Genomic DNA, 121,896 nt, shown 5'->3' on the forward strand with positions numbered 1-121,896 from the left:
TGGGGCGTGGCACGTAGCCATCATGTGAGCCCTGCAGGTGCAGCACTTTGTATTCGTAGAAACAACGAAGAGGCTTGGGGCACCGTAATGACTAACACGTTTATTCTGGCACAAACCTTCGTGGACACCATCCACTTCAATCAGCCGAAGGTGCCACTGGACTCTTTGTTGTTTTTGCTGCGGTCGACCAGCACGGCTACCCCTCTGAAATTTCATAGGCCACGGGTTCCCAGCACAGTGCCCACAAACCCCTCACCGCCCTGCCCCCTTCAAAAAAATGCTTTTTTAAAAACCCTGGAAAATGTTAGGACAGTCTTCCTTCTCTCCCTGTGTAGCCTCTAGCCTCGCTCTTTCTCTCTCCTCTACCCCTTTTCCTTACCGTTGCCCCTTCCCGCCCAGCCTCTAGCCTCGCTATTTCCCCCCCAGCCTGTTTAGTTCACTGTTTCTCCTCCTCTTAGCCTCTAGCCTCGCTCTTTCTCTCTCCTCTACCCCTTTTCCTCACCGTTGCCCCTTCCCTCCCAGCCTCTAGCCTCACTATTTCCCCCCCCAGCCTGTTTAGTTCACTATTTCTCCTCCTCTTAGCCTCTAGCCTCGCTCTTTCTCTCTCCTCTACCCCTTTTCCTTACTGTTGCCCCTTCCCGCCCAGCCTCTAGCCTCGCTATTTCCCCCAGCCTGTTTAGTTCACTGTGTCTCCTCCTCTTAGCCTCTAGCCTCGCTCTTTCTCTCTCCTCTACCCCTTTTCCTTACCGTTGCCCCTTCCCACCCAGCCTCTAGCCTCGCTATTTCCCCCCAGCCTGTTTAGTTCACTGTTTCTCCTCCTCTTAGCCTCTAGCCTCGCTCTTTCTCTCTCCTCTACCCCTTTTCCTTACCGTTGCCCCTTCCCTCCCAGCCTCTAGCCTCACTATTTCCCCCCAGCCTGTTGAGTTCACTGTTTCTCCTCCTCTTAGCCTCTAGCCTCGCTCTTTCTCTCTCCTCTACCCCTTTTCCTTACTGTTGCCCCTTCCCTCCCAGCCTCTAGCCTCGCTATTTCCCCCCAGCCTGTTTAGTTCACTGTTTCTCCTCCTCTTAGCCTCTAGCCTCGCTCTTTCTCTCTCCTCTACCCCTTTTCCTTACTGTTGCCCCTTCCCTCCCAGCCTCTAGCCTCGCTATTTCCCCCCAGCCTGTTTAGTTCACTGTTTCTCCTCCTCTTAGCCTCTAGCCTCGCCCTTTCTCTCTCCTCTACCCCTTTTCCTTACTGTTGCCCCTTCCCTCCCAGCCTCTAGCCTCGCTATTTCCCCCCAGCCTGTTTAGTTCACTGTTTCTCCTCCTCTTGGCCTCTAGCCTCGCTCTTTCTCTCTCCTCTACCCCTTTTCCTTACTGTTGCCCCTTCCCTCCCAGCCTCTAGCCTCGCTATTTCCCCCCAGCCTGTTTAGTTCACTGTTTCTCCTCTTAGCCTCTAGCCTCGCTCTTTCTCTCTCCTCTACCCCTTTTCCTTACTGTTGCCCCTTCCCTCCCAGCCTCTAGCCTCGCTATTTCCCCCCAGCCTGTTTAGTTCACTGTTTCTCCTCCTCTTAGCCTCCAGCCTCGCCCTTTCTCTCTCCTCTACCCCTTTTCCTTACTGTTGCCCCTTCCCTCCCAGCCTCTAGCCTCGCTATTTCCCCCCAGCCTGTTTAGTTCACTGTTTCTCCTCCTCTTGGCCTCTAGCCTCGCTCTTTCTCTCTCCTCTACCCCTTTTCCTTACTGTTGCCCCTTCCCTCCCAGCCTCTAGCCTCACTATTTTCCCCCAGCCTGTTTAGTTCACTGTTTCTCCTCCTCTTAGCCTCTAGCCTTGCTCTTTCTCTACACCTTTGCCTTGCTGTTTTGTGCTCCCTCCCAGCCTCTAGCTTCAGTAATTCTCACCTCATCTTGTTACCTTGCTGTTTCTCCTGGCTCCCAGACTCTAGCCTTGCTCTTTATCTTCCTTCTATCCCTTTGCCTTGGTATTTCCCCTCCCTCTAACCTTACAATTTTTCTTCTACAATTTTTCTTTTCCTACTAGCCAGGTCCCCACGGCAGCCATTATGTGACTAGCCACATCCTCCATGGAAGCCATTTTGTGGTAGTGCTCACAACAGTTTATCAAATTCCCAAATGTGCCTACAGGCCCAAAAATGTTGGGGACCCCGTCATAGGTAGTTTTGCTATATGTGTGTGTATGTGTTGCAATGTTAGAAAATGTTGCAAAAAACAAAGGCAGCCATGTTGGCCATAAGGAAAATTTCTAAATCCATATAGTGTAATACCTTTATTAGGCCAACACAAAGATCATAAACAATTTTTTGTAAGCTTTCAAGATCTCTTCATCAGACACACCTAGACATCCTGACTATAACATCCGGTCAGTCTTTCCCCCACCCCCTCTGCCAACCTGCTTTTTGCAACATCATTCCTGATGAAGAGCTCTGGAGATCTCAAAACTCTGTGCAATCTTTGTGATCTTTGAGTGAGCCTAATCCATTTTACTACATGGATTTTATAAATTTTAGGTGCTTTATAAACAAAACAATTATATATTATAATGACAAATCTTAGCTGTCAGAGATGGAGGTATATTACATTTATTTATTTGTATTTATGTATGTATTTATGTTATGATGTATTTATACTATTTCTATCTGTGGATGGATGGATAGACAGACAGACAGACAGACAGAGCTATAACACATTTTTACTTAACATCCACGCACACGTCATGGCCAGCACCAAAATGTTGGCCAGGTCTTCTGAGGTTCAGACCTTCATAGTCAGAGGGGATCAGAGGTAGAAGACACAGATATTGAAAAAGAAGACAGACATCTCAAATCTCTCCCTCTAACTGATCTCCAGAGCAGATTTTTTTGCCCTTCACTATATGTTTCTGAAATAAATTGACTATCATTGTACTGGTGCCCAACTCCCTGTCATGCTGGGAAGAGGATGGTTTAAACTCTCGAATGGGGAAAGAAGACAGCAATGGGGAGGCCCTGTGGGAAACAGCTTGCTTCATGCTCCAGGCTCACCCTGAGGTTGCACTCCTTCCCTTTAGGAACATAAGTACAGACCTGCTCAAACGGACCAAGGGTACATCTAGTCCAGTGTTCTGTTCACACAGTGGCCAATCAGCTGTCGACTAGGAACCCACAAGCAAGACACGAGTGCAACAGCACCCTCCCACCCATGTTTCCCTGCAACTGGTGTACATAGGCTCACTGCCTCTGGTACTGGAGGTAGCATATAGCCATCAGGACTAATAGCCGTTGATAGCCTTCCCTTCCAGGAATTTGTCCAGTCCCCTTTTAAAGCCATCCAAATTAGTGGCCATCACTATATCTTGTGGAAGTGAATTCCATTATTTAACTATGTGCTTTGTGAAGAAGTCCTTCCTCTTATCTGTCCTGCATCTCCCACAAATCAGCTCATTGGGAGGACCCCACTTGGTTCTAGTATTTTGAAAGAGGGAGAAAAATGTCTCCCTATCCACATTCTCCACACCATGCATACTTTTGTAGACCTCTATCATGTCTCCCCTTGCCCTCCTTTATTCAAGCTCAAGAGCCCCAGCTGCTGCAACCTTCTGTCATTGGGGAGATGCTCCAGCTCCTCGACCATTTTAGTTTGCCCTTTTCTGACCTTTCTCCAGCTCTACAACATCGTTGAAAGTTCATGCCAGGCCCCAAGATATGGCAACCCTGGGAAACATGTGTTTTAACTCTGGGGACATAGAGCAGAGGTGCTGAACCGCAGGCCCATGGACCAAGACCCGCCCACCTGGGGTCCCCATCTAGGGCTCCAGGGTTTCCCATAAGGCCACGCTCCCTTTGCCTGGCCCCACCCCTTCCCCCCAACTGGCTTGGCAGTTTCCAGGCTTTTGTGCAGTCCCCCCCCCCCATTCTAAAAGCTCGAACTGCCTCTCCCAAATCTTAGTACTTACTGGCAGGAAGAGCTTCCAGTTAAAATATGCTGGTGTTTTTGGTTCCGCCCTTTTTGGCTTTGGCCCCTCCCACCACTGGGATCTGGTCCCTGGGAGCTTCTTCAAAATTGAATTCAGCCCTTCCCTTGGGTGGAAACAGGTTCAACACCCCTGACATTGAGTCTTCGATGTTAAACAGCCCTCTCCCCTCCCCTTCCTGGTATGAGCGCATCTCCCAGGGGCCCTACAACAGACAGGTGCCCTACCACTGTGATATGTGGTCCCTTCCCAAAGACCCCAGACTTAGGTCCTGCACATCTGAGCCCGGATTCCAGTGTCCGATAGTCCTCCTGCTTGTTTCAAGTTCCAGTCACTCTGCCTGCTCCGTAAGGTCCCTGTGATAGCCTTCCTGCAAGTTCTTGACTCTGAGCTCCTGCTATCCGGTGCCAGCAAAACCACCTTGTTTTTAACTTGGCTTCCAGATATTTATTTATTTATTTATTTATTTCTATACCGCCCAATAGCCGAAGCTCTACTACTGCCTGGCATTGGACTCCTTTTTGTTCTGTTCTACTGTTTGGCTTTGCTGCACCGATTAACTGGCTTTCACCCCAGCCTTGGCAGCTTGATTTGATTGATTCATGAAACAGATCTGGCAAAAGCTGACTTCCCTGGCCCTGATCCTGCATAGGCCATTCATATCCTTATACGCACCTTGACAAGTCCATTGTTAATCTAGCCCTGCAATGGATTTACAGTTTGGGGCACTAGGATTGTCAGGTCACCCCCCAGAGATGGTGCCTTTAAAATAGAGCTTAAATGCTCCAAGCCACTGGGGCGGGATGCTGTCAGCAAAATTATAGAGAGCTGTGGGCCAAAGCAGTGAGGAGAGCAGGGTAGGTGAGGAGACATAGAGTGACAGTGCATGAGCAATAAACTCCACTTTCGGGGGAGTCCTGCTCTGGACTGCATCTCTTGTGTCAGGTTAGGCCAATGGGGGACTCCTAACAGGGCTTTCCTTGTGGTCTCTCTCTCCATCTCTGCTTCGGAATACCTCCCTGACTTAGAAATCCCCATCTCAAGAGCTGAAACAAAGGAGCAGAACAGTCACTTCGTGCAGGATTTGCTGGGCTGTACCATTTTGGATGGTGATCATATTTGAATCCTCAAGAATTCCCACAGAAGTTAACATGTCAGGGAGGCTAGGCTAGGATTCTTCTCCCTTACATTCTCATTTGTATGTGCATGGAGCATTTATATATGATGAGGAGCATTAAAAGATGCAATACCCCCCTCTCACCAAAATGATACAACTAATGGCCCCACCATTAGTCAGAGTGAGGCAGTCAGCTCAGGTTGCAGATGCTGGGTGGAGGAGGGAGCAGAAGGGAGGTGTTGTAAGGCAGAGCTGTGTGCGCCCGGAGCTGTATGCCCCAGGCGTAGTGGAGTCCCATTGCTATTAAACTAAGATTTAACTGTCAGTCTGGTCGCCTTGCATTGATGGAATGGGCAGCAAAATGTATTCAGCCAGTCCTGTATTCTTGGTGGTATGGGGATACCAAGTCATCTTGTCTGCCTCCTGAGGAATCTGTATAACGACCAAGTATCAACGGAACAGACCACAGATCAACGCACTGGTTTAAGATTGGGAAAGGAGTACGGCAGGGTTGTATACTCTCACTCTACCTATTCAACCTGTACGCAGAACACATCATGCGATGTGCTGGGCTTGATGAATCCAAGGCTGGAGTTAAAATCGCTGGAAGAAACATTAATAATCTCAGATATGCAGATGATACCACTTTGATGGCTGAAAGTGAGGAGGAGCTGAGGAACCTTATGACAAAGGTGAAAGAAGAACATGCAAAAGTTGGGTTGCAGTTAAACCTCAAAAAAACCAAGATTATGGCAACCAGTTTGATTGAGAACTGGCAAATAGAGGGAGAACACGTGGAGGGAGTGACAAAAAGAAAGACTTTGTCTTTCTAGGCGCAAAGATTACTGCAGACGCTGACTGCAGCCAGGAAATCAGAAGACTTCTTGGGAGGACAGCAATGACAAATCTTGATAAAACAGTGAAGAGCAGAGACATCACACCGACAACAAAGGTCCGCACAGTTAAAGCAATGGTCTTCCCCGTAATAACCTATGGCTGTGAGAGCTGGACCATAAGGAAGGCTGAGCGAAGGAAGATAGATGCTTTTGAACGGTGGTGCTGGAGGAAAATTCTGAGAGTGCCTTGGACTGCAAGAAGATCAAACCAGTCCATACTCCAGGAAATAAAGCCAGTAAAGCTCACTTGAGGGAATGATATTAAAGGCAAAACTGAAGTACTTTGGCCACTTCATGAGAAGACGGGATACCTTGGAGAAGATGCTGATGCTAGGGAAAGTGGAAGGCAAAAGGAAGAGGGCAAGATGGAGGGATGATATTCTGGAGGTGATGGACTCGACCTTGGGGGAGCTGGGGGTGGCGATGGCCAACAGGAAGCTCTGGCGTGGGCTGGTCCATGAAGTCACAAAGAGGAAGTGACTGAGTGAATAAACAACAAGTCCTGTATCATGTGTTTCAGCACTCAGCCCCTACCTTTTTGTATGCAGATGACAATTCAAGACCTTCCTTTTGAAAATGACACATACCACTTGACATTAACTCTTTCTCCTCTGATTTGTTTTATCCTCTGATTAGTGGTGGCTTCATTGTGACTTTTAATGATAAGCTATTCTGAGTTATTATTTGCCTGAAAAGTAATCACACATTTAACAATATATGTATAAATATATAATAAAGCATACTGCCATGAAGGCATATTTAACACTTCAGCTTAACTAGTTTGTAAAAATCTGTTTCTGTGAAGCCTAACGCTATACCTTTTGTTGTGCATTTTCTCCCTCTCCGTACTTCTGTAATTTCATTATCACTTGACCTTCCAGTCATATTCCCTATCACTATAGTATCCTAATACTTAAATCTATTAAATGGAAGATAATGAAAGCCGTTATTAACATTGCAATCCTGTGCAAGTTTATTCAGAAGTACGTCTCACTGTGGTCAACGGGGCTTATTTGTCGGTGTGTTTAGGATCACACCCTAAGGGTGTCTCAACATTAAAGGAAATTCTGCAGCCATACCAGAGCATTTTGCTTCCACTCCCTCGGCACAATGAGGGTGTGCTCTCCTTACGAGGCAGAAGTGAAAATTAGGGCTGTGCAGGGACCTCCTGATCCGACTCAGAAGCTGCGATCCGGCTTGGGCAGATTCAGGGGGCGGCAAAGGTGGCGAAAGCGGGAGCAACATGTCCAGGCCATCTCCTGAGGCCTGGACGCGCAGTGACTCTTCTTGCAGGGAGTCGCTATTTTCAAAATGGCAACTTCCTGGAACTTCCAGGAGGTTGCATTTTAAAAATGACGACTCCCTGGGAGAAGATGAGTCGCCGAATGTCCAGGCCTCAGGAGATGGCGGCAGCGCGGGTGGCATCAGTGGTGAAGACAGCGTCAGTGGCAGCAACAGAGAAGGCGTCGGTGCGGTGGTGGCGGCAGCTCAGGTAAGGACCTGGTGGAGCAGGGGGGGGGGCTAGGTCGGGGGCCAAAGCTCCGAAGCGCACCGAGTGCTTCGGTGAGCCCCCGACCTGCTCCGGGTTGCTTCATGCCCCCTCCACTTCGCCTTGGAAGGGGCACAAAGTGACCCAAAGCAGCCCTCTTCGACTCGTGGTTCGGGCCTCCGGCCAAAGCGGTGCACAGCCCCAGTGAACATGCCATTTCCCCAGGGCCATGCAGGGCTTTCCATTGTTTGTAATGGAACTGCGCCATCTAGTGTATTTTAAACTCCTGTACTGCTGCTAGGTTTTATTGTGGTTGTATTGTTATATTGTGGTTTTAATGTTCTATATATTTTAAATTGTTTTACTGTGTGTTGTTTGGTTTTAGTTTTTGTGAACCGCCCAGAGAGCTTCGGCTATTGGGCGGTATAGAAATGAAATGAAATAAATAAATAAATAAATAAATAGTGGCTGCTGAAAGCTCATTTTTGAAAAGAAAAAAACAACTTCCAGCTTATTTCTGATGGGTTTTTTTTGTGTGATTACTGGGGGAAGGGACGGAACACATCCTGGAGGTTGACAATGTCTTGTAATGGACCCACAAACTTCCGTGAGTGGGCAATCACGAGTGCACAATAAATGCCTTGTGTAGAAACGGCCTGAGACTGGAGTGTTAAAAGCCAATGATTTTCATAGCAGTCCCTTCAAACTGGGACCACCCTAACCATTCGGCAGGGGTCAGGCAGTGGCTGAGGTGACAGATGCTGGGAAGTAGCAGCAAGGTGTTGGAGGAAAGAGCTATGGAGCTCATGGCCTACGCTATGCCCCCTAAGCTAGCCTGCTGCCTTCGGTTTCAATAGAGGATGCTGTTCCGTCACCAGTGTTGAAGAAACAGTCTAATCAGCTTTTGTACATGAAATGGGAAAGGTTCCATCTTGTTCTTTGCCTCAGGCAGCAAAATGTCTTAGGACAGCCCTGCTTCAAATATAATTCATATGAAAGTTCCATATTCAAGCCATTAAACGCAGGCTGCCTCAGTTCAAGAATTCTGAGAGCAGTCAAAAATCCCTTGTTTCTATTGCAGACTTAGGGATGGGGGAGAAATCCTCCATGGACCCCAGTGAGTCTGGATTCAAAAGAATCCCGCCCCCCGGAATCCGTGGAGGATCGGAAGAATTACCTCCACCTCCACGTGGAATCCTCGCCGGCCAGATCCTCCTTGCCGGCCAGCTCTAGAGCACCAGCGATACGGCCGCCACTGCCGTATCGCTGGCTGGGCGGATTGACCATGGACGCAAATGTACGCCATTTGTGTCCCTGTTTTTTCGCACAATAGGCTACGCAAATATTTGCGTAGCCTATCACGTGAAAAAGCAGGGACGCAAATGGTGTCCACTACGCCATTTGCGGCTGGAAAGGTCTTAGTTTAAGCTAAATGCAGCCATTTATGGCTGCATTTACCTTAAACTAAGACCTTTACAGCTGCAAATCGCATAGTGGACGCCATTTGCATCCGCACTCAATCTGCCCAGCCAGCAGTACGGCAATCAATGGCGGCTGTATCGCTGGTGCTCCAGAGCCGGCCAGCAGCTCTGCGAAATCGCCATGGAGCGGACCCAGCTGGCTAGGATTCTGGGGGGGAGGGATTGATCACCTCCCCCCCTGCGGACACCCCCCCTTCCGCCCATCCATAAGCCTTCTGCCCATCCCTAATTGCAGTTCAGATTGCCTCTTACAAGAGCTAGACAGAGTTGTTCTTGGTATTTACATTTGTTGATGTAATTATCTCAAATGTATTTTTTTTTCAATGGTAAACTTAGATGGGTAGCTATGTTAGCCTGTTGCAGCAAAAACTCAGTACCTTGCGGTACCTTCAGGATTAACAGATCTATATCTAGTCCACAGAAGTATAAGAACATAAGAAGAACCCTGCTGGATCAGCCCAAGGGTCCATCTAGTCCAGCATTCTGTTCGCACAGTGGCCAACCAGCTGCTGACCAGGGACCCACAAGCAGGGCATGAGCACAACAGCACCCTCCTGCCCATGTTCCCCAGCAACTGGTGTACATAGGCTCACTGCCTCTGATTCTGGAGGTAGCACATAGCCATCAGGACTAGTAACCATTGATAGCCTTCTCCTCCATGTCCAATCCCCTTTTAAAGCCATCCAAACTGGTGGCCATCGCTACATCCTGTGGTAGAGAATTCCATAGTTTAACTATGTGCTGTGTGAAGAAGTGCTTCCTTTTATCTGTCCTGTATCTCCCACCAATCAGCTTCATGTGATGACTCTGGGTTCTAGTATTTTGAGAGAGGGAGAAAAGTGTCTCCCTATCCACATTCTCCACACCATGCATAATTTTGTAGACCCCACCATGCGCTGTGTGAAGAAGTCCTTCCTTCTATGTCCTGAACCTCCCTGCATATTTCACAATATATCTGGAGGTCTTGAAGGTCTACATCAGGGGTGGGGAACCTTTTTTCTATCAATAACCACATGGCCTTGGGGGTCATCTGTCTGTCAGGGCCTGCATGCCGGTGGTGGTGGACAAGCCAGTGATGAGCAGGGCCAGAGCCAAAAGTGGGTAGCACACCCCCTTTCCCCTCTTTCTCTTTCTGACACTGCTTTCTCTCCCTCCCCCTCCCCACCCAGCAGATTGCCAGGCATGGGACATATCATTCTTGCTCGAGGTCCACACCCGGTCTACAAGATTCCTTGTTGCTTATGCTATGCTCCATTGTTCTAGCTGCACAACAGCTTCCCATGTTCTGGGCTCATTTATTTTACATGCCCTGAAATGATGCTCTACCTACACAATCTAATCCTATGTCCACCACTCTTTTAAAAGAGCTTTTATTTACCTGCAGCTCCACCAGATGGCACTCACCGCAGCAGAGGGGAGTCATGCTGCTGCCAAAACCTCCACCCCTTCCGTCATTTTAACATCAGTTGTCCTGCCTGATTCACACAATGATTTTCAGGAAGGGGGGGGGGGCAGATGTGGGTTGGGCAAATACAGCCTAATTCCCGCCCCTCCTCTGGAGGATAGTGAAATGTCCTGCAACTGGACTGCTTCATCATCCATGCCTGTTTGCAGATGTTTCATTGCACAACCACAGTTTGTTGCAAACTGCAATAGCCAGCGCTTGCCTTGGGAAAAATGGGGCAGCCCCAGACACAGTGTGATCCCTGATCTACCTTGGTACTCACTAATCTTCTATTATTTGGAAGACTAGCAAAGAGAATGCTTTAAGGAGCACCGAAGTAAATTGGGACCAAACTACATGTAACAAACAGCTGCATTCATCTTTGTCCCAATGCATTCTTTCTTATGAAAAGCAGTACCAGGAGGCGTAATCTTGAGCATGAAGATTTCGCCCCACCACAGAGGAGGCAAGGAGAAAGGCTATTTAACAACTTCCCTTCCGGCCATTTCTCTACTCAGACATAGCACACCCAAAGCTGATTTTCCCCTCCATATGGAAAGCAAAGAGATGTGTATATTTTCCCCCACAGGGAGAAAATCAGCTGGGGAGATGATTTGGAGTTTGAAAAATTGCCTGAAGGGAAAGGGTTAAACCCCTCCTCCTCACCCACCAGTCTTCGTTCAGTATTGTGGTGTAGTGATAGTGTGGTGTAGTGCAGGCGTGGGCAGTCTTGAGGCTTGTGGGAGCTACTCTGAGGTTGTTCTTTTGCTTGAACCCCACAATCCACCAACCAGAGCCAGATGCAAAAGGCCTACACTCAGAATTAAAGAATTCTGAGTCCAGGAATTAGCTTGAGTACCAGAACGGAATGGAGCTCATGGTTCTTCCACAGAAGAATCCACTTCTGGTTACCCCAGGCTTTCTTCATTTCAGCAGTACAATTCAGAGTTGGGGGGGGGGAATCATTTTGTTGCTTAATTAAACAATTGGGAGTCAGAAATGCTCGCTGGTCTATGCAGATCACCCAGACTACTTTCTCTCCACCCCTGGTAGAGTTGTTGGAGTGCTGGACTGGGAGACTCCGACTCCAGCCCTACTTCAGAGGTTAGGGTGGAAGGGCCATTTTGGTTATGGAACCCCCATGTGGACAACCTTCCCAGAGGGGCTTTCTGGGTGCCAATTCTGTCATCTTTTTGGCATCAGTAGAAGAGCTTTATCATTTGTCTAGGCCTTCTAGCATGTCAACTTGCTGTTTTTAATTTTTGGATTTGGGGGGGTATGTTCCTAAGCTAGTTTTTATTGCAGTTTTCATTGGCACTGCTGTACACTTTCTGTGGTTGTTAACTGTTTGACTTTACTGATTTTTGAATGTTATTTTGATGCTGTTAGCTGCTATAGGAGCTGTCTGCCGAAGAGTGGCATATACAATATTTCAATAAATAAAAACATTAAAAATGTGTAATTTGACCCTGTGTGCTATACATTAACCCCAGACGTTACCTGCAGACACTTCCTAATAAGCTATAGTCCCTGGTACCTCCCTTCCCTATGACTCAGAGCCAATCCTCACTTTAACATTTTGTGCTCAGAAATAGATACCGGAGTATAAACTACTTTCTTTAATTACTAGTTTCCTCTCACTATTCCTTCGCCTTAAGTTGCAAAACAGCATTATTTAAAATGTAAATTGCAAAATAAAACTGAAGAGAAAAAAATGAGAGGAAACCAGTAATTAAAGCCACAGACACACACGCGCACACACATGCACGCAAGGAACAGGAACTAACTGATTAAGGGGTGGGGACTAGGAACTAATTAAGGGGCAATTGAGGGGTCAATGCCGCTTGCTACCATGCTGAACAGAAAGCAATTACAGGGGCAAAAGCCACAAAGAGGAAGCATCTAATTAAAGATGTAGAAGCCCATAAAAGCCTCTTTAACGCTTTGCCAGTTCACACTAGACTAGAGCTGCACTTGCAGATGAAGTGAAGAAATAGCCACAAATCCAGCCTGAAAAAATAAGGAGAACACTGGAAAGCAACAGGATGGCAATAACGTTGTCTAAATTCTCCACAAAAATGGAGTGAAAACAGTCTGTTAAAATAGAAAGGGATGAATAGTGTAATCAGTCCACTCCCAAGTTCTCCCATTTGGATTAACCAGCTGTGCTTAGACACCTAGGAGTTATATCTGTGATAAGTTGGTTAGTTCCCCCAACCTTTGTGGCGAAAGCTGGCTAGCCAATTCCTGTACTTATGAATTAATGGCCAGGGCTGGGCTTCTGAAGTTTCCTGGCTCACCTAGATGGCTCTGTCCTGGGCCTCTGGACAAGCTGTTACTCTTGCAGGAGTACAAAGGGAGGGCAGGAAGCACACATCACCAAGTACTAGGAATAAAATTAAGGGAAAGCGTTGGTTGTGCATCCGACCACATGGGTCTGCAAAAGCTTGTGCCACAATAAATCAGTTAGCTTTTAAGGTGCTGCCAGACTATTTTTGAGTTTCCAGTTCTGACTTCTGGAGCTAAAGACCCACAGTTAAGAACGAATCATGATCCCACGGGGCAAAAGCATTCAACACAAATCTGCTATATTCCACGTTCTACACAAAAATCACCCTAGGACTGCAATCCCACGCAGAGCCCCTTTTTAGTCGTTGGGTGACAGCAGACGAATAATTACGGAGTGCCTCTGAGCAAGTGCAGAAAGCCTTTTTTCTCCTACCAAAGAGAAACCCTGGATAAGCATAGGGCCAGGCTGTACGTGCACTAAGCTGCCCCAGTGGCCTACCTGCCTAGCCTGTGCCTTCTACCAGGGCATCGTTAGAACCAGGAATGGTGATTCCACCCCGGAACGTTTACAGGTTTGGGGGGCGGGGGTCGCTCCACACCCACGAGTGCTAAAAACTTGGGAGCGGGGGCTGTTGTTCTAGGCAAGCTGTGCTAAGGTCTCCCGACTCCCGGCTGGGGAAAAGGGTTCTGGAAGGCGGGCGGGGAACCCACCGCCCGGGCGCGCCGGCGCTCGGGCGGGAGAGATGGGGAAGCGCTGGGGCCGCCCAGCCTGCCCGGTCGGCGGCGGGATCCGCGCTGGACGACCTCCGCTGCCGGCGCCACTGCAGGGCCCGCCCGCGCTGCGCTGCTGCGCGGTACTGCGCGCGCCAGCTTTGCGGCGCGGCTCGCCATCGCCGCGGCCGGTGCGCGCCGCGGCGACGAGGAGCCTCCCCGGCGGTCCCCACCCTCGCGGCGCCCCTGCCGGAGCGGCTCAGCATGGCCCACGCGGCGGCGGAGTCCTCCTCCGCCGCCGCCGCCGCCGCCCGGCTCGCCCCCGGCTGGGTACTGAGCTAGGAGGCAGCGCGCGATTCCTCTTCGCCCCTGATCGCCAGCATGAACGTAGCGCTTCAGGATCTCGGCAACAACGTGAGTGGCGGCGACGGCGGCGGCCTTCGGCGAAAGAAGGAAGGGGGCCGCTCGGGGCTGCGGGGCGGGGGCGTTTGTTTTCGACGAGCGCCGGTTGCCGGGCGGGGCAGGCGGGCACCCCGCGCGCAATCGCCCCTCTCCGCTTGCGCTCCCAGTGCAACTACAGCGCGGCACGAGGGAGGGGCTGGGGGTGGCCGCGGGGAAATGAATCGCCCTCAACTTTCTTTTTCCAGGACCCTCCATTGCGCCCCTCTCCCCCACCGCCTGTTTAGGACAGAAAGCCTCGACGACGATTGCTCCTGTATGGGTGCGCGCGCGCACCTTTCAGTCCGGGGGTGCTGCTTTTTTAACCCGAAAGGGTCCTTTAAGGCAGCCTTCCCCCAAGCTGGGGCCCTCCAGATGTTTTGGACTTCAACTCCCATCAGCCCTATCTGGCATGGCCAGTGGCCAGGAGTGCTGGGAGTTGTAGCCCCAAACATCTGGAGGGCACCAGGTTGGGGAAGACCGCTCTGAGGAGTGGCGTGTTTACATCCCCATCCTGTCTATGGAACCTGCCATGTTTACTCGAGGGCAAGCCCCTAAGGACTTTGGTGGGATTACTCCCAAGTAATTATGTGTTGGAGCCCTACCCTTTTGGCAGAAGTCACCTTAGCTGCTACGTTTGCTTCCATATATAGGATTGGAACCGCCTCGCCCCTGGCCAGCATGATGGGGTTCACTTCCGATAGACGTCCCTGTATTTGCCAACATTGATTCCATGGCCCACACCGCAAACGCCACGGCCCCCTCCTCGCCAACTCCAAAATGTTAATCTTCGGTGCACTTACAGTCCCTGCCTTCTCCCAAGCACAAGTGGCCCTAGGGCTTGTGGCGAGGAACCCCAGAAACTTGCTCCTTGGGGTTGCTTGCTTGCCAGGGCTTTGTGGCAGTGGTAAAGGGGTTAAGGACTTCTGTGTTTTCTCAAAGGCACCATGCCCAGAGAGCCCATGGGCATCTCGAAACTTCAGTGCTAAAAGCCTGATGGTTTACAGGAAAGGACCGGTGCATGAAGCAGGAGTCAGAGGGCACGGGACCAGGAGTCTGGCCCGGGAGGCACTGGGTTTTCTTCAAGATCAGTTAACACCAATTAGTTATCGTGTAACGCTCTGTAACCACCCTGCAGTGTAAGAGTGATAAATGGGTGGCGTTGTCTGTCATAACTAGTGGTAGAATCCAACCTATTATTTATTTATTATTACATTTCTATACCACCCCTTAGCCAAAGCTCTCTGGGCGGTTTACAAAAGTGAAAACATTAAAATACAATGTACGAAGTTTAAAAACCATTTACACAAAAGCGAGCGGAGGACAGGAAGGCCTGGCATGCTATGGTCCATGGGGTCATGAACTAAAAACTTTTTTTAAAAAATCCAACAATAAAACGACACAGCTTAAAAACAGTATACAAAAGTAAGCAGAAGGAACAAGAGTTCTCAAAGGGGAAGGCCTGCCGGCATAACAGCGTCTTTAATGCCTGCTTAAAAACCTTCAGCGAGGTCAGCAGGCGCGTTTCAACCGGCAGGTCATTCCACGACTGAGGGGCAGCAAAGGAAAAGGTCCTCCTGCATGTGGCTGCCAGTCTCACATGAGGCAGCCGCAGCAGAGAGCCCTCAGAGGACCTTAGGTGGCGGACTGGGACATAGGGGAGGAGGCGCTCCCTAAGGCACCTTGGACCTAGACTATGTAAGGCTTTAAAGGTCAGAACCAGCACTTTATATTTTGCTCAGAAACAAATTGGCAGCCAGTGTAAAGATTTTAAAACTGGTGTAATATGGTCTCCACGGGGTGTCCCAGAGACCAACCTAGCTGCCATATTTTGTACCAGTAGAAGTTTCCGAACTAAATATAAAGGCAGCCCCTTGTACAGCACGTTACAGAATTCAAGCCTAGAGGTTACCAGCACATGCACCACCATTACCAGGTCCACGTGTTCCAGGAATGGGCGTAGTGGGTGTATCAGCTGAAGCTAATAATAGGCACTTCTCACCACTGCCTCCACCTGAGGTGCCAGGAGCAGGGTTGGGTCAAGAAGCACCCCCAAGCTACGAACTTGTTTCATCAGGGGGAGTGCAACCCCATCCAGAACTGGTTGACATACCTCAGTACCTGAATCCGGACCCTTCACGACGAGCACCTCTGTCTTGCCCGGATTCAACTTCAGCTAGTTCTCCCTCATCCAGCCCATTACCAACTTCAGGCAGTCATTCAGAGGAGTCATACCTTCCTTGGATAAAGATGATAAGGAGATTTGGGTGTCATCAGTATACTGATAACACCCAGCCCCAAACATCCTGATGATCTCTCCCAGGCGGTTTCATAGAATCAGAATAGTACAGTTGGAAGGGGCCTACAAGACCATCGAGTCCAACCCCCTGCTCAATGCAGGAATCCAAGTCAAAGCATCCCTGACAGATGGCTGTCCAGCTTCGTCTTGAATACCTCCAGTGTGGGAGAGCCCACCACCTCCCTAGGTAATAGGATCCACTGTCATAGTGCTCTAACAGTCAGGAAGTTTTTCCTGATTAGCTATCCCGCCCAATTTTGTGTCATCTGCAAATCTGATCATCATTGCCTGCACCTCCTCCTGGAAGTCATTAATAAAAATTTTGAAGAGCACTGGGCCCAGGACTGAGCCCTGTGGTGCCTCGCTCGTTACCTCTCCCAAGTTTGAGAACATTTGAGATGCATGCCCTGTGTGGCCAGAGGCTTGGCTTTTGGTATGTCCATTCTCTCCAATATGAAATAATTATGTGGGCCGGTTGACCCAATTTGGAGAATGTCTTGAGATGTTTGGGCCTGTAGAAATCAATGACACTGACACCCTAAAGCAGGGGTGTTGAACCTCTTTCAGCCCAAATGCCGAATTCTATTTCAGAGAAGCTCTCGGGGGGCACACTCCAGTGGTGGGCATGGCCAAAGGCAAAAGGGGTCAGGGTCAAAATACCAGCATATTTTAGCTTAAACTTTTACTGTTAGTAACTAAGCCAGTAATTAAGAAGCGGGGGGGGGGGGCGGACTGTGCAAAAGCCAGAAAACCACCAAACGATTGGCGGTCAGGAAAGAGGTGGGGCCAGAGGAAGGGGCGTGGCCATCTGCGAATCCTGGAAGGCTGAATTGGGATCTGAGGTGAGCTGGATTTGGCCCACAGGCCTGAGGTTGAAAGCAGTGGCTTTTACGCTTTCCATCTTCAGGGAATGCTTTCCATGTTGAGGAAACCATCTGTTCAATGTAGAAGATTAAGAACACAAGAAGAGCCCTGCTGGATCAGACCAAGGGTCTGCTAGTCCAGCATTCTGTTCACACAGTGGCCAACCAGCTGTCGCCTGGGAACCCACAAGCAGGGCACGAGCACAACAGCACCCTCCCACCCATGTTCCCCAGCAACTGGTGTTCATAAGCTCACTGCCTCTGGTACTGGAGGTAGCTTCAGATTCTGAAGCATGGGTGTGCAGTCATCTCACAGGGCACACTGGCCAGGCCTCATTCAGCCCCACTGCTTTGGGCCTCACTGCTGCCCTACCCTATGTGTGAACTGCCCCACACTATACTCTCCTGCAGCTGCACATTGCAAGGGAAGAATGGCAGGTAAAAGAGCTGCTGCTTTTCAGAAAAGCTTGTCTGTCGTTACTGTTCAGTCTTCTCCCAAAAGAGGGTCTATGACCCCCCTGGCAAAGGCGAAGTACAGGCTGAAGGGGCAGGATTGCAGCTTGAGATCGACAGGCATATGGTCAAGGAACACCTCATTACTTTGAATGAGTTCAAATCTCCAGGGCCAGATGAACTGCATCCTAGAGTCATAAAGGAACTGGCAGAAGAACTCTCAGAACCGCTGTCTATTCTCTTTGAGAAATCATGGAGGACCGGGGAAGTGCCAGATGACTGGAGGAGGGCTAACGTTGTCCCTATCTTCAAAAAGGGTAAAAAGGAGGAACCTGGGAACTACAGACCAGTCAGTCTGACATCAATCCCTGGGAAAATTCTGGAGCAGATCATAAAGCAATCCATCTGGAAGCACCTTGACAACAATGCCGTGATTACTCGAAGCCAACATGGATTTGTCAAAAACAAGTCCTGCCAGACAAATCTGATCTCATTTTTTGATCAAGTCACCTCCCTTGTAGACCGTGGGAATGCTGTAGACATCATATACCTCGACTTCAGCAAAGCTTTCGACAAAGTGCCCCATGATATCCTGATGAGCAAACTAGCTCAAAGTGGGCTAGATGAAACAACGATCATGTGGATCCACAGTTGGCTACAGAATCGTACTCAAAGAGTGCTTATCAATGGGACCTTCTCAAGCTGGGGAGAGGTAACGAGTGGGGTACCGCAGGGCTCAGTCCTGGGCCCAGTGCTCTTCAATATTTTTATTAATGAATTGGAGGAGGAGGTGCAGGGAATGCTGATCAAATTTGCAGATGACACAAAATTGGGAGGGATAGCTAATACTTTGGAAGACAGAAACAAAATTCAAAGTGATCTGGATAGACTGGAGTGCTGGGCAGAAAACAACAGAATGGCATTTAATAGGGACAAATGCCAAGTTCTGCACCTAGGAAAAAGAAACCAAATGCACAGTTACAAGATGGGGGATACGTGGCTCAACCACACTACGAGCGAGAAGGATCTTGGAATTGTCGTCGATCACAAGCTGAATATGAGCCAACAATGTGATGTGGCTGCAAAAAAGGCAAATGCTATTTTGGGCTGCATTCATAGAAGCATCGCTTCCAAATCCCGGGAAGTACTAGTTCCCCTCTACTCAGCACTGGTTAGGCCTCATCTGGAGTACTGTGTCCAGTTCTGGGCACCACACTTTAAGAAGGATGCAGACAAGCTGGAGAGGGTTCAAAGGAGGGCAACAAAGATGATCAGGGGACTGGAAACAAAGCCCTATGAAGAGAGACTGAAAGAACTGGGCATGTTTAGCCTTGAGAAGAGAAGACTGAGGGGAGATATGATAGCGCTCTTCAAGTACTTGAAAGGTTGTCACAGAGAAGAAGGCCAGGATCTCTTCTTGATCATCCCAGAGTGCAGGACACGGAATAATGGGCTCAAGTTACAGGAAGCCAGATTCCGACTGAACATCAGGAAAAACTTCCTGAGTGTCAGAGCAATACGGCAATGGAACCAATTACCTGGGGAGGTGGTGGGCTCTCCCACACTGGAGGCCTTCAAGACGAGGCTGGACAGCCATTTGTCAGGGATGCTCTGACTTGGATTCCTGCATTGAGCAGGGGGTTGGACTCGATGGCCTTGTAGGCCCCTTCCAACCCTACTATTCTATGATTCTATGATTCTATGACCTTCCCATGGAGGAACTCCAGATAAGCTTTGAAGGAACCCCAGGGGTTCCCCTGAAAGAGCCCAGTTTGAAAAGCCACTGCTAAAAGTGACTGTTCTGTTGGAGAATACAGTGGGCAAAATGGGAAGAGTGAAATAAGGGTGGAGCCTTCACAGGAAAACAGTTTACTTTTCATTCATCCTTTACGGGCAAGGGAAACAAGGAGCCAAGGAATTCTAAGCTACAGGAAAGAGAACTGGGGGGGTAGGGGCAGCCTTGTGTAGCAAGGGTGGGAGTGGATAGTTTTATTTTCCCAGGAGATGGGCATCCCTCAAGCTGGTAGAGTGGGTGGGTATTCCTGTTTCCAACTGCCAATATGTTAGTAAAGCATATGCACAGATGTCAACGGTTCCCAGGAACTTTCCTTCGCGACTCTGTTTTCCTTTTCCTGCCAAATGTTTGTTCATCACAAAATTGAGAATGTCCCCTGATTCAGCAAGGAGTTTGTTTATTTGCAAAAACCCTGTGCACAGTATTAGGTGAAGATGACACCTTCTTGGGCCTTGGCTCCTTGCCATCTGGATGCTGCGGAAGCAAGAGTAAAAAATGTGATCTCTTTTTCTTTCTTTTTTTAAAAAAATTGAACGCAAAGGTCATGATTGTGGGGAAGAAAGCAACTCATGCTTTCTGTTTTCCAGTAATCTGAGGGTGTAAGCCTTTCGGGTAAGCCTGAAAACTGAGAACTCTGCACATTTTGGGCAGTTGTGTTCATCTCAGTGGGATGTTAACTCTGAAGCCTATGCCTTTGTCCACACAATGGACTGGCACCACTTGTGCAGTGGTTGATCTCCAAGCCTGAGGTAGTTCTCCTGTTCACCTCAAACAACTCCTCTAGGACATAGAATCAATGAAACTTAGTATTGAATGAAACAGCAAAAGGCCTCCTGTGCTGGCTGAACAGTTTGGATCATCTGGCATATGTACACTGCAGACCTTTGAGTTTAATGGATAGGATGTCACCTCTAGTGAGCAGACCTGAAGCCATCTTACCATGCAGTGGTTCTTATAACTGGGATATGTGCCACATCAACCTCTCCCAGGCACACTGGGGTATGGCATGACTGCTCTCCATCGTCAGTTGTATGAAGCTGCTTGGTAGCTATCCATATTTTGGCAAGGGGAGGCGCGCTTTGGAGTCATACTTCACTCTTACACTTGATAAGGTTGACTTTTAAAGTGTGCACGAGTAAGAATCAACTTTCCTCAGAGGAGCCTGCCCATTTGTTGTGTGTTTCAGCCCACATTTGGGCCATGCCTCCTGATCTGGAAGAAAGCGAGCTCAGAGCAGCGACTCACACAGAAGGACATTGGCAGCCATCTCTCCGGGCAGGTGATCCCACTATGTCTCTGTACCTGGATGATGGAATGCTGCCATGGCACCTCCTGCCAGAGACAGAACAGAATCCTTCAGAGGATGATGGGAAGGATACAAAGTCAGAGCAGTTGATCATGAAGAGATACAGCGAACATCCTCCTCTGTGAGATATTACTTTGGCGTCATAGGTACTTATCGGTTAATTTATTTCTTGTGGCATAGAGAAGCAGTTCTCTTCCAACATGCTGTTCGGGTATTACTATAGTAGTTGACTACTAACACACACACACATACCCTAATATAGCCAAGCTGGTTCATGAGGAAACCCCCGCTCCCCAATCCACCATTAGGCAATACTTTTATTAGGGCTAACCAAAATGCCACAAAAGTCTGCAAGCTTTCAAGTTCTCCAGAACTCAGAATCAAGCTAGGTGGTACAAAAAGAAACAGAAAGGCTAAAAAATGTGGCCTGCTGTTGCAGCTGTGAGGTCTGTAGCTTCAACCCATTCTCAAAATGGAGATTTGCAGTCTGAATGAATTGGTCAGTAGTTGGTGTTGCAGGTATCAGATTACACTTAGCAATGCATTCTGGGGCAGAGCAGCAATGGTTGATTGCCATTTCTGAAAACATAAAGGCCAGCTGCAACTCAGATCTGTCTCTTGCCTTTGGCAAAACACACAGGTTCCCAAGTCGGCATAGAACAGAAGTACAGAGAAACGCAACAGTCTTCGTATTAGTAACGTATGCCCATGCCCTTCCTGAGTGTTAGGGAGCGGCGTGTCATTTTCCTCCATCTCTAGCCACACTGTGGCCTTAAAAACTTTTGGAGAGCAGCCACCCAGCATGCTTGATCACAGGGGAGATCTTAGCTAACAACACCCTAGCTCAGGAGTCTCTGGTCGCCTTCTTTTTTCTTTTTTTGCCAAGGTGCCCTTGAAAAATGTAGCTCCTCCTTCCCTGGAGCAAAACAGAGTTTTGACTTCGGGCACAACCCTATGCATGTTTCGACAGAAAAAAAGTCCTACAATTCCCAGCATTCCCCAGCCAGCTGGGGAATGTTGGGAGTTGTATGACTTTTTTGTGTCTAAACATGCATAGAGTTGCACCCTTACTTTCTTCTGTACTCTTTGCTCTCCTTGTCAGGATTAACTGATCCACTCCATATTCTCTGTTTTCATTGACTGTCCCGCGTATAGATAGATGAATCTCTAACTTGAGTCTGGCACAGAAGCCAGATAATGTTCACCCTGCCCACCCACCCTGCACACACTCACACACTCTATAACCCTGGTCTACTCATCTGTCATCACTGCAGGATTAGGGGTAACTGTTGTGATACTGGATGAGCTGCTCTTCAGTCCTTGGTTATAGGGCTGTGCCTGTTTTCTGAGAACATGTCATTTGATACCTTCAGATCCAGTTGTTGTTTTCTTGCTTTCACCCATCTCATTTGCCTAGCCCTCACGTTGTCTCCAGAGAGAAAACTAGAGATCTGTGGGGCCGTGACAGATGAAGTCTTGGGAACCAGAAGGGCCTGACCAGCAGGGTTGGCTTTTAGCACCCTATAGAGCTCCTAACCCTCTCTTTGCTAATCGGTATTAGTCAATTTTGCATATCTCCAGTATCTCAGGCCGTGATTGGGTCTCCCATCATTTCCTTTTGATAGGCTGGGAGCTCCATATAAACCTTCCTGGATCATCTCAGGCCTAGTTCTGGTCATTTTACTGTTGACCCACTGCCAGTGAGTCAAGTTTACCTTGTTCCCTCCAGCTGAGGCCTGCTTGATTCTGCCTTTGAGTCCTATCCTCACTTGCTTTCCCATTTGCCTCGTATCTGTACATTTATTGATTTATTTCCATTTCATTTACAATATTTATATAGCATGTAATAATGAAGGTTCTCTGGATGGTTCACAAGTAAAAATTAAAACCGTAGTGTCTAAAAATAAAATAAACATGAAATCTGAAACAGAATTACACATTGCTTCCCTGTGTACTGACCTCACAGTTTATGACTGTCTCCTCAGCCATGCTAACTGCATCACTTTGGAAGTGGCTAGCAGATAAAGACCAACTGGTGCCTTGGTGCAGTTGCCAACCTGGTAGCCAATATGTGACAGGAGCCAATGTGATATAGTGCAATAGGTAGTGTGTTGGTCTTAGACCTGGTTCAAATCCCCACTAGGCCGACTGGGTGTTCTTGGTCAAGTCACTGTAGCCCTGTTCACAAGTGGAGGGGAACTTGTGAACAAGGCTATAGCAACTTGCCCAAGGACACCCAGTCAGCTGAGTGGGGATTTGAACTGCATCCAAGACCAACACACCATCTGTTGTACCATATGGCGATATATATATATAGTGATATAGTCACTATATAGTAACTATATACTGACTGTAGTGACTGAATGTGTGGAGGGTAGAGTGGGTCTGCATTCACTGGCCACATCCTCTGATGTCTGCATGTTCAGCTGCTTGCACATGAAAGGAATCTCTACATTTGACCTTCCTCAAATGTTCCGCTGAACGCAGAGGGGTGTTTTGTCATCAGGGATGAGGCCTGCAGGTGTGGTATGGTCCACTTCCCCCTGTGTGAGTTTTGTAGATATGTTGGGAGGGAGCAATTGAGAACAGGACTACGGTCTCAGTCTAACCTACTTCAGCCTGCTTCACAAGGTTGTTGTGAGGATAAAATCAGATCTTTATGACATTTGTAAGCTGCCCCCATAGCATAAAGTTCTCTTGGCGGTTTAGAATAAACAATACCTCCATGCATACTAACCAGAGCTGTTTGGAAGAAGGGCAGGATAAAAATAATACCAATTGTATTAGTTACTATTAGTAAAATTAATTATTAGTAACCAGAGGCCACTTTAAATCCCTCCTTGCTCCTGACTGATTGCTACCTTATTGTTATCAGCTGCTTGTGTGAACATAGACTGGCTGGGTTTCTTCATGGAGAAAATTGGTTATGTGTGGTAAGCAGGTACAAATGAGCCATTCTAAGTGGCCCCGACATTGCAACTGCATTGCTTGTGCTGTCTATCCCTCAGCCATGCATTTTGAGGTGCCTTTTCTCTCAGACCACCTTTACCGGGTGCCAGTCTCTGTCTTTGTCCGGCGTTGTCCTGTTCTTTGGCGTGGCTATGGTTTTGTGGAAAGCTCTAGTGCAGTGCGCTGGGTGAAAGTGGAAAGGTGCAGAGATAGGAGGAGGAGGTAGCGGCCATGGCAGCAGTGTTGCTAGGGGATGGAGCCACGGGTTGCCAAGAAACAGAGGACAAGCCTCTGAGAAGCAAATGTGACACTTGTCAGGAATACTGATGACAAAACAGCTAGAGAGACAGCCATAGCAACTTGCGAAGGATGAAAGGCCTCTTAAGAACATAAGAAGAGCCTTGCTGGATCAGACCAAGGGTCCATCTAGTCCAGCGTTCTGGTGGCCAATCAGCTGTCGACCAGGGACCCACAAGCAGGGCATGAGTGCAACAGCACCCTCCCAGCCATGTTCCCCAGCAACTGGTGCACATAGGCTCACTGCCTCTGTTTCTGGAGGTAGTACATAGCGATCAGGACTACTTGCCGTCGATAGCCTTTTCCTCCAGGAATTTGTCTAACCCACATTTAAAGCCATCCAAACTGGTGGCCATTGCTACTTCCTATGGTAGGGAATTCCATAGTTTAACTATGTGCTGTGTGAAGAAGTACTTCCTTTTATCTGTCCTGACTCTCCCACTAATCAGCTTCATAGGATGACCACAGTATTTTGAGAGAGGGAGAAAAATGTCTCCCTATCCACATTCTTCAGACCATGCATAATTTTGTAGACCCCTATCGTATCACCCATAACCCTCCTTTTTTCCAAGCTCAACAATCCCAGCTGTTGTAACCTTCTCTCATAGGGGAGATGCTCCAGCCCCTTGATTATTTTAGTTGCCCTTTTCTGCACCGTTTTCCAGCTCTACAGTATCTTTTTTTAGGTGTGGTGACCAGAAATGGACACAGTATTCCAAGTGTGGTTGCACCATAGATTTGTATAGGGGCAGTATGATGTTGGCAGTTTTATTCTCAACCTTTTCTAATTATGCCTAACATGGAGCTTGCCTTTTTTATAGCGGCTGCACACTGGGTTGACATCTTCATTGAGCTGTCCACCAGAACCCCAAGATCTCTTTCCTGTCACTGCTAGCTCAGATCCCATCAGGCTATACTTGAAGTTGGGATTTTTTGCCCCAACGTGTATCACTTTACACTTGCTTACATTGAACCGCATTTGCCATTTAGATGCCCATTCTCCCAGTTTAGAGAGATCCTTTTGGCACTCTTCACAATCCATTTTTGTTTTAACCACCCTGAATAATTTGGTGTCATCCGCAATCTTGGCCACTTCACTGCTCACTCCTAATTCCAGATCATTTATGAACAGGCTGAAAAGTATTGATCCTAATACAGATCCCTATGGGATCCCACTATTTACTTCCCTCCATTGGGAGAATTTACCATTTATTCCTACTCTGTGCTTTTTGTTCTTTAACCAGTTACTGATCCATAAGAGGATCTGTCCTCTTATTCCATGACTGCTAAGTTTGCTCAGGAGTTTTCGGCGAGGGACTTTGTCAAAAGCCTTTTGGAAATCCAAGTAAACAATGTCTACCGGATCCCCCCATCTATATTTTATTTTTATTTATTTATTGCATTTATATCCCACCTTTTTTTCCTCTTGCAAGGAACCCAAGGTGGCTTACATTATCCTCCTCCTCTCTGTTTTATCCTCACAACAACCCTGTGAGGTAGGTTGGGCTGAGAGTTTGTGGCTGGCCTAAAGTCATCCAGTGAGCTTCCATGGCCAAGTGGGGACTAGAACCCAGATCTACCATGTGGGCCCGGTGATTTATCTGCTTTCAATTTATCAGTAAGGTCGAGAACTTCATCTTTTGTCACCACTATTTGATTCAGTTCCTCGGACTCCCTTCCTGAAAACATCAGTTCAGGCATAGGTATCTGTCCTATATCTTCTGCAGTGAAGACAGATGAATAGGGATGTACGAAAGACTTACCTGGCTCCGTTCCGGGGCATCCGTGGTGGGGGGAGGTGCTCCGTTCCTCCCCCCAGAATCCTCCCCGGCTGGCTCCGCTCTGCGGCAGATCTGCAGAGCCGCCAGCCGGGGCCGGCCGCAGCCGGAGTTCCGCCACTTGCACCCCTGCTCTTTGGCGTGATAGGCTACGTAATTATTTATGTAATAAATATGACCGCTATGACGGCCGCCATTTGTGGCTGCAGCAGCCCGGCAGCGGCCGGGAGACCAGCTGGAGCCACCACCAGAGCCGCATCCGCCGCCAGGTAAGCGCTGTCCTTTGGGATTCCGGGGGGTGGCGGGGGGGGGGGAGGCTGTTCCGCCACGGATTCCAGGGGGCCGGATTCTCACTGGAGTCCTTGGCGGAATTCTCTGACATCCCTACGAGATGAAAAGAATTCATTCAGTTTCTCTGCAATCTCCCTGTCCTCCTTCAGTACTCCTTTAACTCTATTGTCATCCAGTGGTCCAACTGCCTCCCTAGCTGATTTTCTGCTTCTAATGTATTTAAAGAATTCTTTATTGTTGGCCTTGATGTTGTTAGCGATATGCTCTTCAAAATGCTTTTTTTGCATCCCTTATTGTCTGTTTGCATTGCTTTTGTGCAAGCTTGTGCTCCCTTTTGTTTTCCTCACTTGGGCAAGACTTCCATTTTCTGAAGGAAGCTCTCTTTTCTCTAATAGGTCCCTTAACACTGCTCATTAACCATGCCAGCGACCTCTTGGACTTGGTTCTACCTTTCCTAACCTGTGGTATACATTTTAGCTGGGCTTCTATTATTGTGGTTTTGAGTAATCCCCAAGCATTTTGAAGGGGTTTAATCGTTTTGACTCCCCCTTTTAGCTTCCATTTCACCAGTTCCCTCATTTTAGAGAAGTTTCCTCGTTTGAAGTCAAATGTGACTATGTTGGACTTCCTGGGCAATTTTCCACTTAAATATATATTAAATCTGATAGCACTGTGATCACTGTTTCCAAATGGTTCAGCAGCATTTACATCTCGTACTAGGTTCTGGATGACACCACTTAGGATTAAATCCAAGGTTGCCTCCCCTCTGGTCGGTTCCATGACCAACTGTTCTAGGGCACAATCACTTAGGGCATCTAGAAATTTAACCTCTTTCTCATGGTTGGAACATGCAATTGTCCAATCAATGTGGGGGGTATTTGAAGTCACCCATCATTACAACACTTCCTTGTTTGGAGGCCTCCCTGATTTCGTTTTCCATCTCAAGGTCACTCTGAGCATTCTGGTCTGGGGGACGATAACATGTTCCTAGCACTAAATTAGGTTTGGAGCCTGGGATTGTCACCCACAGTGCTTCTGCGGAAGAGCCTACCCCTTTTAGGTGTTCTAGATTGCTCGACACTATGCCCTCTTTGACATACAGGGCAACACCTCCCCCAGTACGCCCTTCCCTGTCCTTCCTATAGAGTTTATATCCAGAGATGACCGTATCCCACTGGTTCTCTCAGCTCCACCAGGTTTCTGTAACGCCCACTATATCCAGGTTTTCCTTTAAAATCAAGCACTCCAACTCTCCCATTTTGGCGCAGGGGCTTCTAGCATTTGCACAGAAACACCTATGCACAGTAGCCTTCCCCAGATGCCTCTGGCATGTGCATCTTTTGCTATGAGACGCTGGCCCCTTTGATTGGCTGTTATGTTCTACCATGTGCTGCTGGCCTATTTCCTCCCCGTCTACATTTGGGCCATCAAAAACATTTTCATCTTCATCCCTTTGGGATGATTTAACCCAGACCGGATGCTTCCCAGTTCCTGTCGGCTTTCCCCCAGGGTTTATTTTAAAAGCTGCTCTGCCACCCTTTTAATGTTTAGCGCCAGCAGTCTGGTTCTATTTTGGTTCAAGTGGAGCCCGTTCCTCTTGTACAGGCCCGGCTTGTCCCAAAACGTTCCCCAGTGCCTAGCAAATCTGAACCCCTCCTCCCGGCACCACCATATCATCCACGCACTGAGACTCTTCAGCTTCGCCTGTCTAGCTGGCCCTGCACGTGGAACAGATAGCATTTCTGAGAAAGCTACCTTGGTGGTCCTGGATTTCAACCTCCTAGCTAGCAACCTAAATTTGGCTTCCAGGACCTCATGACTATGTTTCCCCACATTGTTGGTACCAACATGGACCATGACACTGACTCCACCCCCAGCACTATCTACTAGGCTATCTAGACGGTGCGTGATATCCGCAGCCTTCGCATCAGGCAGGCAATTCACCATGCGGTCTACACACCCATCACAAACCCAGCTGTCTGTGTGTCTAATGATCAAATCTCCCACTTCCACAAGCCCCCTTCCTCCTGAAGGCACGTCAGCACAAGAGGATATTTGTTCGTCTTGTGAGGAATGGGTCCCTCCTAAGGGATCATTTCCCTCTTTCTCAGAATGACGCCTTCCTTCCCTGAGACCCCCATTCTCCATGACAGCAGATGAGCTGTCACCCTGGGAGTGGGATACAGATAATGGGTCCCTGAAGGTCTCGTCCCCCAACCTCTCTGCCTCTCTTAGCTTTTCCAGGTCAGCAACCTTGGCCTCAAGGGAACGCACTTGTTCACTGAGAGCCAGGAGCTCATTACACCGAGTGCACACCCACAACTTCCGTCCAGCAGGTAGACAGTCATACATGTGGCACTCAGTGCAATACACTGGATAGCCCCCTCCCCACTGCTGGCTTTCTACCTTCATAACTGGTTTTTTTTGGGGGGGGGTCCCTGGAAAACTTAGTTGTTTACTACAAGAAGGTGGGGAAATTATTCATAGTTATTTATTTACAGTTACTTACTGTGAGTACGGAGTAAGGAGGGGAGAGTTCACTGCCCTGGCTTCCTCGCCCTGTTGCTAAACTCGCACAGTTGCTTTACTCGGTTGTTTGCTAACACTTTGTCACTGGGGCTCCTCGCACTTGGAGAGCTCTTAGCTCTTGGGGACAGACGCCTCCTTTTTCGCCAAGCTGCAGCGGTTGTACCTGTCAGGGTGGACACTGAGCCCATAGAATCCCAGAGTAGTTCTGATTCTGAGGAAGAGGAATCGCTCCTGGGAGAGGAGCGTGCTCATCTTTTCCAGGGCCAACAGCTGACAGAGATTCCTCCCACCCACATTCCTAGCTTAGATAACAGTCCTGGGAGTGACAGAGCGTGGGAAGCAGACTTGCTGGACGTGCAACGCCGACGTAGGGAGCAGCGCCAAATGGAGGGCGCGGAAAGGAGGCGTAGTGCCCAGTTAGCGCACAAACAATGGTTGCGCCCAGAGGATCCAAGGGAAAAGGGGAGGGACTCTCCCTAGCCCTTAAGTTCAGGGTCTGCCAGTGATTCCCTTTCAAACGGGGACCAACTGTTCCAACTTAGGGCATAGGTACTCTGCTGCTCATTTCTAGTTGCTAACAGTAGAGTTGTTAAGTTGTAAAAGAGGAATAAAGCTTTGAAAAGAATCCCTTTGTCTGTGTCTGGTCTTGGCTACTGGATTAGACTGAGAGAGGCCTCCAAGGAGCCCTTGACAGCACCTATGCTGGAACTGTTCAGTGCACTGGGCAGGGAGTGGACATGAACAACACTCTTAACAGAATAAGTAAAATGACCCTTCCTGCCAAGCTCAGGCCTTCACCGTACTGGGAGAGGCAATCGGCTGCGGAGACAAAAAATTATTATCTCTTAACAGCTGAGGAGCAAGGAATCCAGGGAAACTGCAAGAATCAGACACCATGGAAGTGAATAGGATTGCCAACTGGCTACGAACAAAATGGCCTGGTCTGCTCTTATTCCTTTAGAAGCAGCTTGAGCTGCAGAAATTAACAGGGGAAACAGTTGGTGGCAGGAAGCTAAATGTTATCACCTGCTAATTCCTGCAGATCCGACTATTATTAAATGCACATCCTTGGGAGCAGATTCAAAAGTTGGCAACCCTAGCAGTGAAAGAGGAGCCACATCCTTCCAAATGCAATTTATCCAAACAGATAGACCAAATTTAGCAACGGCTTATTATGAGCATGCCATAGGAAGCATAGACAGAAAAGGGTTGATTGGGGTTATTTCCTTTGAATGTAGAATTTGATTGTTCTTGTTACCGAATGTGAATATCCTTTTTTGAACATATTTTAATGAAAGCCTTACTCTCTTTAGGGGTCAGTCAGCCATTGGGAAGGATTGGACTCACTTTTAAAAGTCCATGTGTTTTGTGTAAAGAAAACAGAACTTCATTCTACCATCAGCTTGAATGCCATTCCAAAAGGGTTTTTGGGTGGGGGAGCGGTGACAAAATGGTTTCTTCCCTAGAAATGCCACTTGTAACAGAAGTTCTGTGGCTTTAACAGCTGCATGGCAGGCAGAAATTCAACCACTGACTGCATCTCTCTTCATCACTGTGTTTCTATTCCAGGAAAGGCAGCTTCTGTTGAATGTCTGCCTGTTAAAAGTGCATAACCTCTGTCAGGATAAAATGTGGCAACTTGGCATTTCTAGTGTAAACTCACCTTTCCTTCTGTGTTGATTCTTTCCACACTCGCATCCATACTTCCTGTTCCTTTTATCATTTCTTAAAGTGGGGGAATATTTAAGATTTGTGAATATTTTCATTCCTGCAAATGGGCAAAATATCTCAAAACAGAGAACAGCTGAGTGCAAAAGCACATTTATTGTGGACAATGATACCAAAATGCCAAAGGCATTTCAAGGTGCGTCCAGCTGTTCTTCAAGGGAAGTTCAGTTGGGATCCAATATATCGTGTTTGGCTCATTTGCCAAACATGAAAGAACAGTTTTCAGTGCAGAAAGCCTGAAGCTCTGAATGTAAAAGCCACTGAGCCTGAAATGAGTTCAATTATATGTACTTCAGAATTCCCTTGACAGAGAACCTCCTAATAAAACTGCCGTTCCCAAGGTTCCTTTGGAGATGATTTGGAGTATTAATATGATTTTAAAGTAGTTTTATGTTGGTAGTCTATATGGGCCCAAGAGTCTGGCCTGTTAATCCCTCTGCTACATGTGTTTTCTTTTTGCTTTCTCTCTTCAGATGGCTGAGTATAAACGAGCAATGTTCCAGGATGATGAAGCAACGGATACTGCTGGAGATGGAAGCACCTCTCCTGACAGCGTGGAGGTAGGCTGGATTGGGCCTTCCAGGGACTCGGGTCTAGCATGAACAATCTGTGAAATATGCCTGGGACATGCTCTTTGGACTCCTTGTGTCTTCCCAGAGGAATTGCCCTGCCGCTGCTTGGCAACACAATTATATTAAATTAATAATAATGGTACTGTATCTGTTGCCTGCATAATTACTGTGCTGAATCTACATTCTGAGTCGGAATGGGGAGAGAGAGAGAGAGAGAAAGAGGAGCAAAGAGTCTGATTTCAGCAGGAAGGGAAGCTAGTTCTAAAGAGCTTTCATAAAGGACATGGAAAACAGCTTTGCCAAAAATCCTTTGTTGCCCTCCAAAGTCACCAGTAGTACCGGTGATTTATGGTTATGACTTTAATCCTGAGGGGAATCCAGGGAGATTTGTATTTTGGGACAAATTTAATACTCCCATCCACAAAGATCTTATTTTTGATGATATGGTGCTTATGTAGGAAATAATTAAAAATCAAATGGAAGGCATAAAATCCTATTTAAGGTACAAGTATCTTCAGATCAGGCTTTTAAAAAAGAAAGAAAAGACCGTAATATAATTTTTTAAAAAGAAAACAGTAAAAAAAATAACTCAAGGAAAAAAACACCCTCAAACATTTATAAACTGGACTTCAGTGAGAACCAGAAATGGTCACACCATTAGGTAGTGGGCTCTCCCACACTGGAGGCATTCAAGACAAGGCTGGACAGCCATCTGTCAGGGATGCTTTGATTTAGATTCCTGCATTGAGCAGGGGGTTGGATTTGATGGTCTTATAGGCCCCTTCCAACCCTACTATTCTATGATTCTATGATTAGCGAGATGGGTTCAAGACGTCCCAAAATATTATCCCCTTTGAAATATGGGAGTAATTAAGGACGAAAGAGTATTTCCTTTAAGCTACCCAAATAAAAAAGGAAAGAAAAGGTTTAACAGTGCATGGATTGCTAAATAGAACCTCCATGTATAGGGTCACTACACCTCTTATTATGAAATGCTAAGATAAGACAAGGACAGGAAGGCCTGGCGTGCTATGGTCCATGGGGTCACGAAGAGTCGGACACGACTGAACGACTGAACAACAAACAAAGATAAGACAATAGAGGACAGGAACATTGTTTTCATCATGCCCAATATGTGCATTCTGCAGGTTCAGGTGTCTCGCCACTGTTAGAGCCAGGGTGTTGGACCAGAGGAATCATGGCATTTCTTACATTTTTATATTAATTATTTCAATGTTCCAGGACTGAACCTTGGAATGTGGAACAATTACAGAGACTGAGCCCCCTAAGGCATGTCCACATTATTTTTCTTACAGGGTTCATGTGCATTGAGTGAGTGCAAGGTGGGCAGATTTCAGGCTTACAGGATCGACTTTGGGGGTTTGGGTTTGTTTGTTTTTTTACTAGAACTGGATCCTAATGCTAAAGAAATACACTTAGGGTGCAATCCTATGCAGGTTTAGACAGAAATAAGTCCTACAATTCCCCAGCTATGCTGGCAGGGGAATGGTGGGAGTTGTAGGACTTTTTTCTGCCTAAACCTGCATAGGATTGCGGCCTTAGAATAAAAGAATTCTGAACCCAGGATTTGGAATTCATTTTGAGTCGTAGAACTGAAGGGAATTCACAGTCACCAAACAAAAATCCATTTCTGGTGGAAAGGCCAAGCTTTCTTAATTTCATCAGCATATTGGGTTGCGGGACTCATATTGTTGCTATTGTTAAACAGCTGGGAGTCAGAAATCCTTGCTGATCTATTACAAATCACCCAGAGCTCTATCAGTCAAGCCCAATCTACCTTCTGACTAACCCTGATTTAGCTCACTGGAAAGGGCACGTGACTCCTGCGCTCACCCAAACCATATGGCATGGTCCTCACAGGGGAAGGAGATCTTTTAGCTGTCATCATAGCCTGGTTCAGACATCATCAGTCCTCCAAACCATGGTTTGAAGCCCAGGAACAGGCTGCGGGTGCTCTCACATGCTCTCCCCTTTCCCATTCCCTCCCCCTCACTACCCCTCATATGTGGATTTCCGTGCCCATTTCTGGTTTTCCCTAACCATAGTGTCAGGAGCGCCCTAGCTGCCTCTTGCAGTCCCCTCCAGTAGCCAACTCAGGACACAGACGACGAGGATTCTTTCCAAGGCTTTATTTATTACTTTTTGACTCTTACAGATACTAATCAAGGATCTGCACTGGGGATAGATAGCAGAGTAGACTAAGCTCCAGGTAAGGCAGTTGGTCCCCGTTTGAAGGAGAACCACGGGAAGACTCTGAACTTATGGGCTATGGAGAGATCCTCCCTCTTTCCCTTGGGTCCTCGGGACGCAACCGTTGTTGTAGCGCCAAACGAATGGAGCGCCTCCTCTCAGCGCCCTCCATTTGTCGTCGCTCCCTGCGTCTGCAAGCCCCCCTCCAACGCTCTCACTGCCAGGGTCACTATCTCTCCCAGGAATGCTGGCAGGAAGAATCTCTGCCAGTTGCTGTGCTTGTGAGAGACAAGAGAGCTCCTCTCCCACAGATTGCTGTTCCTCCTCAGAATCAGAACTGCTCTGGGGCTCTATGGGCTCAGTTTCCACCCTGACATCATCCCCGCTCCCATGAGGCCCCCCTCGTACTCCTCCGCTGGGGCCGCAAGTTTGTGGGGGTACAGCTGGTAGAAACGCCTCAGCGGCAATGGAACATGCACATTTTCCGTGGGTTCCCAGGATCACTCATCTGGCCCATACCCTTTCCAGTCCACCAGATATTGCAGGCGGCTGCGAGAAAGGCGGGAGTCCAGAATCTCTGGGACCTCAAACTCCTCCTCCTCCTCCCCCTCCACCAGCATTGGCGGCGGGGGGGAACTGGCTGAGCGATGAGGGTTGCCAGAAACCAGGGGGGACAGCAAGGACTGATGAAAAACAGGATGGATCTTCATGGAGGGGGGGAGAGCCAGGCCAAAAGCAACAGGGTTAATCTGGGCCGTAATCTGGAAAGGCCCCATGCGACAAGGCGCGAGCTTCTTTGCGGGCGAGTGGGAGGGGAGGTATTGGGTGGACAACCAAACCCAGTCCCCCAGTTGCAGAGACAGACCCGGCTGGCGCCGCCGATCCACAGAGGCCTTGTAGGCTGTCTTGGCTTGCTCGAGGGAGTCCTTTAAGAGGTGGTGTACCGCTCGCAACTCCTCTAAAAACTCATGGGCCGCTGGCACCGAAGAGGGAGCTAGGGTGGACAGGAAAGCCTTGGGGTGGTAACCAAAATTGGCAAAAAATGGAGTTTGATGGGTGGAAGCATGGTAAGCATTGTTATAAGCAAATTCTGTGAGAGGCAGCAAGGAAAACCAGTCATCTTGCTGGTAACTGACATAACAGCACAAATATTGCTCCAGGGTCGCATTGGTGCGCTCAGTCTGACCGTCCATCTGTGGATGGTGGGCGGAGGAAAGACGGAGCATCACATGGAGAAGCCCAAGTAGCTCCCTCCAGAAATGGGCAGTGAATTGGGCCCCCCTTTCCGAAATGAGACCCTCGGGCCATCCGTGGAGCTGGAAAACTTTCGCCAAAAAAAGCTCCGCCATCTCCCTGGCCGTGGGCAACCCAGAGCAGGGGATGAAATGGGCCATCTTAGAAAACAAATCCACCACCACCAGAATAGTGGTCTTAACGTGTGAGCGAGGCAAGTCAGTGATGAAGTCAAGGGAGAGCATTTTCCAAGGTCCTGAGGGGGTAGGCAGGGGGTGAAGCAAGCCTGTGGGCTTGCCTGAGGGGGCCTTCGCCCGCTGGCAGGTTGGGCAGGAGGCGACATAGGTCTTGACGTCCTGACACACACAAGGCCACCAAAAATCCCGCGTCACTTCGTGCAGGGTCTTGGCGAAGCCAAAATACCCAGTGGTGGGGGAGTCGTGGCACTGATGGAGGACCTTGTCGTGGAGGGGTCTAGAAGGCACATAGACCCGGCCGGAATGGTAAAGCAGGCCACCTCGCAAAGAGAAGGGGGTAGAGTGGGGGGGCCAGAGGCTAGCCCCAATTCCTCCACTTCTGTGTGGACAAAAGCATCCTGAGCCTGTTCAGAGTGAAGGAGCTCCTCCCAAGAGTGAGGTACTGCAGCTGCCGCCAGGCTCTGGGGGGGGGGGAGAATCAGAGGGGGGGGGATTTCCCTCACCCCCTGGCTGGAGGTCAGGCTTACGAGAAAGAGCATCTGCTTGTAGGTTGTTGGAGGCTTTCACATGGCAAATCTTAAGGTGGAACCGGGGGGAGAAAAGCGACCACCTAATCTGCTGCTGGTTTAAGGCACGGGCTGTCTGAAGATGTTCCAGGTTGCGATGATCAGTTCTAAGTTCAACTGGTTGCTGTGCCCCCTTCAGAAGATGACGCCAGGTCTCCAAAGCGGACTTGATGGCCAACAGTTCCTTCTCCCAGATGGTATAATTCCTCTCAGACATGTTCAGCTTCCTGGAGTGGTAGGTGTAGGGTTGCAACCCACCACCTGCCCGATCTGGCTGAAAAAGCACAGCCCCCACCACAAAGTCAGAGGCATCAGTTGCACTACAAAAGGCTTCCTCGGGTCAGGATGTAACAGGATCGGCTCAGAACTAAAAAGCTTCTTACGTTCCTCGAAAGCCTGTTGGGCAGATGCTGTCCAATGAAAAGGAGATTTCCTGCCCTTAAGGAGGTCCGTGAGAGGAGATGTCAGCCGAGCAAAGCTGGGCAGGAACTTTCTGTAAAAATTTGCAAAACCCAGAAAACATTGCAAGTCCTTCTTGGTGTATGGAGCCTGCCAGGAGAGGACAGCCTGGACCTTTGCAGATTCCATCCTGATACCGTCAGCTGAGATACTGTAGCCGAGATAGTCCAAAGAGGTTAGGTCAAACGCACATTTCTCCAGCTTGGCATAAAGATGGTGCTCGCGGAGGCGCTGGAGGATGGCGGAGACATGGTGCTGATGGGCGTGGGGGTCCTCAGAAAATATAAGTAAATCATCGAGATAAACAATGAGGAAAGTGTCCAAATAGTCCCGGAAAATGGCATTCATAAAACGCGAAAACGTGGGGAGGGGAATGCAGGCGAGCCCAAACGGCATCACTAAATATTCATACGCTCCGTACCAGGTGCCGAAACAGGTCTTCCACTCATCCCCTTCCCGGATGCAAATCAGATTGTAGGCGCCACGCAGGTCCAACTTTGTGAAAATCTTTGCTCGCCCCAGGTGCTCCAGCGCATCTCCGGTATGAGGGGGAGGGGATACTTGTCAGGAATCGAGACCGAATTCAAAGCTCGGAAGTCATACCGGGCGGAGTTCTCCTGATTTTTTGTGCACAAACATGGTAGGGGCTTAGGCGGGGGAGGAGGAGGGGCGAATGAAGCCACAGCTGAGGTTTGTGTCCAAAAACTCACACAAAGCTCGAAGTTCCGGCTCCGACATCGAATACAGCTGGCTGGCGGGGATTGTCGCCCCAGGAATGAGGTTAATAGCACAGTCAAAGGGTGGTGACGGGAGAGCTGGTCGGCCTCCTTCTTGTCGAAAACATCCCGAAAAGCCGCATACTTCTCTGGGAGGATCACGGTAGCTGAAGAACTACCAGAAGCAGACGAGGAGGGGGAGGAAAGGGTTAAGGCCTGGGCTGGGACTGGCACCCCGGTCGGGAGGCAATGCTCCCGGCAGTAGGGAGATGAGAACTCCACTTGCTGAAGCCCCCAAGAAATCTGAGGATAATGCTTAGAGAGCCAGGAAACACCCAGCATGATTGGGTACCGGGGAACCTTGGCCAAGTGAAACTGAATCTGCTCAACATGGGACTGGGCACGCAGAGTGAGCAGAGCTGTAATCCGGGTCACCATGCCCGAAGAAAGAGGACACCCATCGATGATCTCCACTGCCAAGGGGGCAGGAAAAGGCAGGGTAGGAATCTTGTGGAGGTGAGGAAATGTTTCATCCATGAAACTGGTTGTAGCCCCAGAGTCCACAAAAGCTAGGGCTTCCACCCCACTCTACTGGGAGGAGCAGAGGTGAACATGCAATAGCAGATGGGAGGGTGAGGGGGGTTGCGGAAGGCACCCACCTGGTGGGGAACCAACCCCCACACTGGTGGCCCCCAGCAGGCTTGGGGGGCAGCCTAGTCAGGCCTGGGGGCGAGGAGGAGGAGGAAGGAGAGGAGGAGGAGGAGGCAGTGGGGCTGTGGGAGGCACCACTAACCATGGTTTATCAATTTGGACATCGCACAAAGGTCTCATTTGAGAAAGTCAGGAAATAGAGGAGGGAAACCTGTGTGTGTTGGGGGAGAAGGATGGAGGCAGCGGCACCATTATAAACAGGCCCACTTGGGCACGGGGCACGGATCTTTTTGAGCTGTCCTAATTGCCATTTTTTTTAACATTTTCCCATTGATTTGCATTGGAGAACAGAAACGGCCATAACCTTTTTTATTTTGTATGATAAATAAATGAAATTTGGAAACCTGGTAGCCCTGTGGAGCTGATTGAACCTACCCAGTTTCAGGCAGTTAGGTTCAGTGGCTTTTGTGCTAGTCACAAATAAACTTTGCTGTTTTCAAGAAAATCTGTCAAAGCAAAGAGCTATAATTTTTTTGTGCTTCCACATAAATGCATAGATTTTGGGAACCTGGCAGCCCCTATACAGCTGACTAAATCTGCCAAATTTCAGACAGTTAGGCCTAGTGGCTTTTGTGCTAGCCACAAGTAAAATTTATTTTGTTCAAGAAAATGTGTCAAAGCAAAGAGCTATAATTTTTGTGTTCTTCCACATAAGTGCATGGAATTTGGGGATATGTCAGCCGCTATGGAGCTGATTGAACCTGCCAAATTTCAGACAGGTCCAGTGGCTTTTGTGCTATCCATGGGTAAAGTTTCCTTTTCTCAAAGACTAAAACAAAAAGTCAAAACTGTCAAGCCACACAGGGGATTAGAGATCCACAGCATCTGATTTTACTGCCCCAAATTGGAACCTTTGGATTCTGCAGAAGTTTAGTAGCTTCAGTACAGCAAAGGATCCAATCAGCCTCCACAAACTTCTTTCTCACCCTCCATTTTAATTTCTCCATATAGCTGTAGGACTCAAATAATCCCAAAGGGAGGGTTAGGACTATGTGGCGTCATGATCGAGAAAGTGCTGGGACTTTTAAATATGTTCTACAGTTTTAAAAAGGCTAGAAAAAGCCCTCACCCACTTCACCTCATAAAGTTCATTTAAGTACATACAATCCTTGCAAACCCTGCACAGCCTCCTAAATTCCTCTGAACTACTTCTATGAAAGGACCCACTTGGCTTAGGGAATTCTCCCTAACCTCCCCCCCGCCCCGCCCGTGCATTTCCAATCACCGTTCTTCTTTTCTTCTTCCCTCCTCTATCCCGTTCTTTCTTTCTCTTCTTTATTCCACCCAGAGCATATCTTGGGGAATTCTTAAAGAGAATTCCTTTGGTGGGCAAGAGAAGTTCTGAACTGCATTTGACTTTATACAAACAGACAAGCGGGCTGGTTTTTCTCCTCCTCCTCACTCAAGCCTTTGAGAAAAGTGTGTTCACATGGTTGCCGAGAAACAAATCTGGGGCTGTTTTGCTTGTCCGTTGCTGTTATCCAGCAATAGGAAGGGCTGTAGCTCAGTGGTAGAGGACATGCTTGGCATGCGGAAGGTCCCAGGTTCAATCCCCAGCATCTCCAGGAAGAGCTAGGAAAGAATCCTGCCTGAAACTCTGGAGAGCTGCTGCTGCCAGTCAGTGTCAACAATTCTGGGCTAGATGGACCCAGGGCCTGACTCAGTATAAGGCAGCTTCCTATGTTTCTATGAACGGAAAGCTTTAATTAAAAAAATAGGAGTTTGGGGTTTGTTTTTTAAGTGGAGGGGGGATAAATATTGCTAATTTATGCAATCCTACATATGCCTACTCAGAAGCCCTGTTATGTTTAATGAGGCTTGCCCTCAGGAAAGTGTGCATAGGATTCCAGCACAAGTTACTTTTGCAGGGAGGTTTGCACCTTGATGTTCTGCATGTTTACTCAGAAATAAGTCCTGACTTGTGAACATGGTTGCTGTTGTTGTTTAGTCGTTAAGTCGTGTCCGACTCTTCGTGACCCCATGGACCATAGCACGCCAGGCCTTCCTGTCCTGCGCTCCCTCCCAGAGTGTGCTCAAGTTCATATTCATTGCTATCTAGCCATCTCATCCTCTGCTGTCCCCTTCTCCTTTTGCCTTCAATCTTTCCCAGCATCAGGGTCTTTTCCAGAGAGTTTTCTCTTTGCATTCGGTGGCCAAAATATTTGAGCTTCAGCTTCAGTATCTGTCCTTCCAATGAGCACTCAGGGTTGATTTCCTTTAGGATGGACTGATTTGACCTCCTTGCAGTCCAGGGGACTCGTAAGAGTCTTCTCCAGCACCACAGTTCGAAAGTATCAATTCTTCGGCGCTCAGCCTTCCTTATAGTCCAGCTCTCACAGCCATATGTTACTACTGGGAAAACCATAGCTTTGATTAGACGGACCTTTGTCGGCAAGGTGTTGTCTCTGCTTCTTATGCTGTCTAGGTTTGCCATAGCTTTCCTCCCAAGGAGCAAGCGTCTTTTAATTTCATGGCTACAGTCACTGTCTGCGGTGATCTTGGAGCCCAAGAAAGTAAAATCTGTCACTGCTTCCATTTTTTCCCCTTCTATATGCCAGGAAGTGATGGGGCCAGATGCCATGATCTTTGTTTTTTTAATGTTGCATTTCAAACCAGCTTTTGCACTCTCCTCTTTCACCCTCAACAAGAGGCTCTTTAGATCCTCTTCACTTTCTGCCATTAGGGTGGTATCGTCTGCGTATCTGAGGTTGTTGATAATTCTCTCGGCAGTCTTAATTCCGACCTGTGATTCATCCAACTCGGCGTTTCTCATGATGTACTCTGCATATAAGTTAAATAAGCAGGGCGACAATATACAGCCTTGTCGTACTCCTTTCCCAATTTTGAACCACTCGGTTGTTCCATGTCTGGTTCTTACTGTTGCTTCTTGACCCTCGTACAGGTTTCTCAGGAGACAGGTAAGGTGGTCTGGTACCCCCATCTCTTTCAGAATTTGCCACAGTTTGTTGTGGTCCACACAATCAAACGCTTTAGCGTAGTCAGTGAAGCAGAAATAGACGTTTTTCTGGAATTCTCTTGCTCTCTCCATGATCCAGCGAATGTTGGCGATTTGATCTCTAGTTCCTCTGCCTCTTCGAAACCCAGCTTGTACTTCCGGTAGTTCTCGGTTCGCATACTGCTGAAGCCTAGCTTGTAGGATTTTGAGCATCACCTTGCTGGCATGTGAAATGAGCGCAATTGTGCGGTAGTTTGAACACTCTTTGGCGTTGCCCTTCTTTGGAATGTGAGCATGGTGCTGCAGGCTTAATACAGTGCCTACCCAATTCTGTCTAATGAATTGACTACCCTTTCAGCTCAGCCCCATGCATGTTTTGTCAAGGGGTGGTGGTGTTGCATGAACTCTAGCTTCATTGGTGAGAGAAAGGCACTTAGTAGATGCTCAGAGGTTCTCCATAATTTAGCCCTGGTTTTGAAAACAGACTCATTGGCTGAATCCTGGTGAAGTCTTGGCACAGAAGTTATGGGGAGGAAGATACAATGAGAGCTTGTGCATAACAAGGAGGAGGTAGAGGAGAGTTGCACAAAACAAGACATCTGTTTTTATGAAGAGTTGCTGGAGGATGGTAGGATGAGGAGGGATGGTTACATGGAGGGGAATAGAATTGGTAGGGAGAGAATGTAAGTGCTCAGTGGTGAAAGAAAAGCATTCTGCACATGCTCAGAGGCACTCTGTATTTAAGAACATAAGAGCCGCGGTACATCAGACCAAGGTCCATCTAGTCCAGCATTCTGTTCACACAGCAGCCAACCAGATGCCCACGGGAAACCCACAAGCAGGACATGAGTGCAATGGCACCTTCCCAACCATGTTCCCCTGCTACTTACATTGGTGAAATGTAAATAAATTCTAGTAATTCTAAATTTGCATGCATGTATATTCTTCAGAAACTTTGCGGGTTTCTTGCCCGGGGGACACCTTAATGACCTGTGCATTTTCATACAAATTTACCCCAAAACTATTGGGGAAGGGGTGAAGAGAAGGGAAAGCAAATCACTCCCTCCCCCAAATGGCAGAACTGTCATTCCACATGAACTGCTGCACCTATCCTTCTGAAACATTGCTGGTTTCTTACTTAGGGACAACTCTAGGCTGTCTGTAATTTTCAGAACAACGGTCCACAAGGAAAATTGGGAGATAAGTATGTCCTCTTTTGGAGACCTCAAAATGTCAAGGCCACCCTTGCACAAAAACCCTGTGGCTATCATTCTGAAATTTGGCAGACATGATCTCCTCTGAGGGGCAATGAATCCTGAAATGTTTATCCAATTCTTCCAAGGAATAAAAATGTTATTGGCAGTTCCCTTTAAAAGGAAATCAAAATATGAACCCTGCACCTGACATTGGGCAGGTACAATCTCCTTCTAGGGGGCTACTATACCTGAAATTATCATCCAGTTCTGACCAAGAGAAAAAAGTTACAGTTTTTTTTTCTAATTTCCCATGGTAGTCAATAGGAAGCATAAAGACTCATTTTGACTCAGGTTTGATGCTGAGCTGAAGTGGTCCAACTACAAATTGGCCAGAGCAGAAGCAGGATGTTTTCCAAAAAGCTGAATCGGGGTCTGAGTTGAAGTGGGGTGCAGGGTCAGTTCACACTTCGTATGTATGTATGTATGTAATCTATACACACATGCAAGCACACCACACGGACACACCACACACACACACACACACACACGTGCGCTTAGACGCATATATATGCAAAATTGTGTTATGGGCCTGTGCCCCGGATCTTTTAAGAACCTAGCAACGCCCCTGGATGGAGGGAACACATGAACCTGCAGCATATTCCCTGATCTCCAAACCATCGTTTGGAGGATTGGATTGGTGATGTCCGAATCAAGCCAATGTATTCTGGAGGTGTTGTCTAATAAGGCCTAGTCAGCACAGATCACATGAAAACTATTCTGTGTAAGATGGGTGGGGTGTTTGCATTATCAAATGCTCCCTTTGACAACCCCCCCACCCACGTGTAGGAGATTAGCCTATCATGGAGAAAGCTACACTAGAACCCTTCACCCAATATTCTAGTTTTAGTCTTCTCAATGTGCACAAAGTTTTGCTGCTGTTGTGTTTAAAGAGCATGCAGTTGTGGGATTCCCCCACTGCAGAGTTGCAGCTCAGGACAATTTGCTACCTGCACTGTTGCTTTTGCAGAGTGGGCCAGAACGGCAGAAAGAAAGTTTGCAGGCAGGGGTAAAAATGAGGTTCACATTCTACCTCTATTGAGCTTTCTCCAATGAGCCAGAACCCTGTCATGCAGGCTAATGCCTAGTTCCCTTTCCACCAGCCCCCCAGACTGAGATGGGACACAGCAACAAAGTCGCCTCCTTTGCAGGGGTGGTGTGTTGCCTGCAGGGGCAGGCAAGGCTACTCACAGGATTCACAGCTCCCTCCCAAGAGCAGCAGGCTGAGCTATGGCCTCTCCAGGAAGGGGGTGAGGTGGACACTTCCCCCTTCCAGGTGTGCCCAGTATGAAGGCCTGGGAGGAAAGGAAGGTGGTGGTGTCAGATGTGCTACTACATATTGGCAGTGGCAGCTACCAACAGGTAGGACCTGGGGAAAACAGCAGCCCAAAGCACAAATGTCAGCAGTAGCACTCCCAGAGGTTAGAAAGCAGATCTGCCCAAAGCAGTTCTTGTAACTTTAAAGACTGGTGCCTGACCTTACTTCCCTTTTTCCTCCTCCCTCCCCATCTCCTTTTCCTTGTGTGTCGTATCTTCTAGACTGTAACCCTACAGACAGGCACTGTCTTTCTATGGATCTTTCTAAACCACTCTGGGAGCCTTTTTGGCTAAAGAGCGGGGTAAAAAGAGCGTTGCATTAATAAAGGTAGACGTCTTCCCTGCCCATGGAAATAGCCAATATTTCTGACGCTTCAATCTCTCGCTTTGCCTCTTCTGCCCTTCTCCCTTCCTCTCCTGGCTTCGTTTTTGCCTTCCAGGTGGGCTTCAGGAAAGGGGGTGGCCCCCTACTGAGTTGCCTGGGCTCCCGAACCCAGCTGAAGCTGGTGCTGTTCGCCCTCTCTCTGTTTGTGGCTCTGCTGCTGCTGAGTTCGGTCATTGCCATGGGCATCCAATACAGTAAAGGTAGGTGAGGAGGGTGGCCATGGGTTAGATCATCTTGCATGGGCCACACACCACCCTCCGTCCCCTTCTGCTCTGGAACAATTAAATATCCCAGGTCCAGGGAGTCTGTAACACTGCTTGTAAGGAAAGTGCCCGGACAGGGGGTGGGAAGAGAGAGAGAACGCTGCAAGGCTATTCCTATAAATCTGAGGTATTTTAACATTCCTGCACCCAGAGATCCCTTTTGGCATTGACTTCCCTGCTAAAGAGCTCATGCATGTCTGTTGTGGAATCGTTGCCTGTTGCAAAGACCTGCCCTCTAGCAAGTTGCTGGCCAGGACTGTTGTTACTGATTGATTGCCCTCAGTGTGCATGTCACTTTACAGAGTACCAGAGGGCAGGTCCCTGCCCCAAGGAGGTTACAATCAAAAATTTGACACAGGCGGAAACAACAGAAGAAGGGATTTGGAGGCAGGAGAAAACTGTGACGTACGATGTGGTTGTGCCAGTTGTACGTGCTTTGGCTTAGTTGCAGGCTGAGTTGCTGGCGTCCTGCGCTAAGCCAGAGTGCGCTTTGAAGCTGTGCTCTCATTGTGCATTGTAGGGGTCAACCTGCAAAGGTGGACAGGCTGTCTTTTGGGCAGGGCTGGCCCTAGCCTTTACCCCTCTGGGCCCCACATTACGGCATCTGTCCCACCATTTTGCTTGGAGAGCGTGACTAAGATCTGGGCCATGCGTGGCAAACTCTCCCTACCCTTGCCGTCATACCTAGGAGCCCTCGCCACATGGCGCATCGTCGTCATGACTTCCCTCTCCTAACGACGTGGAGCAGGGGTGAGGAAAGCCTCAATCTGACCGTAGTACAACACGTGGGGAGCGCTCTTCGAAGTTACGGCCAGGGGTGGGGGAGAAGTCATCACGGGGATCCCCTTTTCAGCAGTATCCTTGGGTCACTGTAGTGTGCTGCCCAGCTCTTCGTTGTGGCCTTTCCAGGCAAAAATTGCCACCCATAAAGATCCAGATTCCTTCCTCTGTCTCCCTTCTCTGTGCCTCCCTTGTTGGGCCTGTAGGACTTGCCTTTAGTGCCTAATGTGGAGAAGACAATATAACAGGGGTGTAGAACCTCTTTCAGCCTGAGGTTGAAAGAGCTGAATTCAATTTCAGAGAAGCTCTGGGGGGGCCGTATTCAAGTGGAGGGTGGAGCCAAAGGCGGCGGGGGGAGGGAGACAAAACAAATGCCAGCATATTTTAACTTGAAGCTCTTACTGCCAGCAGCTAAGCCTCAGGAAATGCATTTTACCTTTTAGAAGGGGTGGGGAAATGTGCAGAAAATCAATCAGTGGTTGGGGGAACTGGGGTGGGGCCTTCTGGGGACTCCCAGAGGGCAAGATTTGACCTCCACGCCTGACATTCTGCACCTTTGCAATAGAGGATAGGGCTTCTCCATGCCGGATGTTACTCTGTGTATGTTCCTTACAGATCCCTCACACACCACTTGCCTGACTGAAGCTTGCATCATTGTGGCTGGTAAAATCCTGGAGGCTCTGGATCGAGAGACCAACCCCTGTGATGATTTTTACCAGTATGCCTGTGGGGGGTGGATCAAGCGGAACCCGCTGCCAGATGGCCGCTCCAAGTGGAGCACCTTCAACAGCATTTGGGACCAAAACCAGGCCATCATGAAACACCTGCTAGGTGAGATGTTCCTTCCCCACAGGTAGGCATGGTAGGACTCATTCTGCCCTTCTCTGAGCGGCCTCCGTTTAACTGGAAGATGAGAATCCAGTGGAGGCTGGTGGCAATGTTGGTGGGGCAGTGAATCCGCTCCGGGTTTCAGTCAGAACCAGTCAGAACTCCAAAGAAGCTATCCAGGGATTCACCGTTCCACTGACATCAGAGCCAGCAGCCTCCACTGCGAGAATCTAGTGTTGAATGCCTTGGGAGGCTGGGCTGCAAGGAACCAGGGTGTCAGAGAGAAGAGCTGCCAGGTTGGGCCCTGGGACTGCTCAGCACCTGTTCCTTCCTCACCGGCTGTGTGCTTCCTTCTAGAGAATGCCACTTTCAACTCCAGCAGCGAGGCTGAGAGGAAGACCCAGCGCTATTACCTCTCCTGCCTGAAAGAACAGAAGATCGAGGAACTGGGCTCCCAGCCGCTGATGGATCTCATTGAGAAGGTGAGCCTGGCCATGAAGTGGCCCTGGCAGGCTGTGCCATGAAGGCGAGGGGCTCTCGGTCCTGCAAGCGAGACTTCCCCAGTTCTCCACTCGCGGTGCTAGGCTGCGTTTGGCATGAACTTAGCTGGCAGCGGTCACCACGTCAGTGCCAAAGAGTAGAAGACACAAAATGGCCAGAGCTATAAAAATGTGAGACTTGCCTTGCTGGATCAGAGCATCTGATCCAGCATTCTCTTTCTGATAGCCAGTGGTGCCTCTGGAAACTCACAAGCTGGTTATAGAGGTATTTTCCCTGTGGTCTATCCTTATGTGTAGTGCTCAGATCTTTACTGCATGGTTCTTTGCGTAGGGTGCTTCCACACAGGGGCGTTAGCGTGGAATCGCCATGCTTTATTCACTCACATGTTACCGGGCATCCACATGACACCGTCATCCAAACACTGACGTATTTTCTCTGTCCTTCTTCTGCTTTTTCCTCAGACCACAGAAACTCTGTCTTTTTTTTAATGGAATAGGAATGCAATCTCCACATGTGTAGATATCTTTAGGGCTACTCTCCTGTCTTTTTTTTAAAGAGTGAGATTTTGTCGTGGGCAGTGATGTGTTGGAAAAGTAAACCTATCACAACTTGGCACACTGTGAATGAGATGGCAACTGCAGAGTAAAAGCTTTGTCTGGAAGCATTCATTGTTAATTTCTCTCTTGCTCTCTTGTTTGGAAGCACTCAGTGTTAATTTCTGTCACTCACTCACTATTTATCCATCCGTCCATCCAAACACACATACATGTGCGCGCGCGCGCATGCACGCGCACACACACACATCTTGGCAGTGATCAGAATGTTTTTAAAAGATCCTTTTTAAAACTTGGAATTACTGTATTATCCTGTTATAGCACTATACCACCACAATTCCTGAACAAAATTAACATTATAACATTATGGTGTTAGAGTGCTGTACCTCTCTTCCATAAAAATAACCCCATTGAGGTATGGTGGCCTTGCTGGCTGAGAAAGATGGGAGCTGCTCATCTGGAGGGTGTCAGGTTTGGGAAGGCTGGTCTAGGGAGACAGAGCTCCAGTTCCTTGCATAACTCTCTGCTTCTGGTTACAAGGGGCTAAAAAGGCGAATTCCCTATTGTGATCCCTAATCTTTGCATCCTGGTTTCCCCCAGATTGGAGGATGGAACATCACTGGACCCTGGAACCAGACCAGTTTCATGGAGGTCTTGAAACTCGTGTCGGGAACATACCGGGCTTCTCCATTCTTTACGGTTTTCGTGGGGGCTGATTCCAAAAGCTCCAACAGCAACATCATCCAGGTAACCCCACTCCCATCCCACTGTCCCAGTAGTATCACTGTGCAAATGAGCATAGATCAGAAGGGGGATCATTTCCATCACCATCACAAATCAGATCTCATTAGATTGCTCTCTCCCATGATGGGGCCAAAGACAAATCTACCAGTTACATTGATGCAAGCGGAAACATAGCAGTGCCTGGGCTGAGGATAGAGGATGACAAAGTGCAATTTATTGTGGGTTAAAGCATAAAATATTTGCTAGAGAAATAGTATGCTGCAAAGAAGTGACAAAAGAAGCAAAAGGATAACACTTGGCAGTGCAAGAATATAGGAAGAAGGGGCTAAGATTGCGATGACAATGAGAGGGAAATGGGAAGTGTGGAGAGGAAGCACAAAGCACTTCCTGTTCCCATCATGTTCACCAGCTCATTTGAAATAGAACTTTTCTGTCTCCCTTTGTGGAGAACCATGCAAGCTTTCAGATGATACAGAGTAACGCTGGAATGGGAAGCATGGCCAATTCCAGTCTCAGAAGCACAGGGAGTGGGTGGGGGGGATTGATGGAGTAAAGAGGGCACCACCAGCACCAGAAGGCAAAAGTGCAAATCGGATATAGTCCAAGCATGGAGAGGCTAATTGGGACAGTCCATTGGAAAGACCACAGGGCTATAAAGCCATGGGTTGCATGTAGTTGGTATTACCATATAACTCTACCCTCAGCCTTCAGGTGCTGAAAGCTCTTAGTCTACATTCTCACTGAGTTGCCAGATCTGTGTCTGGGATGTACCACTTTAGATTGCACATAGCTGCTTCCATGATCAGGAGCTCCTCCATACAAAATAAATAAATCCCTGCACACAGAAAGCCAGCATGCTAGGGAGAAGGATTCAAGCCTAGTCTTGGGAGAAGGATTCAAGCCTAGTCTTGGGAGAAGGATTCAAGCCTAGTCTTGGGAGAAGGATTCAAGCCTAGTCTTGGGAGAAGGATTCAAGCCTAGTCTTCTTGACATGCCAGTTTTCTGTGCACAAATCATTTTTTGTGCAGCGGAACAAAGATCTAGATCCATTTCAGTTGGGACTGGGGACAGAAATGCCCTTCAGTGCCCTGTGGGATGTTCCTTGTCAGGAGAATGGCAGGAGTGTATGACCCTGGGCCTTTTCAGACCATGAACCATAGTATCTTTCTGGATAGGCTCTCCAGGTTGGGAGGCACTGCTTGATGGTGGTTCTGCTCCTACTTGGATGGTCATTTCCAGAAGGTAGTGCTGGAAGATTACGGCATGACCCCTCAGCAGTCCTGGTTTGGGGTTCTACAGGGTTCTATTATTTCTCCTTTGCTATTTAACATCTACGTGAAACTGCTGGGAGAGGTCATCTAGAGGTTTAGTCTGAGGTGTCACCAGTATGTACATGGTGCATACCCAGCTTTATCTCTCATTTTCATCAAACGCAGGTGAGGTTGTGGCTATCCTGAACCAATGCTTGGGCATGGTAATGGACTGGATGAGAGGAAACAAACAGATTCAGTCCAGACAAGACAGAGATATTGTTGTTTGGTGGTTCATCCATCTGGATGAATGGTGTTCAGCCTGTTCTAGATGGGGGTTGCGCTCTCCCCAAAAGATGAGGTTCATAGTTGGGGGATGTTTATTGATCCAGCACCATCATTAGAGGCTCAAGTGACCTCTGTGGCTTGAAGCATCTTTTAGCAGCTTCACCTGATATGCCAGCTGCAACATTACCTGGGTGGAAATACCTTGGCCACAGTTACCCATGCTCTGGTAACCTCCCGTTTGGACTACTGCAATATACTGTACGTGAGGCTGCCTTTAAAAAGGTTCTGAAACTGCAGCTGGTCCAAAATAGGGTCACTAGATTACTCACTGGAGGTGGGTAGTTTAACCATATTATGCCTGTGCTTTTATTGATTTTATTTATTATACTTCTACACCATTCGATAGCCAGTGTCCTCTGGGTGGTGTATAAGTAAATAAAAAACAAGCGTAAGATATACGATCACAATAAAATAGCACAAAATGAAACAACACAAAGTAAAACCAGTGGCGAGAAGCAAGTGTCAGCTGCTCTTGCTCCCAGTTGGTTTCTGGGCCCAATTTAAAGTTCTGGGGACCAGATTACCCGAAAGACTGACTTCTTGCATTTGTACCTACCCAAACCTTAAGATCTTCCCCAGAGGCCCTTATCTGCTGAATGAAAGGAAGTGGGTGGCCACTAGGGAGAAGGCCTTTTTGGTAGCAACACCCCGGTTATGCAACAGCCTTCCCAGAGAGGCTCACCGGGCGCCATCCCTGTGGTCTCTTTGTTGCCAGGAAAATGCCATTGTGTTCAATCCAGGCCTTTTAAATAATCCATGTGGTCTGGGCCTCTCAGTTTTAAAAACTGTGCGTTTAATTTTGAGGTGCTATGAGTCTTGCACTGTTGTTGCATTTTGTGTTCCTTTTGATTCTTATGGTTTTGTGTGCCTGCTTTTAATTTAAATGTTGATGCTTGCTTATTGTAAGCAGCCCAGAGACCTTTATGTTATGGGGCAGCATAGAAATGCCATGAATAAATAAATAAATCAGGTCTGCAGTCGGAAGTGGTAGAGCTCAGAATCAGGTTTTCTACCTCAGTGAAAACTAGGCCTTAGAAGAGCAGGGGTGCAGAACGTCTTCCAGCCCAAGGGCCAAATTCCATTTCAGAGAAGCTTTCAGGGTTCATATTCCTGTGGTGGGTGGGGCCAACATACCATAAATACCAGCATATTTTGACTTAAACCTGTTACTGCCAGTAACTAGGCCTCAGGAGAGGCATTTCAACCTTTTAGAATGGGCAGATAGCTACACAAAAGCCCAGGAACCGCCAAACAATCAGTGCTTGGGGGGAAGGGAGTTGCCTTCTAGGGAACCCCAGACAGCTGGATGGGGATTTCAGAAGGGCCATATTTAGCCCCAGTCCTGAGGTTCTGCACCCCTGCCTTAGAGAGGCCCAGATTTGTTCCGGAGTCAGCACATCTATGCCCGTCCCTTATGCAGTTGCACTTGAGTGCAAAGCCAGCCACTGCTGACTGGGAACAGGACTATTTCTCCCCTTGGCTCAGAGATGTCTGGGTGGTAATGCATTCCCCTCTCCTGTGTTGTAGAGGACTAGAAGGAGCTGTAGGGGCAGGTCAGGGCTGGACATTCTGGCATCTGGATTCATTGGTTCCCTTTTGTGTATGGCAGCTGGATCAGTCAGGCCTTTTCTTACCCTCACGGGATTACTACCTGAACAAGACCGCCAATGAGAAGGTAAGAGGTGCAACGGGGGCAGCCCCTGCCAGACCCCAACCCATTTCACCACCACAACCACTTCCCATAATTTGACTCAAAAGTAATTAACACGTTGTACCCCGTAATCTGAATTCTCAGTTATGAGCGTATTTACATGATTTCTTTTTATGGTGGTATTTTGCACAATTCTGGTTTTGCTGATCATGGTCAGGGGCAGTGAAGTGGATAATCTTACTCAGCCACCCCTCTACCTGAAATCTACCTGCTGTAGATTACAGCAGATCTGTGCTATCAGTAGGGTTGGGTGTTTAACTGGCCAAAAGAAGATTTTGTTCAATTGACCAGTTATGTCTTGGTCAAATATTGACAATGCATTAACCTCAGGCAGTATCTAGTACTGCTGCTGTGCTTCTGATCATTCTGTTGCACCAGCGGGACCTGCCATTAGAGCAACAGGGAGTTAGCGCTGGCTAAAGCAACCCCAGAAACTGTCAGAACCTGACTTCTTGGAAGTGAGGCACAAGTCAGAGTGAAACCTTTTACTGCAGTAATTCCAGCAATTAACTAAAAGCCTTTACAGTCTCAATAAAGATCCACAGTTAACAGTTCACAACAAAAGTCCTTGACCAAATTCAGTTCATGAGCATCACAGTGAAAGACTCAAAACAGCCCTGGGCTCAGTAGACAGAATAAATCCGAATAGGTTCAGAGAGATCTAGTAAAAGCGGGGAAGCTTTCCAGATTATCAAAGCATTACTTCTAGCAAAGTCTGCTGCTGGTTGCAATACAGGGGAGTAGCCAATCAGCATCGGAAACGCCCTCTTTAGTTGACGATGCATTAAAGGAGATGCCCTGAAACTCCCTCTCCTGCAGAGGCCTCCTCCTGCTGCCATGTTCCCATGGAAGATGGCCCTGGTGAAGAAGCAGGGGCCTCCATCAAGTTCATGTCTCCTGGCTGTGGAGGATAGGCCATATCAGTGTCCTGTGCCTCACCCCTCCTGGCTCATAAACCACTGGAAGGCCTGGTGGAACGGAGTTCTCAGTGACCTGGTTTCCCACAACAGGGCCGGATTCTAGAGCATCCCCTTCTGGCTGAGGATCGGTGTCAGAAGCTATAACGCCCCCCGAACTGGGGCAAGGTCTCAAAGAAATGAGCAGAAGCACTTGTTTCCAAATCAGGACAGGTCAGCGGAGCTCCCTTCTGCATGCTCCGCTGAGCTGCCCTGTTCAGGAAATGAGAATTTCTGCTAGTTTCTGGTTGCTTTAAGAAACAGAAGCTCAACATTGTGCTAGTGGTGGGTCCTGCTGGCATGTGGGCAGCATTGGATACTGCCTCTTATTAGAACAAAGGCTACTTCAACCACTCCTTCAGTTCTTTCAACAGCAGCTGTTTTTCTAGATGCATATCCAGTCCCTCCCTAGAAGCTTTACAGAGCAGACAGCCTGACCATCTGGAGGCTGGGGCACTGCCTGGTTCCTGCAGCAAGCAAAGTGGAATCAAGGGTGGTGCTGGGCAGTGACCTTTGCCACTGCTGTCTGCTTGTGGTCCTGTTTCGAGATGCTGCAGTTACAGCAGGTGGACAGTAGCAAAAGCTTTGCTAGGTTGGCCTTCGACTTGCACAGTTACAAGATGGGGGATACATGGCTCAACAACACTACAAGCAAGAAGGATCTTGGAATTGTTATCGATCACAAGCTGAATATGAGCCAGCAATGTGATGTGGATGCAAAAAAAGGCAAATGCTCTTTTGGGCTGCATTAATAGAAGCATAGCTTCCAAATCCCAGGAAGCACTAGTCCCCCTCTACTCAGCAGGCCTCATCTGGAGTACTGTGTCCAGTTCCGGGCACTGCACTTTAAGAAAGATGCAGACAAGCTGAAGAGGGTTCAGAGGAGGGCAACAAAGATGATCAGGGGACTGGAAACAAAGCCTTATGAAGAGAGAGTGAAAGAACTGGGCATGTTTAGCCTTGAGAAGAGAAGACTGAGGGGAGATAGGATAATGCTCTTCAAGTACTTGAAAGGTTGTCACAGAGAGGAAGGCCAGGATCTCTTCTCGATCATCCCAGGGTGCAGGACACGGAATAATGAGCTCAAGTTACAGGAAGCCAGATTCCGGCTGAACGTCAGGAAAAACTTCCTGACTGTTAGAGCAATATGACAATGGAACAAATTCCCTAAGGAGGTGGTGGGCTCTCCTACACTGGAGGCATTCAAGATGAGGCTGGACATCCATCTGTTGGGGATGCTCTGACTTGGATTTCTGCACTGAGCAGGTTGTTGAACTCGATGACTTTTAGGCCCCTTCCAACCCTACTATTCTATGATTCTATGACTGTTAGAAGGCTGGGCTGGGCAGGGTAGTGGTGGTGGCAAGCAGTCCTTTCTCCTGCCCTTCCTAACAAATGACACCATCATGAATTTTTTTTAAAAGGTAAGCTGCTATCTGCACAGTGGCATTCCTGGCTTCAGGGAATATTTGACTAGAATTAGTATTATTTAATGGAATTATACAGTGTCATCTGTGTACACCGCACTTTACAAGGAACAGGTTTGACAGGTCTTTCAGTCTAAAGGGGCTTACAATCTAAAAATAGAGACGGGCGCAGCAGAGGAAGCGGGTGCAGGAAATGGAAACTCGGGGTAAGAATTTGCAAGTATTTCAATTGCACATAATTAAGACATCAGTTGGCAATATTTTGGTGGTCAGTTCACCATTGTGTCAGTCCCTAAATATCAGAACCTGCAGCTGATAATTAAATGGATCTGTCCACATGGTGGAAGGCAGTGGAGTTGTTTTAATACTGTCAAAGACAACTGCTTCCACTAAGTTTCCTTGCACAATTCAAAACACAAGCCTTTATAGCCTTTTCCAAATTGGAACCTGGGTACATAAATGAATCCCTGCTCCCAGAGGAACCTGTCTAGATGTTGAGATCATTTCTGGGGGCCCTACTCCTGGTGCCCCCACTTTTAGAAGGGAATGGAAACTGGAGAGCAGGCCTTTTATGTTTATGGAATACCCTCCCCAGATGCCAGTTTGCCTGGCACAACTTCTGTTTCGTTTTAAGCAGGTCAGAGCAAGTGTTTTTTTTACCCAGGATTTTAATTGAACAGTGATGGTGATGTTTTATACTGCTGCTGAATTGTTATCCTGCAAGATTTTATGGGTATTTCACCTGGCTTTACACTGCGTTCCCCCTTTTTTTTATCATTGTGCTTTATTGTTCTGAGATTTCATTAGCTTGTATTTTATGATGTGTGTTTTTATTATCTGGAAACTGCCTTGTGAATTATGTTAAATTGAAACATGGGATATAAATACCCTAAAGAAAGAAAGAAATGCTTTTAGGCACATCTTAACAGCCACCAGAGGCTAGAAACTGACTTAAAAATTTCTTGAAAGAAAAGCTGAGATTCTCAGGCAGGCAGGTTGTGCTGTATACAGAACTGCAGCCCAGGACGAGGTAAAGAAAGATGAGGGGATGGGTGTGAAGGCAAAGGGAACTAATGCAGGGGTCAAGGCAGTTGGTTGTGGGTCCAGCACTTTGGCTAGCTCAAACGTAATTTAGGAGAGCGGCCGATCTGTGTGATTCATGCCATGGCTTGGTTGACTGCTAACCTCTTGCGGGTGGGCAACTGAGCCGTGGAATACAAGTTGCAGCCCGGTCCCTTCACTTGCTGGGCCAGGGACCAAAGAAGCTAGAGCAGAGGTGGGAAACTTGTGGCCCGCCAGTCATATTGGACTACAGCTCACACCATCCCTCACCATTGGGTAGGGATGATGGGAGTTGTAGGCCAAAACATCACCCCCGAGGTAGAGAGTGGCAGTGGTGCTTTTGCAGCTGGGTTGCTCCATGTGTTGGCCTCTTCTGTGTTTCAAAGTACCTTGCTGGGAAGAGCCAGATAGGTTTCCCCCATATTACAGCACTTCCCGTCCTAGGGGACCCAATGGCGCAGCTCGGGTGAGCAGGGCCAGCCAAGAGAGCCTGAGAGGACGTCGCTGCCAGGAAGATGTGCCAAGCTGCAGTTCCAATAGCTCGCCATATAGGGCAGGCTGGACTCAGAACAAATCATTGTCATCGTCATTTGTATAGCCAACATGGCTATATTCGCCATGTTGTATTTGCCAACGTGGTGCCCTCCAGATGAGTAGCACTGCAGGATGGTATAGTGCTTCCGAGCATGCAAAGCGCTTCACGTGTATTATCTAGTGCAGGGGTGGGCAACTTCCAAAGGTTTTGGCCTACAACTCCCATCAGTCCTAGCCAGTATAGCCCAGGGGGAGGGATGATGGGAGTTGCAGGGCCCCCTGGAAGGCCACAAGTTGCCCACCCCTGATCTAGTTATTGTCCTTACAACAACCCTGGAAGGTAGGTCTGTATTAGCCACTGTGGGAAACAGGACGCAGGCCTTTGGTCTGATCCAGTGGGGCTCTTCTTAGGTTCTTATTATCCCCCGTATTGCACATGTGGGGACTGAAGCAGAGAGAAAGAGAGAGGCTTGCCAAAGGCTACTTGGCGAGTTCTTTTTAGAGGTGAGATTTGAACCAGGGGCTTCCAGGTTCATAGTTCAGTCTCTTTAGCTACAACACCACACCAAGGTAGTCCTGGCTTCTTGCCCTGGTAGCTCCTGGCACTCCAGACTCAAACAACTGAAGGATTTTAGTTCTTTGGGGATCCAGCCCTTTATACTTCCTCCTTCTGGAAGATGGAAGAAGATGGTGGGGGCCCAACTAACACTCTTTGGCTCTCATAGTTTGAAAAGTGTGGTCAAGACAAGGGGAGCTGAGGGGAGGGGATGCTGCTGTTCCTTTGTTTGTTCTTCTAGAATGACCCAGATGCCCTGGAATGACCCAAATGCTTTGTGCTCCTGTGGCAGGTGCTGGCTGCCTACCTAGACTACATGGTGGAGCTGGGAATGCTGCTGGGTGGAGCCAAAGCTTCCACGGAAGAGCAGATGCGGCAGGTGCTGGAGCTGGAAATGCAGCTGGCCAATCTCACCGTCCCCCAAGATGAACGGCGGGATGATGAGAAGATTTACCACAAGCTGAACATTGCAGAACTGCAGGTGGGGCCTGTCTGGATAAGGGTGGGACAGGAGGAGGAGCCTGGGGGCAGGGCGGGGCAGGAGGAGGAGCCTGGGGCAGGGCGGGGCAGCAGAAGGAGCCTGGGGGCAGGGCAGGGCAAGAGGAGGAGCCTGGGGGCAGGGCGGGGCAAGAGGAGGCGCCTGGGGGCAGGGCTGTTAGCAAAGTTGTTTGAACCAATGTTTGGGTTGGATCTAGCTACTACTAATTGGAAGGGAAATGAGATTCTTTGGAAAGGGATGACTTTTGCTTAGAATCCTTAATTTGAGTAAAGATCCCAAGGGCAGAGGAGAGCACAACTCAGGCTTACAGGGTCTGCTTAAGAGTTTTTTTCTAAGATCTACCAAACAGAGTCTAGTGCAAAAGACATACACTTAGAATTAAAGAATTCTGAGCCCAGGACTTTTTTTTACTTCCAGAACTGAATGGATCTCACAGTCCTTCCACAGAAAAATCCACTCCTGGATACCCCAAGCTGCTTTCATTTCAGCAGAATAATTTTGGGCAGGAGGGGAGAATCATTTTGTTGCTGCAATTGTTAGGTAATTGGGAGTCAGAAATCCATGCTGGTCTACTGCAAATCACCCAGAGATCTACTAGTAGATCCAGATCTACCTTCTACCCACCTCTGCCACAGTGTCTTGGGAGCTCCAGCCACTGAGGGAAAGATCAAAAGACATATGGACACACCATTAGCGTTGCTACTATGATCTGTGTTGTTGTGTACAAAGGGATTTTGTGATGGTAGCGATGGAGCTTGTGGGAGTGATTGGCTGAGCTCTTTCTTGTCACCGAAGGGACAGCAGTCAGCCGGAGCTAGGGAAGGAGGAATAGAAGAAGCTGGAAGGTAGGAAAGGGGGAGATTGGGGCCTTAGCAGGCAGTAGGCCAAGGAAAGGGGGGAGGACTAAGAAAAGTGGGTTAGAACAGACAGGGGCATAAACTAGAGGAATGAGAAAGCTAGCATGAGCTTAGGCTACTGGGTGGTATAAAAATGTAATAAATAAATAAACTTAAGCAGGGAAGGGAAAACTGGGAACCAGGATGGACAGAGAAGGCAGGTAGGTGCACGTGGGCAGGAGCTATAGCAGTAGAGAATCAGTATATGAAGTTTACATACTGATTTGAAAGATTTGGGGCTGCAGGACTCTAGTTTTGTGTTTACTGAGCATCAACAACAGGTTGTTTGTTGCACTGCACCAGCTGCAGATGCGACATGGTTGATGTCCAGGGGTGTTTTCAATTATACAAACAAAATTGGAAGGAGAGTGTAGGGTGAGATGATAGGGCAGGGAACAAACAAGTAGCAAGGCTGGGGTGAGGAGGAGTTTGGTGGCAGTGAAGGCACAGGCGATGCAAGGCTGGACAGTGGCTCTGGAAAGGCTTTCCTGCAAGAACTTGAAGACACCTTGAAGAAGGATATAAAGGGGGGGGGCGGAGTCCACTTGTTGAATCAAGAAAGGGAGACTGCTCCAGGCATCAGAAGCAGCATGGTGTACAGGGAAGGCTGTGGCAGAGGAGGTGGTGAAGGCAGCTGGTAGCAGATCACATCTCGTGCCACCAGGCTCACTCCCTTCAGCAGCAACCCACCTCACCCCAGCACCACCTGAAAGCTACCCATCCAGTGCCAACTCCCTAATCCCTCATGCTCCTCACACCCTGCAGCAGCTGCACCTGCATCATCCAGTCCCACCCGTTGACCTATGTTGCTTCTGCTTTGGGTCTCTCCTTTGGCTCTGGCACTTTGGTCCAAGTGGGGATTTGTCCTCAGCCTTCTGCCCTTTCTGGGTCTTATCTCTCTCTCTCTCTCTCTCTCTCTCTGTCTCTGTCTCTCTCAGCACTTGCCTCTTGACCAGGGCTGCATGCACCCACCCACCCACCCAGCCCACCACACACATGCCCTTTGAGGCTAGAAATCCAGGGCTCTCATGATCTTGCAAGGCGCCCTGACCTTCCCCTGCAGTATTAACACCAGGCCAACTGCAAGCCCGTCCTTCATGGGCATCTTTCAGCTTACCAGACACCACTCTCCTCAAGCCCGTCCACCTGCCCCAGCACTTCTGAGCTGCTTGGCACTTCTGGCTAAAAGATCTCACGTAGAAGAGTTTCGAACATTCTCTTTTACCAGTCAGCAAAGACAGCCTTGTTGCTGTGGCGTAGTCCCTGCTTCTCCCACGGGTGAGAAGATTTAAAGGCAGCACGACTCATGTTTCGTTTCCTTTGCAGGAGCGAGCACTGGAGTCTTGTGGGCTGGGGTGGTAATATTTGCTTTGCGTAGAAGTGCACAAGTTGCGCACATGGAGGCAAACAAGGTGTGCTCCTACCAGACAGCAGATCCCTTACCCCAGATGAGGTCCCCTGAGAGGATAGCACCCCGAAGGTGCTTCCAGCCTTCTGCTAACTCTCCCTCATAAGAACATCAGAAGAGCCCTGCTGGATCAGACCAAGGGCCCATCTAGTCCAGCATTCTGTTCACACAGTGGCCAACCAGCTGTCGACCAGGGACCCACAAGCAGGGCATGAGTGCAACAGCACCCTCCCACCTGTGTTCCCCATCAACTGGTGTACATAGGCTCACTGCCTCTTGTCTTGGAGGTAGCACATAGCCATCAGGACTAGTAACCGTTGATAGCCTTCTCCTCCAGGAATTTGTCCAACCCCCTTTTAAAGCCATCCAAATTGGTGGCCATCACTACATCCTGTGGTAGCGAATTCCGTTCACACTGTGCGCTGTGTGAAGAAGGACATCCTTTTATCTGTCCTGAATCTCCCACCAATCAGCTTCATAGGATGACCCCGGGTTCTAATTTTTTGAGAGAGGGAGAAAAATGTCTCCCTCCTTCCTGTTCCCCAAACAGTTACTTTTTCACACACAGGTGCACCCCCTCCCTTATGTCAACCTTCTCCCCTGAACTGGGAGGAGGGGATAACTCCTTCTCCAGGCCCTTATGGGTGTCTCATTCAAAAACTCCCAAGGCAGATCTCCATCTGTCTCTTAACCATGAACACCCATGGAGGAAACACCAACCAGCCTAAGAAAGAAACGGTAAGCCAGTCCTAATAGTTCGAAATACTTTTATTTATACAGTGCCCTCTGTGTACTTGGCGCTTGACATAAGCAATAGCAAAACTATATCTTCCTGAAGGAGCTTCCAGTTTAACTCTGAGCAGTGGGGAAACAACAGGAGGGAAGAATAGCAGGGGATGAGTGTGTGTAAATGCATAAAAGTTACATGGACTTTGTCTCAGTTGGGGATGGTACATAGGAACATAAGAATCTGACTTTAATTTTTGTGAACTACCCAGAGAGCTTCAGCTATGGGGCGGTATAGAAATGTAATAAATGAAATGATACTGAGTCAGACCATCTAGCCCATTGTTGTTAACACTGACTGGCAGCGGCTGTCCTGGGCTTCAGGAAGGAATTTTTCCAGCCCTACGTGGAGATGCCAGGGGTTGAACCTGGGACTTACTGCTTGCAAAGCAGGTGCTCTACGACTGAGTTATAGCCCCTCCTGATGAAGGCTGAGGGGTCCAGCCAGGGGCTTCACAGGAGAAGTGGATCTGAGGAGGGCTTGGAAGAAAGTAGAGACAGCGGTGGCATCATGGAGGAGTTTGGGGAGGGCGCTCCAGGCATAAGAGGCCAACAGCTTAGTATAAGGCAGTGTTTTGTAATACCCTCCACAGCCAGCCTGCTTTGCTTTTATCTATTTATTACATTTATATCCTGCCTTTTTTCCTCCTTAAGGGACCCAAGTTGGCATACATAATCCTCCTCCTCTCCATTTTATCCTCCCAACAACAACCTTGTGAGGTAGGTTGAGCTGAGAGTCAGCGACTGGCCCAAAGTCACCCAGTGAGCTTCCATGGCTGAGTGGGGACTAGAACCCGGATCTCCCGACTCCCAGTCCCACACTCTAGCCGCTACACCACACTGGCTATTCCTCCCACCAGGCCTTTCAGCAGCATCTGGTTCTCGCCCCTTTCTCCTTTTCCCTCATTCCTGCTTCTTGCAGCCTCCTTAACCGAAGACATGTTTGCTTCCGTTGCATAAGCCACCATCTGACCGCACAGGCAGCAAGCAACGCCCCCGCCCCCAGCCCGCCGCCTCTCAATTAGGATTCCAGCCGTGCTTCCTTTCAGCCACTGTGAATGTAAGCAGCCCAGGAACCTGGCTGATCTGCATCCCAATCAGCCCAGAGCGGCAGCTGTGATGCCAAGGCGGGCCTCCAAGCCATCATCAGAGGCAGATCCACTCCCAGAGGCGGGGGGTGTGTGCTCCCCCTCCCTTCATACACACACCCTTTGCAGGGGAGGGGCCACTGCTTCCCCAAAGGGCCACTGCAGCAATGATGAAACGGCACATCTGTGAGTTGCGAGATGATGCAGGGGAGCACCAAGTTCAACTCCAAGCCTCGCTCTGCATAGTGCTCTGGTCTTGCGAATGGTTGCGTGTGTGTCCTCCACTGCAGGTGACATTGTGGATCCACCCACTGCTGGACAATGTCTGAGACCTGGGGTGCTTCCGGATGAGGCTTTCACTGTACAGTCGCACTACCTCACTCACGGAATGACACGGAAGGCCCAGACAATGTCGTCTTCGGTCTGTAGCCCTCCTGTGTTTTCCCACCACATCTTTCATCTCTTTTCTTACTGGGAAGGGTGCTTCCAGATGGAAGGCTCCTAGCACCACCAATTAGAAGGCAGTGTGCAGCTAATTCCGTCTTTTTCTCCTTAACGGATTTTCTGTGGTAAGAAAAAAAAAGATGGAAGAAGCGGTGGGAAGACATGGGAGGGTTGCAAGTGGAAAGTGATATCTATCCCCCCCCCCAATTCCATGAACGAGGCAGGGTGACGATGTGATAAAAGCCTTTTCTGGAAGCACCCAAAATCCATTCAGGAAAAAGCTGGAAGAGCTGCACAATGCCTTTTTGAGTGTTACCCCCCATCCAGAAGCACCGCTAGCGTGAAGTACTGTCTTATGATGCAATCGTAGGACTTTTTTCTGTCTGAACATGCACAGGATTGTGCCTTTAGAATACAAGCTGGAAATCTCAGCTCAGTTACAAAGTCAGGACCAGTTTCTATAGAATGTTTTGTACAAATGCTCAAGCACAAAACACATGAGCAGCACATCTGTGTGTATGGTTATCCCCATTCCTCCTCAACACATGCACATATGGGGCTCCGACTGCTGCGCATGAGCGTTTTAAGGAAGGAGGCAGAGGCCCTGTTCTCTGGCCCACCTAAGGGGCTGAGCTATGAATCAGGGTTGCTGTGAGCATGACAACCATCAGCCTTCCCCAGCTTGGTGCCCTCCAGATGTGCTGGCTGGTGACTGGGGATCATGGGAGTTGTAGTCTAACACCTGGAGGGTTTCAGGTTGGGAAAGGCTGAACCAGATAATCGACGTGAAGCACTCTGAACGCTTGCAAGTGCCGTTAAACGACGTTTAAGTATTATAATAAACACAGGTGTGATTCACATTTGATACGCTGCCCGTGTGTCCCATGGTCGGGCACTCACATCTTGAGTACAAACAGTACAACACATCTGAGTTCAGGGGGAACATGAATTCAAGTGTACACCAATCGAGAGAAAAACTGCGTAACTCCCAAATAATGATGACAGTAATGACAACAACAACAGCAATGACACTGAAGTGTAACAAGCTAGCCTCAGCTCCCACAGGAAAAGGTCCTGTTGGATCTGAAAAAGCAGCAAAGTGAGTACAAAGGTAGGATGGAAGGCCATCACCGGGCAAAATTACGCTGGCTGCTAGCATAGCACATCCAACCTTTCAAAAAATCAAGGTCAGAAGCAGCCAGAGCAGTCCAGGAAAACAGCCTTCTTCCCACCAGCAGAAAGAACTTTCAGGATAAGTCCCAGGAGTGTGGGATGGGCCATCAGATAGCAGTACCCTCTGTTGTTCAGGGGGCTGTGGAGGGAGATGGCTCTCCTTGCTGACTCACACCACTTGCTGTAGCACCCTCTGCCCAAATGAGGCCTCTGCAGAAGTGAAGGTATCTGTGGCAACGGAGGATGAAAGTAGAGTGGAAGTAACGTCTGTGCTTGTCTTCTACACTGTGTGGGAAATAGATGTAGCAGGAATTACCTTGGTGGTTGCCCTTTTTTAGAAAGAAAGGAAGACAGAGAGAGAGAGAGAGGGATCTAAGGCTGCAATTCTATGCATGTTTAGACAGGAAAAAACCCTCCTACAATTCCCAGTATTCCCCAGCCCATAGGCACAACCCTATGGGGATAGACGGCCACCTCTGAACTATCCAATGCGGGGCAGGCAGAGTGTGGAGGGGATCTTCTCCGCGCTCCGCTATGCTGCATTTGTGGCTAGATGGCCGATTTTGGCTGTCTAGCCGCAGGACTTCGGGGGCGGGGGAGGCCAGATGACACACAGGAAGCATCGTACCGGCACTTCCGCACTCCCCTCCCTGCCCCCGGGAACACCCCCTTTTGCCCCACTCTACACTGCTCTTCCGAGCCCGGAGCCCGGGGACAGTCTGCGCCACCTATGAGGCAGTGGTGGGAGAGGAGGAGGGGAGGCAGTTTCCTGGGAACTGACCTCAGAGCATGGGCTCCAAGGTCGGTTCCCGAAAACCAAACAATCCTATGGCCGTCTAGTGGCTATAGGATTGTGCTCTAAGTAGCTTGGCATAAGTCAGCGTAGAGGAGCATTGATGCAGAAGGCTGCCGAAGTGGACACCACTGAGATTGGGCCTTAATGCTGAGGACATGGCCCAGGGGAAGTAGGAGAAACTTCCAGAAGCCCTGCCTACCGAGGTGGATTGGAGGTGTTGCCCATCTCCATGTGTGCAGAAAAAGTCTTCACAGTAATTCCACAGTGCTCCTTTCTGTCGCGTTGTCCTGCCAATCTGGGCAGAGCCAGCACCAGAGGGTGCTGAGGTTTGCTCAGTCCTCAAGATTAGAAAAGCGCCCCCCTCCAGCCCCAACAGGGCTGCCATGCTCAGTTTGCACGGAGGAGTGGAGAAAGTCAGAGGCGGCATGAGGGAATTTTGTTCGCAGCCGTCCCCTGCCCTTTTCAGGTCAGGAGGGTCCACTGAGACTGCCTTGGCCACCCACCCACCCCCACATTCTGGAGCCAGAACTGAATGTAGGCATCGTCATCATAAAGGCCTATCTTGCAGGGCTGTTGCAAGAATTACTGAAATTCGTGAAGTACTTTAGGAACTTGAAAGAGCCAGGTTGCGTCAAGTGCAATCTTCCAAATGTCAAGCCATTCACGAGGTTGGTTTTGCCGGTGAAAATCCACCCCCCCCCAATCTATTCCGCTTGTCCACTGGCTTCTTACATGCCCCCTGCCCTCGTCAGATACTCCCAATGTGCAGTTCCACCATCCTGGCCTCTTTGCCCCTGCTGCTCCTTGCTCACCATTCTGCTTCTCTGAACTGGGATTTCCCAGCAATAGGGGGAAAACAGCTTCCTTGATCACCCTTTGGTTGCCGAGCAACTTGTCGCCACGGAAGAGCCAGGAGCAAATGCACTAGTCCCCACTACTCTAGGGTGGGGTTTCCATGCTAGGAGAAGGCTGTTCGCTTGGGCAGGGAACAGGAGGACGTTGGTGCTCACACTCCCAGAATCTTGCTCAGGAGGGTTCAGACCCAGATCCTAACAGTGGAGGCTGGTGGCTTCGATGTCAGTGGGGCAGTGAATCCACTCTGGTTTCAGTCAGAACCAGTCAGAACTCTAAAGGAGCTCTCCAAGGTGCACCTTGGAGAGCTCCTTCAGAGTTCCGACTGAAACCCACTGGATCCTAGAGCTTGTCTTCAATGCTAGGAGTCATTGCTAAAGCCTGTGAAGGAGTCATTAGAGAAACTGTGCACGTGCAGCGTTCATTGCTGTCGCCACCTGGATAACCAGACCACAGTGAGGTAAAACCGGTATGATGATGAACCCAAATGCCACGAAAAATAAGCAGGCCTTTGAGTTCTCCAGAACTCTTCTTTAGGCTGGATATTAAGGAAAATCGATGCTGGGGGAGTGGTGGAGAAAGCCCTCTTGATATGGAAGGCAGAAAGCCTGCATTGAGTCGCAGTCTTCAGATAGAGGACGGGGGATGCTGCAGACGTCATGGCATTAGGCAGGGCCGTTTCTAGGGAGAGGCGAAGTGGGTGGCCGCCAAGAGATCCAGGGCACCGAACAAACCCCAGGCAGGCAGCAGCGACAGTGGCTGGGCAAAGCTTGGGAAAGGAAAGTGCTGCATTGGCCAGTCCAGGCTGCAGCCATGTACCATTTTAAATCACAATATTTTCCCTAGTGAACCAATCAGCTCTCTAGCTCTGGGGGGTGCACAGCCAATGAGGGCACTGGAGCAGTTAGAGGCCTGCCCTCTTGCTGCTCCAGGGCCCTTATTGACTGTGTTTCCATAAATCAGTGTCTGATCGGTTCAGCTCGCAGCCATTCTGACACTAGGGAAAATAGTGTGATTTCATAGAATCATAGAATAGTAGGGTTGGAAGGGGCCTACAAGGCCATCGAGTCCAACCCCCTGCTCAATGCAGGAATCCAAGTCAGAGCATCCCTGACAAATGGCTGTCCAGCCTCGTCTTAAAGGCCTCCAGTGTGGGAGAGCCCACCACCTCCCCAGGTAATTGGTTCCATTGCCGTATTGCTCTGACACTCAGGAAGTTTTTCCTGATGTTCAGCCGGAATCTGGCTTCCTGTAACTTGAGCCCATTATTCCGTGTCCTGCACTCTGGGATGATCAAGAAGAGATCCTGGCCTTCCTCTCTGTGACAACCTTTCAAGTACTTGAAGAGCGCTATCCTATCTCCCCTCAGTCTTCTCTTCTCAAGGCTAAACATGCCCAGTTCTTTCAGTCTCTCTTCATAGGGCTTTGTTTCCAGTCCCCTGATCATCTTTGTTGCCCTCCTTTGAACCCTCTCCAGCTTGTCTGCATCCTTCTTAAAGTGTGGTGCCCAGAACTGGACACAGTACTCCAGATGAGGCCTAACCAGTGCTGAGTAGAGGGGAACTAGTACTTCCCGGGTATGCTGCATAGCTGCAGCCTAGATTGGCCGATGCAGTGCTTTGCCTGGCCACTACTGCTTCCTGCTGGAGGGTCATTTGGGAGCCCCCCACCACCACAGCCACCAACACCTACTCCCACTGCTTGTAAGCAGGGGAGAAGAGGGGAGGAGGAGTTAGGTTCCCTTTTCCTAACATTTTCCCACCACCCAAAAAACTTTGTACAGAGGTTTTTGTGCTGGCCCATTGCTCCAAAGACCTCTGTAAAAAAAAAAAAAAAAATTCTTAAAGGAGGGATGCTTTTGTTCCCTTTCTGCTGCCATGTGCCCCCCCCCCCAAACTGGCAGTAAAGCTAAAGTAGCCAGAAAGTAGGAATGTTGCATTCCTATTTTATTGTGTGTGTGTGTAATTCATCTCGGGGTGGGGTTTGTTGCTTGGAGAATTACTCCTGAGTAATGCAGTCCTTCTTACTTGTGAGTAGAGATGCATAAACTGGATTATTTTAGTGTGGTGCATCTCACTGTTACTTCTGAGGAGTTATGGAGAGGGGTGCCTATAGAGATGTTCCGTGAAAGAGTTGGAATTTGGATGCTTTTCTGTGTGGCTCTGAGGATATTATCATTATCATCATCTCTCAGTGTCTCCTTTTGCAGTGGGTTGCTGCTGGGTTCCAAAGACTGCTTTTCTGTGTTGTTGCTCTGGGGATACCATTACCATAATAATTTATTTATTTATTCATGTCAGAAACCATCATAATAATTTTATGTGATTCCCACTGCTTTGCACTCATGATCTTAAAGTTACTTGATTTGGGAGTGCACTGGGAATTGTTTGTAAAAACAGGAGAATGTGTATCCAGAGAAGAGTGTGTGTGTGTGTGTGTGCGTGTGTCCCCATATAAACAAAATGTGAAAATGTTGCAGGTTGAGAATCTGAGGTGGTCTCAGGTCTAGACAGGTTGAAGATCACTGGTTTAAAAGATGCATATACTACATTCTAAACAGATGTTTAGAGCACCTTACAGTACAGTGACACTGATAAACGTTGCCATGTTAGAGAAGGAAAATTAAAATAGAAGATAAACAGTATCCCAGAAAACGAATGGCAGTAGCATGTGAGGGGGGTGTGCCAAAATGGTACCTTGCCTAGGGCATCAAAATACCTTGAGACGGCCCTGCTGCCAGGTGCTGTTCCTATGCACATTTGAGGTTGCACCTAGGACTGCTGGGAAAAATGGACGATCCCCCATTTCTAAAAATAAAAATTCCATCAATTATCCAGATCTGTTTCTAGTCTTAAGCTGCAGCTGAATTGACCAACAGGGCCTCATCTGCTCTTGGAATAACCGCATGACATCCCTCATGAATCTGCAGTTAGGGGGACAAAAAATGTTGAGTCTGTCCTTGTCTTCTCCAGGTTCTCGCCCCTGCCATCGACTGGCTGGACTTCATCTCCTATTTCCTGTCACCACTGGAGCTAACTGATGCCGAGCCTGTGGTGGTTTATGGCAGGGAATATTTGGAGCAAGTATCCCAGCTCATCAATAACACTGACAAAAGGTACCAGACAACTATGGCCAGGACTGTATGTATTCCATGCAACCAGAAGTCCCGAATGGGACCTGCCTCTGAGCCCTGGAATCAGTGGCATTCTTGGATACACTATTGCCAGTAATACTGGGTTGGGAATAATGAGATGTATTCATTTATAAATTGCTCTTCAGCACAAGCTCCCAGGGCAATGTAAAAGAATAAAACAGTACAAGAAAATTCTACAGTAAAATCTAAAAGACAAAAAAGGCTGCCGCAGTTCAAGAAACCAGACTGAACCATAAAACAGCAATAAAAATCATCTTTTCAGCATGTGTGAATGCAAATTAAAAATATATCTTGGCTGGTGCCAAAAAGACAACAGAGTGGTGCCAGGTGAGCTTCTCAGACTGCCATGACCAAGAAGACCCTCTCTCTGGTCACCACCGCAGATGATGGTTTTGGGACAGTCTCTGACGTAGAGTATAAAGTCTGGGCAGGCTTATGTGGTTGAAGCCACAGTCTGAGAGGATGGGAAGGACACCTGCTTGGGCCACGGCAGGGTTTCCGAGCTGTGTAGTTTCCAAGCTACGCATGAGAGTTTGATTTTGGAAATAAACCTTGTTGAAGTAACCTCTTGTGCTTCTGTTCCCAGACATAACAGGATCGACATTCCACATTTAAATGTGGAAAATCTTATAGTTCTGCAGGTTTGAAATTGGGCAGCTTCTAATGTAGGGTCAGAAACTAGAGAAGATATTCTAGGCAAAGTTTCCAGCTAATAAGGCGTTAGTCATGGCTGTTCATACCACATACGTGCACCATGCAGGGGGGTTTCTAGCACTTTACCCAACGGTCTGTCCTTATTCCATGGCAAACCTGCTCTTACTGACCATCAACACCCACCCAACCTGTTTCATTCTATTCTGGGTGCTTTCATGGGTTACCTGGTTCTTTTCGGGGGGAACATGAATTCAAAAAGGGATTTACAGTATGTTGAGGGGAGATGTGCAAGCAGAGTCAGTCTCTGTTATTTAGCTATCTCCCTCACACGGGTACTTTTCCAAACCTGATGCCAACTGCACAAAACAGAAAGCATAATGATTTTGCATTTCGTTTTCTCTCGCTCCTGCCCCCTTTGTGCAAGCAGGTAACATGAGAGAGCACACTGCCACCCTCTGGTAACTCCAGAGGTTGCCCTAAAAACTGAAATTATTTTTAAAAAAACTGGCATCTCAGGGGATGCGGCCAGCCTTCAGCATGGATGGTTCTGCTCACAATCAGGTTCTTGGCATGCTGATGTGCAGCCAGGCTAGGATTTTGGCGTAGAGCTGTACCTGTCCATGCACGATTGGCCTAAATAAGCAGTTAGGAAAGGATGTGAGTCTTGGGAAGGGGGCACCCTGCACTCCATTGCTCTCAGAGCTGGGGTTTCGACATAGCCCTGTCCTTTCTCTTGTAGCATCTTGAACAATTATATGATTTGGAACCTCGTTCAGAAAACCGCCTCAAGCCTCGATCCGAGGTTTGAGACAGCCCAGGAGAAGCTGCTGCAGACCCTGTATGGTACCAAGAAGGTGAGCAGCTGCTTCTGAGAAATGAAGCCAAGGAGAATCCTTTGTGCTGCATCTGAAGCAGCCCTTGTTTTGCAGGCCTACAGAGCTCTCAGCACGTGGCCGGGTCATCTGAGAATCAGCCATAGTCTGCCCAGCCTGGGTCCATCTGTCTGCTTTTGGGACTGCTGGTTGGGAAGGGACCCCCAGCCTACCAGTGTCTTTACAAAGCAGCCCCCCACCCCCACCCCCTGCACATGCCCAGCTTAGGAACTCTAGAGCTTTGCTTCCACTTGGGTCTCACTCTCTTTCTCTCTCTTCCCCTGGAGTCCTGCACCCCTCGCTGGCAAACCTGCATCTCCAACACAGATGACACTTTGGGCTTTGCCCTTGGGGCATTGTTCGTAAAAGCCACCTTTGACCGACACAGCAAACAGATTGTGAGTATGCTCAGCTAGGTCAGCATGCTGCCCTCTGTGCATTCCCATCTCCCAGGCTGGTTCTTTCCTCCTAGTGTCCCATTCATAAATCCTGGGGGGGCCTGGTCCCCTGTCTCTATGCTGTGGTCCGAGTGCCTTTTTTAACCTCATAGGGAGAAAAGCATCTCAGGGGAGGTATGCAGTTTGGACAGCTGAGAAGGTGAGGGCTAAGCCTTCCGTACCCTGGGCCCTGTTGGTCCCTCACTCAACCTGAAGCCTCCATAGCTGCTTTATATAATAAAAGAAAGTCCTGGCTGGGGATGAGGACTTACACAACATCATGGAAGGACATTTAACTGTAGCAGTAGCCCTAGGTGAAAATCGAGGGGGCCTTTCAGTGATCATAGGGGAGCAAGGCACATCTCTTTATCACTCTCCATTGTTAACAGAATCTTGGCAAAATAAGTGAATTCATTCCCATTTTGTGCAATTTATTCAGGTTCAATATTTTGCAGGTTTTAAAAAAAACACATGTAGGAATTATGCACTGGTAATAAATAACATACTGGGGATGGGATGAGGAGTGGGGGGAAAGCACTGATGTCCTTTCCTGTGTTTCCTACATCATTGCCTTCAGGCTGAGGACATGATTGCTGAGATACGCACAGCCTTTGAGGAATCACTGGACCAGCTTGACTGGATGGATGAGAAAACTAGACGAGCTGCTAAAGAGAAGGTGCCCCAATATTTATTTGCTTCAGAGTTTGGTTCCTGAAAATCATGATGTTATTTTTTTTAAGTTTCTAGTCCTTATGATGGTGGAGCTATATTATGAAAACATGTATAGAGTATGTTAAAAAAAACAACACTCTGCAGTAGTTTCCCTCATGTTCTCCTGTCATACCATGGCACTTGACAGATAAAAATTGGAGAAGAACGTGCAAAATAAATTTCTTTCCATGTACAATTTTATTTGTTGTTCAGTCGTTCAGTCGTGTCCGACTCTTCGTGACCCCACCATAGCACGCCAGGCCTTCCTGTCCTGCGCTCTCTCCCGGAGCGTGCTCAAGTTCATATTCATTGCATCCGTGATGCTATCTAGCCATCTCATCCTCTGCCGTCCCCTTCTCCTTTTGCCTTCAGTCTTTCCCAGCATCAGGGTCTTTTCCAGGGAGTTTTCTCTTCGCATTAGGTGGCCAAAATATTGGAGCTTCAGCTTCATTATCTGTCCTTCCAATGAGCAGTCAGGGTTGATTTCCTTTAGGATGGACTGATTTGACCTCCTTGCAGTCCAGGGCACTCGTAAGAGTCTTCTCCAGCACCACAGTTCGAAAGCATCAATTCTTCGGCGCTCAGCCTTCCTTATAGTCCAGCTCTCACAGCCATACATTACTACTGGGAAAACCATAGCTTTGATTAGACGGACCTTTGTTGGCAAGGTGATGTCTCTGCTTCTTACTATGCTGTCTAGGTTGGCCATAGCTTTCCTCCCAAGGAGCAAGCGTCTTTTAATTTCATGGCTACAGTCACCGTCTGTGGTGATCTTGGAGCCCAAGAAAGTAAAATCTGTCACTGCTTCCATTTCTTCCCCTTCTATATGCCAGGAAGTGATGGGGCCAGATGCCATGATCTTCGTTTTTTTAATGTTGAGTTTCAAACCAGCTTTTGCACTCTCCTCTTTCACCCTCAACAAGAGGCTCTTGAGATCCTCTTCGCTTTCTGCCATTAGGGTGGTATCGTCTGCATATCGGAGGTTGTTGATAATTCTCCCAGCAATCTTAATTCCGACCTGTGATTCATCCAACCCGGCATTTCTCATGATGTACTCTGCATATAAGTTAAATAAGCAGGGTGACAATATGCAGCCTTGTCGTACTCCTTTCCCAATTTTGAACCGATCGGTTGTTCCATGTCTGGTTCTTACTGTTGCTTCTTGACCCTTGTACAGGTTTCTCAGGAGACAGGTAAGGTGGTCTGGTACTCCCATCACTTTAAGAATTTGCCACATTTTGTTGTGATCCACACAATCAAAGGCTTTAGCGTAGTCAATGAAGCAGAAATAGACGTTTTTCTGGAATTCTCTTGCTTTCTCCATGATGCAGCGAATGTTGGCGATTTGATCTCTAGTTCCTCTGCCTCTTTGAAACCCAGCTTGTACTTCCGGTAGTTCTCGGTTCGCATACTGCTGAAGCCTAGCTTGTAGGATTTTGAGCATCACCTTGCTGGCATGTGAAATGAGCGCAATTGTGCGGTAGTTTGAACACTCTTTGGCGTTGCCCTTCTTTGGAATTGGAATGTAAACTGACCTTTTCCAGTCTTGTGGCCACTGTTGAGTGTTCCAGATTTGTTGGCATATTGAATGCAGCACTTTAACAGCATCATCTTTTAGGATTTTAAATAGCTCGGCTGGAATACTGTCATCTCCGCTAGCTTTGTTGTTAGTAATGCTTCCTAAGGCCCACTTGACTTCACTCTCGAGGATGTCCGGCTCAAGTTCAGTGACCGCACTATCATGGCTATCAGGGACATTAAGATCTTTCCTGTATAGTTCTTCTGTGTATTCTTTCCACCTCTTCTTAATCTCATCTGCTTCTGTTAGGTCCCTGCCTTCTTTGTCCTTGATCATGCCCGTCTTTGCACAAAACTTTCCCTTGAGATCTCCAATTTTCTTGAAGAGATCTCTAGTCTTTCCCATTCTGTTGTTTTCCTCGATTTCTTTGCATTGTTCATTTAAGAAGGCCTTCTTGTCTCTCCTTGCTATTCTCTGGAACTCTGCATTCAGTTGGGTATATCTTCCCCTTTCTCCCTTGCTTTTCGCTTCCCTTCTTTCGTGAGCTACTTGTAAAGCCTCATCAGACAGCCACTTGGCTTTCTTGCATTTCTTTTTCTTTGGGATGGATTTCGTTGCTGCCTCCTGAACAATGTTACGGACCTCCGTCCATAGTTCCTCAGGCACTCTGTCTATCAGGTCTAATCCCTGAAATCTATTCCTCACCTCCACTGTATATTCATCAGGGATATGATTTAGGTCATACCTGAACGGTTTAGTGGTTTTCCCTACGTTCTTCAATTTAAGCCGAAATTTTGCAAGAAGCAGCTCATGATCTGAGCCACAGTCAGCTCCAGGTCTTGTTTTTACTGACTGTATGGAGCTTCTCCATCTTTGGCTGCAAAGGACATAATCAATCTGATTTCGATATTGACCATCTGGTGATGTCCATGTGTAGAGTCGCCTCTTGTGCTGTTGGAAAAGAGTGTTTGCTATGATCAGCATGTTCTCTTGGCAAAACTCTATTAGCTTTTGTCCTGCTTCATTTTGTACACCAAGGCCATGCCTGTCTGTTATCCCGGTGATTTCTTGACTTCCTACTTTAGCATTCCAATCCCCTATGATGAAGAGGACATCTTTTTTTGGTGTTAGTTCTAGAAGGTGTTGTAGGTCTTCATAGAACCGATCAACCTCAGCTTCTTCGGCCTCAGTGGTTGGGGCATAGACTTGAATTACTGTGATGTTGAATGGTTTGCCTTGGATTCGTACTGAGATCATTCTATCATTTTTAAGATTGTACCCCAGTACTGCTTTTCCCACCCTTTTGTTGACTATGAGTGCTACTCCATTTCTTCTAAGGGATTCTTGCCCACAATAGTAGATATGATAGTCACCTGAATTAAATTCGCCCATGCCTGTCCATTTTAGTTCGCTGATTCCCAAGATGTCGATGTTCAATCTTGCCATCTCATGTTTGACCACCTCCAGTTTACCTTGATTCATTGATCTGACATTCCAGGTTCCTAAACAATATTATTCTTTACAGCATCGGATTTTCTTTTCACCACCAGACACATCCACAGCTGAGTGTCCTTTCGGCTTTGGCCCAGCCGCTTCACTCTTTCTGGCGCTACTTGGAAATACCCTCTGCTCTTCCCCGGTAGCATATTGGACACCTTCCGACTTGAGGGGCTCATCTTCCGGCGTCATCTCTTTTAGCCTTGTGATACATTCCATGGGGTTTTCTTGGCAAGAATACTGGAGTGGGTTGCCATTTCCTTCTCCAGTGGACCACATTTTGTCAGAACTCTCTGCCATGACCTGTCCGTCTTGGGTGGCCCTGCACGGCATAGCTTATGGCTTCATTGAGTTACGCAAGCCCCTTCGCCACAACAAGGCAGTGATCCATGAAGGGGACAATTTTATTTATTTTTGTATAATTCAGAGTCTGGAATTGTTGCATATTTCACAGTCAAACACAATGGGTTCCCACCCAAGAAGTATTAATGGATTTCAAGTCTTTTTACATTTCAGAAGAAGATGTGCTGGAGAGGTCATAAACAAGGTGCTATGCAAGACATCAGCATGGTTTCCTCCCCACTGAAGATAAATCTTTTAAGGGGGGGGGGAGGCACGCCCTGCTTCAAGGGAGGCCCCATGGTGATGGTAAATAGCAGCCTGATTCCTTGTGAGGTATAGGGATTTGGAATATGAAAGCAGTAAGGATCCCTAGCTGTATGACCTAAGGAAAGGGAATCGCAGACTTTAGACCCATATGACATTTAGCTAAGAATCTTGCAGGATCAGACAACAGTTCCATCTAGTCCAACACCCTGGATGCCTCCAGGGCATTTCCTCGCAAAGCACGAAAGCAGCAACCCTCCCTGGCTATATCTCCTCCGCACCTGGTATTTAGAGGTATACTTCCTCTGAATATGGAGGCTGCATGTTCACCAGCCGCCAGGATGTGGCACCGCACATTTTAACAGTTGGTTGCAAGAGACCTACCGTACAGCATGCTCCCTCCGGTCCCCTGCTGATGTGAGTCTCCTATGCCACCCTTTTCTCTCTCTGCAGGCTGACTCCATTTATGACATGATTGGCTTCCCAGAGTTCATCCTCGACAACAAGGAGCTGGACGATGTCTATGATGGGGTATGAGCCATGGGGCAGAGGCGGGAAGGGCAGAGAGAGAGGTCAGTGTCTGGGTGCTCCCCTGAAAGAGAAGAGAGGCCTGTTCCCCTTGCCTGTCTTCCTGCTGTGCTGAGCATGACACGGAGGGTCAAACTAGGCATGACTTTCAGCAGCTTTTGGAGTCAAGTGGTTGCAACTGGCCATGGGCAGCAGGGGGGCAACGTAGGTTGAGACTGAACCTGGGATTTCTGCATCCATGGCATGCCCTCTGCTCTTTTGTTCCTGCTCTTCTGTCTAGTATGATGTCTCGGAAGACTCCTTCTTCCAGAACATGTTGAACTTCTACAATTTCTCGGCCAGATTCATGGCAGACCAGCTGAGGAAACCCCCCAACCGGGACCAGTAAGGATTCTCTCCATATATTTGCCGCCTTCCAGTTCATTGAAGGGGGGAGCTGGGAGCATGAGCTGGGTGGAGCGAAGAGAAGGGTCGGCTCCACGTTAGAGAGGGCCCTTGGCAACAGGCCCTCTGGTGTGACCCTCCTTAACTGGGGGGCTCCGCTACGGACTTACCTGGTGGTGGCAGCAGGCAGCTAGCTACAAGCTGCCATTTTAGATGTCCCCTGATGTAGCAGAGGGCATATCAGAGGGGGGTCAGAACACCTTGGGACTGATTGTGTTCCAGAGGTATTGGTTCAAGAAATACAGATGGCAACGCAGTGGGGGCAGGCAGCATGCGTTTGGGCCTTATAACACTAACTAGGAATGTGATTTGGATGAATACAAATTAAAAATGTGCCCTAGTTTTAGTTTGGCTTTTGTTAAAGGGAATGTTTTTGCTTTGAGCAGAGGGTAGGCTGGGGTTGCCAGGCCTTCCATGAAGTTCAAATGTACAAAAATAAAATGGGTACACCTCTTTCTGGATTGCACTACATCAAACTGCAGATGTTTGAGTGATGATGGAGCATTTTCTGCTGTTAAAACAAAGAACAAAGAACATGAACCTTCACCACAAGTGAAAAGTTAGCGTGCCAGGGAGGAAGCTAGGCTTAAAAACCTTCTTCCTGATATACTCGTTTTAGAAATGAAGGGGGGGACCTTTTCCTCACAACAGGGGAAGCATCAAACAAGCAGTTTGAAGTGGCACAGGCCAGAAAGAGCTTCGTGTGTTATTCCTGCAGTTTCAGTCAGCTCTAAATCTTGTTCACTGGGGCCTCCCAGTATGGGCAGCCATGTGATCCTTTTTGCTACCCATGGTCCTGCACGAAGAGCACCTCCTCCAAATGGTCCAACGTTTTTGATCCCTCTCCAGGTGGAGTATGACCCCGCAGACAGTCAACGCTTACTACCTGCCTACCAAGAATGGCATTGTCTTTCCTGCAGGGATCCTGCAGGCTCCCTTCTACGCTCGCAACCATCCCAAGTGCGTCAGGGTGCTTTGGCTGTTTGGTAGGAAGAAGAGGCTTGGCACAGAGGGGCTTGGTGATGTACTTGGCATGCTCAGATCTAACGTTTCTAGTCTTAAAACTGCCTAAGTTGCAGGGAAGCACAGGGTTTAGGTGATGTGGGGAATCACATCTCTGTGAAGATGGGAAGCTGATGGATTTGGATGTTCAGATGACAAACATGTAAGCTTCCCAATACAACCTGTAGTCATCAAGAATACGCCTCCCCTTGCAAAAGGCCCACATTGGGGTAGTACTGCTACTTTGCAAATCATGGCCCCAAAGCTTAGATTCTAGTTGTTTCCCACTGCCATTGTGGAAGGGAGCTAGTGGGTTGTAGACCCAAACCTTCTTTCAGTTTACTTTTATACTAGCCATTTAGTCTGGAATTGCCATCCTTCAGTCACTCACTTTTGACAGAGAATCCAGATCCCACTGGCATGATGTAACGCTGCAGAGTCTTCATGTTCTACTCCCATCTTTTTAAAGACCTGATTTGTGGCTATTTCTCCCTGCTGCGCTCATTTCACATGCCAGCAAGGTTATGCTCAAAATCCTACAAGCTAGGCTTCAGCAGCATGTGAACCGAGAAGTACCGGAAGTACAAGCTGGGTTTCGAAGAGGCAGAGGAACTAGAGATCAAATCGCCAACGTTCGCTGCATCATGGAGAAAGCAAGAGAATTCCAGAAAAACGTCTATTTCTGCTTCATTGACTATGCTAAAGCCTTTGATTGTGTGGATCACAACAAACTGTGGCAAATTCTTAAAGAGATGGGAGTACCAGACCACCTTACCTGTCTCCTGAGAAACCTGTACGAGGGACAAGAAGCAACAGTAAGAACCGGACATGGAACAACCGATTGGTTCAAAATTGGGAAAGGAGTATGACAAGGCTGTATATTGCTGCCCTGCTTATTTAACTTATATGCAGAGTACATCATGAGAAACGCTGGGTTGGATGAATCACAGGTTGGAATTAAGATTGCCGGGAGAATTATCAACAACCTCAGATACGCAGACGATACCACCCTAATGGCAGAAAGTGAAGAGGATCTCAAGAGCCTCTTGTTGAGGGTGAAAGAGGAGAGTGCAAAAGCTGGTTTGAAACTCAACATTAAAAAAACAAAGATCATGGCATCTGGCCCCATCACTTCCTGGCATATAGAAGGGGAAGAAATGGAAGCAGTGACAGATTTTATTTTCTTGGGCTCCAAGATCACCGCAGAAATTAAAAGACACTTGCTCCTTGGGAGGAAAGCTATGGCCAACCTAGACAGCATAGTAAGAAGCAGAGACATCACCTTGCCGACAAAGATTCATATAATCAAAGCTATGGTTTTCCCAGTAGCAACGTATGGCTGTGAGAGCTGGACTATAAGGAAGGCTGAGCACCGAAGAATTGATGCTTTCGAACTGTGGTGCTGGAGAAGACTCTTACGAGTCCCCTGGACTGCAAGGAGGTCAAATCAGTCCATCCTAAAGGAAATCAACCCTGACTGCTCATTGGAAGGACAGATACTGAAGCTGAAGCTCCAATATTTTGGCCACCTAATGCGAAGAGAAAACTCCCTGGAAAAGACCCTGATGCTGGGAAAGATTGAAGGTAAAAGGAGAAGGGGACGACAGAGGATGAGATGGCTAGATAGCATCACTGATGCAATGAATATGAATTTGAGCACACTCCGGGAGAGAGCGGAGGACAGGAAGGCCTGGCGTGCTATGGTCCATGGGGTCACGAAGAGTCGGACACGACTTAACGATAGAACAACAACAACTCCCTGCTGCACCCCCTCTCCGCCCACCGCATGTACACACACAGACACAGATACTTTCAGTGCAATTGCAGTTCCAGTCTGTCCAGTGCCTTCAACTAAAAGCTTCCTCCTTATGGTTTCTGCCCCAGTAATTAGTTCCTGTTCAAAGGGGACATGGCCTTACAGAACCGCACCTTAATTGGCTTTTTGTGAGACACTTCCTATTCCCTGCTGGGGAGAGAGAAGCTTTAATGATTGGTTTCCTTCCATTATTTTTCATCGTTTTAATGTGGAGTGATGCTGTTGCACATTCGGTAATCTGTACTAAAAAAGCCCCCTCCCCACCTACCCCAAAAATGTTATGTAGTGTGTCTTGGAAGGAATCTAACCCATTTTGGAGTATCATGCCTGAATGTGGGATTTTCTTTAAAACTGTTGCTCCCTTGCCTATCTGCCATAGGGAGATATTTTTCTCCCTCTCTCAAAATACTAGAACCTGGGGGCTGATTGGTGGGAGATTCAGGATAGATAAAAGGAAGGACTTCTTCACACAGTGCATAGTTAAACTATGGAATTTGCTACCACAGGATGTAGTGAATGGCTTCAAAAGGGAGGTTAGACAAATTCCTGGAGAAGAAGGCTATCCATGCTACTAGTCCTGATGGCTACGTGCTACCTCCAGTACCAAAGGCAGTGAGCCTGTGCACACCAGTTGCTGGGGAATATGGGCAGGGAGGGTGCTGTTGCGCTCATGTCCAGCTTCTGGGTTCCTGGTCGACACTGGTTGGCCACTGTGTGAACAGAATGCTGGACTAGATGGACCCTTGGTCTGATCCAGCAGGGCTCTTCTTGTGTTCCGAAGCTTGGCTTGCTAGTATTGTAACCTCTTACTTTTTCTCGGTTTCTTCCCTTGAGGGCCCTCAACTTCGGAGGCATTGGCGTTGTGATGGGGCATGAGCTCACCCATGCTTTCGATGATCAAGGTAGGCGCAAGCTGCATGGCTCACTATATTGATGCTTGTGGCTTCTTGCATCTCACATGCGTGCTGAGTCCTTCAGAGAGACCCTTTCTTGGTGCCATCTTTCATGGGCCTTTGGAGCCATAACTAATCATGACACCGCTAGCGGGGAACCTCTGGCACTCCTTTCCTCTTTTCCAGTCATTTTGGCTCCATTCCATGGAGCTTCCTAGCACCTCTTACCTGATCCGATCTTTTCAAAGGCATAGCCAGCTCAAGATTTTTGCCACCGTAGGCACGACAGGTCATCTTAATGTTGCAGAGGCTTCTGGGACTAAGATTCTCAATTTCTGCAGGAAGTCAGCCATGCCGAAAGCAGTACAAGAGCCAAGACTTGATTTGCTGCTGCTTCTGGCATGGCACACAACGTTTTGTGCCTTCCTAGGCATCTGCCTAGGCTGCTTAGAGGGTTAAGCCAGCTGCTTCCAAAGGACTCCCAGCATCTTTCTCCTTAGGGCTGTTAGTGGCCTGTTCATGCATTCCCACTGCATCCCCACGCTCACTCTTGCCTTATCCATGGGAGCTTCCACATTACCACTGCCATGAAGATACCCTCTCCTCTCTGCTGGGCACTGCTTCCCTATCTGTTTGCCCTCCTGTCTCCCCAGGTGACACCTCCAGTCATCTCACCAGGCTTCTTTGTGCTGCTTTTGCTCCTGCTCCATCTGCTTGGTGAGAATTCATTATCTCTGCATGAGTGGGCCACAGCTAGCAGCTAGGGTGCCTCCTTCCACAACCTCTCTTAATCTCACTGCTGCTTAAGGCTACTTTGGGATCAAACCTCAACCATCATTTCTTTGTAGCTGGGCAGCTCTTTATTTGACTGGCAACCCATCTCTTTTAGCATTGTTGTGTCCAGTGCCTACAGTGTAGGACCCCAAAGGGCAGCTGTGGCTTGCTGGGAGGGAATCACAGGGTGCCTGATAGAGAGGCAATTAAGGATCCCTAGTATATGGGGGAATTAATAAGAAGCAGCTGTGCAGAGGTATAATAGAGGACAGCTATCAAGGGGCCAGGGTCTGGAGAAGGGTGGGTGTATTCCACAGAACTGTTTGAGTACAGAAAAAGCATGGAATACAGTACTAGGCATGGAATTTGGCTCCTGAGTATCTCAGGTTTTGTTTTAGAACAAAAAAAACACATTTCTAGTCCTTATGGCTGAGAAGATACACCTTGAAAGTGTGTGTGCAATGCCTGGCAGAAATCTCAGGAAGGAGGTGTAGAGGAATTGGTTTTCCATTGGTCAGAGGGCAGGATTTGATTGCTTTGCATACCTCATGACTTGTGCAAAATAAGAAAATGCATGCAAATATGTCCAATTTGCATACTATATACACTGTGGGTTGCAGAATTCAGCAGAAAGTGGGTTACATCTTCACAGAATTCTGATTTTTTAATGCAGGGAATATACAGCATTCACTCAAAGAACTTAATAAACAAAAGCACTGTTTGTTCAGAGTAACCCAATGGTAGCTGCACCACAATTCAGTAATTCAGGTTTAATTCCTGGCATTAAAGGATCTAAAGTATCTGAGGGGGGAAAGTCCTTTATCTGAGGCATTGGAGAGCCACCACCAGTCAGAATCCATGCTACTAGGTAAGATGGAGTCAGTATAAGGGAACTTCCTATGTTGCTAGGATCCCTTGTTGTTTGGACTAGTGAACATCTGATTGGGAACAAACAAGACAGGTGGTTGTCTCTATCAAGTCCCTGTTGTGAGCTTCTTTGGGGTATCTAGTTGGCTGCTATTGAGGGACCAAGTGCTGTACCAGATTAACTTTGAGTGTGGTCCAAAAAGATAGTTCTGTTCCTTTCAGGACGAGAGTATGACAAAGAAGGAAACCTGCGTCCCTGGTGGCAGAACTCATCGCTGGAGGCTTTCAAGAACCGGACAGAGTGCATGACAGAACAGTACAGCAAGTATGTTGTCAATGGGGAGCATGTCAACGGGAAGCAGACTCTGGGCGAGAACATTGCTGACAACGGGGGACTGAAGGCGGCCTACAATGTGAGTTAGGCAGGTTAGGAAGGTGTATGTTCCCCACATGCACACACACACAAAGAGGCAGGCCAGGGGAGAAACCTGGTGGATCTGGAGCTGCCTCTGTGTCTTGGTTTCCAGTTGCCCCGAGGGAAAGGGTTGGGCCCTATTGAACTTGGGAGCACAGGCTCTGCTGCTGGTTCCTTGCAGGCTTATAAAGTCTGGCTGAAGAAGAATGGGGAGGAGAAGCACCTGCCCTCCGTGGACCTCACAAGCCACCAGCTCTTCTTCTTAGGATTTGCACAGGTAACAACTTGCTTGGGACAAAAAGTGGAGAAATGGAGGCGTTCCATGCCCAGTGTCCCCCCTTTGCACCCCATATACATTCTGCCACTGTGCATATCCATAAAGCTGGAATAGCTGCCCCCCACCCAATGAATAGTCCTGCCAGATCTAAAAATCGTGGGTAGGACACAAGCTACCACAGAGCCCAGTGACAGAGCGTTCAGGCCACACGTTCAATCCCTGGGATCTCTGATTAAAAGCTTTCCAGCAGCAGGGCAAGAAAAGGTATGGAAGAACTTCCAGAGAGCTAGAAGAACAGTCACCACTTAGAGCCCTGCCATTACAGGCAGCACTGGCCAGGTTTTCAAGGCAGCTTTCTCCTGCATTGCACCTGCTGGGTCAAAAGACTCAAGTTCCAGCTGTCGCCTTTGGGAACTGGAGTCTCAGAGCTACAGGCCCCCATAGTCAGATGGGTTGATGGAGCAAATACCTGTACAGAGACACATGAAGGTGCCTCTTGAAACTCAGAACCAGCCTTACAAATAGGGCACCGAATTCCTTATCCACCCTCTTTCCTCCTGCCACTCCCTGCAAGTTCTGTCTTTTCTCCAGAGGACAGAGCACTGAGACTAGCAGCAGCCAGGGATTTTTGAGTTTCAAATTTTGTATTCTACAGCAGCCTTAAGGGGGAGGGTCAACATTCCAGACAATGCAGTTCAATTGAGAATTTCAATTGCAGTTCAGTTGAGAATTCATTGAGACTTTTCCACATACACCCTCCCCTCCAGGAATGTATTTTCCCAATATCTATCCTTTCCTTCCATCCCAAAAACCATTGCACTACACATTTGGCTCCTACTCTGGTTCAGAATACTGTAAGAAGTGTCTCCACATCAGATTATATTCCTCAGGAGTGTCATTCCTTCGAAGCAAAATTGGCTCATCTGATTCGCATGGTCAGTAATTGGAGCCACAGTGTTCAAGTGAGTTTCCCTGGCTGGGTGGCTCCTGACAGAGAGTGTCTTGCACACAGCAGTGAGATAGTGGAAGCTGGGGTGGAGGTGAACATTTGGACCAGTGCCCCCAACTCACGGCACATTTCTCCAGCTCTGAATCTAGTTCTTTTTCAAAGTCAGAATTGCACCTGCACTGTTTTTCTTGGCATGAATCTCAAAAGGAAATTTTCCATTGGGTGCGAACTAGACTCAAAGGTGGAATAACATGCTGCAAATCAGAGGCAAAGGTCCAAATATGTGTCTGTGTCTGCTCAACTGGAAGCAGCCGTTATTTGCATGCGTCAACAAGTGAATGCCTAATTATGCAGCCATCCTTGGCCATATTTTAGTGAGCTCTAATGGGGTCATCCAGCCTTTCTGAGATTTTCTTCCCCTCCCATGCAGGGTGCATTTCTGGATCTGCTGTGCTCCTAATCTGGCCATAGCCAGGATTCAAAATCTTCACCAAGTTGACCAGAATCAATTATGGATGTCAAGTTTGTTTATTTTGCATGATCTGCAATGTGAACCTCAGCAGGTTTATCAACAAGTGAGCTCCACTGTTGTTGTAGTTGTTCAGTCGTTCAGTCGTGTCCGACTCTTCGTGACCCCATGGACCATAGCACGCCAGGCCCTCCTGTCCTGCGCTCTCTCCCGGAGTGTGCTCAAGTTCATATTCATTGCATCGGTGATGCTATCAAGCCATCTCATCCTCTGTCGTCCCCTTCTCCTTTTGCCTTCAGTCTTTCCCAGCATCAGGGTCTTTTCCAGAGAGTTTTCTCTTCGCATTAGGTGGCCAAAATATTTGAGCTTCAGCTTCAGTATCTGTCCTTCCAATGAGCACTCAGGGTTGATTTCCTTTAGGATGGACTGATTTGACCTCCTTGCAGTCCAGGGGACTCGTAAGAGTCTTCTCCAGCACCACAGTTCGAAAGCATCAATTCTTCGGCGCTCAGCCTTCCTTATAGTCCAGCTCTCACAGCCATACATTACTACTGGGAAAACCATAGCTTTGATTAGACGGACCTTTGTTGGCAAGGTGATATCTCTGCTTCTTACTATGCTGTCTAGGTTTGCCATAGCTTTCCTCCCAAGGAGCAAGCATCTTTTAATTTCATGGCTACAGTCACCGTCTGCGGTGATCTTGGAGCCCAAGAAAGTAAAATCTGTCACTGCTTCCATTTCTTCCCCTTCTATATGCCAGGAAGTGATGGGGCCAGATGCCATGATCTTAGTTTTTTTAATGTTGAGTTTCAAACCAGCTTTTGCACTCTCCTCTTTCACCCTCAACAAGAGGCTCTTCAGATCCTCTTCACTTTCTGCCATTAGGGTGGTATCGTCTGCATATCGGAGGTTGTTGATAATTCTCCCGGCAATCTTAATTCCGACCTGTGATTCATCCAACCCGGCGTTTCTCATGATGTACTCTGCATATAAATTAAATAAGCAGGGTGACAATATGCAGCCTTGTCGTACTCCTTTCCCAATTTTGAACCACTCGGTTGTTCCATGTCTGGTTCTTACTGTTGCTTCTTGACCCTCGTACAGGTTTCTCAGGAGACAGATAAGGTGGTCTGGTACTCCCATCACTTTAAGAATTTGCCACAGTTTGTTGTGATCCACACAATCAAAGGCTTTAGTGTAGTCAATGAAGCAGAAATAGACGTTTTTCTGGAATTCTCTTGCTTTCTCCATGATGCAGCGAACGTTGGCGATTTGATCTCTAGTTCCTCTGCCTCTTCGAAACCCAGCTTGTACTTCCGGTAGTTCTCGGTTCGCATACTGCTGAAGCCTAGCTTGTAGGATTTTGAGCATCACCTTGCTGGCATGTGAAATGAGCGCAATTGTGCAGTAGTTTGAACACTCTTTGGCGTTGCCCTTCTTTGGAATTGGAATGTAAACTGACCTTTTCCAGTCTTGTGGCCACTGTTGAGTGTTCCAGATTTGTTGGCATATTGAATGAAGCACTTTAACAGCATCATCTTTTAGGATTTTATATAGCTCAGCTGGAATACTGTCATCTCCGCTAGCTTTGTTGTTAGTAATGCTTCCTAAGGCCCACTTGACTTCACTCTCGAGGATGTCCGGCTCAAGTTCAGTGACCGCACTATCATGGCTATCAGGGTCATTAAGATCTTTCCTGTATAGTTCTTCTGTGTATTCTTTCCACCTCTTCTTACTCTCATCTGCTTCTGTTAGGTCCCTGCCTTCTTTGTCTATTCTCTGGAACTCTGCATTCAGTTGGATATATCTTCCCCTTTCTCCCTTGCTTTTCGCTTCCCTTCTTTCTTCAGCTACTTGTAAAGCCTCATCACACAGCCACTTGGCTTTCTTGCATTTCTTTTTCTTTGGGATGGATTGAGTTGCTGCCTCCTGAACAATGTTACAGACCTCCGTCCATAGTTCCTCAGGCACTCTGTCTATCAGGTCTAATCCCTGAAATCTATTCCTCACCTCCACTGTATATTCATAAGGGATATGATTGAGGTCATACCTGAATGGTTTCGTGGTTTTCCCTACGTTCTTCAATTTAAGCTGAAATTTTGCAACAAGAACCTCATGATCTGAGCCACAGTCAGCTCCAGGTCTTGTTTTGACTGACTGTATAGAGCTTCTCCATCTTTGGCTGCAAAGGACATAATCAATCTGATTTCGATATTGACCATCTGGTGATGTCCATGTGTAGAGTCGTCTCTTGTGCTGTTGGAAAAGAGTGTTTGCTATGATCAGCGTGTTCTCTTGGCAAAACTCTTATTAGCTTTTGTCCTGCTTCATTTTGTACACCAAGGCCATGCCTGCCTGTTATCCCGGTGATTTCTTGACTTCCTACTTTAGCATTCCGATCTCCTATGATGAAGAGGACATCTTTTTTTGGTGTTAGTTCTAGAAGGTGTTGTAGGTCTTCATAGCTCCACTGAGTTCAGTGTAATTTACTTCCCAGGTGTGCTTTGGATCGCAGCCCTGTTCTGCTGGCTGTTGGAAGTGACATGGAAGTAGGTAGGGTGCTAAAACTCCTGCTGAGTCTGCCCCCCAGCACCGCAACTTCTGAGATTCACAAGGAACCACTTGTGTGTTCTTGTCAAAGTGTTTCTCAGTACAAAGGGCACAGAAGTTTGCTTTAAAAAAAGGAGAGGGAGAATGTGCCAAATTTCTCAGGGTGCTGAGTCCTGAACCTGGTAACAAATCCTGTCCTTGCTTGGGGCAAATGCAGACACCTGGAGCACCTACAGCCCTAGTGGAATGGGGAAGGCCTCAGGAGTGCTAGTGTCTTGGTGGGGGGAGACCTAGATCCATGAGGAAGCTGAAGGCAGCCCTAGCCAGCGTAGCCAGCGGTGCAAGATGATGGGAGCTGCAGTCCCACAAAATCTGGAGGGCCACACCTTCCCCATCCCTGGTCCTACCTCTTTCCAACCCCAGCAGCATACAACTTAACCCATCTTAGCTATTCTGCAGAGCTAATGCTAACCTTCTCCTTCCTGGTGCAGGTTTGGTGTTCCGTGCGCACCCCAGAGAGCTCGCATGAGGGCCTGGTGACTGACCCCCATAGCCCTGACAAGTTCCGGGTCATCGGCACCCTCAGCAACTCCCAGGACTTTCTGGAGCATTTTGAGTGTCCCGTTGGCTCCCTCATGAACCCTGGGAAGCACTGCGAAGTGTGGTAGAGAAAGAGAGAAAGCAAGGAGAGGCTGCCGCTGGCAGGAGTCTGTACATACCTACAACTGCCCCCTGCACAACCCAGCCCACAGGAGCCGAGCGGAGCCCTGGCACGCACTCACGGGGGAGCAGCTAGCAGTCTTGCCTCTTCAGCTTTGGTCAGTGCAGCTCCTTCCCCTTTGGCACCAGGAGAAAGGTGAGCTTCCCCGGTGCTCCCTGCTGAGTCCATGTCACTTGGGGCAGGGAGGGGCAAAAGCACAGCTTTACCCCTCTTAGCTCTCTTCATCACTCGCTCCCTCCATGGGCCCTGCACAGAATCACCAGCTCAGCTTCTTCAGCTTTAGTTCCCCATCTTCAGCTTCACCAGAAAACGCCTCCCTGATCCGCACTGGTGGCCTGGTACCCCTGACTCCACACCGTGTTTATTTCATTTCTTTAGATCAGCTGCAGCCCTAAAGCAGATGTCGCTTGGCTTTGGTAACTGTTATTTTCAGGGATGGGTCAAGGGGCCCCACAAAGGAGAATACCATCAGCTCCTGAATCACCTGGAGGCTGTGGTTCCTGGAGGTTGGCAGTGCTGATTCAGTGGGGGGACTTCACCCACTTGGTGGGGCTAGAGTTATGGAAGCTGAAGGGGCCAAAAGAGAGCCTTTGAAATTTGGGGTGCCCCAGGATGAGTCAGAAGGGTCCTGCTGTATCAGAGCATTCTGTTTCCAACAGGCCAGCCTGATGCTTCTGAGAAGCTTCCAAGCAGAGCACGCAGGCAACAGCTCCTCTCCCTTTGGTTTGTTTTCACCGTCTGCCTCTGAACATGGAGGTCCATTTAGCTAATAGTCATTGGTAGACTGATCCTCCATAAACTTGTCTTACCTTGCTTTATAAAGCCATCTCAGCTAGCAGCCATTACAATCTCCTGCACAGCTCAGCGGCTGGAGCATAGCTAAGGTCTGGATGGCTCCACACACAGTATTGCCCGGCTGAGCTCCAGGCTGCAATAGGATACAGGGATGCCGCCCTGTATTTTCCTACAGATCAAGAATCCAAAGAAGAAACACAGCTCTGGTATAGGAGAAAGCCCTCTCTTGCTAGATTGAGATATGGAGCAAACGCACTGGGAGACGTCACACACATGCGCACGCACAATCCCATCCAGTCACTGTGGAACAATGTACCTCCTCCTTGCTAGCGTTGCACCTACCAAGCTTCCCACTCCGTATTCCCCTGCACAAAGACAAATCCTGCCATCAGATCGCTGGGCAGGTGCATAACACCCTGTTTGAGCCACATGGCAGCTGGGCATTAGGAGACTCTGATCACAGGAGAGAGGGGGAGATAGGAGTGGGGACTGCCTTGCTTCCAAGATGTTTCCTTTCACCCTTTTCTAGGCTCCATATCAATTCCAAACAAGCTTGGCTTAGAAATTCCAAACTTGCTCCCATCTACTGAGCTTGGTGGGGACTAGTGCCTTGGATTAGTGTGTGAGAGTATGTATGTGTGTGTTTGGGGGTGGGGTGGGGGTTCTGTTGGTGTACTTAACGGATTAAAAGCAGTTTCCGCTTGATTATTTCTAAGTGGTCTTTAAATATCTGTGGTGAAGAAAAAATGGGGGGGGGGAAATCTGAGAACGTAAGCACTGCCTCTTGCTTTTAGCAGGGAGGGGCCGTGGCTCAGCGGTAGAACACTTGCTTTGCATGCAAAAGGTCCCAGGTTCAATCCCTGGCATCTCCACTGCCAATCAGTGCCGACAATAGTGGGCTAGATGGACCAACGGTCTGCCTCAGTAAAACATGGCTTCCTAGATTCCAAATAGGCTTGAAATCCAGGGTGAAACTGGGTAGGCACTCATGTGCAGCAAGCGAAGCCTTCGGCTCGGACAGTCACATGACAGATGATGGGGCAAATCGTCACTCATGGCTAGCGATACACCTGTGCCTGCTGCAAGTAGGAGCTCACGTGGTTGACTGCTTCCCATACAAAAGCATTCCCTGAATGTAGAAAACTACTGCATCAGGGAGAAATGTTCTACCTGAGCCTTCTCACCAATGTGCTAGTTTTCTAAGTGTAGGGAATATTTTCTGTGGTATGGCCAAGAACAAGGTGATGAGAACTATACCTTTGCCTGAGCGGCTTGGGCAAATCATGCTCTCTCTGCCTAACTTGCCTTGGAAAGTTGGTGTGAGGCAGGATGAAAAACACTTCATACCATAGAAGTGGGTTGGGGCCATAGCTTTGCACGCAGAAGGTAAGAGGGTCAAACTCTGACATCTCCAGCTAAAAGCATCTCAGGTAGCAAGGCTTGCAATGCAAACATCACAGTCATGAGGAATGCTTTACTTTCAGTATGATTTAGAATATTTTAGAAAGCAGGAGACCATGCATGCCCTTCTGCTCAGTTCAAAGCCTTTTCTTCGCAGAAGAAAAGCAATCTAGTTTTGTCCAGGATCAATGCAAAGCATTTAGTTCTGACCAATTATAAAGCACAGCAGGGAGATAATGGGGCAGATCTGCATTCTCGCCTGAATTCCAAAGCCAAAGTGATGCTCACAGCTAGCCTTTTGCTACTGACCTAGTAGTCCCTTTGTACACACCAACTGGGACCTAAATGAAAAGTTGCCCTTAAGAAGTAGTGAGGAAATTTGCAATACGGTTCTTTAGTGGGTCTTGGCAGTCACAATGTCACAGTATGGAATAGAGCTTCCAGGTCTCCAACACAGATCTACTTTCCCCCTGCAATGTACATATGCATACTACTGTCGGTAGCTCCCTGCTGCTGTGCCCTGGTGATGGATGCAATGTTAGTCCTACTTAAACCCATTGAAATGAATGGGACTTCAGATAGACTAACATTGGATGCAACTCGGAAATCACAATCTCTCCCAAAGAACTTCTGGTGCTTCCCCAGTTCCCAGGACAAGTGTCCTCTGAGCTTAGGTGGCTTGAGACCAAGGAGCCATCTTGGTTTTGTACCACTTTTCATTGACACAGCTTTCCATAAAGAATGCTTGGAATTGCAGGTTGGTGAGGATTCGGAGTATTTTGTGTTAGCCTTACACTGCAATTTCATACCCATTTACCTGGGGGTAAGGTCCATTGAACCTCCTTGAGGCATAACTCTTGAGTAGACATGTATAGGATTGCATTGCTAAGTCTTCCTCACAGAAGTTACAGTTCCCAGGATGCCCTAGGAAAGGAAATGACTACTGCATCAGTTTAAGCCTTTGGTGGAGATAGGCTATATTTATTAACATTTATATGCCACTTCATTTGCTAAAAAGCTATCACGAGAGCTGGTATGGTGGATAGTGCTAGGTTCTGACCAGAGAGATCCAGGTTCAGATGGAATTCATGCTTCTGGACCACAACTCTATAGCACAGTGGGTGAACTTGGGTCATTCCATCTCCTAAGCTAACCTTCTTCTTAGGGTTGTTGTAACGAAGTGAAAGGGGCATATGTCCCTTAGATTAGCAGTATTCAACCTTTTCTAATTTGGAGCCCATCTTTAGCCCACACATGCATTTGGGGACACACTTCTTAATTTTTGTCACCATCTGTTCATATGGTGGCAGTGCTGGTGTTGACCTTAGTCAGGCTGCAACCTGGTAATTGAAGACCAAAACGGCAGGGAAAAAAAGTGTATTAAGTTGGTGCCCCTTTCTCACATAGGGTGATGGACAGACTACTGGGCAGCAGGGTAGTTTTTCCCAGAGGCTGGAGGGAGGGCTCCCAAGGCTAAACTTTTATAGAGGATGTGAGCCTATGTTTCCAGACTTCCTGCAGACAAATCCCACACTTCTGAGTAGCGGCTGGATTTTATATTTTCAAAAGTGCAGCACCTCATAGAGGCCAAAATGAACGTCTGTAGCCTTCTCCACATGTCATCTTAACACCGTTTACATTGCTTCAGCATCAATTAATATTTTCCTCCTCCTCCCCAACTTTTTTGTTATGCTTTGTTTATAATCTGCCTGATGAGTTCTGGAAAACTCAGAAGTTTGTGTCCTTTGTGTTGGCCTAATAAAGGTACTACCCTAACACGGATTTTGGAACTTTTCTTACAGCCAGCACACCTTTGCTTTTTACCAGCCTTTACACAGCAATCCTGCCCAAATTCCATAGGAAGTACCACTGATTTCAGTGGCGCTTATTTTCAGGAAAGCAGGATTGCATGCAGGCATTAAAAATATTTATAGCCCTCCTTTACATTGAAAGTGCCCAAGGGTGGCTTACAATCACAGAAGTACGCAAGATATAAAACCAGCAGGTGCTCCCCAATCTGATGCATGCTTCGTTAGGAGAAGAAAAAAAATCCCATTGCGTTCGAGGCACTTTCGCTCGGGTTAGCTAACCGTGCACCTAGGATGAACTAGTTAGGTCTCTCCCCTCGCATGGGTACAGGTTAAAATAGCAGCAACGCCATACGCAGTAGCAGAGCTGAACCGTAACTTTTGTTTTGCTTATGGCACTTACTGGCCACCTTTGAAGCCCGCGTACGGGAGGGGTTGTCTGATATTAAATACAATATAAAGGTAAAGGTGTCCCCAACCAGTCGTGCCCGACTCTAGGGAGCGGTGCTCATCCCCGTTTCTAAGCCGAAGAGCCAGCGCTGTCCGAAGACGCTTCCGTGGCCATGTGGCCGGCATGACTGAACACCGAGGTGCACGGAACGCTGTTACCTTTCCCGCCGAGGCGGCACCTATTTCTCTACTTGCAATTTCTTGCTTTCGAACTGCTAGGTTGGCAGGAGCTGGGACTGAAGCCGGGAGCTCACTCCGTCACGCGGCACTCGGGTCTCGAACTGCTGCCAACCTTCCGGTCTGCAGTTCAGCGTCTTAACCACTAAGCCACCGCGGCCCAATACAATAACCCCCAGTAAATACAATAAAGGTAAAGGTGTCCCCAACCAGTCATGCCGGACTCTAGGGTGCGGCGCTCATCCCCGTTTCTAAGCCGAAGAGCCAGCGCTGTCCGAAGACGCTTCCGTGGCCATGTGGCCGGCATGACTGAACACCGAGGTGCACGGAACGCTGTTACCTTTCCCGCCGAGGCGGCACCTATTTCTCTACTTGCAATTTCTTGCTTTCGAACTGCTAGGTTGGCAGGAGCTGGGACTGAAGCCGGGAGCTCACTCCGTCACGCGGCACTCGGGTCTCGAACTGCTGCCAACCTTCCGGTCTGCAGTTCAGCGTCTTAACCACTAAGCCACCGCGGCCCAATACAATAACCCCCAGTAAATACAATAAAGGTAAAGGTGTCCCCAACCAGTCGTGCCGGACTCTAGGGTGCGGCGCTCATCCCCGTTTCTAAGCCGAAGAGCCAGCGCTGTCCGAAGACGCTTCCGTGGCCATGTGGCCGGCATGACTGAACACCGAGGTGCACGGAACGCTGTTACCTTTCCCGCCGAGGCGGCACCTATTTCTCTACTTGCAATTTCTTGCTTTCGAACTGCTAGGTTGGCAGCAGCTGGGACTGAAGCCGGGAGCTCACTCCGTCACGCGGCACTCGGGTCTCGAACTGCTGCCAACCTTCCGGTCTGCAGTTCAGCGTCTTAACCACTAAGCCACCGCGGCCCAATACAATAACCCCCAGTAAATACAATAAAGGTAAAGGTGTCCCCAACCAGTCGTGCCGGACTCTAGGGTGCGGCGCTCATCCCCGTTTCTAAGCCGAAGAGCCAGCGCTGTCCGAAGACGCTTCCGTGGCCATGTGGCCGGCATGACTGAACACCGAGGTGCACGGAACGCTGTTACCTTTCCCGCCGAGGCGGCACCTATTTCTCTACTTGCAATTTCTTGCTTTCGAACTGCTAGGTTGGCAGCAGCTGGGACTGAAGCCGGGAGCTCACTCCGTCACGCGGCACTCGGGTCTCGAACTGCTGCCAACCTTCCGGTCTGCAGTTCAGCGTCTTAACCACTAAGCCACCGCGGCCCAATACAATAACCCCCAGTAAATACAATAAAGGTAAAGGTGTCCCCAACCAGTCGTGCCGGACTCTAGGGTGCGGTGCTCATCCCCGTTTCTAAGCCGAAGAGCCAGCGCTGTCCGAAGACGCTTCCGTGGTCATGCGGCCAGCATGACTCAACACCGAAGCGCACGGAGCGCTGTCACCTTTCCTGCCGAGGCGGTATCTATTTCTCTACTTGCAATTTCTTGCTTTCGAACTGCTAGGTTGGCAGCAGCTGGGACTGAAGACGGGAGTTCACTCCGTCACGCGGCACTCGGGTCTCGAACTGCTGACCTGCCGGCCTTCCGGTCTGCGGTTCAGCGTCTTAACCACTAAGCCACCGCGGCCCAATACAATAACCCCCAGTAAATACAATAAAGGTAAAGGTGTCCCCAACCAGTCGTGCCGGACTCTAGGGTGCGGTGCTCATCCCCGTTTCTAAGCCGAAGAGCCAGCGCTGTCCGAAGACGCTTCCGTGGTCATGCGGCCAGCATGACTCAACACCGAAGCGCACGGAGCGCTGTCACCTTTCCTGCCGAGGCGGTATCTATTTCTCTACTTGCAATTTCTTGCTTTCGAACTGCTAGGTTGGCAGCAGCTGGGACTGAAGACGGGAGTTCACTCCGTCACGCGGCACTCGGGTCTCGAACTGCTGACCTGCCGGCCTTCCGGTCTGCGGTTCAGCGTCTTAACCACTAAGCCACCGCGGCCCAATACAATAACCCCCAGTAAACATCACAATGCAAACCCGAAGAGAAATGAACGAGATAAGCCGCACACGCAAGCAAAGCGGCGGCAACGGCGCCCCTTGCACGCCGCAGCCCGTCTTCACTAGGCAGCGCTGCGCTCCACGCGCGGCCCTCCAAAGGCGCCGCGGCTCAATTGCGCACCCTCGTGGCCAAATTCGGCGCTACGGGGATCTGCGGGTCCCAAGACCGTCCCGCGAGCCGCCGCGGTGCGTGCCGGGGTTGAGAAGACTCCGCCGAGCGAGTCGCCGTTGGACGTCGCGGGCCCCCGTTTTGGAGCAGAGCATGCTGGGAGCCGCAGTCTTTAAGCCGAAGGACGTCTGCCGCGGCGCGACGCGGGCTGGGCGGCCGGCGGACTTCGTGTCCCGTGCGCCATCGCGGCGGCGAGCGGCCGCTGGCGCCCCGCCCGGCTCCAGAGCTCTGTGGTTCCGCCGCGGAAGGGGAGGCAAGTCGGGATCGGGGAGAGGGGCGGTGGCTCCCGCGCCGGGAGGTGGGCGCTCGTTAGCCCCCGCTGAGCCTCGCCCCGTGCCCTGCGGCGTGTGCTGGTGCGTAGGCCTCTCAGCCCTGGGAGACATGGAGTAGCGAGGCGACGGTGCCCCCGAGCATGTGCAGAGTGGCGCTGCTTTGTCGGAGGCCGGGCCTGAAGGAGATGGAAGCCCCGGCATTTCTTTCCCCGCAGATCCAGCACTGGGAAGCCCTGAGGCGCCCTTCGCCGCCGCCGGGCCTGCCAGCCTTTAGCCCCTTCTGTCGCCCAGTCTGGCTTGTTCAATGCAAACTTGCTGGAGCGACCAGATGCGCGGTCAGCGAGCAGTCCTCCCGGAGAGGGGCTTTGTGAAGAGAGCCAGGTTGCTTTGCGGAAGGCTCCGGTTCCCTCGCCCAGAAGCGGCTTGCAAGCCAGCCAGCCGTGTTGCCACAAAAGGCCCTCCTCTCACGCCCGCTGCCTTGCGCCTGGATTGGCCGCACGCCTTCTGGATTTGGCCCCAGAGCATGGAGTTGCCCATCCCTACGCCGATCCCGCTAGCCCGTGGGTCCTTGCGCCTCGCTATTCCCCATCTGGGTACCTGGCTCGTGATGACGCATCTCCCCTTCCCTGTGTCGCTCAGCCTCTGGCTCTGCTTCTCTTGCAGCCACAGCAAAGCAGCTCTGATGGATGCTTTGCCCCTCACGCCGGGAGAGCTGCTGTGTTTGGGATCCAGCCTGGCCTTCTCAGGCCTCTTTTATTACCTGCACAGGAAGAAGGCCAAGGTGATGGCCAAGATCCAGGTATGCCATTGTACAGCTTGCCTCTCGCTCTTGGGAGACTAGGTCAGAGGAATATTTAGCATAGCCTTCCCCAAGCTCATGGCCTCCAAATGTGTTGGACAGCAAACTCCCATCATTCCTGGCTGGGGCTGATGGGAGTTGCAGTACAGCACATCTGGAGTTCACCAGCTTGGGGAAGGCTGATATAGCTTTTATACAAAGTATTTCAAGTCTTCAAAGCACTTCTTATTTATTTATTTATTTATTACATTTCTATCCTGCCTTTTTTCCTCCTGAAGGAACCCAAGGCAGCATACATAATCCTCCTCCTCCATTTTATCCTCACAACAGCAACCCTGTGAAGTAGGCTGGCCTGAGAGTCTGTGACTGGCCTAAAGTCACCCAGTGAGCTTCCATGGCCGAGTGGGGACTAGAACCCAGGTCTCTCAACTCCTAGTCCAACACTCTAGCCACTACACCACCCTGTCTGTCTATTATCTCAGTCATCCTTAAATTGCCTTGTAGGGTGGGCCAGTGTTATTCAGTCCCCATATTGTAGATCGGGGGCGTGGGGTGCTGAGGCCAAGAGAACGAATAGAGAAAATCCCCCCTCCCCAATAATGCTAGACCTCTTGGTGGGCAAGAGGGCTACAGACCTCATTACCCCAGGATCTGGCGATGGCTGCTAACTTCAATGGCCTTAGAAAAGGGTAGATAAATTAATGGCGGAAGAGAGGCCTACAGATGGCTATTTGCCAAGTTACCTCTGTGTTCAGAGTACAGATAGGGGGCATTTGTGCTTCCCAGAGGCAATTTGGCAGCTGTTCCTGGATATTGAATGCCAGGCCAGAGGCCATTGAATGCCAGGCCTCTGGTCTGATCCAGTAAGGCAACTCTTATGAGACAGTGAATTGTCAAAGGCTTCCTGGAGAATTTGTGGCTAAGGGGATATTTGAACCCAGGATTTCACAGCACCCCATCTTTCAGATGGATTGTCTCTTCTATATATGTTATCATTCTTTTTTCCTCTCTTATACAGGAGGCTCCAAAGCTTCAAGTCAGTGCCAGTCTTCCCAGCATTCTCTCTGCCACAGGCAGCGGCTGCCTGCAGTATGTTGCCATTGAAGGTAAGAGGCTGGCAAGATTTGCTTGCCTTAATTTGAAAATGGAAGCTGGCAGGCCAGTTACACAGCACGCCAATCCCTTCCCATTGCATTCACAGTTGAGGGGTTCTGGATGCTGCACCAAACCTTTTTGTGCAAATTCTTCTAGAAGAAACAGCAATTATCTGCTGGTTTGTAGGTAGGTCTTTGCCAGGTTACCTATCGTGAGCAGGAATTGTCTCCAGGTGACCAAGCAGAGAGGTTTTTCTAAACGAGAAAAGCACTGGATGGCAGGTCTCTGTTGGGAGTTATAGAATCATAGAAGAATCATAGAATAGTAGGGTTGGAAGGGGCCTACAAGGCCATCGAGTCCAACCCCCTGCTCAATGCAGGAATCCAAGTCAGAGCATCCCTGACAAATGGCTGTCCAGCCTCGTCTTAAAGGCCTCCAGTGTGGGAGAGCCCACCACCTCCCCAGGTAATTGGTTCCATTGCTGTATTGCTCTGACACTCAGGAAGTTTTTCCTGATGTTCAGCCGGAATCTGGCTTCCTGTAACTTGAGCCCATTATTCCGTGTCCTGCACTCTGGGATGATCAAGAAGAGATCCTGGCCTTCTTCTCTGTGACAACCTTTCAAGTACTTGAAGAGTGCTATCATATCTCCCCTCAGTCTTCTCTTCTCAAGGCTAAACATGCCCAGTTCTTTCAGTCTCTCTTCATAGGGCTTTGTTTCCAGTCCCCTGATCATCTTTGTTGCCCTCCTTTGAACCCTCTCCAGCTTGTCTGCATCCTTCTTAAAGTGTGGTGCCCAGAACTGGACACAGTACTCCAGATGAGGCCTAACCAGTGCTGAGTAGAGGGGAACTAGTACTTCCCGGGATTTGGAAGCGATGCTTCTATTAATGCAGCCCAAAATAGCATTTGCCTTTTTTGCAGCCACATCACATTGTTGGCTCATATTCAGCTTGTGATCGACGACAATTCCAAGATCCTTCTCGCTCGTAGTGTGGTTGAGCCACGTATTCCCCATCTTGTAACTGTGCATTTGGTTTCTTTTTCCTAGGTGCAGAACTTGGCATTTGTCCCTATTAAATGCCATTCTGTTGTTTTCTGCCCAGCGCTCCAGCCTATCAAGATCACTTTGAATTTTGTTTCTGTCTTCCAAAGTATTAGCTATCCCACCCAATTTTGTGTCATCTGCAAATTTGATCAGCATTCCCTGCACCTCCTCCTCCAAGTCATTAATAAAAATGTTGAAGAGCACTGGGCCCAGGACTGAGCCCTGCGGTACCCCACTCGTTACCTCTCCCCAGTTGGAGAAGGTCCCATTGATAAGCACTCTTTGAGTCCGATTCTGTAGCCAACTGTGGATCCACCGGATCGTTGTTTCATCTAGCCCACTTCGAGCTAGTTTGCTTATACGCCTCTGTATGTCTTGACTAACCCATGATCCGCTCTTGGTCTCTGTTTTTTCATTTCTTGGCTTCTCAACTATTAAAAGCCAGAGTTTAGCATTTCAGAACGAAGCCAGAACGTGTGTCGAGTGTTGGTAGAAATAGCCTTCTTTTGCCCTTTCTCCCACCCCCGAATAAACCCAGTATAAAGCTCAAATGAAATTTTGCTCAGTATTTGAGATTTGATGTAACTTATAAAATTATGAAAATGTTAAATTTCAGATTTGATCTTTAGATATCAGAAACCCAGTATACACAAACACACACAACAGAACTTTTGCTCCAAATTCATAATGCTACATTTTTTAAAAAAGATCCAAAATATGGGATGTTAAGCTCAGAGTGACAACCTGAGAATTTTAAAATTATTTATAATTTGTCAGAGTATTTATAATTTGTCAAAATGCTCAAAGTACAAACAATAAAAACCAGCATCCCCTCCACAAAATTCCATTTTTCACAGTATTCCGTGCCCCAGCTGTAGTGGAAAGCACCATTACAGGGTAGTTAGAGGCAAGGGGAAAAAGTGTTCATAATACAGAACTGCCATCTTTTGTCATTTCAGCTGCTAAAACCCAGTACAGTACAGCTTTGTTTCAGCTCTAGTACCTGGTACATGGGATCGGTGACAGACACCTCCAAACATCTCACTCTCTCTCCCCCTTTAGGAGTGGTCCAGCCAGCTGATGTGGCTCTGACCAGCCCATACCACCAGGAACTGCAGGGAGTGATCGAGAGACTGGTGCTAAAGGAGCATCGGCTGATCTGGAACAGCTTAGCTCGGAGCTGGTGAGCAAGAGCTGGGAAGAGAAATATCAGAGTGCAGCCAGGGGTTCTGAGTCAATACCTTTTGCTGGCATCTTCTGCCCTGTGCTGTATATCTGGGTGGGCAGAAAGTAGATCTCCAGACGTTTTGGACTTCAACTCCGAACATTTCTGACCATTGACCATGCTGCCAGGAGCTTCTGGGAGTTGAAGTCCAAAACACTGGGAGATCTTCTGCCCAGCCCTGCTGTTCATGAGGCCATTTCAAGGATAGAGTTGGTGGGGGTTGGGTGTGCTGGCCTGCTGCAGTTGTATTCAGGTGCTATTCCAGGGGCTCAATTTGACCTATAAACAGGGCCGTGTATATCTTGCATTACAAAATAGAGAGCAAAATGTCTGCACCAAGGTAGCCCAAATTATGTGCCAAGAAATGCTGTATTCTGTGCGTACATTGGTTTATAATCCTCCTGCTAGTCATGGGGATGGACGAGAAGCAGTGTTATGGCCCTGAAGCCTAGTGCCTTGATTTCTGGAAATTCTGTTCAGTCCTGACCTGTTCAGAGTTTGGCTACTGAAATGTTACTAGCCACAGTCTGCACACTTTCAAGCCTAGCTTAAGGTCTAGAAACTTGATTTTGAAACCCCAACATTATTGGGGGCTCGCTTTTGTTTTTAATAATGAGATTCTTGAGATGCTGATAGCAGAATCTAGCAGATCACTCTGGCTAATTGCGGGTTCTAAGTGATCCATGCCCCCTTGCACATTCCCTTGCAATTTCTGCTTCGTGAGACAGCAGGGACATGAAAAGAGGCCATTTTGGTTGCTGTGTAAAGCCCATGTCGCCATGGGTGCAAGTAGTCCTGCTCGTTTCCCAATTTTTTTCCCCTCAGTCCCCTCACAGAGGGGCTGATGAATAATGCAAATGTGGCTCATGCATAATGAATCCCCTCTCCAAAATTTGCATGCGGTGTGGCCCTGCCCCCTCCCTCACACACCCCGATTGACTATCTCCATCCCCTTCCCCCTCCCCGCTGGTAGCGATGGCCTAACTGCATAACTGTGCCCGGGGCCCACCTTTGCACCACACTGATTGGCTGAGCAAGGCAGTCCGTTATCCAGCTGGTGGAGGGGCTGCCCTGCTTGTTGGTTGCAAAGGAAATTAATTTCTATTAAAACTTGAGCTTTGGACTTGTTTGAACTTTCTAAATTTTCTGCACATCTACACTGCTCAAGCTTCAGTGTCAAACAAAAATGGGCAAAATCAGTCTGGTAGATCTTGAGCAACAAGCCTTACGCTGCCTTATTCTTATAGAAGATGAACTAACTTTTATTGTGCCTGCTACAGCCCATAGTAAGGCACAAGTGTGGCATCCAGGAGTTAATATTAAAATAGGTCTTGCAAAAGCCTTGGCCAAGCTATCATCACAGGGAAAATGTGTTGTTCTTGGTGATGAAACATGTGATATCATGCTGAGTTTCCCAACTGTAGGGGCAAGCCACAGCCTCCTCTCCAACGCCTTTGAGTTGGGGTGGGCTTGATGCTGTGAGCACTGAATTACAAAGAGACTTGCAAAACATCGAGGCATCTTCTTACTTCAGATGCTTCTCCGCAGCTTAACACAAAAGATTCCTCCCAGCCCAGAGAAGGGTGGGGAGAATCCCTCAGGTTCACACTGAGCTGTGGAGAGGCTTCCAAAGAGCAAGGTTATTTATTTATTCTAAGCATGCTTCTAGCCCTTATGGTGCTGTCAGTATATTTGCAGATATCTGAAGCAATAAATGCTGACAACTCAGAGGTAGCCAAAGTATGTTTTCCAATGAACAAGGCTTCGATGCCCTGCTCAGCTTGACGCCCCTTCCCAGCATTAGCAAACACAGAATAAATTGTGCAAAACTAAGGAAATGTTTCACTTCATTTGCATGATGGAAGCTGCTGACAGAATGCAGAATTTGCTTTTGCTTTTTGAAATGCAGAATATGCATAGCTCTGGCGTCTGGCAGCCAGGGTTTCACTTGTAATCCAATTCCATGCTGAGGCACGATATCTGTACTATGGCTCCCGCACCCTAAGGCTGGAGTGAGCGTGAGGTGTGCAAATGGTGAGGGTGCGGACCTGGCCACCGGGCATCAGGTGTTCCGTAGTGAGGTCTGCACGTTGCTCAGGGGAGCTCCCGGGTCTCTCCGAGCGTGGCTCCCTCAGGGGCCCTGCCCGTGGCCTCTGCTCTCAGGGCTCTCGTCTCGTTGCAGGACCGACAGTGAGCGGGTGGTGTTGGAGCAGGTGCACTCCGTGCCTTTTGTCCTGGCCGCCCCCAGCGGCAAGGCAGCGGGGCAGGTGAGCGTGGAGTTGCCTCTCCAGGCCGCCGAGCTGCCCCTGGAGATGGTGTACGAGCGCTTCCAGCAGACCTCCCACGGCTTCACAGACCTGCTCAGCCAGTACCTGAGCGGGGAGAAGCCCAAGGGCTTCCTGGAGACGGAGGAGATGCTCTTGGTGGGGAGCAGCCTGACTGGCCTGGGCGAGCTGGTGGTGCACCCGGACGGCTCCCTCCACCTGCAGCCCCCGGCCGACGGCACGGGCTACTTCCTGCGCCTGGGCGACTGGCAGGCGCTGCTGGCCGACCTGCAGTCAGTCAGCAGCTTCTGGAAGTGGGCCGCCCTGCTGTGCAGCTTGGCAGCCACGGCCGTTGTCTTCCGCGCCCTCTGCCGAGCCTACCGGCTCCACCGGCTGGCACAGCAGCGGGAGGCACAGCGGCAGGAATTCGAAGAACTCTTGCGGCACAGGAGCACTGACCAGCCCGAAGAGCTGCCTAAAAATGCCTGCGTCATCTGCCTGACCAGCCTCCGCGAGTGCGTCCTGCTGCCCTGCGGCCACGTCTGCTGTTGCTTCCGCTGCTTCCAGGCCTTGCCCAGCCGCACCTGCCCCATCTGCAGGAGCGCCATCGACCGCGTGGTTCCCCTCTACCAGGCCTAGCGGAAGAGCCCGGACAGTGTTAGAATGCCCTCTGCGGGCCAGGCCCTTTAGTGGCGGAGGGCTGCAAGCTTTGCCACTAGAGGTTAGCGGCAGGCGCCCATCCTCTTCCCCCCCCCGCCCCCACTCCCGCTCCCCTGGATTCTTACCGCTACGAGGTATGTCCAAAGCTGATATTGTAAGAAAGCTCATCTGGGCCTTCAGCCCAGCCCTGCTAGCTGGAAGGAGCGCTGAGGAGCTCTGAGTTGTGCTGATCTTGCGGGATGTTCTGCCCAGAGGGGTGAGAGAGACCCCTGAGCTTCTCCAGCCTGTCGTGTCCATGTGGAAACCTGGAACAGGAAACCTTGAACACATCAAGAGGATCTTAACGATACAGCAGCAGGTGAAGATCTTCAGCCTCAACTTGTGTTTCCTGACTCCTGGAATCTGAGCAAAGTCCCATCCCAAGCCACCTCCTCCGACTCGGGCTGAGAACTCCTTGCCTCTGTCTTTGGTTGTGACCAGAAGAGGGTGGGGCACAGTGGGTAAAGGCAGCAATTTAAAAAAAAAAAAACTGTTTGGAGGGGCTGCCTGTTCTTACGTTACACTTTAGGCCTGATTTAATTTTCATGGTGCAGCTCTGTTTTTATAGACTATCTCTCTCTTTTGGCCACATCCAGGTCAATGAAAATGCTGCGGGGGGCAGGGGGGCTGCTGGTTAGGCTGCAGGCTCTGGTGACTGCTGGCAGGGGCTCATATTTGAGTGAGAGGCTTTTCAATGTAGCATCCGCCACGGGGAGCAGCTTTTTAGCTGCCACAACTTCGGGGTATTTAAATCAGCCCACAAGTGATCCTCTGCGGAAGCCCAGGTGGGGATGGGGCAAGCAAGGATCGACTTGAAGCAGGCATGCTCTTGCAGGCGGCTCTAGGGGAAATGTGTCAATTGTACTCCAGCCTGACTCCCTTGTGGGTATCCTTCTGCGACTGAGCTCAGGCCAGTTCCTTTTCCTTGAGTCGGCCCATCGCTAACCAGCAGATTCTGTTCAATCACGAATTGCTGGCAGTCATCCTGGAATCGCTGGGATCTCTTCCCCCTTCCTATGCAAGTGCTAGAGGCAGAAAGTCGATCAGACTGTTGATGAATGTCTGACAGGTTGTTCAGTACCTTTGGCTGATACCTTGCTGACACTGGCTGCCTCCCTCGTCTGCCTTTCCCTCAAGATTATCAGCGTCAAGCCCTGGATGGATTGCAGGGGCTTTGTGAGTTGCCTTAGCCTTGCTTTGCCTTGCCTGTAGATTGTGCCCTGCTCTGTGGCTGAGCAGAGCACCCAGCGGTGCTTGATGGAGCTGCATGCCGTGACTGTGGAATCAAGGTTTATTGATAAATTGACAAATCCATCAAAGCTTGTCTTGTCTCTTTAATCTAAGCACCAGTAGAATAGATGTTGAGGAGAGGAAGGGTGGACAAAAGATTCCCAAGGGATGTGCTGCATGTTTAGAATATAAGAAATAGACAGCACAAATGTGAGAGATGAGAGGTGCCGAGGGTGGCTCCCAAAGAACTCCTGGGTCTCCTCGTGAAATTTTGCCACCCTCAACACTCTTGCTTGGGTGAACTCAAGGTCCTCGGCAGATGGGAGCAGGTGTGGAGAGCCCCAGCTTAGACAGAGGCAGGCTCCAAAACGGAGGTGGTGCTGCTGCGACCACGCCTCAAGGACCAGTCCCAGCTAAGTGCAACCTGGGTTTTTTTGTACAACACAGAGGGAAGCACAACCTCATCTGTCCCTCCCTCTCTGGCCCCATTTACACGTTACTTGAGCCTCTCTGCTTGCTTCCCGGCTGCCCTAGGTAACATCTTTGTCTCTCTTCTGCCCTGACCCCCCCTCACATTCAGGAAGGATCTGTGTGGTTACACACCATGCTGGTGGCATGCCAGGCTTCACCTACTGATGGGCCAGGGGCTTGTTAGCATGTGATGTGACATGCAACTCAGCCTTCTTCCCTAACCCTGTGGGTGGTAACGTGTAAGTGGGGGTCTGAGAATACCAGTGCAGCCCCTGCTCATGATCATGTAGGCAGCTGCAGCTGGGTGCCTTCAAACTCCCTGAAGAGCAGTGGGTTTGGCCTACACGCCTTTCTCTTTAGCTTTTGCCAACCAACTCTGTTGGTGTCCTGGAGAACGGATGGGTGCCCCCTTTGCACCAGGAGGAACTCGCTATGGCAGGGGCTTGCTATATGGCAACACAGACCTAAAAATATAAGAGCCCTGCTGGATCAGACCAAAGGCTTACCCAGTCCAGCATTCTGTTCCCAGAGTGGCCATCGAGATGCTTCTGGGGTGCCCACAAGCAGGTCATGACTGCAATAGCACCCTCCTGTTGGTGTTCCATAGCAACCGGTCTACAAAGGCATACTGCCTCTGATACTGGAGTTAGCCTATAGCAGTCAGAATGAGGGACTGTTGATAGCTTCCTTGAATTTGTCTAATGTCCTTTTAAAGCCATCCGAGTTGGTGGCCACCACTGTACCTTGTATTAGAGAATTCCATAGTGTATGCACTTTTTATCTTCCCGGAGTCTCCCACTGTTCAGCCTCATGGGTTGACCCTGGGGTCTAGTATTAATGGGGGGCGGATTTCTTCCTCTCCCTCCCTGCCTAGCCATTGAGGCTTCTCCGCAGAGGCTGCGGAGAACAGGAAGAGATGAACTTGCCCTTATTTGCTGTGCAGCTCAGTTTGGGGCCTAAATTAGGCTTGAAAGCAAAAACAGGCAGTATAATAAAGTGGGGTTTGAGGGTGAGGTTAGGTATAGTGCAAAGGAAATGGAGAACAACTTCAGGCAGCTTACCATTTGGCTTTCTGGTGGTGCAAACTCATGATGCCCCCAGCTGGCTACGAAAAAGTCATCCAGCGCAGAGTTGACTCAGCATCCCTGAGCTCCTTCCTAGCCCCTCTTCCTCATGCTTGCTTCAGCTCAAGCGAAACAGCAAAAAACCCTCCAAAGAACAACTGAAGAAGAGGCGTGCGAGTTAAACAAGGCTAGGCCAATTTACCTAATTATTCCCATTGTAGATGCCGGGGGTTTGTTTTTTAAACACAAATTTCTAAGCCACATGATCAAATTGGTTCGGAAGAGGGAGGCGGCGGCAGCAGCCTCCTTGTGCACAGAGCCCAGCCGCAAAAGGGACAATGAAAAAGCAATGAAAAAGGATTGGTTTGGTGAAGAGAGCTTAGACATATATACCACATTTCCTGAACCAGCTTGAGTTGTGTGCTTTCAAAACACCTTTTAAATTTGAGACACCTCAAAAAAGGCCTCTCAAGCCTCTTGGTAGCACCCACCACAAGCAGGTAAGAATCTGCAAGCAAGTAAAATCAATGGACCAAGTCCAGGTGGCATCCAGGGATAGAAAGAGACAAATGCAGAAGCTGGGGTGGTCCCAATCCTTGTAACACTGGCTGGAGGCTCAACTACAATGTTGATGTGCTGAGCTTAGCAGCCAGGGCCCCATCTTCTATCTAGATGGGCCTTCCCCAACCTGGTGCCCTTCAGATGTGTTATCATAGAATTTGTGTATATCATAGAATCATAGGGTTGTAAGGGGCCTACAAGACCATCTAGTCCAACCTCCTGCTCAATGCAGGAAGCCTGATTCCCAGGCGGTTTCCCATCCAAGTACTAACCAGGGCTGACCCTGCTTAGCTTCCAAGATCAGATGAAATCAGGCACATCCAGCCCATGAACTACAAATGCTATCATCCCTGGCCAGCATTGTTCCGCTGGCTGGGAGTTGTAGTCCAACACATCTGGAGGGGGCCAAGTTCGGGAAGATTGAGCTAGAGGTTATCGTGAACACACTGTACAGGTTCTCGTCTTGGTCTCCCTACGCACAACAACGGGCTTATATAAACCACTTGGTGTCAAAGCATTATCTCCCCAAACCATATACACTGCCTTTATGATGGGACAGTATTGTTATCCCATATAAGAAACGGGGGCATGTGGGGGTTAAGGTTGAGAGATCGTGGCTTATCTAAAGCCATCTAGGGTGCAATCCTATGCATGTTTAGATAGAAGAAAGTCCTACAATTCCCAGCATGCCTCAGCCAGCCACGTTGGCTGTGGCATGCTGGGAGTTGTAGGGCTTTTTTTTGTATGAACGTATGTAGGATTGCACTCCTAGTGAGCTTGTACCAGGGGTGAGATTTGAGCCAGGGACTTCCCAGCTCCTGTTTAGACACTACTGCATCAGTGCTCAGATTTTCCTTGTCTTGATATTCTTTAAAGGCTTGTCAGTTTGCTCACAGTTTTAGAACAAGCTATTCAGATTGTAGAAAAATGTAGGCAAAATGGAAGCGATACAGGAATTGATGTGAACTGGGTACCGTGTTAAGGGCAAGAAGTATCCACTGCTGAGGGTAATGCCAGTGATTCTCAAATCATGGGATACAGGAGGGGGGGTTGTCTCTCCCCCCCCCCATCAATAACCCTGTCATCCCAAAGTGGAAATAAGTGAGCTCAGACTGAGGGGGTGGGAGCATCAGAGAGATCAGAGATGGTTTATTGCCCCAGTCCACATACCCATTCCCCACACAGCTATAACAGGCTGGATGCACACAACTTTGCACAAAGATCTCTGAATGCTCACCTATGAAACAGATGGTTTGGTGCTGGGATTAAGGTGGAGAGAGAGCACAGAAGGCAGTACAAGCTTGAAAGGGGAGAAGCCCTGGCTTAAGCACACGCTGTGGGAGGGACTATGACTTTATTACTGCCTTCCCCAATCTGCTGTCCTCCAGATGTGTTGGACTACAGCTCCCAGTGCAACAGATCTGGAGGGCAACAGGATGGGAAAGGCAGGTTTATTATTTCAGGTGTGATGGAACCCACCCACTCCCCTAAAAAAGCAGGCACCCATTGTAAATGGGTGTCTCTCCATAGCGATGTAAATCATTTTGTTAATCATTTCCATCTTCATTTTGGTTATGAGCATTTAGCAAGATGCCCTAAGGTTGCAATCCTATGTATGTTTAGACAGAAAGAAAAGAGCTGGCCATGGAATGCTGGGAGTTGTAGGACTTTTTCTTTCTAAACATGCATAGGACTTAGGGATGGCAGAGAATTCCACCACAGACTTCCCCTGGAGTCTGTGGCAGAATGGAGCATTCACCTCCGCCTCCCCCTGGAATCTGTCCGGGTCAGATCCGTCTCTGTGTCAATCCTGCGGAGCTGGCCACCTGCTCCATATCACTGGCGAATGTCAATACAGCCGGCAGCCATTGCTGTGCTGTATCGCTGTGCAAAGTAAGTCTCCGGACGCAAATGGTGTAGTGGGTGCCATTTGCGGCCATAAAGCTGGTAGATTAGCCTAAATGCTGCCATTTACAGCTGCATTTAGGCTAATCTACCAGCTTTACAGCCGCAAATGGTGCCCACTACGCCATTTGCGTCCCTGTTTTTTGACGTGATAGGCTATGCAAATGTAGGTTATTACTATACTAAATACTTTTCAGCTCTATTTTTCATTGTTGATTGAAGGGTCTCCTTTGTGCCTTGTGTAGGAGCCTCTCACTCTGGCACACTGGCCCTGTGAAGATCGGAGAGAAGCTGATTTTGCATTTGTGTGGCTGAGGTGGAAAGGGCAACATCCGACAAGGAACATCTGTCGGCTGATAGGCCCGTGCCAGCTGTCTCTGGCAGGCGGAGCAAGGACAGCCTTTGCAGAAAATGGGGGTGGGCAAAGGTAGTGGAGAATTATCAAGGGAGAATTATCAACAACCTCCGATATGCAGACGATACCACCCTAATGGCAGAAAGCGAAGAGGATCTCAAGAGCCTCTTGTTGAGGGTGAAAGAGGAGAGTGCAAAAGCTGGTTTGAAACTCAACATTAAAAAAACGAAGATCATGGCATCTGGCCCCATCACTTCCTGGCATATAGAAGGGGAAGAAATGGAAGCAGTGACAGATTTTACTTTCTTGGGCTCCAAGATCACCGCAGACGGTGACTGTAGCCATGAAATTAAAAGACGCTTGCTCCTTGGGAGGAAAGCTATGGCCAACCTAGACAGCATAGTAAGAAGCAGAGACATCACCTTGCCGACAAAGGTCCGTCTAATCAAAGCTATGGTTTTCCCAGTAGTAATGTATGGCTGTGAGAGCTGGACTATAAGGAAGGCTGAGCGCCGAAGAATTGATGCTTTCGAACTGTGGTGCTGGAGAAGACTCTTACGAGTGCCCTGGACTGCAAGGAGGTCAAATCAGTCCATCCTAAAGGAAATCAACCCTGAGTGCTCATTGGAAGGACAGATAATGAAGCTGAAGCTCCAATATTTTGGCCACCTAATGCGAAGAGAAAACTCCCTGGAAAAGACCCTGATGCTGGGAAAGACTGAAGGCAAAAGGAGAAGGGGACGGCAGAGGATGAAATGGCTAGATAGCATCACGGATGCAATGAATATGAACTTGAGCACGCTCTGGGAGAGAGCGCAGGACAGGAAGGCCTGGCGTGCTATGGTCCATGGGGTCACGAAGAGTCGAACACGACTGAACGACTGAACAACAACAAAAGGTAGTGGATCTGGATTTCTATGGACACATCTTCATATCAAGAGCTGCCTAAGAAAAAGTAGGAAGAGGCAAAAACCCTTCATTAGTTCAATAGGGAAAAGAAGAAGCTGTTTTGAATCCAATTATACAAACTGCCCAGGATTCCTTTAGCCAGGGAATTTAACCTGGGCATCCACAAGCTTCTGTTGTTATGTGTGCTTGTGATGCTGAGAGTACATGGATAGATAGATACTTGGGTCTCACTGGCCTAGGGTTCAATCCTATTCATGTTTAGACTGGAAAAAGTCCAACAACTCCCAGCATGCCCCAGCCACCCTTGCTGGCTGGAGCATGCTGGGAACTGTAGGCCTTTTTTTCAGTCTAAAGATGCATAGGATTGCACATTAATTCACTCACTGACTCATGGGGCTGTTAAAACTGTTGGGGTACTTAACTTACATTATTTATTAAATTTATACCCTGTCTTTCAGCTACAAAGAGAGGTCAAGGTGGCCAACAATAAAATATGATAAAATACATTATAATTACAAACAAAAAAGATATAAACACCATGCACCTGTTAAAACCTACTTCAGCAAGAAGAAGAGGGGGAGGGGGAGGAGGAGGTGGTGGCGGCGGAATCTTTGCCTATCAGCAGAAGGACAAAACAAAGACAAAGCTAACCTGGCCTTCCTTGTCAATGAGTTCCAGAGCCTGGGAGCATCCACCAAGAAGGGCCTTGCACATGTCCCTATCAGATATACTCAGCTGGCAAATATAAATGGGCACAGAGGGCAAAAATAGAAAAGAGATGTGCCTGCAATGGTGGTGGGACAGAGAAAAGGACCTCACTTGATCTTAAAATCTGGCTCCTATGGGAGAATACTTCCCTATAAGCTTGTGGAAGAGCAATATAGGGTATCCTGCCTATAATGCCCTTATTAAAGCTTTTGAGACTTTGATCAATTGAATTCCCTGCCACAAGGCTTTGAACCATAAAACCCTTTAATCGTTGCCCTCTGTACCATCTAGAAACCCAGTAGTCTGGTTCCTATGGTGGAGGCATGGGATTGAGACCACCACTAGAGACAGGCTCATAAGACGAACAAAATTAAGATATTTATTAAGGGAATTATTTACACAAGGGATAATGTATTACTTTTCAAATAATAGGATGGGATTGCTTAAATGTACTTAGCTATCTTTGATTACTGTTCCCAATAAGTAACAGAAGTCTTGGCCAGCTAAATAAGCTCTCAATAGCATTTCCCTCAGACCAGATTTCCCTAAACTCCACCCCAGCAATTCTCACAACCAGGAACAGATACCACACAGTAGTCTTCCTCTCATGAGAAATGCCGGGCTGGATGAATCAGAGGTCGGAATTAAGATTGCCGGGAGAATTATCAACAACCTCCGATATGCAGACGATACCACCCTAATGGCAGAAAGTGAAGAGGATCTCAAGAGCCTCTTGTTGAGGGTGAAAGAGGAGAGTGCAAAAGCTGGTTTGAAACTCAACATTAAAAAAACGAAGATCATGTCATCTGGCCCTATCACTTCCTGGCATATAGAAGGGGAAGAAATGGAAGCAGTGACAGATTTTACTTTCTTGGGCTCCAAGATCACCGCAGATGGTGACTGTAGCCATGAAATTAAAAGACGCTTGCTCCTTGGGAGGAAAGCTATGGCCAACCTAGACAGCATAGTAAGAAGCAGAGACATCACCTTGCCGACAAAGGTCCGTCTAATCAAAGCTATGGTTTTCCCAGTAGTAATGTATGGCTGTGAGAGCTGGACTATAAGGAAGGCTGAGCGCCGAAGAATTGATGCTTTCGAACTGTGGTGCTGGAGAAGACGCTTACGAGTGCCCTGGACTGCAAGGAGGTCAAATCAGTCCATCCTAAAGGAAATCAACCCTGAGTGCTCATTGGAAGGACAGATAATGAAGCTGAAGCTCCAATATTTTGGCCACCTAATGCGAAGAGAAAACTCCCTGGAAAAGACCCTGATGCTGGGAAAGACTGAAGGCAAAAGGAGAAGGGGACGGCAGAGGATGAGATGGCTAGATAGCATCACGGATGCAATGAATATGAACTTGAGCACGCTCCGGGAGAGAGCGCAGGACAGGAAGGCCTGGCGTGCTATGGTCCATGGGGTCACGAAGAGTCGGACACGACTGAACGACTGAACAACAACAACAACAACAAGTCTTCCTCTGCTACCAGCTCTTCCTGCTGCTTCTGGCTTCTAGAATGATCCATTTCCAAGGACTACTCATTGGAGTTCCCCCTGGTCAGACCTCCGCCTGAAGCCTTCTGGTGCTGGCCTCTCCTGCCTTCTTGAAGCTTCACCACAACCTCACAGCCCTGCCTCCTCTCCTTAGCCACCAGCTCCAAATTCCAGTTCTCTCAGACCGACTTTCTCATTTCCCTGCGTTTCTCTGCGTTCTTCTCCCTTCAGCCTCCAGCCATCTTCCCCCACTCTCCTCACCCATTAACTGTCCTCCAACTTCCGACCTAATGAACTTTTAAAAATCTCCTGGGCAGAACCTCTGGCAAATCATGTTCCTTACGGAATATCTAACTGCCAATCATATTTGAGAGCCAGTGTGGTGTAGTGGCTAGCGTTGGACTGGGAGTCGGGAGATCCGGGTTCTAGTCCTCACTCGGCCGTGGAAGCTCACTGGGTGACTTTGGGCCAGTCACAGACTCTCAGCCCAACCCACCTCACAGGGTTGTTGTCGTGAGGATAAAATGGAGGAGGAGGAGGAGAATTATGTATGCCACTTTGGGTTCCTTAAGGAGGAAAAAAGGTGGGATATAAATGTAATAAATAAATAAATAAATATTTGATGGCCCTCCTGACCAATCCAAAAGTAGCTTCTCCACCTAGTTATTTTCAGAAAATCAGCTTGAAGCCACCCTTCCATAGCAACCATAACCAAGGCAGCTACTACTGTTTTATGCCCAATACACAGTAGCAAAGCTAGGCTCTGGCTTACTCAGTTACATTATAACTTGACTCGGAGGCAACTCAAGAATATATAAATATAACAAGCCATAAACAAACAAATAAAATACACTGTTTCTTCACAAAGCTTAAGCCCTAGAATTTGGTACATGCATAATCCAGGGCCCCCCAATTACTGGAACATTCCGAAAACTGGATATTTTTCCTACAGAATAGTGGTCTTGAAATGTACCCCCAAATATTATGCTACTTCTATACCAGCTGGGAAGCCATCATTAGATAAACACACAGCCCATGACTCTGTAGTTGTTAGAACAACCTGAAAAGGGTGGGGAAGGGGCAATGACATTTGTGTATTGCTGCATCAAAATGGAAGACTCATTGTGTACCCCAAATGGTTAAAGTACTTCCAGGCTACCCAGAAAGCTGAAACTTGGTAGCTACTTAGTCTAAGGCATTTGGCTTACTAGAAAAGGCTGACAGACATTTATAAGTCTCCCCCCACAAACAGAGGGTGAGACGTATACGCCAAGACGGTTACTGTACTTCTAGGCCACCTAGAAAGTTGAAATTTAGTAGGGACATAACTTGAGACAAACGGATTTCCAGGAAACTAAAAATTGGACATTTTTACATCTAATTGTCAAAACCTGGTCATAACCTCATAGCAGAGGCTAGCATTCCAACAGAGTAAGCTGGGCCATGTATAGGATTAGGATGGGATGTTATGCTGCAGAAGATCTGGACCTTCTTAATGGACTTTTGTTAGTCATGCTATGATTTGGGGGTGGGGGGCTTCTCACTAGCAGTCCAGGACATGCATTTATGCCCTGCAAGCTTCATTTACTGATGTAAATATGCTCATGGCAGACTGATGGACTCATGGTGCAACCACACTTGTGTGGATATTTCCATAGGGTGTTTGGTACAAACCGAGTCCAAGACAGCTTGTTACTAGAACAATCTGCAAGAGGTACATTCTATGCCATTCTTCCTTAGAAATGTGGAACGTGATGAAGGCCCCTCCACATTAGCTAGACATCTGCAATTTGGTACATGGGTTGTGCAATCCATACTGATGACTAGAAAATCTGAATATTTGCACATTTTTGCACCCACTGCTAAGAATCTGAAACATGAAGTTCATCCACACCAACTGCAGAACAAGCAAACTCGCACATGGGATGCAGTTTGGGGCTGTGGGAATTCCATTGTACCTTCACATGCTTGACTTGGGCATTGGTTTGGAGTGGCAGGGAGTGGCGTGCTCATAGCAGTCATGAACATGTGCCTGTGTTTGTAGAATGCTAGCAGCATTTGCATATAGAGAGGCAGATGATAGATAGATCTAGACAGACAGACAGACAGACAGACAGAGCTCTGTCTATATAACTAACGTCCTCACTCTGCTTCACACACCTGATGGAAACACTCTATGAAAGTTTACGCCATAATAAGAACTGGCTGATTTTGCGAGTAGTGCAAGCAATTGCTTCTTTGCACCAATATGGGGTGGTGGTGCCAAAGAAGACATATGTGTCACACAGTCTTAGGATTGCACCCCCAGCATCCTCTGTGACATTGCAAAGGCTCTTGAGATGCACCCCTTGGATTCTTCCCAAATTTGGTCCAGGAACTGTTTACACCTGTTTTCCCCAACTCAGTTCCCCACAGAGCCACTGGACTGCAATGTTCATCAACTCCAGCCAGTCTATGCAATGGCCATATTGGCTGGGAATGATGGGATTGCAATTGAGCACATCTGGAGGACACCAGGTTGGGGAAGGCTGGTTTACACAGTCACTTATCCCAGTGATGGCAGCCATTTCTATCCCTGCATCCTTGCCTTTGTTTACACAGGGGAAGAGCTGTTGTGAAGCTGAAGCAAATTCAAGAGGAGGAAAGGCACTGGGCGTTGTTACCTCAAGATCCAAAATACAGATTTCTGACTATGCATACAAACCAGAGGGAATGTTGTCTTAGCAAGGCTAAGTTGGCAAGTTGCAGACTAACCCTAGCAATAATCTCTGGGGATCTTCACTGTGCATGGTTGCAAACCTGTGTATGTTTAGACATAAAACAGTCCTACAACTCCCAGCATTCTCCAGCGAGCATGGCTGGCTGGGGAAAGCTGGAAGTTGTTGGAATTTTTCTATCTAATCATGCATAGGATTGAGCCCTAAATAGAACTTTGCTCAATGCATCAAGCTCTCTTAGCGAGAGAGGTGAGAAGGAAAAATAGTTGGACTTTTCTTTATGCTTCAGATCCTGGTCATGCTCTGTGCATGAAACCAGAGAGGTTGGATTGCAGAGCCCAAGCAAGGCCTCTGTATATAGTGCCCCAACAATCTCTCTGTTCTTCTGGTTCCTCTTGCCTGTGGGAGACCATGTGGTGCCCCACCACCACCAGCCAGATGCCAAAGAGTTAACAAGGATCTGCCTCTTGAGCAACAGTGCACAAATGCCACTCTCATTCTCCAGGTTTCTATGGCAACTCCACACTTCCCATCTCCAATGCTGCTGTGCCACTTGATCATACAGCTTTGGCACCTCCGTTGCCTTGGCAATACATCCTGGGTGTTCTGTATTTCCAAAGCTCATGCCTTTTTGTTTTGTTTTATAGAGGGGATGCTCTTGGGAAGGCCTGGAGAGAGAGAGGGCAGTGTGTGATGGATTGATTGTGGTGGGGGCGCTGGATACAAAGCCATAAGAGTGACCCGACATATCTTCTTGACAACCCACCTTAACCTCTTCAGAGGGGGGAGTCATTGAGATGCTCCTGCCATCCTGCTGATATAAAGAGAGCAAGCAAGCTTCCTCAGAGTGGATTGTAGTACTGCGTGAAATGTGTTACGATGCTGTAGCCGCCTTTTCCTGTCTTCCCCTCTTCCCAACCCCTCGATTCACCATATGCCCAGTACAGGCACCCTTTAGGATGGCATGCCCCAACCCGGTACCCTCAAGATGTATTAAACTACGACCCCATCATTCTCAGCCAATGCGCCTGTTGAGCCCTTGGGCAAGACACCCAATGGGCCTGCTTCCTTGGTGAGCCTACCTTCTCACCGCCAGTGTCACCAGCTGCTACTGCCCCTCATCTTTCTCCTCGTTGCTACCTTGCTTGCTGGACAGGCAGAGAGCCAGGGAGCAAGCGGGCAGCAGCATCTGCTGCTCCTCCTTCTTGCCACCACCGTCATCTGGGCCAGAGTGAGAGGCAGGTGGACAAGCAGGTTGCCATGGTGAAGGGGAGGAGCAGCTCCAGGGGAACGCTTGTCAGTGGGCCCCTGCTGGGGCATGGGCCCTTGGCAGGTGCCCAGCCATGCCTCCCCTTGATGCTGGCCCTGAACGCAGCCACTGGTCAAGCTGAATGGGGGTGATGGCAGTTCCGGTCCAACCGATCTGGAGGGCATCAGTTTGGGGAAGACTGCTTTAGGGACAACATAGCAGGGCAGTGAGGCCACCCACATGTTTTTCAGACCACCCTGTGATTATTCCTCAGTAGCATCTCTCCCACCGCCCCCTCTCTGGTCAGTTTGCTGCTTCTGTGCCAGGGGTCCCCCACCTTTTGGGGTCAGTGGGCACATCCCCCGCTCTCTCAAGCTTCCCTCAATTTCTAGCGTACAAAATAAATGCCTTACTTTTGTACTGATTGCTTGACTTCCTTCCCATACAAATGGCAGGCCACCTCTCACTCTTAGGAGCGACGGTAAGCAATGCCCTTGGGAACGTGGTCATTGTGGCAACCCTGCCCTTCTCTTCTGGTGTGGGGTGGCTGCTTGCCTGGCTTTCACCAAAAGGTAGCCTTTGGGGGAGAGTGCAATGTATACCTGCCTGTGCACAGGGCTCAAGGCCTCTGTAAAATGCAGCATGCACTAGTGCAAGCTAGTCTGGGGTGGTGGCTGGAATGCAAGCTGGAGATATGATTTCAAATCCGTGGCTAGCCATGAAGCTTATTGAGTGACTATGGGCTGCCAGTCACTCTCTTGAAGCCTAACCTACCTCACTGGGCTGTTGTGAAGATAACATGGTTGGATCTATGCATGCCAGCTCAAGCTCCTCAGAGGAAGTCGGAGCAGGATAGCAATGGAATGAGTAACACTGGCCCGCCAACCAAACCCGTGAGATCTGTCAAAAGGGCAGGCATTTCTCCAGCTGAGCCTTCCCCAACCTGGTGCCCCCCAGATGTGCTGAATTGCAACTCCCATCGTTCTCGGCCAATATGGCCATTGGACATGCTGACTGGAGGTGATCAATATTGCAGTCCAATGGATCTGGAGGGCTTCTGTTTGGGGAAAGCTGGTATAAACAGTTCTTGAACCAAATTTGGGGAAGAATCCAAGAGGTGTGCTTCAAGAGCCAGTGCAGTACTGTGGAGGGACTTGGGGGTGCCACCACTGCCTGGCTCTGGCTGTGGTAAGCAAACAGACAAACAACAAACAAACAACAAGGCTGTGATAAGAATAAGCCCTACTGAACAGTGGTCTTACATCTGAGTAAACATCCACTGGATTGGGCTGCACATCAGCACGTGGGTTAAGTATCAGTGCCAACATATACAACCCCCTTTGCTTTGCTATATCTATATCTATCTATCTATACAGAAGTAACCACAACAAATGCTCCTAAAGGACATTGTTTAGTTTTGCTATTTAATAGTTTAAGGGTTTTTAATTTCAAAAGCATCAATAATTAAACCAGGACCCAAACATTTCTGTCTACACATTGGATACACACACACCCCAAACCATTATCAATATATCCAAAAAGAAGTGTTACCTTCAAATCAATTAATGATTGACCGGGGAAAACCTTACTTTGTTGTTCATCAAACTCCCCATCCAACCTCGTCCTCCGCTTCTGAAATCTCTTTTCCCCTTTCCTCCACTAAAAGCACAATCCCATGCATGTTTAGAGAGAGAAAAAGTCCTCCAACTCCCAGCATTCCTCAGCCAGCCATGATCTCTGTTACAGGACTTTTTTCTGGCTAGGAATGCTTGGAGTTGTAGGACTTTTGCATAGGATTGCTACCTAAACTTGAAATGGTGTTCACACCACAGTCTAGATGTTAGACTGCTTCATAGACTGGTGGAGGAGAGGGTGGGGCGTAGAGAGAGTCCCCCTCCCTCAGTGGCTGAACCTTTTATATTCCAGCCCAAGATATTTCTAGAATAAGACAAGTGCCAGATTTGGGGGGGGGGGGGAGGCACTGTTTGATTGTCAGGAGCAGACAGAGAATGTCTGATGTGTGAAAGAACAAGTGGGAACGAAGGAGTGGGAGAAAAAGCAGTGAATTCTCTCACACACTCTCTCTCCTGCTTGCCTACAGTGGTAATGGCTCTGTTTATTTTGCCTGTGTGCACTCAATACAGGAGATTAAACAGCTGATGGGGAGGGGGAATTAATTCTCAGAGTATGAGATTCGGAGGCCTGCAGGCTTGACTGCCTCCTCCCCAAAGTAGGTTGTCAAGCAACCAGTATTTTCTTGGTCCCAAAAGAGAAAATTCTGTTCTGTTATATTTGGGTATGAAAAGCCAGCACACTTCAAATTCTCCCAGGATCTGCTTATAAACCACCAGATTTTTGGTTGTCAGCTTTTCAACCTGATCCTGTAGCTGTGCATTTAACAGCAGCCAGATACACAGCCATTATCAGGTGATAATGTTCATCTCCACATCTGCCCATCAAGCTGCTATTAAAAGGCACAAGAGCAGTCCAGGCAATGATTCCCTGCCTCTGGCAATTGGCCAGTTTTTCCTGGGCTCGACTGCTACCAGGGGAAGCAGTGTAACAGTGATAGAACCCCTTCCTTGCATGCAGATGGTTCTAGGTTCAATCCATGGCATCTTCAGGGAACCCAAATAGCTGGGTTGGGGAAAACCTTTACCTGCAGCTCCCACACTGTTACAGTAATATGTGATTCCAGTTATAGGTTCCTCTCTTGACCTTGAAATCCCTGCCCACTATTTAACCCATGCTGAAATTAAAGCCACAAAACTCAGTATTGATGTACAAACATCTTCTCTCTTCTTGTTCACAGTCAGCAAGTGACATCCTAAGGCTGGTGCAGAGCCTGCGGTGGGGGGGACAACAGGACCTATCACTGCTGCTTGCCTTGCCCTCGCCTTTTAAAAAATTCAGCTGGGTGGCTGGGAGCCACCATTTTAATTTTTCACAGTGCCTCCAACATAGCATCACTCCAGGATGTTGGAGGACATTTGAACTGTGGCTTTACCATTTTAATTTCCCACAATGCTTTGGAGTGATACTTTGCCAGGTGCATTGTGGGAAATTAAAACAGCAGCTCCCAGCCACCCATCACTGATTCAGGGCCCACTAAAGTAGGAAATTTTTCCCCTACACACCCACAGCTGCCCCTGATTAAACTTACTGCCCACCTTGGTGCATGAGAGGGGTGTTCCTTTTTCCAAGCCCCTGTTTCTCATCTGCATGTTTTTCACTTCATGCCTGTCCCATCACCAGCTTATGACTCACGCATGTCAACGGGCCATCACAGTTCTAACACAACAGATAGACTTTCGCATCACCTTGGAATGACGTGCATTTTCCATGATGTCAAGTACACACATTCTGTGCTCAGCGCTTGAGTGCAGAAGAGTCAAGTGGTGTGCAATGCATATGTGAACCAGCCAGAAGTTCGGGCTTGTTTGGTGCAATCTGCAAGAAAGGGAGGCAGGCCCATTTGGGTTTTACAGATCATGTCCTAAAGCAGCAGTGCATGTTAGTAAACAAGGAATGGGTTGCCCCCTCAGCCCCTCCTGCTGCCCACTTTTTTTTCCTGCTGTGGCCTTGTGACAGCGCTAATCTGCCCCTCTCCCCCCAGCCTCTGACACCCACCCCTTGTTGTATCTGGCTGGTCCCTCTTCTCACTAACTCTCATGCTGTCTGTTGCTATGGCAATGATAGTTATGGTGACAGACAGAGAGATCACAGCAGATGAATACGAATGAGCAGGAGCAGGTGAAAGATTTCCGACCAGAAATATAGCTTGCTATGTGTGAAAGGGCAGTGGGTGTGAGGGGGAGGCTGGGTTAAGGCTTCAAAGAAGAAGAGACTTTGCAAGCTCCAGCAGCTGATCTACAGCTATTGGGTCAGTTCAGACATGCATGATGCCCCTTGCTGATTATTCATCAGTTCAGGCTTCGACACTTGGTGACTCATAGTCCAATGTATGAACTTGCTCCATTGAAAGCCTTGCGTTTAAAAGGACAATGAGGACATTCCGTTTGCAGCATTTGACGGCTGTTTGACATGTGGAAGTCACCATTTGGTGCCGTCATCAAGCAATAGCCACTTTGTTCTGTACATCATTCTGTGATGTTCAGAAAGAAGCAATATTCCTAGGGGCCTGAACTGCACAAGGCCTTGCACTGCATCATGAGTAGGGGTGTAACAACACAGGAGCGGCTTACGATAGATACGGCAAAAGCTCTAATCAAGGCAGGGAGGGTGGAAGGGCAGGGAAAGTGGAGCCCTGGGCCCAGTGCTAACCACTCATGCACTAGTGCAACACTGCTTCCCCCCAATTGACTACTGTCTATCATGGCAAGGCTGACTGCTGGAGCAGACCTTAAGAGACAACTTAGCCACAGCTCTTTAGAAAGCACCCATGAGTTACTTTAGGACCTAAAGAGCTATAAATTGCAAGGGAAGAGCTGTGATAATTTGTGGCAGGTGGATGTGTGCATATGAAAAGGGAGTGGGGCTCATGCACTTCCAATAGTTGTGAGGAAGGGGGAATCTTGACTGGTGCAGTTTCTCTCACTGTTGCAGGACAAGCTGTACCTGAATGTATGGACATAATGCCAGGACTGCAATGCTGGCTTAGGGGAAAGCTCCATCTAGTCCAACATCCCATTTCCGTCAGTGAACAAAGACATGTCTTGGGGAGCTCACAAGCAAGTCATTAAGGGCACAATCCTATCCAGATAGGCTGCCGCCTCTGAACTCGGAGGCGACCACCTATCCAATGCAGGGCAGGAGAAGCATGGAGGGGATTGTTCCCTCCACGCTTCTCTTGCCCTGCATTTTCAGCTAGGCAGCCGATTACGGCTGTCTAGTCATGGGAGGACGGCTCGGGGGAGGAGGCTGCTGCACAACACATTGGATGTGTCGTATAGGCATTTCCGCCCTCCTCACCCCAGACACGCCCCTTTTCAGCCGCTCCGCTCTCCTCTTGTGAGCGTGGAGGATGGGGCTGTTCCACGCTGCGTCCGAGTCAGCGTGGAAGTGGGGGGAGGTTAGTTCTCCAGGAACCGACCTCGGAGTGTGGGATCTGAGGTCGGTTCCCGGAATACAAGATATCCTATGGTTGTCTAGCTGCTGTCTAGCAGCCATAGGATTGCTCCCTAAATGTACTTAATTATTTAACAGATTTTAGTTATAGATCAAGGTAAATTAATAAGTCTTTAGGGCCCCGTTGAGGCCTGTAATGAAGAGGCCTGTGGGACATCAATTGGATCAGAGTTCCACAAATGGGGGACCACTACTGAGAAGGCCCTGTCCCTCATGCCCGCCAGTCTATTTGTTCTTACAGAGGACACAGAAGTAGGGCCTCTGATGTTGATCTCAGAGTACGGGCAGGTTGGCATTGGCAAAGGTGGTCCTTCAAGTAACCTGGACTCAAACTATTTAGGGCTTTAAAGGCCAATACCAGCACTTTAAACTGGGACCAGAAACACATTGGCAACTAGTGCAACTGATACAATACTTGTGTCCATGATCTGACCGACCAGCCCCTACCAGTACTCAAGTGGCCGCATTTTGTACCAGTTGAAGGTTCTGAACCATCTTCAAAGGCTTTTGTATGGGAAGACGGAGCAGAGTTGTTCTCTGTTGCTCCTGGGGACAGCACTGGAACCAATGATTGGAAGTTGCAGTGAAGCAGATTTTGGCTAAACATTAGGAGAAATTTCCCAATTGTGAGGATTAGTCAGCACTGGAATACAGTGGAGGCTGGCGGCTCTGATGTCAGTGGGGCAGTGAATCCATTCCATGATTCAGTCAGAACCAGTCAGAATGCTACAGGAGCTCTCCAAGGTGCTTTAGTCAGGGTTCTGACTGAAACCCAGAGCAGATTCACTGTCCCGCTGACCTCGGAGCCACCAGCATCCCCTGCTGGAATAGGATGCCTCAGGAGGTGGTCTGCTCTGCACTAGAGGTATTTAAGCAAAGGCTGGACAGCCATCTGTCAGAGTCTTCACTGAGCAGGAGCGGACTAGATGATCTTCATGGGACCTTCCAACTCTATGATCCCTCTTCTCTTTGTAGGTCAAGGTGCTCCATTCATGCCCTATTTCAGAGTACTATGTACTATGTACCCAAACCCATCTCCTATTTTATTCCAAAGGTTCTTCCTGCCTCACATCCCCTCCGGATCTCTTCTAATAGTATCATACTCCTCCTTTTAAAGGTTTGATATCATTGCAAGGCTTTTTTGCCCTTGATTGCCTCCCGCTGAGGAGTTCCCATGAAAGTCCAGGGGCTGAGAAGTTCGTGCTACAAGCTGGCTGAAGCAGTTCTGGAAAAGCAGCCAGGGCAGGAGCTACAGCAAGCTGATGACGAGACTTCAGAGCCACGAGCAGTTTAGGCAACGCTTTGCCAGTGTGACTGTGGGGGCGGATCTGTGTGGGATGTGTCAGCTGCGCCTTATGGAGAACAGGGCTTGCTGTGTTGATTGCTGGTCCCCATCCATTCCTCCTCAACTCGCACATCAAAAAGCAAGATTGCTACAAGAATTCCACCCAAAAAGGAATTTAGTTCAGAAAAATATGTGGAATCCTGTTTAAAAATTATAGCCACAGTTGCAAGCCATCCTATGCAGAGTGAAGTGCACCGAAACCGAGTGAATTGAATGGACTTGGGTATACCTAACCTCATAGGATCTGGCTTCACCTGAAATGTGCACTGTTTTCTCTACAGCCACTGTGCATTTTGTTTTTGCTTTTTAAACATGATTTTGCATAGGGACTAAATCCTTAAGCTATGCAGCTGTAGAAGTACCAGAACCATGATTCAGTGTAATTGGGAGGGAATGATACATGTACAGAAACTAGAACTAGCATTTATGAAGACTGAAGACTACAAAAACCATTATTCAGTGCAAAGTGTGAGAGAAATGCATGTGCATACACACATCCAAAGCTCATAGATGAAAAGTGAAAATGTTTTATATTGCAGGTGCAGCAGTACAAATGGGAGTGGTTGTCATTTGAAATGATTCCTGCAGGTTGCAAAATATGAAATTCCTGCTTAGAGTCCACTCTTACTGGACTGAAACATATAATTCCTGTACATAACAAGCTAGTGTGTCTGGTAGAAGGATTATAACCTAGCCTTCTTCCCAGTTTAGATTTCTGAGGCCACTGAGCTTTTTATATGGGCGTACCGTGGGTCGCGGTGGCTTAGTGGTTAAGACGCTGAACCGCAGACCAGAAAGCCAGCAGGACAGCAGTTCGAGACCCGAGTGCCGTGTGACGGAGTGAGCTCCCGTCTGCAGTCCCAGCTCCTGCCAGCCTAGCAGTTCGAAAGCAAGAAACTGCAAGTAGATAAATAGGTACCGCTTCAGCGGGGAAAGTAACAGCGTTCCGTGCACCTCGGTGTTCAGTCCTGCCGGCCACATGACCATGGAAGCGTCTTCAGACAGCGCTGGCTCTTTGACTTAGAAATGGAGATAAGCACCTCACCCTAGAGTCGGACACGACTGGTTGAGGACACCTTTACCTTTTTATCATTCAAATATGTGACCTTCTGACTTGCAGTCTGATGTGGCAAGTCCAGCAAGATTTGCATCCCATGTTTGTACTGATTGTGTATCTTGGTTCTTAGACTCACTCCTGACCATTACCAACACCTATCCCTGTGATCACTTTTCTGGCCACTTGCCTATCTGAATTTTTGAGATTTAGGGTGCAATCCTATGCATGTCTAGATAGAAAAAAAGCCCTACAATATCCAGCATTCCCCAGCCAGCATGGCTGGCTGGGGAATGCAGGGCATTTTTTTCTGAATGCAGGGCATTTTTTTCTACATGCATAGGATTGCACCCTTAAGTAGGAAAATGCATTCCGAAGAACAGCCCCCCCCCCCCGCCTCCAATAAACACAGCTGTTGTTTGAATGTCTAAACTGGCTCCATTGGCGTAATAACTATTTTGTATGAAGGCCCAGCCATAGAGTTCTATGGGTCCTTCAGCTCACTCCTAGCATCCCCTGCTGCTACTTCTGCTTGCAGACCTGGGCTCCCCATAATGTCCATGGAAATTCACCTCTGTCTTTTTAGGGTGTGCTCATTTTCTTGCAGGTATCTTTGGTCTTGTCTTCGTAGCCCTATGTCTCCTCCTCTATCCATGCTGTTCAGCAACTCCCCCACCCCCAAATTTGGCTTTGCTGATAATCATTTCCCCATCACATCAAATGGACATTTGCAGGTGGTTCTGAAGTTGGACTGGGTAGGATCGGGTCTCTTACTTACATCTGTGCAAAAAGAAAGAAAGAAGAGAAATGCTGATAGGAACAAAACAGCCTGGGAGTTGATTTGCCAAAACCATGGCAGCAAGGCGGATCCCAGCAGTGCACGTCTGCTCTTCCCAACAGTGTCACAGGAGCAGCTATAAGACCACACAGCTCACTGTGGTCTTCGTGGGGTAGTGGAGAAGAGTACAGCCATGCTCCTCCCTTCCGTGCAAGCCAACCCCACTTCTGGGCTTGCAGCCAGAGCTGGGCTTCCAAGCTGAGCAAGGTTTGACTTGGGATGAATGTGGGCTGGCCATCGCTGAGCCTCAAAGGTTCTTAGGTCTTGGTGCCAGCCAGGGATGGCCCAAGATATTTTGCTGCCTGAGGCAAAAATGGAGCCCCCTTCCATTCCATGTACAAAAGCCAACTGGACTGGCGAGGGGACAGCATCCTCTACCATACCTGAAGGCAGCAGGCTAGCTTAGGGGGCACAGGGCAGGCTGCGTGGCACCCAGCTCTCTCCTCCAATACCTTGCTGCTGCCTCCCAGCATCTGCTGCCTGAGGCAACTGCCCCACTCTGCCTAATGGTAGGGTCAGGCCTGGCGCCAGTCTCCCCTAGCCTGCTGGGTTTCTTGGAACTATTGATGCTCTCCAGATGTGTTGGACTACAATCGCCCTCTTCCCCAGCCCCCCCCCACTTGGCATCCTCCAGATGCTTTGGACTACAAATCCCAACAATCCTAGCCAGGGTTGGCTGGGGATGATGTGAGTCATAGTCTAACATATCTGGAGGATGCCAGTTTGGGGAAGATTGGTCTATAGCCTTCCTGTCTGGATCTCTGCCAGGCAGTCCTTGCATCAGCTGCTGCCTGGAGCAGATTTAAATGCACCCCACTCGCTCCGGAACGTTCGCTCTCCTTGTTTCTCCTTGCCACGTCCTCCTGATGGTGCAGCGGGAGGTGCCTGCATTCACAAGTGATGCCCAGCTGTCAAGGGCGGAGCTTCCATCCATTGGCAAATCATGCCCAGGGCACTCCAGATGGACAGCTTGGAATTCGCCTGTCACCAAGAGAACAAGAGGCAGCCAACAGTGCAGGAAATACTGCTCAGTGGTTGTGGGAGAGCACCTTGTTCTTTAAATTCAAGATGCCGTGTGTGATTTCCCATTTTAGAAAAACCACACAGAGAGAGACAGAGACTATGCCTGATCACAGGGAGGAAGAAACACACAACAGAAGCAGAATCAATATACTCTACTGTGTTGCCACCAGATCAGATATAGGCAATGGCAAACAATGGCCTATTAGAATTCAGCCATCATATTTATGTATTTCTTTGATTTTTTTATTTGATTAGTACCCTACCTTTCTCCCGAAAAATGGCACTCAAGGTGGCTTACAAAAACAATGTAAACAATAAAGCACATTAAAACATAATACAAACATAACAATTACAGAATAAAAACAGCACCCAACCTATAGACCGACTTACAGGCCAAAGGTTTTCTTGAATAAAGTGCTCTTTGTCTGCTGTTAGATGGATAGCAGAGAGGGAGCGAACCTAGCCTCCCTTGGAAGGGAGTTCCACAGCCTTGGAGCCACCACCAAAAAGACCCTCATGCTGCCACCAAATGTGCCTCTGATGGTGGCGGTCTTGAAGGAAGGGCCTCTCCAGGAGATCTTAAGGACTGGGCAGGCTCATATGGGAGAAGACAGTCTTTCAGGTAGTCTGATCCCAAGCCATATAGGGCTTTATAGATCATAACCAGCACTTTGAATTCTGCCCGGAAACACACTTTAGTGAGCCACCTTAGGACTGGTGCTGATCACATCTTTGCTTCAGAATAAGACCTGCTGAAAGCTCTGTTCTCTTCGCTTACTGAAATTCTACTACCATTGCCATCCTCATCATTTCCTGCAGTCCTGTCCCAGGTCATTTTTCATTTGGTCCCCCTTCACTGTTCCCTTGTTTTCCTCTGCTTGTTTGCTTCTGTCTGGATGATTTTTTTGCTGGGACTGCCTCTTCTGTGGTTCCGATGCTGCAGCACCTACTGAGACCTTTGTCTAGGGAGCCTGAGGTTTTCCACTCCCTGCCCTCCCTCCTGTTGAATCATCAATTATGAACAAAGGGCTCGTGAGTCAAAGGTTAAGAGCCAAAGGGTTCTCTTGAAGATGATTCTGGGACATGCTCTCCACTTGCACAGGGAACCAGCTGTGCTAGAAGCAGCATGACAGCCCAGAGGTGCATGCTGCCCCCTTCAAAGTAGGCATGTCTTGAATTGTGCTGTCCTAGGCGGCTGCAGAGCCTACCTGTACTCATTTATCACATTTCTATCCTTTTAAAGATGACAAGGGCAGCAGGAACTGATCAAGGAGCTGGAGCATCTCCCTTATGGGGGAAGGTTACAACAGCTGGGATTGTTGAGCTTGGAAAAAAGGAGGGCAAGGGGAGACATGATAGAGGTCTACAAAATTATGCGTGGTGTGGAGAATGTGGGTAGGGAGACATTTTTCTCCCTCTCTCAAAATACCAGAACGCATTGGGGTCATCCCATGAAGCTGATTTGTAGGAGATTCAGGACAGATGAAAGGATGTCCTTCTTCACACAGCGCATAGGTAAACTATGGAGTTCGCTACCACAGGATGTGATGATGGCCACCAATTTGGATAGCTTTAAAAGGGGGTTGGACAAATTCCTGGTGGAAAAGGCTATCAATGGCTACTAGTCCTGATGGCTGTGTGCTACCTCCAGTACCAGAGGCAGTGAACCTATGTACACCAGTTGCTGGGGAACATGGGCGTGAGAGTACTGTTGCACTCATGTCCTGCTTGTGGATTTCCCATGAGCAGCTGGTTGGCTCCTCTGTGAACAGAATGCTGGACTAGAGGGACCCTTGGTCTGATCCAGCACGGCTCTTCTGATGTTCTTAGGAACGGAACTTCCTCTGTCAGGTCGATTAGGCTGAAAGAGTGACTGGCTCAGGGTCACGGAGGGAGCTTCATGGTTGAATGGGGATTTGAGCCCTGGCTCTCCCTGATCCAGATCTGACACTCTATCCCAGGGGTGCAGAACTTCCAGCCTAGAGGCCAAATCTGGCCCTCCACAGTTCCCCAGAAGGCCACGCCCCTTCCCCTGGCCACACCCCTTTCCCCTACCACCACTTGTTTCATGCTTTCTCAGTCTTCGCAGTTTTTCTCCCATTCTAAGCAGCAGAAATGCCTCTCCTAAGGCAAAGTTATTGGCAGCAAGCGCTTGAAGATAAAGTAGCCTGGTCTTTGGGGTATTTGGCCCCACCCACCAGTGGAACACAGGCTGCAAGACCCTCTCCAAAATGACATTTGGCCTTGGGCTGAAAGAGGTTCTTCCGCACCCTGCCGTATCCGCAGGGTATCCGTATACATCACACTGCCACCCCCACCCCCCCAGTATAGAGCTGACCCAGCCCAGTGGACTTTATGACCAAGCAGGAATCTGAAGCTGC

At 48.6% G+C, this 121,896-nt stretch overlaps 2 protein-coding genes across 3 annotated transcripts; both read left to right on the forward strand.

Annotated features, from left to right (window-relative positions):
- Window positions 1-13,418: 13,418 nt before the first annotated feature.
- Window positions 13,419-87,256, forward strand: ECE2 (endothelin converting enzyme 2). The gene is made up of 19 exons (XM_084847637.1): window positions 13,419-13,787; window positions 30,573-30,659; window positions 42,731-42,875; window positions 44,334-44,549; window positions 44,904-45,028; window positions 46,202-46,348; window positions 49,553-49,618; window positions 54,482-54,670; window positions 65,104-65,246; window positions 66,679-66,793; window positions 67,099-67,209; window positions 67,826-67,924; window positions 72,035-72,112; window positions 72,390-72,493; window positions 73,403-73,513; window positions 76,206-76,273; window positions 78,128-78,318; window positions 78,502-78,597; window positions 83,057-87,256. Exons 1-19 carry the CDS (start codon window positions 13,755-13,757, stop codon window positions 83,231-83,233), a joined length of 2,301 nt encoding a protein of 766 aa, XP_084703763.1. The 5' UTR covers window positions 13,419-13,754; the 3' UTR covers window positions 83,234-87,256.
- A 3,071-nt stretch (window positions 87,257-90,327) lies between these two features.
- Window positions 90,328-98,023, forward strand: LOC146351624 (mitochondrial ubiquitin ligase activator of nfkb 1-A-like). Of its 2 annotated transcripts, none has more exons than XM_084847639.1 (5): window positions 90,328-90,458; window positions 91,041-91,176; window positions 92,195-92,282; window positions 94,382-94,502; window positions 96,727-98,023. In XM_084847639.1, exons 2-5 carry the CDS (start codon window positions 91,060-91,062, stop codon window positions 97,445-97,447), a joined length of 1,047 nt encoding a protein of 348 aa, XP_084703765.1. In that variant the 5' UTR covers window positions 90,328-90,458; window positions 91,041-91,059; the 3' UTR covers window positions 97,448-98,023. The 2 variants fall into 2 exon arrangements, with proteins under 2 accessions (XP_084703765.1, XP_084703766.1); XM_084847640.1 differs by having other exon boundaries at window positions 90,328-90,358.
- The last annotated feature ends 23,873 nt before the right edge of the window (window positions 98,024-121,896 follow it).

Source organism: Heloderma suspectum, chromosome 3 (genome assembly GCF_057233095.1).
Source record: "Heloderma suspectum isolate Gila_16-S chromosome 3, 16-S_ref, whole genome shotgun sequence".
In the NCBI taxonomy this organism is placed as follows: Eukaryota; Metazoa; Chordata; class Lepidosauria; order Squamata; family Helodermatidae; genus Heloderma; species Heloderma suspectum.

Excerpts from the sequence above, each read along its gene's own strand:
- ECE2 (XM_084847637.1), top strand. The coding sequence starts at position 13,755 with ATGAACGTAGCGCTTCAGGATCTCGGCAACAAC. Across the intron at positions 46,349-49,552 it reads CCAACAGCAACATCATCCAG|CTGGATCAGTCAGGCCTTTT; the intron begins GTAACCCCACTC and ends TGTGTATGGCAG. Across the intron at positions 67,925-72,034 it reads GACGAGCTGCTAAAGAGAAG|GCTGACTCCATTTATGACAT; the intron begins GTGCCCCAATAT and ends CTCTCTCTGCAG.
- LOC146351624 (XM_084847639.1), top strand. The coding sequence starts at position 91,060 with ATGGATGCTTTGCCCCTCACGCCGGGAGAGCTGCTGTGTTTGGGATCC. Across the intron at positions 92,283-94,381 it reads GCAGTATGTTGCCATTGAAG|GAGTGGTCCAGCCAGCTGAT; the intron begins GTAAGAGGCTGG and ends CTCCCCCTTTAG. Across the intron at positions 94,503-96,726 it reads AACAGCTTAGCTCGGAGCTG|GACCGACAGTGAGCGGGTGG; the intron begins GTGAGCAAGAGC and ends GTCTCGTTGCAG.